This window comes from Adiantum capillus-veneris, chromosome 10 (assembly GCF_014529385.1).
Source record: "Adiantum capillus-veneris isolate H3 chromosome 10, ASM1452938v2, whole genome shotgun sequence".
NCBI lineage: Eukaryota > Viridiplantae > Streptophyta > Polypodiopsida > Polypodiales > Pteridaceae > Adiantum > Adiantum capillus-veneris.
The window spans coordinates 142,776,995-142,921,173 of record NC_140940.1 but is presented as its reverse complement, the minus strand read 5'-3'; the positions used below and the strand labels follow the sequence as shown (position 1 = coordinate 142,921,173).

At 42.3% G+C, this 144,179-nt stretch overlaps 2 protein-coding genes and 3 pseudogenes across 6 annotated transcripts; 3 read left to right on the top strand and 2 right to left on the bottom strand.

The window, feature by feature from the left end:
• Positions 1-37,301: 37,301 nt before the first annotated feature.
• On the bottom strand, positions 37,302-72,080 carry LOC147449772 (deSI-like protein At4g17486). 3 transcript variants are annotated; one of them, XM_086522130.1, is made up of 4 exons: positions 71,601-72,038; positions 70,957-71,244; positions 37,959-38,039; positions 37,302-37,778 (listed from the first exon to the last, which is right to left on the bottom strand). In XM_086522130.1, the coding sequence occupies exons 1-4, from the start codon at positions 71,746-71,748 to the stop codon at positions 37,708-37,710; spliced, it is 588 nt and encodes a 195-aa protein (XP_086378256.1). In that variant the 5' UTR covers positions 71,749-72,038; the 3' UTR covers positions 37,302-37,707. The 3 variants fall into 3 exon arrangements, with proteins under 3 accessions (XP_086378256.1, XP_086378254.1, XP_086378255.1); XM_086522128.1 differs by lacking the exons at positions 37,302-37,778; positions 37,959-38,039 and adding exons at positions 68,962-69,311; positions 69,502-69,692 and having other exon boundaries at positions 71,601-72,080; XM_086522129.1 differs by lacking the exons at positions 37,302-37,778; positions 37,959-38,039 and adding exons at positions 69,209-69,360; positions 69,502-69,692 and having other exon boundaries at positions 71,601-72,073.
• Positions 72,081-90,517: 18,437 nt separating this feature from the next.
• LOC147449771 (uncharacterized) lies at positions 90,518-92,217 on the top strand (annotated as a pseudogene).
• Positions 92,218-93,698: 1,481 nt separating this feature from the next.
• LOC147449770 (uncharacterized) lies at positions 93,699-94,344 on the bottom strand (annotated as a pseudogene).
• A 448-nt stretch (positions 94,345-94,792) lies between these two features.
• On the top strand, positions 94,793-95,844 carry LOC147449769 (uncharacterized; annotated as a pseudogene).
• Positions 95,845-118,510: 22,666 nt separating this feature from the next.
• Positions 118,511-121,379, top strand: LOC147449768 (uncharacterized). Of its 3 annotated transcripts, none has more exons than XM_086522127.1 (3): positions 118,511-118,778; positions 119,427-119,492; positions 119,577-121,379. In XM_086522127.1, the coding sequence occupies exon 3, from the start codon at positions 119,989-119,991 to the stop codon at positions 121,024-121,026; it is 1,038 nt and encodes a 345-aa protein (XP_086378253.1). In that variant the 5' UTR covers positions 118,511-118,778; positions 119,427-119,492; positions 119,577-119,988; the 3' UTR covers positions 121,027-121,379. The 3 variants fall into 3 exon arrangements, with proteins under 3 accessions (XP_086378253.1, XP_086378251.1, XP_086378252.1); XM_086522125.1 differs by having other exon boundaries at positions 118,511-118,998; XM_086522126.1 differs by having other exon boundaries at positions 118,511-119,144.
• The last annotated feature ends 22,800 nt before the right edge of the window (positions 121,380-144,179 follow it).

Here is a 144,179-nt window from a genome sequence, read left to right as displayed (position 1 = left end):
AGTCTCATTCAAAACAGCTTTAAATGCTACACTCTTTAACCTTGTTTATGGTCTTGATGCCATATTGCCGATAGAATTTCAATTGCAGACACTAAGGGTAGCAAAGGATCTTGAGTGGACTGGACATGAACTATCGGAGAGGCTTGAAGATCTAGAAAATCTTGATGAGCAAAGGCTAACTGCTATAGCTCACAACTATGCACAAAAGAAAAAACAAGAACAGTTTTTTTATTCCCAGGCTAATCACAAAAATCTTCAAAAAAGGGAGCTTAGTTTTAATCTATTCCCTTAAGCAACACCTTCCCAATTTTTAAAAAAAAGAAAAACGGACCATTTATCTTTGAAGATATATCTCCAAGTGGAACAGTTAAGTTCTCCACCCTAGATGGTGAACCAATGGCTAATTGGATTAGTGAATGCCGTTTAAAGAAGTACAATTTGCTACTAACCAATGAATTGCTAGAAAATATGCATGCAATAAAGCAAAGAAAGATAAAACGACAGCAAGTTATTGATGAAGCCCAAGAGGAAGCTCGGCTTTGAGTACTCAAAAGGAAAACTGCTCTCAAAAATCAACAAATACCTATTCCCATCAACACTTTGGAATTAGATGACCGACTATGGGAATTGCAGAAAGATGCAGTGTCAACAGATGATAAATGGTTAGATAGAATGGACCTTCGCATGAAAGTACAGATGAACAATCATAGCACAAATGCATTGATCGATACAGGAGCTCGGTAAATGCAGTCAGTTATTCCACGTACAGGAAAGCAACAAGTCAGTCCTTGACAGCAGGAATATCAACTATTAAAGGATGCAACAAGAACCCAACACCGACATTGGGAGTAGTCAACTTAAATGTGATAATACATGGATGTTCATGTCCTTATCAAGTTGTATGCTTACCAGACGAACACATGAATGAAACAATGATACTTGGAATCTCATGAATGAGAACGTACAATGCAGTACCAGATTGGGATACCAATCAGCTCAAGCTATCACCTAAAGGCGGACAACTCATTGTTACAATTGCATCAAGCAAAGAGGAATGGAAAGGAGGTGCCCAGCAGAACAAACCACGAAGCAATCAATCTTCTCCATCCTATAAATAAACAAATGCTACTGTAACAAGATGGTTCCAAGGATCAAAACACAAATAAGAGCATCTTTGAGCAAGGAACCTAAAACAAAATGGATTTGGAAGAAAAAGGAGCACTTATCTTCTCCGCCAACTGTAAAAACGATGAAGCAGTGGAGGGTTAAGTCTCAAAAGACTCAACCACAACATTCGGAACAACGCAAACCAAGATACCAATGGGGAGTTAAAGCTCAAAAACCATCATTATTGATATCGACGGCTCAAGAAATCAGCGTGCCAAAGCATCCTGACGGTACAATCAAGCAAAGAGCACACAAGCTACAAAATTTTCTCTTTAGGAGACAGCAAAAGAAAACCTCGACATCAGAAACCCTTGAGTTAATTGCTCAAGACCCAACTCTTGCAGCATAATAGTTTGAATTGTATTGATCTTCAAAGCATGGTAGAGCCAACCAAGGCTATGCACAGACACGAGAGTTAAACCCATGCACACAATTGTCCCGGAGTACGTCATCTAGGAGGGGTAGAAGGGAACTAAGTAATTAAGGGCAATGTTTGAAGAGGGAGGAAAAAGTTTGATGTTAACGTGTGATTTTTTGCAAAATTACCTCATAATTCCCTTGATAAGTCATAACATCTCTCCGATGAGTGTAAATAGTGTATATACTATCAGAAAATCATCAAAAATGATCTTTTTTTGTTATTTTTATCATTTTTCTTAATATTGATACTTAAAAATGGAGAAATCCACCAAAAAATAATAAGTCTGTGTTTTTCAATGGATCTTCTTAATTATTGGATTTTTACCTTGCTTTTTTAGCAAATTTTGTTATTTTATTTCATTTTTTCAATAAACAGGTCAAAAATTCATAATAAATAGCAAATGAGCTCAGATAAAAAAATTGAAGATACGTTGATAATCAGAAGGACAAGGCGGATAGGCATAAAAAATTTCAATAAAATCGACAGATGGAGGCGGGAAGCCTAAATTAGGCTGTCAAGGCCTACTTTCGCAAATTCTTGCCGAATGAGTTACCGGAATCCGATTGAAGAAATTTTTGAGTCTAGCATAGATTTCATGGCCTAGTAAGACTAACAGGGGAATTTGTGAAAAAATAGTTTGGGAAGTCCGAGTATGGTTATCCAAGGTAGCCCAAAATCACCTCATTTCCACTAGTCACCCTTGGAGAAGAGAGCTCTCTACCTTCTTCGAGTGCGATTTCTGGAGTTCACAGTCACCCATTTACAATGATGTCTCACACGAGACATGAGGGGTAAGTTCTATGCTTATCAATGATCAATTATATATGGCCACGTATCAAGTCTAGGCTCAAAAAAAACCCCTAGAAACCCAGCAATGCACGAAGTCCTACAACCAAAAATTGCCCATAGTGGCCTGTCATCTCAACCAAATTCCACGAGACTTGAGCTAACATTCGGTCGGGGTCGAGGGGGGTCCCAAGTAGAAAATCTAGGTTTTTGCCAAATGCCAAAATTGAATTCTGACTCCACAGACAGCTTATAGATTGGGTCTATACACAATGTACATGGATGGTTTCATGAAAACAGTCAAGGCAAGCTCTCTAAAAGTAGAAAACAGCTTGAAGGTTACAAAGCATCAAATTTGACATATAAAGTCAAATTGATCCCAAATGGGCCAAAACTGATTGGGTAGCATCAGGACTATGTAGCGGGCAAGTCCATAGCTTCAAAAGTGACTAACCAACTCCACAGGCCATCTAGTCACAAAAATTGGTGATTTTAGAGTCAACAAAGCACAAAATGATGCCGACATGAAAAAACTCTACCAAATTCAATTTAGGACTTGTTTTAGATGTATTGAATATGTCTAGGTCATCAAATTGTCATATTTAGCAAAAAATTTGATTGTTGTAAATAATCGCGATTTTACTTTTGTACTTTTTTGGCTTGAAAATGATCCCTTCACTTCACCTATCACTTGTACACATCTATTACATGCCACATTTTAAGTATGAGCCAAAATGATCAAGAAAAACTTGAAAATTATCAAAAAACGCAAAGAAGTCTTTCCAATCCAATTTTTGACTTATCTGACACATTTTTTGATCCAAATCACCCCATATCTCATACACAAAGTCTACATCATGCCTAGAACCAAGTTGCACCAAAAAATATACATTTTGATGAAAAAGTTAGTGATTATTTGCTTTCTTGCCAAAATCGGAGAAAATTGCAACTTTGACCTTATGGGACCGAAGAACATACTATCCCAAGTCCACTGACCAAGTTTGAGTAAGTTTGGATCCCAAAAACTCAAAATCTCAGTATATCTACTGTTTTAAAGTCTAAAAGCCTAAATCTAGCACCGCCCACACTTCACACAGAGCACCTAAATGCTATATATTTCAAGCCTATCATGTCAAAAATGAAAAAAGTTGGAAAAATCCCTAGTTGTAAATAATCGTGATTATTTACTTTCGTTGCAAATTTTTGCATGAACTGTATAATCTTTACATGTTTTTATGTATCTATGCATGCTCCAAAATTTATTTGAAGCAAAATGGACATCATTTGTCAGCAATTTAGACTCAGGGCATTTCAGAACAGAATTTTTTAACTTTGGCACTGTATTCCCCTAACATAAGCAATGCAAGCTGCCAAGAAAGCCAAGAAAAGGGTTTCCCAAAAAGAAAAGCTGCAAGAGTTGCCACCCTACCAAGTAGACCCAAGTTCAATGAAGACGACCAAGACAACATACTTATCAAGAGAACAGCTTGAAGAGATATATGATGTAGTTGCCAAGCCAGACACCAAAGAAGCTAACAGAAGGCTGGGCCTCAGGGACTTCTACGACCAGGAACCGTGTGGCATAGATTTCCAGAAAGCCTATGAGTTATTGTCTACTATCAAAGAGGATGGATCAGTCCAAATCATCGACCAACAAGGGCAGAATATAGAAGTAGTTATCAGAAAAGAGATTGTGGCCAAGGCACAAAAGCTGCCTACTGAAGGTATGACGATGAATTCCCGAGACAGAAAGACAGCAGGCACATTTACCAAGGAGACTGTTGTTGCCACTTTTGCTGACCTCATCCAAAGGCAAGTGGAAGAACCAGCTCGCCTATACTATCAGCACTTTTATTTCTTGTCAAAGAGACCGCCATGGTACACCACCCTAAACCCCCAGGAGGTCACCTAATAAAAATGTAACCTATTACGTGAGTTCAGCAGAAAGGTATTTAGAGTTCTTGAAACTTACAGAAATATATATACATAAGGGCATTATTGTTTCAAATTCAAAGATAACTTACATATTTTAAAAGAAAAGGGTATATTATTTTCCGTTAAAAATTCACAGATAAGGGGTTTTACAAACATGTCTTGAACGCACGTGATATTATAGTTTTACACATAGTGAACCCCCTGAGCCTAAACCATGCGGTTGCAACCACCTTCACCCAAGTGTTGAAGTCGACAACCAGGCAGCCAATTGATGATGCGCATTATGTACTGACAATGTTGAAGGGCACCAAGAAAGCAGGTAAAATCACGTATTTGGGCGTGCCTAAAGTGCTTACAAGAATAGCATATATCATGCTAATGGTATGGCCAACAATTTGCCACCAGCCCCAGATCAGAACACATGGATTGTGTTTGCACAACCTTCTCCCAGAACCACACGTTCATCAAAGAGAGTTTATAAGTCAAATGAAGAATCTGTCAAAAGCTCCCACAAAGCTCATAGCAGTGAGAGCTCAAACAACGAGGAGAGAAGGGCCTGAATTGAAGAGATGAAGAAGAAAGTAGTAGCCCCACATCAAGAAGAACCTCAGCAAAAGGAGGCAAGGTTTGAAAGAGAAAAGAAAACTTATGAAAGGAGCCGCCAAGCTGCAGGTGAGGACCCTGAAAGATGGGCTCCAAGAGACATAAGGGGACCCCAAACTAAGAATCCTGCAAGGAAATAAGCAAAGTATCCCACGGACTTTCTTGAATGCATGTACGCAGAGGCAGAAGCCCTAAAGTTAAAAGAATCTCAAGAAGCTGAAAAGAAAGCAAAAGAAGACACAACCGAGCAACAAAGACAATCGGAAGCTACGGAACAAAGCCAAAACTATTCCAAGAGACTTCAAACACATCACAATCAGAGGGAGATGTCTCCGAAGCCCACCTCACCCACAATGGAACAGGCAAACCATCCCATGCCAAGCCCTCGCCCTTCACCAACAGTTAAACACAATGAGGGCGAGGAAGCCAAAGAAAAAGATCCTGAACTGCAGGAAGCAGCAATTTTTGAACAACCAAAAGCACAAGAACAAACAGAGACAGATCCTTCTACGACCACCCAACAAGAAATAGTAGAGACATCCACAAAGCCTCAAGCAACAGAAGCAGTCGAGGCAACCGCAACGCCTCAAGAAGAAGTAGAACCCCCGTCGCAACCACAAGCAACCACCATAGCATCACCCAAGGAGCCACAAACCAAAACGGCTAAAACATCTAGACAGCCTACAGAGACTAAAGAATGGGAAACAAACGACAAAGTCATCATGCAAGTCAATGAATATGCCAAGCAGATGCAGGTGATGATTGAAAAAATGCAAACAGTCGCACTTAGCCGTAGAGCTAAGGCTGGAGATCTTTAGCTAGTCATTGATGCTCTACAAGGAGAGCTAGATGACAGGATGAACATAATTTTAGAACTACAGAGACAGATCAAAGAGTTGAAAGATGAAGTAGAACAGCACCAGTTGGCCAAAGAAAAGCGGCACAAAGAAATGGAGGAGCTCGGAGAGCTTCTAACCAAATTATCTGATGCCTGCAAGACCAAAGATCAACAGCTGATAGAGATAACAAATGAACTCCTAACCACCACTCTGTCAATACAAAAGATCCAAGTGCAGCTCGATGTAGCGAGCGCTTCTTTGTAGTACTGTGAGCAAAGGATTAATGATCAAGCAGCATTTTTGAGATAGATAAGGGAAAAGCCTGATGTCGCTTCAATAAAAGGTACAGATGAAGTCTATAAGACTTTGGAAAAAAGAAACAAGGATCTTGAGCTAGAGATGAAGCTAGAGCAATCACAAAGAAGAGACCTTGCACTCATGCGGGTACAACGAGAAGAGCAATTGCTCAAAGAGATAGCAGAGTTAAAAAGAGTCAATCAGCCTGCTGAGAGAGGGACAACCAAAGACACAGAAAGAAGTAGGTCCCTCGGAGCAACCAACTGTCGACATTCTCTTAGTCTCTTTTGTTGAGATGGAAACACAACTGACGAAAGGGCTAGAAGGAAATGAAGATTTTCAAGTACCACTGTCTGATGCTAAGCAAGTGCCCAAGGTCCAGCTTTCTAAAGCTAAGAAAGATGCACGCAAAGAGTGCCATCTGTTGCGTTGCAACCCCAGGTAAGAGCTCTACGCATTGACGTAAGCATTTCATGGTAATCCGTAGCTTTTGGCATCGCCAACCCACAACCTAATTTCATCATAAGTAGGAATCTAAGTTTCAAAATCATAAAATTACTCGATCTAGGGGGTGTACGTTAAATAACTTGACATGGTGGTGGTGTGGTACAGTCTAATTATTTTGAAGAGATGTTCAATTGGTTCTTTTGCATGAAATTTTCTCGTAAGCTCACCATGGAGCATGCATGACAATCCAAGCTATAGCAAAAAAGGATGACTTCGTGAAAAGTATTTTTTTGTGTGCATTTTTCTTAGAGTGGATTCACACAAATCTTTAGGAGGCTTGCATGAATAGCTCTATTTATAAAATAGGAGATATGCACAATGGTAAGGGATATTATGGTAGCAGTGAGTCCATGTACATGGCATACTTAGGCAAATAACGCACATGTAATCATAATTGTTTAAATAAATGCCAAAATAATTATAATAAAAAATATCTATATTTAAGCCCTCTATAGAATGAAATACTTACACACAAATGGGCCATAATATGTTTTCTATTTTTATAAGGGCCCATTTTATAAGGGTCCTTTCACACTATATTTTAAAAAAAACTATTATTTTTAAAAGGGTTCCCCCAAAACTTTATTTAAGTAAATCTACAGATGTGGAGTAGTTATTAGCGTTGAATCCACCTCGACCCTTGCCAGATCTTGCAATGCCGTGGAGTATTTATTGGCACTGAATCCACCTCGACCCTTGGACCTTATGTTGGCACCATGTTGTATGCTTGGTGGGACCTTGTGACTTTTACCATTTGTTTTTGTGCTCTTGACGACTCAATTTGCGCACTTCCCTATAAATAAATACAAACAAGGGTTTCCCTTAATTGATTTCGCTATATCTTCAAGCCTATTATTTTTTTCATTTTCTATTTATATAGAGGTGCCATTATTTTAAATTTCATGAATAGTTTATGGACTAACTTGTTTTTTTTCCATCATATATATCTATTTGATATTTGAGAATAATCCACATTATACATTTTTTCAAGCCCTTAAGAATCTATTAGATCATTCTTTCATGCAATGAGGGCCTCAATCTGGGAGCCTTATGCAAATTCAACAAAAAGGAGGCCACTAAAATACTTTTACGAAAAAACAAAACAAGTATTTTGGTGGAATTTTTGGCATCCACCTCAACTCCAAATTTGAAGAAGTAAACATAAAAAATTATTTCCCACAAGCTCAAAAATATTCTCAAGTTTTTTCATGATTTTTGGAGCTTTTAGTTTTGAGATATGATTTTTTGGTTGGACCTCGTTGTGTTCGCACCTTCACACAAGAAGTCATCCTAGTCTCTTTCACTCCTTACACACTTCCACATACACACACCCACTCATCCTCTCCATTTCTAACTCAAACCTATAAATTTTATCTTCTCTCTCACCTTCCTCACCATTCCCCTCCCTCCTTACTTCCATAGCTTTAAAACCATGTTTCTACACACCTATATGTTCCTATATCTCTCTTACCAATTGCTCTTCATCCTTCCCAAAATATCTTAAAATGAGATATTTTCATCATCAATTGCTTGGAGTTTCTACTTCAATATGACTTGGCTGACAACCATAAGCTACGAGGAGGACTAGGTTTACTAACCGCTTCATCCATTGGTATGAATAGGTAAAATTTCTCAATTTTTAATAGCTTTCACCCACTCCAAGTGATTGCTCATCCCTCTTGAAGACTAACTCGTTGTAAATTCTCATAGAATGTTGTTGACCACTGGGTCAACAACACAACATAACTCAAGTTTCGTACCAAAGTCTTATCTTTTGCGAGTTATGAAATGCTACGGATTATAGCTATAAACGTCATTTGTAATGAGTAGTTATTTTAGTTTCAGAAGCCGGGGTGCAATGGCACTTCCAGATTGTAAATACAAAGCCATTTGACCCTTTCAACCCCATTTTTGGTTAAACCTAAGGTAGCCTTAGTATATAAGGTACCTAGGTCATTTTGTAAGAAAGACTTTAATCATAATCAAAACTTAGCACTGCCGTCTACTGTGTGTGAGAGAGAAAGAGAATGAGCGTGAGCTTCATCCTCTCGCTACGCCCGGCTCGCTCAATACATTGGAGATCCGACTGCACCATTGTTGTAGGCTTGAGGAGAGCTACGCGACAACGCCAAGAATTCCACGCAAGACGAAGCGCACACGTCGACGCATCTACGAGCTATTTGTGGCCGTAAGTGTATCAAACGATGTCTGTTTTCTGCGTGCTAGTAGTCTATAGAAACGTGGCGACATAAGCTACTCATAGGTACTCATAAATTTCAGTTTCGGGCACTTTCAAAATTCTTCTCTGTCATCCTACGCGTTTTCCGCAGATGGGTTTAGAGTGAGGGTTTTGAGTGTAGAAGCTTAGGGAGAGGTATATCCTAGTGAGGGGATGGTGTTCCTTAAGTTTTGTACGAATCTGGCATGATTAGGTGAGTTACCTACCGCATGTGTGTATGTGGCTAGGTGGTGTAGTTGAGAGCAGTGAGGTTCTTGATTGTGGTATAGTTGGCCTTTCAGAGTGTTGTATGTGTAGGATGGTCTCAACCTGACAAGCTAAAGAGATTTCCTCTGTGTGCCTATCATGTCATCTGTGTCCTCAATTGACATTATGTTGATCTAGGTAGTGTTTGCATGCACTTCATGGGTGTGTGAGTCGCTCCCGTCCAACATTGGCGCCGCTGCCGGGGACACAAGGACCTAAGTAGGTTTCCTACTAACACTCGTGTGATGGTTGCTTGATTTAGTTTCGGCTAAAGAAAGCGTTTTTCTTAAGTGGATCTGGAAGAGGATAGTCCGCGATCAAGTGGATAGCCAAGAAGCGTGTGTCTTGCCGAGGATCTGCAACTAGATAGGTTTAGTTAGGATCTGTGGATTAGAGTAGTTGTTGGTGGTCGAGTGATTTTTGAGGTGATAAAAGCGTTTACTAGTCCGTGTGTGGCAGTGAAGGGTTTTTCTACTCATAGATGCAAAACCCCATATAATTTGTAGGAGTAGCTTTAGGTAAGTGATCTGATTCTGATCTAGAGCTATTCATCACTGAATTATTTGCTAAAGTGCTTGATTGCATTTGAAATCATGGAAAAGTGTGCTTTTGAGGGTAAAAATGCATTAAACAAGCTTTTGTGGATATTTTTGTATGACTGACTGATGTTGTGCATATAAAAGAGCATTTGCAAGGGTTCTATGAAGAAAACCTGCAATTCTGTAAACATAGACATCCTACGCGTAGGATGTCTCAAGAGGATTCTGGAGACCAAATTTGAAAATTCTGATTGCACCAGTGGGTTCAGAGGGTAGGTTTTACCCTAGTAACATATTGACTTGGGTGTTTTTCCCTATTTTTGTTGACCAAAAGCCAAAAGGTGGAGTCAAAAAACGTAAAATTTCAGCAAAGGCTTAATTGAGTGATTTTTGCATGTTTTTGCAATTGTGAAGCATACTGGCACTTGCTGAGAGCATAAGGAAGCATCAGGGACACTTCAGTCTCAAAAAATCAGTAGTAGACATCCTACGCGTAGGATGTCTACAGGATGATCTGGTAGAAATTTTGAAAATCTGAGGTTACCAGTGTGTTTAGAAGGTAGGCTTTACCCCATTTTCACCTGGAAAGTGGAAATTTGACCAAATTTTGATAGATCAAAGCCAAAAGACGAGAATTACCAGACATCCTACCCAAATTGTGCCCAAGGCATAATTTTTGAGACCAAACCATAGGGTGACTTCATGTGCATGTTATACATGATGTTTTGACTGCATGTGAGAGTTTTCAGCTCATTTGGGTCAGTGAAAGGAAGATTGAACAGACTTTAGTGTCTTTGGACAGATAAAAGGCAAGAATAGCTAGTTTTGGGGTCTTTTGAGATCCAAACTCAAATCTAAGCATAGCATTGGGTTGCTGACATCAAGGGAAAGCTGTGGGACAAGTCTGGGGTCAAACGGGCCAAAAAGACATCCTACGTGTAAGATGTCTTCTGTGTGATTTTGGACTCTAAACAAAATTCTGAGCATACCACAGTGATTAGCACCTTAAGGAGAGTCTGTGGTTCAAATTTGGGGCAATTATGAGCAGTTAGACATCCTACGCGTAGGATGTCTAAGGCATGATTTAGAGGCCAAATTCAAACTGTGGACATAGCAGGGTGTTGTATAGCCTTAGGCAAGCCTCCTAGGCAAATTTAGTCCAGTTTGGAGTTGATTTGCATTGGGAATTCATCAGAACAGACATCAGGCTTTTGGAACAGATTCTTGATCATTTGACCAACCCATAGGTGTCAAAATAAAAAATTAAAAATAGCTGTGAGTTAAGCACATCAAGCGGAAGCTACAGTGCAAGTTTGAGCTGAAACAGAGCAAAAAAGACATCCTACACGTAGGATGTCTCCAGGGTCATAAACTGGTCAAAATTCTACTTTGGCCATATAGGGAGGTTCTAAGTGTCTCAAGGATTCCAGAACTTTTTTCAAAAGTGAATTTGGACCTTGTTTGGCCTATTTATCAAGCAAAGACAAGAATTGTCAGACATCCTACTCTTGGAGTGCACTAGAAGCTCTTGCAGCCTAAATCTTGACCTATTGGCATCCAAAATCAATTTTGAGCATACCATTGGGTTGTTGAGCACTAGGAGAATCTTGGGATCAAGTTTGGACAAAATCTGAGCAGTTAGACATCCTACGCGTAGGATTTCTCCATATTGATTTAGCACTCCAAACCAACTTATGAGCACACCACTGTGATCAGCACATCAAGGAGAAGCTGGGGTGAAAATTTCAAGTCATTCTGAGCAAAAAGACATCCTACGCGTAGGATGTCTCAAGGCCATTTTTAGGTCCAAATGAAATTATGAGCATACCATTGTGTTGCTAGACTTAAGGGGAGTCTCTGGACCAAATTTTGTTAAATTCTGAGCATATAGACATCCTACGCATAGGATGTCTCTAGGCCAGTTTTAGGGTCCAACTGTACTTTTGACCATACAAAAGTGTTCACAGTGTCACAGAGATCCCAAATCTTCTTTTAAAATTGAATTTGGACTCATTTTGACCAGTTTAAACTGCATTTCACTGTTTTGGCCATAACTTTCACAAACGGTATCGGATCGGAAAAGTTTTTATATCAAAACGTAGCCTAAGAGCAGCTCTACAGATCTTAGAGCAAAACTTGAACTAAATGTATGTCTACAGCAACCATTTAGTTCAACTTTGAAAAAAACATCGTTTAAGGTCTCAAAATACATCCGCAAGTTAGGGGTGTCTGAAAGCGACAATTTGCGAGAATTATGATGAAACGGTTGCGGTTTTGGACATAGCTTTGACTTTTGCCTAACCAAAGAAATTGAACACAGTGGACTAAGTCTACTTGAAGCAAGCAAAAGCTCTTAAGCCCAGAAATCATGTCTACCCTAGATTCAAACGCAGCTTACACAAGCTTGGAGATCCCGACGATAGAGGAATATCCTCCCACAATGGATCTTCCAAACTTGCAATTGATAAAGACCCATCTTGTTGAGAGAGTTTGGATGATTGGTCATGAGAGTGAAGGACCATATAGATACATTGACAACAATGATGTCAATCTTTATAGGTGCTCAGATCCATACCTAGAAGAGATAACGGATTACAAGCTCTTATATGTTTACACATACGGAGTCAACTGTCAATGGAGATCTATAGTTGTCGACAAGTATGGACGAGAATACAGAGTTGTAGAAAGCACAAATCCATATACTGTACTAGAAAGAGGTGGATATTTGGTCAATGAAGGACCACAAATGCCTCCACCAAACACGAGAATTCCTATAGGAATTCCAAGAAGAGAGCCACCAGGATTCCCTTCAAGAGCGATAACGAGAGAAGGATTGGGAGAGTCTCTGGTTAGACTTGTAGACAATCGACGATTTAGACCATCCCAAGTCCAGAAATGGGTAAACAGAAAATACTCTGGAGAAAAAGATCCGAGAGATCACGTAACTGCTTTTAGAAGAGTGATTAGAGCAGAGGAAGTTTCAGATTTTGCGACACAGTGTGCGGGATTTGGATTGACTCCAGAAGATGATGCAGCTACATGGTTCGAATCGGTGGAAAAATGGGATTTTGAGACCCTAGATGAGCTGTTTGAGGAGTTTATTGAAGAATTCTCGCCAAAAGGCATTGCTCACAACACGGTCTCGCAAATCCATAGATTCAAACAAAAAGAGGATGAATCAGCACGCAAAGCATCATTACGGCTCAAGAGATATGTTAAGCTCTGTCCGAGAGAGGAATTACCTACGCAAGCATGACTGATGCTGATCTTTATCCAGGGAATGAGAGATGAGGGCCTTCAGAAGGATCTGCATATGATAAGGAGGATGACGCTAAACGAGTTGATCAAGGAAGCTCTTTATCTAGTGGATAACTGTGAGACATACAAAGAAAAGGACTTAACGAGTCAAGGAGATGACACATCCTCTCAGCACAGTGTTTCACAGATAAGTGAGTCCATTGCCAAGCCAACGGCACCTATTGATCAAGAAAAGCTTATCGACGACTTGGTCAAGAGGTTGATTCCTCTTGTAAGGTTTGATTCAGGAGAGCCGAAGTGGTGTGAAATTGAGAGAAAATGGACGAACCATACGTGGAAAGAGTGCTATTATAGCATGGAAAATGCTAGGGAGAGGTATGTACAACCTGTTCCAGAAGCACCTACTCCACCTAGATACATTACAGGGAATGCGCCAGGACCAGTAGGAGTTTTAAGGCCACAGCTTGTCTTAGGACAACAACCTCCGCTGCCAGGTGCTAGAATGCCGATAGACATGAGATACATGCCAATGATGGAAGCATCAAATAAACCAACGCCAGTACCAGGTACAATGTGGTATAGCAACCAAAGCGAGTACTACCCTTCGGAGCAACAAAATGTGAGACAAACACATGGAGTGGTGAGGCCGGTACAACCTCAACCTCTTACCTTAACCTCCTGGGTCGAAAGAAAGAAGGTATGAAATGGACGAAAGGACATTGCAATTCATTGCAAATAGCGGCTTATCTAGGTCGAAGCTTGCTTATAGCCAAGAGGAAATGCTAAAAGAATCTCCTCAACCAGAGACAGATTGTCACAAAAGTCGTGACAACCACTTGGTCAAACAATGTCCTCATACGGAGATCACTGAAGTAAATGCCTATTGTCTTGAGTGTGGCATCACTCACTTGATCCCCGATTGCCCGAAAAAACCAAACCAAATCAGGAAAATCACGACAAATGTATCAGGGATTGTTCAGCTACCTAGTAGCTCAGAAAATGAAAATGTCGTACCAGTTCAAGTAGTTACGAGAGCACAAGCTCAAAAGAAAGCTTATGAGAATCTAGAGACAAAGAACACGGAAAGTGATACGAGTCTAAAGACAGATGATGGACCAAAGGCAGACGCACCTAGTCAGAAAACCAAGAGCAAACGAAATAGTTGGAAAGCTAGAAAGACTAGGATGAAAGCACGTAGGGAACGAGAGCAAAAATCCCTAGCTGAGAAGCTTACCGAAGCTAAGGAGAAGATAAAACAACATGAGGAAAAGGAAGCACCTTCTCTTACACAGATGGTTAAACCTCTAGAAGAACCATCCACGGATGAGAAACCAAGAAGTGCTAGTTCAGGAGGATCTGTGTTGGTAGAGAAGGTTAATGAGACATTAGATGCCCTCTTGAAAGCCTATGATAAAAGGCTCAAAAACAACCAAACCCAAGAACACAGGTGGATGACATATCCCGATGCGGAACTAGAAAAGCAAAGGTTTGAAATGTGCCAGAAAATGATTCAAACAGCCCAAGCTTTACTAGAACCACCAGTTGCAAAACCTGAGGATGTGATCCGTGTCATGCCTACACAAGTAATCCCACAAAACCCGGAACTAAAAGAGCCAGATTCTAGTCATGAGCACATACCAAACCTCAAAGACCCAGCATTAGAACCAAGGATAGTAGTGAATACCATGGATAACTCTTCCGAGGGATTTCACCAAGCTATACTTGAGAATTGTAAAGAGATAGATGGTCTTGACGAATTGTGGAAACAAGTCAGAGAGGCCAATGAAGCCGATGACCTAAGAAGACGAGTAGACAAGACTAGTGATGAACGAGGAGTGTTTCTACCACCAATAGAGGAATTTGAGACTGGATCTCAAATGAATCTAGATGTGCAATCGTGTTGGGGCGACAAAGGATCTGTACAATCTATGGATAGTCAACCCCATTCGCTAAGAACACTACCGTCCTACATGGGAGAGTACGAGACCAAGTCAGATGTGGTTGCAGTCCCATCACAGAGACTGACTCCCAACAAGCCATCGATTCAAAGGGGCTAGTAGATATTCTATCTACCCCAGTCACCTGTACAATAATGTTATCCGAGTTTCTCAGAATAAGACCAAACATGTGGGCTAATGTGGGTAAATGTCTAGAGAAATTTGGTGTAAAAACCCCAATGACTCAAATCAAGGAAGGCATCAAAGAGCTTGAAATGCCTCAACTAAATACTAGGCCAGTGCCATTAAACAAGGTAGGCGAGTATTACGAGGGAGAAGATGGAAACACTACCCTTCCTGTGGAATTCAATAATGTAAAAACCATGGCAATCCTTGACAGTGGAGTTGGTGTGTCCATTGCAACCAAAGAGGTTTGGAAAAAATGGGAAAAACCTGCCTTGATATCCACACGAATGACCCTACAGCTTGCAGACGGACACAAGGAAAAGCCCCTAGGACTGCTAGAAAAAGTACTTGTTACTTCTTGTGGCATTGAATATGAACACACTTTTGATGTTGTTGACTTTGGCAAGAAGAACAACTATGACATCATTCTGGGAAGACCATTCATGCGACAGTTGAAAATGGTCCAAGATTGGGATTATGACCATATATACCTGAGACATATGGAAACCATAACAAAGATAAACTTGAGGGACCATAGCTATAGGGATGTGACGAGAACATTGGTTGAGGAGTTTGATTCCGCCACAGTAGCAGGATCAGAACTTCCAGCTTGGTTAGGTAATCCTAAAGAACTGTGGATGTGTGGAGCTTCACAATGTGGTAGCTTGAAACGTGAGGAATGTATCCTAGAGCGGGTTATAGAGGATAAGGACTATATCCCAAAACCATTTCCTGAAGAAGAGTTAGAGCCTTTTGGATGGGAACACATCTTGGCTACTCTGGACGTGTGCGCCGTGGAGGATGCTCCCACAACAAAGTTTTGTGATGAAAATGGCTATGATGTCGTTCCGTATTTTGCAGTGAGTGTAATCCAGAAAAATGAAGAGGTCCAGACATCAACAAGCTCTCGAAATAAGGAGCAAACAAAGAAATGTGGAGGATCAAAAGATGAAGAAGACGACGAGTTCTATGACACTGTGGAACACTTCGAGCTTCAAGAAGATCAACGACCCGGGAATCAATGTCATCGCTACACGAATAAAGTGCATCAAAAGTGGATTCCAAAGTCCTCCGTGAAGACACATCCACCACAAGCATCCTCATACATGGCTCCTAATAAGGATGCAAAGACTCAACTAGGAGGAATACGACCAGAGCAACGAGCTAACAATGCTCTAATAAATGGGCTAGAAAAGTCATCCAAGAAACTACCACCCACGAGCAAACAGACAGTAACTTTCCACTACCAGCCAAAAAATCAAGGGAAAGTACAAGAAGTCAACCTTGCTGAGGATGGTAGAGATAGTGATGAATCTTACGACATCCCCTATCATCAACTCAGGCCATCACTATCACCAACCCCTTCAGCAACAACCATGACAGGTCAAAAGAACAGGACAACAAGTCAAAGCCAAAAAGCTCGACAAATCTGGATACCAAAAAGCCAGATCGGCCAAAAACAGATATGGATCAAGAAGACAAAGATCTCTAATGACAAATCACAAGATCCAACACCAAAACAAAAGCAAGGAAAGCGTGCACAAACGGGTAAGAATATCACAAAGTCGAAAGCTTTCACAACTCAGGTTTGGGCTCCAAAGAAGTTGATTCAAGCACAAAAAAGTCAAGAATTCATTTGGATTCCAAAACAACCACAGTATCAACTTTCAAAGCATGAATCCCGTCACCAACCAAGCGTACAAGGGCTGAAGAAAAGACCACTGTTGACTCACACAACAAAAAGGTGGATCCCAAAGAAGTCTCTTCAAACACAAACGAAGCACGGGCAAGTATGGGTTCTTAAACGAGAGCCAGCAACAAAACAGCCAATAATCGCAAAGAAATGGATCCCAAAGAAGAACACCAAAACTGTTGTCAGTGCATCGCCGCTTGAATTCAAACAATTCTTCCTACGATTACAGTACAGTTAGAAGAGAGCAAGTCGCTTCAATCAAGCAACGATACAGGAGATTCAAAGACCATTACATTGCTTAGAATAGGAAGCCTCGCCAACAAATGCCAATAAGCAAATTGCTTATACCCACATCTTGCACAACATAAATCTTTTCCATGCATTGACTGTGTATGCATAATAGGGCTACATTACAAGGCCTACATAGGCACAACTTTTAATTGCCCAAGCACAACACATACCCTTTGCGAGACCCTGTCGTAAAGGATGACTCCAAATAGGAAGGGGGGAGGCATTCTGAATGCGGACCTAACATTATGACTATTAGAGGGCAGTGTTTTGTGAGATGCATTGAATTTTTGCGTTTTATTGTGATAATTTTTTGACGAAATTTAGAGTATATGCCCTCATAGTAGTGTTACAGAGGAGTATGGGGACAAAATCCATATATGAGCCCCTAGGGACATGTGTATAGTGTACATAGCATTTAGATTTCTATTTGAATGATTTTTCTTTTGTTGAGTTGTTTTAAGATTTTCTTTGTTTATTATAAAGAAAAAAATAAAAAAATCCATAATCCACATGAAGAAAAGACTGACGAGAGGCCTGAGCACTACAAAGAGAAGAAGGTACAGGAAAACGATGAAACTTCCCGAAGTATGTCTCAGCAGCCACTACAACAGCTGAAGAACTTGTCACAAAGCAGCATCAACATGCAACAGACAAGTGATACAAGTCAGAGTCGAGTAGCTAAGCCACAAAATGAGTGAGGTGTTAGTCCCAAAGCTTCAAGTGATATTCTATGTGGTCTAAGCGTCTTAGCTATTCTAGGTACTGCTCAAGCTGGAAGAGTTGAGCATATTTACGTTGTGTCGCTCATGCTGGTATAGGTGATCAAAAGAGTCGAAGTCTAAGTACTTAAGTCTAGTGAAGTGAAGGAGAAGGTCCAAAAGACACTCACGTACTGAGCACAGTGAGATACGAGTGGAGAAACTTCTACATCGAAAACCCTTCTTGGAAAGGTGGAAGCTATTGAGACATCTTTTGATGTCACATGTGCTACATTTATTCCTCGAAACACCCATCATCTCCTTCTTTCACATTGCATGCTTTTGTTGACAAATTTCTCATATGCATATAGAGTGTCCCATAATTGGCACTTCCATCAAGCACTCTTTCTGTGTTTCACCCAAGCACTCACCTTTCATGAACATGTACTTCACGTTCAACTGCTCAACTCCAATAAGAGCGTATACCAAAGGCATTTTTTTCCCACCGGGTTTTTTCCCTTTGGTCATCCAGGTTTTAGACCCTAATCTAAAGACACCTATCACCATCCTCTTGTACATATTTCTTCTACATCAACAATAAGGAAATGCTACTCAAATCAATTGACAAATGAATTGGAGCACCAATTTCAGATCATAGCATACTTCTCCTCAATGGCGAGTCGAAGAATGGCCTACAATGACGAAGCTGCAGACAACACTAACAACATGATTACACAGGAACAAAGAAGTCCTCAATGACAAAGAGCAAACATAAGGGTAATCAGAGGATCTCAAAAGCTTGTCCTTGATAATGCGCATCAAATGTTCGACAGGGTTTTGAACCTCAAATTAGAATAATAAAGTCCTGGATTCGGCCTGACAGACAAACTTTGCATTGGAGTGCAACTTGGCCTAAAGAAGTTAAGGGTTTAGCCATACAATTTCTACAAAATCCTTACAAAGTTGTCATTGGCTCACAAGATCAGAAAGCCAATCACTCAATTCTACAGATTGTAGAAGTTGTTTCTGAGAATCACAAATACTCCGAATTGACAGATTTGATGGAGCAAGTGATGTATGGAGCTTTCTCTATCCATGATGATAAGAGTCAAGTTAAACGAGATTGGGTTCTTTTTTAATTTAGATATGGCAGTAGACCTATAATGACAGAAACAGATGCTGTAGCTCGGAGCGTGGATGTGAAAGACATAAAGTTCGTCATCAATTATGATTTTCTTGAATCATGTGAAGACTGTGTACATTGGATTGGACGAACAAGACAAGCTACTGCAAAGGCTATAGTCTATACTTTCTTTCCAACAACAAAAACGACAGCAAAGACCACATCGCCATCGACAATCAGGTCATTTCGGGGACGACATGAACGCGGAAGGGGGGACTGTTGACCGCTAGGTCAACAACACAACATAACTCAAGTTTCGTACCAAAGTCTTATCTTTTGCGAGTTATGAAATGCTGCGGATTATGGCTATAAACGTCATTTGTAATGAGTAGTTATTCTAGTTTCAGAAACCGGGGTGCAATGGCACTTCCACATTGTAAATACAAAGCCATTTGACCCTTTCAACCCCATTTTTGGTTAAACCTAAGGTAGCCTTAGTATATAAGGTACCTAGGTCATTTTGTAAGAAAGACTTTAATCATAATCAAAACTTAGCGCTGCCGTCTACTGTGTGTGAGAGAGAAAGAGAGTGAGCGTGAGCTTCATCCTCTCGCTACGCCCGGCTCGCTCAACACATTGGAGATCCGACTGCACCATTGTTGTAGGCTTGAGGAGAGCTACGCGACAACGCCAAGCATTCCACGCAAGACAAAGCGCACACGCCGACGCATCTATGAGCTATTTGTGGCCGTAAGTGTATCAAACGATGTCTGTTTTCTGCGTGCTAGTAGTCTATAGAATCGTGGTGACATAAGCTACGCATAGGTACTCATAAATTTCAGTTTCGGGCACTTTCAAAACTCTGCTCTGTCATCCTACGCGTTTTCCGCAGACGGGTTTAGAGTGAGGGTTTTGAGTGTAGAATCTTAGGGATAGGTATATCCTAGTGAGGGGATGGTGTTCCTTAAGTTTTGTACAAATCTGGCATGACTAGGTGAGTTACCTACCACATGTGTGTATGTGGCTAGGTGGTGTAGTTGAGAGCAGTGAGGTTCTTGATTGTGGTATAGTTGGCCTTCCACAGTGTTGTATGTGTAGGATGGTCTCAGCCTGACAAGTTAAAGAGATTTCCTCTGTGTGCCTATCATGTCATCCGTGTCCTCGATTGACATTATGTTGATCTAGGTAGTGTTTGCATGCACTTCATGGGTGTGTGAGTCGCTCCCGTCCAACAAATGCACCTTGTATGAATAACTTGGTCATCTCTCTGGTTACTAACCTACTAACACAAATTTCCATTGATATAACCTTGATGGCACCTCAGCTCAGTAAAACTCTCTCTCTCTCTCTCTCTCTCTCTCTCTCTCTCTCTCTCTCTCTCTCTCTCTCTCTCTCTCTCTCTCTCTCTCCCCCTCCCCTTAACTCTCTAATTTTACATTTATCTACCATCCAAAATGCGTTCTCTTGAGCCCATTTCATGACTCAAGAAGACAAAGAAGGTCCGCCATGGTTTGATATTCAAAAAAATTATAATCTTGATTTGTTATCCTAAAAAATAGGATTACCAATAATCTTTATGAGGGCTCTCCAACCTATAAATAGGCCCCTCTCCTTCTTGTCAATTATCTCTCACATAGCATCCCAATACTTTATACGTGAGGAGAGACCTCAGTGAAGTAATCACTTTGTGAGCTTCACACTTAGTGTGAGGAAAGATTTGATGCTACACATTGCAAAAAGGAGAGAGAGTATGTTGGGGACAATCATATCATAGCCTAATCAACCCAAGACCAAGAAAATTATTAATCCTAGGATCGGCAACCTGGCTAGGACATGGAAGCACGAGCATCATTGGATGTATGGAATAGGAGGATTCAAGAGAATGCTCATCCAATGCAATAGAGATTAGCCATGAATTACTAACTTTAAGCCCACCGAAGTCCGACTTACTATGGACTAGAATCTCAAAGCATACTCGTGAAAAGCACACACTAATTGCATTGGTGTTGGCCTTTCCAATCACCACATGCCAATCAAGGCACTCCATCAAAAGCTACACACACAAGGTGAATGGTGCTAAAGTTTTATAAAACCCATCCACACACAAGCAAACAATAGGGCACATACACTAATCACAAGATTAAGAACCAAATTAATCAACCTAATTCGAGATGTTAAATATCACAAATCGAGTGCTCATAGAATGATAGGAGTGGTCAATAAGCAAGAAGTCGTCACACACACTCAAATCTAGAATATGAGAAGGTGAAACTACTTCATGACATAATGGAATAGAAGAATTAAGACTAATAAAGAAATTAGAGATTAGATTAAGAAAAGCTTCTCTAATTATAATGGATTAGCACTAGCTTCTTAAGCATGGGCATTAAGCTCAAGGCTAGGTCATTCATAGAGTGGTACACACAAGAGAGAGAGAGAGAGAGAGAGCTCTCAAGAATGGATCCTCAAGAATGAATACTCAAAAATGAAGCCTCCTTGCATAAAGGCTTCCTTATAAAGGCTTGCACAACAATCCCTTCTACTATGGGTTTAAGTTTGAGCCCTCTAGCTAGCATATACAGCTTTGGAACTCCCAATGAGCCCAAGACCTTATACAAAAAGTTAGTAGAAAACATTGTGCACATCTCCCGCTTGATGCATAATTGGTGTAGCCTGTGTTAGCCGCTGCTAACATTCCCCCCTTCCTAATTTGGTGCATGTCCTCGTGTGATGGTGAAGCAAAACACAGTGACATAGTAGAAAGAAAGTCCATGGAAGAAATGATTAGCTACAAATCATAAGAACAAGTAATGAGCATAAGAGGCCAACAAGGATAAATAAAACATGAAGTACATTGAACAATCATGCAAAGTGATTTTTCACTTCTGAAAGATGGGTGAATCATGGTCAGAAACTAAACAACACAAAGCAAAAAAAACACCTACACTATTGTGACGATTAAATCATTTGGAATTTCAGTTTATACATGAAACACAAGCAATCACTTAAGACCCTAGGCTAATGCAAGGTCATAAACCTACTAGCCTAAAAACTATGTGATTAATCTGAATAAATCATTCAAGTCTATCATATCTATGGGCTATAAAAAAAGCTCATAATCTATTAGTACATTGTCTGAGCTTTTTTGAAGCTCATGGAAGTTTTGTTTTTGTCATTCATTGAAAAACGTAAAACACAATACAAGGCTACCACCCCAAGGCAAGTCTAGGTACGACTCTCGGCTCCTTGAACCCTCAAGAAGGTGTTCCAAAAGCCTACTAGCCTACCAAGGCGATGGCTAACCCCTATCAGCCTAGGGCATTGGTTTAGGGCCTAAACCAAGCGAGCCAAGGTGATTTCCCCCACCTGCCAAGAGCCAATAAGGCGCTAGGCCTCACAAAACACAACATAACATAGAAATTCTCTTTTCATGTGTCTAGTAGCGTTTTTTGCTACTTTTTTGCTTCATTGTTTCATTTTCTGGCACTTTTTTATTGCTTCCATCATGAGATGCTTATGGCAATTGGACTAAAGGACTAAAGCCTAATCATAGCCCTAAGTCATGTTAAAAATGAATGGAGTATTAAAACTATCACTAAGAGTCTAGGACTAATGAGAAATGAACCTACATTAACCTATGGTCAAGGCTAATTACCTATGATTAGCACACATAAAGCCTAATTTTTTGATGTGTTAATATTCACAAAGCAAAATGTTGAAACTTTAGTATGCTTAGCTTTTGAACATGAAATAACCATAGCTTAGAAGCAAAAATTACTTAAGCCAAGCATAGAGAGTGGAGAGATGAACAAAAGAGCAAAATCATGGAAGGATTTCACATATTCATGCTCTTTTGAGCATCCTTGAGCAAGCATCTCCTTTGTAGAGAAGTCTCTTGATCCTTTCATTTACAATCCAAGTTGATTGAAGCTAAGTGTAAACACAAGCTCCAAAGGCCATTTATCAAAAGCCACACAAAAAAAAGCATTAATGAAATCCTAATGCTAGGGTCTTCAATACCCAAATATGCCAAAGGGAAAAAACCCAAGGAAAAAAAGTGCCTTTGGTTATGCACATGATGCTCTTTGTAGCAAATTTATGCATACATATCAAAAATGAGAGAGAATGAGCTTCTATATAAGCAAATTTTGCAATGTTCAACTCTCATGCATGATAAAAAGTTGATTAATTTCTAGCTCAATGAAATATGGAATTAAAATCAAGCCAAGAGCTAGACATAACGCAACTTTTTATGAAAGTAATTGGCTCTTTGAAATCCAAATTTTACATTTAAAAGCTCTCGAAAAAAGTTGACTAACAACTAGCTCACATGAAATTTTACAATTTAAGAGCAATCTATGAGCTAGAGATGACTTCAACTTTTAATGAATTGAAAGTGAATGGCTCTCAATAGCCAAATTTTGTACTTGAAAGCTCTCAAAAAAGTTGGGTAAACACTAGCTCAAATGAAAACATTTTCACTTTAGACCGAGCTATGAGCTAGTATATATACCACTTTTAATCCAAAGAGTTGGAATGGCTCTAAATAGCCAAGTTTTGCAATATGATGCAATGCCGACATCCCGTATCTGCAATGGAATCCCACTTTGCCAATCACTCTTCAAAAACGAAGTCAATCATTAGTGCTCTTAAGAATATGGAAATTCAACACAAGCACTAAAGAACTCAAGATCAATCATAAACCCAAAAGTCTCATGCTCTGTCTTCATCATTCATAGAAGCTCAATTTTAGTGATATGCAAACGTGTTGACATTCAAGTTAAGCACTAAAATTCAACAAGTCCAAACACAAAGTCACAACAATGCAATGCCAATTGTACTTTCAAAAGGGGAAGCTCTCATGCATGCCAAACAAATTTTCCATGTAGTGCAATGAGATTTCAATCATGTCAAGCTCATAAGAAAATTTTTAGTGCAATAGATCATTTGCTTGCTCAATCAAGGCACCCACTTGATGCTCACACTTGCTCTTAAATAGCAAAAAATGACAAACATAACAATGTTATTATGGAAAGGGATCTATAACTTAACTCCCTTATGAGTGGTCAAAAAGGGTTCTTGCATCTAAATGGAACACCATAGTAGGAAAGAGAGTGGTTTTGAACTCATGGTGCATTGTCTCCTTGATAGCCGAATTACCACTTACCTCTTTCGACGGCCAATGAAAACACCGAGTTTTCCCGTCCAAAAATGTGTATCGAATGAGAGGATTCAAGAGAATGCTCATCCAATGCAATAGAGATTGTCCATGAATAGCTAACTCTAATCACATCATCAATCAAGCATCACCTACACACATTAAGCCCACCAAAGTCCGACTTCCCATAGACTAGAATCTCAAAGCACACTCATGACAAGCACACACTAATTGCATTGGTGTTTGCCTTTGCAATCACCACATGCCAATCAAGATACTCCATCAAAAGCTACACATACAAGGTGAATGGTGCTAGAGTTTCATAAAACCCATCCACACACAAGCAAACAATAGAGCACATACACTAATCATAAGATTCAAACCAGCTTAATCAACCTAATTAGAGATGTTAAATATCACAAATCGAGTGCTCATAGAGGGATAGGAGTGGTCAATAAGCAAGAAGTCATCACACAGATGCAAATCTAGAATAATGAGAAGGTGAAACTACTTCATGACATAATGGAATAGAATAATTAAGACTAATAAAGAAAGTAGAGATTAGATTAAGAAAAGCTTCTATAATTACAATGGATTATCACTAGCCTCTTAAGCATGGGCATTAAGCTCAAGGCTAAGCCATCCATAGAGTGGACACTCAAGAGAGAGAGATCTCTCAAGAATGGATCCTCAAGAATGAAGCCTCCTTGCATAAAGGCTTCCTTATAAAGGCTTGCACCACAATCCCTTCTACTATGGGTTTAAGTTTGAGCCCTCTAGCTAGCATATACAACTTTGGAACTTCCAATGAGCCCAGGAAACATTGTGCACATCCATAGCACATCTCCCGCTTGATGCATAATCGGTGTGGTATGTGTTAGCCGCTGCTAACAGAGTATGAGTGCCACATCTTAAGAATAATATTGTCCATGCTCTTATATCATCAATAAAAGTGAGGTTTGGTGCTTCAAAGGTGTGATTTGTCTTTCAAATCTTCTCTTTCCACTTATACAACACAGTTTGGTGAATTCAAGTGATTTGTAAAGTTATGTCACTTAAGATTGTTGTGAAAGTATTTTAGTGTGTTTTCATTGCTTAAGTCTTTTTCACTTTATGCATGAGGAGAGACTTAGGTGTAGTAACCACTTTGTGATCTTCACACTTGGTGTGAGGGAAGCTTTGATGCTACACATTGCAAAAGAGAGAGTGTGTGAGTGCCACATCTTAAGAACAATATTGTACATGCTCTTCAATCATCAATAAAAGTGAGATTTGGTGCTTCAAAGACGTGATTTGGCTTTCAAATCTTCTCTTTTCACTTATGCGGCACAATTTTGGTAAATTCAAGGTGATTTGTATCATAAAGTTGTGTCACTTAATCTTGTTGTGAAAGCATTTTGGTGTGTTTTCATTGCCTAATTCTTGTTCATTGTAAGAGAGTATGTTGGTGAGAGGTCTTCCACAACCCTAAGACAATGTGTGTGTGATGGCAATGTTTAGCATTCACTAAGCATTGGTTAGTTTTATGCAAGCTCCATGATAGTGTCATAACAGACACCGTCACTTTACAAGTTTCAAACTAGGTATTGCACAAACTCTATTCCTCTCTCTCTCTTCCCCCCTTGCTCCATTTGATGGATGTGATTGGTTTGATGTGTTTTGCAATGCCTCTTCTCAATCATGAAAAACACAATCTTGAGTTCTAGTTCGCATCCCATAACTATGTAGTGCCTCTTTTCTTGTTTGATTTTGGCTATGGGTTTGTTGTTTTGTTTTGTTTTGTTTTGTTTTGTGGTTGTGGTTGTGGTTGTGGTTGTGGTTGCCCCAGCCCCAATTGAGTAGCATGGGTACCTTGAGGGGTATTTAGAGGTTGCTTCTCTTGTTGCTCGCTTAGGACCCCCTCACTTTTGGTGTCCCTACTAAGGAGGGCTTTGTGTCCATTGTTATTTCCTATTGTATGAATTCTTAGCCTTTAATATAATCAAGTAGCTTGTATGAATCACAAAAAAATTGTATGACCCCTTAATCCCTATTTCAAGGAGAAAGGCACACATCATTGTTAGCACTAAGCTACAATTTCAACGTGTAATTTGTAGAATTTTAGGTCCTCTTGATTTGGAAAAATAAACAAGTCAGTAAATCCTTTTATCTTGCCTCTTATTAGGTATGACCTCAGTTTGGATGTTTTTATTTTTTTGCTGTTTTAATCATTAGGCTATGAATAGGCCATGGATAATGTACCAAGAATAGAGATTTATCCTTTTCACTCTATACCATATATTGGGACAAACATTTTCGTGAGTAGGAAGATCCATTTTCAACAATGTAGGTGTTTATGTTTGATACTCAAAGGGTAGTCAAAATCTTGCATCACCACAACCTGTTATCTTGCCTCTTATTGACTATCATAGATCATTTGATGTGCATGCTTTTATTTTGTTTTAATTTATATTGCAACCTAGCAAGCATTGTGTGAGTAATTCTTTCTAAGAAAAGAAAAGAAGAGGTTCAATGCCAAATGTCACGATATCCTCTCTTTTTTGGAGAGCCTGGTGAGGATGCTGAGCTATTTTTAGCCAATTTTAGAACGGCTTGTCACATAAAAAAGGTGGTAGAGGTGATGAGGAATGCTTAGAAATGTTTGAGATAGTTATGAGGAAAGATGCTAGTACTTAGTTATCTCATTGTCGGTGTTAGGAGAAGTTATAAGGATGTTTTGGATCACTTCAAGTGATACTTTGTCAACCTCCCAAAACACCCAAAAACTATGGCAAGATGTTGATCCATTTTCCATAGCCGATTGTCGGTCTTGGTTATTGTGCTCCATTGATGGCAAAGTGGCATGGGAGTGGCTCTCAAAATTAAGCAATAGATAGGCCTTCAAAACTGTCCAAAACATTGTTCAAGGCTTAATGTCACAGCTATTCGCTGTAGGGATGGCCTCTCGATATGTTGTCTTGAACTTGCCCGTGGACTTCTTGGCCTTATCTTTGCACACAGCGTATGAAAACGCCGCCTCTTCCCCTCACCTTTCAAGGTACAGGCAAAAACAACTCCTCTGCTACTATCAAGTTGCTTCGTCCCCCTCTTAGCCAGCATATCAAAATGTTGCAGCCTTGAGGCATCCATGATGCTCTGTGCAAAAGTGTTTCAGCGCGCACGTAGAGAAGCCTCTTACTGTTATCACCCATCCTTGCCTGGCTTGCCTCCTTCTACACGCACCGTTTCTAAAAAATGATTCTTGAGGTCATCTTCACAAAACTCCGTTAGTGCCACTTTCCCAATGCATTTTAGACGCTAGAAAACAAAATGCTGGTCACCCCCGTTGCTTCTTCTTCTTCTTCTTCTTCTCGGTGGCTCTCTTCTCCACAAGATGCCTTGCTCACCCAAGTTCAAGGAGCACGTAGCTCTAATACCATGTCAAAGTTGACGATGCAGAAGCATACACACCAAGTGGAAAAATCATGAGAAAGAGAGAGAGAGAGAGAGAGAGAGTCTCTCCTGAACCAATCAACCTTGGCAATGAATAAATGTGAATTCAATGGGGGCTTATGTTGCTATATATAGCAACCTCAAAAAATTGTCGTTCCAAGACTTTGACAAAGAAGTAAAATAAATACCTAAAAAGTTTGTAGCGGCTTCTATGCCAAATTGTAATTTGTCAGTAGGGCCCTTTGTTTTAGGTTTTGCATGTTCCTTCTTCTTTTTTGTGCATGCTTCCTCCAGAGGCACTACACGTGGAGGAGGGACTTGTGATGGTGAAGCCTCTTGAGAAGGTATTGAATCCTTTCCTTGTCTACTTCTCGTAGTCCGCTTTGAAAGTTCCTCCATCCCTATTATCACATATGTGCTTTTCTTCTACAATTGCTTCATTATTTTGACTTTTAACAATATCAGCATGCACTGATAATGAGTCCATTGGACCATCCCATCATGTTGCTTGATGTATAATGTTGCTTGTTTGATGAAGCACTTCTTTAGTCACTTTTCCTTTATTAACCAATGAAACTGCATATGGCCAAAGACCATCATACTCTTCACAAACATCTTCAACATGTTTTGACCCTTTATCTAAGATATAGTCAATCTTTGCCCCATAGGTAGCAGCTTCTACAATGGAGATGGCATGATTGGCTGCCATATCCTCCATTAGCTTGCACATACCTCCTTTTCCAAAAACAAATCCCGATGGAAAGCCTGTTTCCTTCAAGTGAATTTTACCATCTTTAAAAAAGACAAGGTCCTTTTTCAAAGTATCATTAAAGCTATCATAATCCCTTCTAGCATGATCAATGCTATCACACCATATACACCCATGTACAAAAACATCTTTACTTTGAAACCCTTGTCCTGATGGTTGTCCTTTATCTTCTAATCTTGCAAGTTTGAGTTTCATCTCGCACATACCTTTGACAAGCTCATCTAGCATGGAAGCCTCATCAGTCCTTTGATTCACAATAGGTGGCTTGGCTACATTCTCTAGACTAGTAGAAGTAGGAGTGGCATTGTTTATCACCATTTTATCACATCTACGTTGCCTCTTTGCAAGAAGTGACGTTGCGTCCTCAACATCCTTCCGTTCCGTCTTCAAACCCTATTCAGCATTCTTGTCTTCCAAAAGTAGCTCTAATTTATCTTGGATATTTGTAATTGTAGCCTGTAGAAACATTCAACCAAATAGTGGATCCATTTTATCCACTATTGCGTGCAATGCCTTTGTAGGAGATGTTTCTCTTCTCTCTGCACCCTCTCACCGTGCTGTTGTTGCAAAAACAATGCCAAGGCTTGATACACTTGCATTGTGTTTGCATCAAAGTGCATCCGTTAGTCTTCCATAGCTTGAACAATATTTACAAAGATTTCAATTCAGCTTTTGAACACTCACCCCAATTGGTTTTGCGTTGGGTTCACCAAAAGTATGTCAAGAAGTTTGCGAGACAATTGAGAAGGCATCGGGCCTCTTGCTATGGGAGTTTGCAACTTGGTAGATGAGAAACACAATTATTTAAAGAAGAAAAACACTCAAAATCCAGTCATGGAATCTCTACTCTCAAATGAAATCAAGCTCAACACAAAACTCAATTCTCTTTCACCAAACTAGGTACCCTTGGACCCAATAGCACGAGTACAATGCCAATTTTCCAAGCGAAAAACCATAGAGTATTCCTTTGATTCACCATCAACGCACAGGCATGGAAGCTTAAGGACTTATACACACACTTTGACTCACCTTTTTTAGTATATTAAACCCTAATTAGGAGCCTCGCATGCTTGAAAACATGAGGGAAGTAGGATGGGACTACACTAGACCACCATAGAAGAACCCTTTGTCTATGATTGATTAGTACACCAAAAGTGCAGGTTTTTGTTCATATAAGCTCACCCCCAGCTTGGGAAAGGATGGCACCGTCATTGATGCGGCATTTTGAAGATTTTTTGGTCCATTTTGTGCATTTTTTGGCCAATTTTTTGTCATTTTTGACCCAAAAAAGCTCGTTTTTCACCTAAAAATATCAAATGAGCTTTGGAAATTTCCTAGATTTGTGGGAAAATTCCCCAAAGCCCAATTTTTATTTTAAACTTCATTCTTTTCTTTTTAAGAAGTCTAGATATGTTTCCACAATCACATATGCCACACATACCACCTGCTATTTTTGGACATTTTCTCTCGCATCAAACTTTCTAGATGAGACAAGTGCTCGACCACATTGCACTAGGTCCATCAACAAGCATATGAGGGACCATTCACATTAAAAAATCACTTATGGCACTGCATCCACGGCCATAACTCACCATTAAGGTATGTGCGCGGCAACAACCGTTCCCACACCTAGCACATTATATACATGATAGCATTGATACATTATATACATTGATCCAAAAGGAATAGAAAGTGAGTTTTTAAGAAAATTTAAGGTTATATATGCGTGCCGGGGCATGACAACATCTTTATATTTTTGAAATAAATCCTTGGATTTTCCTTTAATCTCCAGCTTCAAAATCTTGTTGATTTTGACCATTTTGGGGTTCTCCTCTAAGCCGAGATTCCATTCCTCTATTTCTTTATCGTCTGGAAGTAGCCAGTTTGGACCACATCCTTTTCTCTTAGCCAACAACATAGCTTCCTTATCAGTTTTAATGTCAGTTGCGTATTCATTGAACACGTTTCCCAGCTTAGCTAATCAAGGTTCCATCTCTACCCGCTCAACAACTCGATCTGCATTTTTTGCATTAGTCTGGCCATGACTTACTTATGATCTATAGTCCTCCTTATGTCGATACTATCCTCTCATTGGGATTGGACTTAGTAAATTGGTCAAGGTATTGTCATCATTGTCCCTTAGTCTATTCTTTCTCCATCAAAACAGCATTTGAATCAATCACTGAAATGGGAAAAATATTCATAGATGCGAACATGCTCGATATTATTTGTTCCATATTTTCTAAAGAGTTCCTCTGGTCTCATGGTCTTTTTCTAGCTCTAAGTATTATCAGTCTTGACTTGAATTCTTTGATTGGGCCCTTGAATGGTTAGTGTATGAACAGCATAGTCATGAACGGCCCCAACAGTTCTGAGCCAAGGTTTGCCCAATACAACTCCATACGCACTCTGCACATCCATTACTAGAAATCTAGTTTTGAGCTTTTCTTTACCCACTTTGATCTACAAGTTTTCTACCAAACCAGTGGCTTGGACCACTCATCCATTTGTACTCGGAACAGTGTGACCCATTTTATATCTTACATGCTCACCCAAAATGTTTATTCCTGTTGCGCCATCCCGTATGACTCCTGAAAGACGTTCCCATTGTTTTCCAGAGCTTGTAATCCACCTGGATGACTAGCACCTCGTCATCTTTAATGGCAGATAAGTCCATTGCCATTGCCTCTATTGCGTGCTTTCTCTTCTTTCTGATGAACTTTGCAACTTCTTGCAAAGTGTGTTTGATACCATCTAATTCAATGTTAAACTTTGAATTTGCTCATACATCTTGACATAAATTTTGTCTTGTCCATTACCAGAACTGCAATCTAAATTGGAAGATCTTTCTTCTATCTTACTATCTTTGGAGTGCCACTCCACTGGTCTCCTACATCTGGTGGTTGGTTGACCCTTGGATGAGGATTCAAATTGATCTCTAGCACTTTCTGTCCCTAGGTCAGTGTTCCTAGCTCCATCTAAGTTCGTTTTGACTTGCCTCACTTCCTTGACCATACTCTCTACTGTCGTTGCTACCTTCTCATCCAATCCATTTCCAACCTCTTCCTCACCAAACACTTTCGTAGGCTTATCCTCTTGAGCTACTGAAGAGTGCGGCATCAACATCTGGATGGTCCTCGCCTCCAAGCACTCAGGCTGCTCTGGCATCTTCCTGGTCAAATCTTCTATAATATTTGTTGCTAGATTCCTTTGCTTCTGCCATTCATCAACCACCTTTGCCTTCCTGGTAACTCGATATTATTCCCATCTCTTAGCCTCTTTGTTTTTCTTTACTTCCTTCTCAGGCTTGTCTGGTAGGTCCTCAATCACCACTCCAATGTGTCTCGTGATGACTCGAACTAAAACAAGTTTTGCTTGCTCTTTACACTACTAGTGCACTAGGCTAAAAAATGACCATATTTCTACAAATGTAGTAGCTGAAGTTTCTCTTCCCAAAATCAAGCCTACCTTGCCCTCACCCATGATATTTGCCTCTACCAAGTCCATTACTTGTACTGGCCTCATTATCTCTAGAGTCAGAGGTTCCATCTGCCTTCACCACCTCTGGTTGTTCCACACATAGCCAAACGCTTTACAATATGTACACGGAGTACATTCATCAAACCTGTGTTCCTTAAATCGACACTTTGAACACTAGGTCTCTAGTTTCCCAATTGAGGGTCTGGTCTTGGACATTTTGGCTATCTGTTTCTACATTTTCTCAGGCTTTCTTGTCCAGGACCCTTTCTTCTTCCCCTTAGCATGATAATATGAATCGTTGTCAAATGAACTAGAACTAGATCTTGGCTCTGATTACTTAGTCGATGTTCTAGTATCATGGGAATTTTCTCTTCCCTTATGACCCCTTTCTTTTCTTTTCTCTCTCATGGAGCTTCAGTGCTCTCTGGACCATACCATTGAACTTTTTAATCAGCATTGGAACCTCCTATTCCCTAAGCTTCTTACTCTTGAACCCACTGAGGAACCAAGCCCGAATTTGATGGAGGCTCGTGTAATTTTCTTGTCAGCTCTTTGATCTTCTCCACATAGGTTCAAACTAAAAGCTTTTCTTACTTGATTTTTTCTAGCTCACATAGGATGTCCTCATCACCCCTATTATTAGAATATTCAAGTCCAAAGGCTTTGATCAAGTTATTGTAGGTTCTGAGCTAACATGCCGGATAATGATAATACCATTCTCGTGCTACATCCTTCAGGGTTTGTGGAAAGTATTCTCCCCACCATCCTCATCGATGTCCTTCAGCTCAACACATTGCTCGAACACTTGTATATGCACGTAGTACCATCCCTCCGGGGGGGGGGGGTCACTATACAGCACGTGCGCTCAAGAGATATTTATAAAACCCCTTATTCTACATTTTTTGTTGTATTTAGAGAACCCTTGTGTACCAGTTTTCTCAATAAAAAGACCCCTGATGTGCCAAAATTTTCAACTTTTCAATTTAAAACAACCTTCTATATGTTTTTTTTTTTTTACACACAAAGGGCCAGTAGGGGGAGGTGCTCATCCCTTCCAAATATTAGCCATGTTACATGGTCGGTCACGGGCCGCATACCAATTGGGAAAGAGCCACACATAGGCATCACCATGGCCACCTAATTGATGCACCACGTGCTGCTAGGAACGACAGAGAGAACTTGTAGCAACCAGCTAGGACCCTCCTCCTTGGGTGACCCACCCCAAAGGAGGATGCACTCGAATGTTCAAGGGCAAGAGCCCTAGCAACATGAACACCATGTGAACACAATGTGTCCCTCTAGAGTGTGACCCAATAGGGGATTTGAACCTACAACCCGTAGGCTGAGAGGCCAAAGCCTTACCGTTAAACCAACTCTTTGGGGACCTGTATGTATATTTTCTAATAAGAGAAATTAACCCCTTCTATTAAACAAACGTGCTATTTTACATATTTTTGAGCGAACCCCCTGAGGACCATCCTTTTTGCCACCTTTGAATACTCGAAAAGCTGTTTTCAAATCAATGGAGTGCTTATGGTGTCTGGATTTGTCCTTTGAAGCTGACTTCTTATCTTTGGTATGACCCTTATTGTAATGGTTCGTGTTTGCATCCCAATTATCATTATCATCTATCTCATTAATTGTGTCTGGCTCCTGCTTCTTTTACAATTTCTTAGGTACTAATTTGCAACTTCTTCTGTTGCCTTCACTATCCTCAGTTTGATTTTTGCCCTTGCTCTTATCCTTCTTGTGAGATCCATTCGAGCGAGAGCGCCTCTCTACCCGTTTTGAAAGCCTTCCTGGACTGAGCCAAATGTTGGGAATCATCAAGCTCCTCAACTTCTCTCTGGTGTAAGTGTACATCCATCTCATTCTCAAGTTCAATGTCAGTGTCAGAGCCTTGCTCTGACTCCTTTGGTATAATATTGACATGATCCTGGTCTTCCATGAATCTCGCGGCCAGTCTTCTTCCACGTCCGACTCTTTTGCGCAGTATAGTTAAATTGAAACTAACTACAAACCTCAACTAGGAGATGAATTCTCTATCAAGAGCTATTCATCTCACCACCGTGATCGCCAAAATGGAATGAGCTAGTCCATTTTGACAGCTATTCCAGGTGGAGAGTTAGAGTTAGTTAGATTAGATCAAACAAAGAGACTTTAGATAACAACTTCAAATAGCATACGGTCAGAACTCAAAATAGAAGAGAAGAGACTAGAACTGGAAGTAAGATATATTCAAATACAAAGAACTAAGATATATTGAGATACAAAAAAGAGTACAACTACCGAATGACTAGCCCGCTAAATGAAGTAATGGGCCCTATTTATATTACCATGATAATTGTATCTGATAACTACCAGGTTCTAACTATAGCTTTGGTTTCCATCTAGGGACTATTCCCAATGTCAAAATGTCGTGTCACAACTGTATGGTTATAGACTTTGCCACACAAAACAGTGGTAAGACCGCCCTAGTTGTCTGTCTGGTTGACTTCTTGTGGTTCCCACTTTGATTGTTGTCCGAGGGAAGTACACACACCCCAATTCTTTTGTCAAGGGGGGGGCTTCTACTCATTGTTTTAGGTGGTCTGTGAACTCTTCCATATGTCTATTTTCAAGCCTTTGTCACTGGTTTAGGCTTGAGAGGGGGGTAATTGGGTTCAATCCCTTTGTCGACCTAGTCTAACACATGGGAAATAATCCCTGTCAAAATTGATGTGCATCACCCTTTTAGTCTGGAGCCTTTTGCATGGAAAGGGATGGCTAAAGATAGTCTCAATCATTATATATGTAGAAGCTTCAAAATAAACTACAGAGCATGTCTTCTTTTTGGGTATTACTCCTTGTTAAATTTATGTGCTCTCTTTCTCTTTGGTTGTCCTTTCTTTGCACGCTCTTGCTCCAACCATGGTGAAGCTCCCAAGGTATCACCATCCACAACCCACTAACCTAACATAAACACTTTGTGGAGTCTTCTCAAACGTGTCAAATGCATTCAAATGTACAGCATCGTGATGGTTGCACCCTATTTACCCATTGACCATGCATTATAAGTGGGTAGTAGATCTAGTTACAATGTCATTGGGCTTATGGAAAATGAGACACATAGTGCTTGCACGAGAAGACTTAACCAGGTTAAAAATCGCGTTTTAAGAGCAAAAATCATGAAAGGGATATGTAAGTTCCTCTTGGAAGATGTGATTAGCCGTTATGGCTACATTGGGAACATAACACTTGACAAGGGTTAGTTAAATACAGACAAAGCCATGGAAATTTTCTCTAGGTTGGGCATTAAACTTTCTCTCACTACTACGTAAAATCTTGAAAGGAATGGTAATCAGAGCGTAAGCATCCTCCTATTATCAAAGCTTTGGCTAAGGCTTGCAAAGGTAAACTTGGAGAGTGGCTTAGGTTATTATCTTACGCTTTATGGGTTGATCGTACAACTCATAGCTCAGTCTTCATTCAAGTCAACATACATGTCAATTTCATCATCACTTTTTCTTCAAACTCTAACGTAACATCCTCTCTTTCTTCATCCTCATCGATAACATTTTCATCATGATCTTCATTTGACTTCCTTGTGAGTCAAAGGAATCTCTATCACCTCTTCTTTTAAACAACTTGATCCTTTTTTTCGAAACGGAAATCTTGATTTTTGTCTTGTCCAACTCGTGCAAAGTATAAGTTGCATTCCCATGCACATGCTTAACAACATAAGGACCAAACCATCTTTTTGAAATCTTTCTTAATGTTCAATGTTAGAAATTCGCACCATCAACTTGCAAGGTCTTGAGTGCAAATTATTTGCATGTCGTGTTTTGGGTTTCACTCCATAGGACCAAAAATATTATGCGCTAATAATTTTTTCTCTAAGGAATTGAAGGACAATAATAATTATAAGCTTGATCATTTTTTATGTCACTACTTAATTTTACACGGAGTTTTATTCACTTTAAGAATAAGAAAATTTTATGCATGAATAAGAAGAAATAACCATTGACAAAAAAAAATTGCAATGAGAAAAATAATTTCTTTCTAGGGTTTTTTACACATTAAGGTGCAAAGGAATATGGAAAAAGGATCTTTTTCTCAAAGTGAGAAAAGGTCTAAAACTTGTAGTGTATAACAGAATTACCTTAGCAAGAATTTTACATTTATTGGTAGTTTTAGTGAGTAGCATCTGCAAAACCGGTAAGCAAGACTACTGAAGCCACACTTTTTTTTTTTTTTTTTGAGAGAAACCGGTAAGCAAGACTGATGAAGCCACTTTTTTTTCTTTTTTTTTTCTTGAGAGTACAAGAACTTGGAAACACACGCACACACCCTATTTACAACGGCCTCACAGGTAGGGAAAGAGGCATCCCATCACACACCCACATATGGGAACAATCCCTAAGGACTTAGAACTTGTCTTCGGGTTGCCAAAGGGGTATTGAACCCAAGACCTTAGGCACATAGGCTATGACTCTACCAACTGAGCTAGCACCCGTTGATTGGTGAGCCACACTAAATATTGCCCATAAAGCACTGGTGAAGAAGCCCATGGAACACGTAGTTTTTACTTCCTATCGATAGTGTCAACCAAAGTGCCGAGCAATGAGTAAATGTCAATGACTCCTTGATGTGGGCAGCTATTGCTTGAGGAATCCGAGCTTGGGCATCTAGCAGTTATGTCATTTTTTTATCTATATGCACTGCACACACGCGCGCGCGCAGAAAAGGTTGCGCGCCTAGAGGTTTAAGAGAGCCGACACACAACACATAGATGCCCAAGCTGGCACTGCCAACCTGTTGCAGGAATAGGAATCAGCACATTGAAGAAAGGAGGCAATTCCCAGAGGAGTTGGCCCAAGTCAAGGAAGCTGAGGCAAAATCAGCAGCTGCACAAGCTACCGAGAGAAGGCAACAAGCCAGTGAGCAGCACGTGGAGTTTGCCCAGCACACTCATATCAAGGGTTACTGCCAATGAAATGGAGGTTAATCCAGAGCAACAATCGACAAAGTTTGTGAATGCGAAGAACAGTTAGATTGCTTTTACGACCCATTCCATAGAAAATCACTTGAAAACTTCAATAACATGCAGGGACGCAAAGCGACTGAGAATACACCTTGAAAAACTCCTTTATAGGCTATTCTTGTGCCGTCTATATAGGAGCCTTTGCCAAATGTGCATCTTCTTGAATAGGGCTACTCCTAAGCTCTATTCCCATGGGCTCTTAGCAGTAGGCTCACAAAAGAATGGGTGCTTTTTTTGAGGCGGCAAGAAAAGAAGGGGGGGGGGGGGAGGGGAGAGAGAGAGAGAGAGAATCTTGCCAAAAATAATACACAAGAGGCACCAGTTTTGTAGAAACCATTTGTGATTAACTTCAATCCTCACAAAGATGCCTTGAAAATGGAAGTCTCTATCCTCAGAAAACTGACTTGAAACCAGAATGCCCACACTCCATGTGTGTACACGCTCAAAATCCTAGTAACAGAGGACACTCATTTTTGGGCTTCCCGTCCCCATTGTCCAAACCATAGTAACATGGACACCCATTTTTGGGCTTCCATCCCCACTGTCGTCCTGTTCCCCTCATCCAAGCACCAACCCCTTGTTTCAAATCCCTAAAGTGGAAACAAGATTCACCTCTCAGCCCCATCCCGGCTCTTCAACCAACCGTGAAATGAGATTAACAAATGGACCAAAAAGAGCATCAAAAGTGTGTTCCACATAATAAATAGTTTACTGATACTTCCAAACTTTTTTGTCCTAAGAAGCAAAAGAACAATGGCATCATCAAGTGTTTGAGCACTATCACACTTGACCCCCCAAACGGGATAGCAGCAGATGCCTCTTTGCATACAAGTGTTCCTCCTCAATATAAGCCTCTTTGCTGAGTTGATAAGCTGCGTTGAAAGGGCCAGAGCAGGCAAGCATGGAAGTTGAAATGCTGCCATTGCAATGGCAGAGAAACCAAATGGAAGACAGTGTGTTAGCACTTCCAAAAGAGTGTACATTAGTGTCAAGTCGCGGTTATGAGAATGCTATACATATATCGGCTGATCCCTTTAGTTTATCTGCTCTAGACGACGACAATTACCACCATTCTACACATCATAAACCACCTCTTGCAGGAGCTAACAACAGCACATCCTCGTCGGAATTATCCGCAGGGCTTTGTAGGTCTGCAAAAGGTTGAGGTCAGTACTTTGCACACTACATGGAAACACTGGACAAGCTTGCTTGAAGCCTCTTATTTTTTGACATCCTCTGAATGTCAGCTAAAATTGAGACTTGCATAAAGCAGCATTTACAAGAAGCAGGATAAATATCTATCGCCACAAGTTGAAAGCACCGTAACCGACCTGATGATGAGTGGTACTCAAGGGAGTGTTGTACAGCGGTTACTTGCAAGCTCTCAGGTAGAACACAACTGCAAAAAGCCCCTGCATTTTCAAAATGGATGTTAAGAAGCTTCTATCGACTCTGAAGCATGAATAAGAAACAATCAGCGTAATGTATGACAAAAGCCCTCCTTACTTAGCACTCCCAGCTTGACCATCTCCATGACGTCAGCTAAAAGCAGTACATACTTCACCAAAGAAGAAGACACGACATCTTGAAAATAGGTAGGAAAGGATGTGCGACCAAAGAGGCAACTAGACATCTCTGTATTTTTCACTATCAGAGTAGGGAGAACTTTATAGATATCTGTATTTTGCTATACACATCACACCCACGAGGGAGACCATGAAGTGGGAACAACTACCCGATGGAGATGCTGGGAACACCCATCGAATGCAGCCCGTGAGCTTCGAACCCTCAACCTTGGGGTTACATCATGAAGGGTAGAAAAATGCTTTAACAGAAATAAACGACAGAAAAAGCGATGCTGGTTGGCAATCTCAAATCCACATTAAAAGAGCATACAAATTCTCCCTAAGCCCCTTTGCATCCATCGGAGGACAAGATCCCTTTTCAAAGCGAAGCTATCACATTCCCTCCTACCATGATCTGCGCTATCACCTTTCGCCCTGATGGTTGCCCCTTTCTTCCAACATTGCTAGTTTGAGCTTCATTTCACATATCCCTTTAACGAGCTCATCTAGCATTAAAGACATATCAATCTTTTGATTCATAGTAGGTGACTTCATTGCATTTTCAGGTGTAGTAGAGGCAGGCGTTGCATTATTTACCACCATCTTATCTTTCAACATTGCCTTTTGGCAAGTAGTAAAACCAACAAATTGCCTTACGTAAGACTTTAACAAATAAGTAAAATAAATACCTAAGCCAGAATAAATATTGGATTCACATTGGGCTATTCACTTGAGATGCTAGAATTTAAAAACCCTCTCTGCAGCTAATAGTGGACATATGTATGAAGACAAAGTCAATGAAGAAGCTACCATGGACACCCCAGCAGTAGCTCCCTAGCTCCCTACTGGATACACCTTGGATTTGCTACTACCAACATGTCACTTGAGAAGAATGCCATCTAGAGCACCAGTTGCCTCAATAGAAAATTGAACTGTAGACCACACTACGTCCAAGAATCCCCATTCGTGAACTGTGAACACATCACGTCCAAACATTCCTAAACAATGAACTTTTGGAACACATCCTGCCCATAATCTTGCCAACAACAATGGATTGGCGCACACATCCATAGTGTCTTATATATGTCGAGTGTTGGTTCCTTGCCAGATGCATGTGCCTTAAATTCCGACCCACACCGATAACTTGAACTCCAGCACATGGGTCCGAATCATTTGTAGGGAGCACCTTTTGCCCCCCTCTCTACCGCTCACAAGCCTCTCTCTGGCTGAAGCAAGTGGCGGCAATGGCCACTTGACTAGAAATCTCGCATCGTGACCACTGTGGTCGCTACCACGTGTGACATGCCGATTTCCCGAGCCAAATGTTTATCACCGCTATCCCTGTCAAGCTTGACTTTGCCTTTGTCCTATTGTGAGCTCTTGCATTTGTCTTTGGCTTCATATTCCCGAGCCAAACAAAGCATCTTTATCTCCCTTGAGGACTCCAACTGTGCGAGACAACTAAATGAGTACTAGCCGATACATTATCCATTCTCGACACTTGATCAAAGTCCTTTGTTGCCATTGATGCCAAGGTCGTACCCTTGCCGAGGACACATCTTTGTTGAGGTCATTACTTTGCCATTGATGTCGAGAGTGTACCTTTGTCGAGATCACACCTTTGCCGAACCAATATCTTTGTTTGGGCTTCCCGTAGGAATGTGTTGCTCCATAGAGCGACACATAGCACCTTTGAACTCCATAGACAACGTAGGAATAGGCCTCCAATGCTCCTCAACAAGCATCCAAACTGGTCAGTTGCTTTGCTTGCCTTCTGTTTCAAAAAACTAGCAGCAAACTCAAAGCAGCTAGGGCAATGCCTTTCAAAACGCAGCCACAACTGGCCACCGTTTCAAAACGCTTATTGCCAAGCAAGCCCCCTAAGAGGTTCCTTTGCTCAAAACACAACGATTAAAGCTCCCCCGTCGAACAAGGGCCACACAAGGGCGTTTCAAAACGCCACCAGAGCACCCTTAAATTTTCAATGCCATCGTTGGCAACTCACGATTTGAGAACAACTTTCCAACAACGTTTTAAAATGCTCCTCCAGAAACGATCCAAAAACGCTGCATCAAGCACAAAGCTCTAATACCATGTTAAAGCAGACGATGCGGAAACGTACAATGAGGGAGAGAATGCATGAGTGAGTGAGAGAGAGAGAGAGAGAGAGAGAGAGAGAGAGAGAGAGAGACTTTGCCGAACCAACCAACGAGGTAACGGTATATATAGCTCTTGCACATCGGTCTACTATACAATGGGGCCTGAGTGGGCTTATATACTCCCCTCAAAAAGAATTCCTACCCAAGACTTTAACAAATAAGTAAAATAAATACCTAAAGCCAAAATAGATATTGAGATCACATTGGACCATCCACTTGAGATGCTAGAACTTTACAACAATGTGTTGAAAAAAATATACATGACTTTACATTGTTAATTATTTTTAATTCTACATTGTTGATCAAAGGTAAAAGTTCATATAGACTAAATGCATGGAAAAGATATTTTAAATGAGGCTACAACAAGCCTTTCAAACTATAAGAAAAAACTTGAAAGCATAATGCTATATAGCCACACTTTTCCTCATTTTAAAAAATGTAATGTGTGAGACGAATCGATCATTAGAGTCCATAAATTACGCATTGTACATCTAGTACGTAGACAAGGGGTTACAATTGCGAATGACTGCAACCGTGCAAGAGAGTAACTATATCTCCACCATTCGCATTGAATCAATTAGATTGGGCAACCATGGAAGCTATTGCAAAGTAGTGATAAATTATAGGTTTTTTGTCACAAGACGGGCACCACGTGCCAACAGAAAAGAACAAACAGAACAGACTTTTAGCACTTCAATAACAACTGAACTGAAAGAGAGAGACGACACACGGCACGGAGTGGCAGAATTCCACACTAGAGAGTATTGGCCCCAAACCTTGGCGCCCCTTTCGGTATTTCTTATTGCATCATCAAAGTACAAGCCGGTACTCCATCCTCTGCACCTTCGTCCAGAAGCATGCCAAAGAATGAGCCCATGGCCTCATATTTAAAGGCCCTAGGCCCAAAAGCAATTTACATGAAAAGCCGTCAAACTCAAAAGCATCTGGTCCAAAGGCGATGCCCAAAAGCTACTAGCGTAAATCACGGAAATCCGTACAATTGCCACGTCAACAGTCAGCACAAGACGCGGAAATCCATACAATCTGCCACGCCATCATGTCAGCAAAAAATCCAAGTTTTCCGTACAATTGCCACGTCATCAGACCAGCGCAGATTGTGGAGATCTGTACAGTTGCTCCGTTCTTCAGTGGGTCGACACGTCAGTAGTTTGTGACATCCCCCTTCTTGAAAGAGAGTAATCATCCGCGATTACAGCATATCTACAAAACAACTCAAGTTAGCTCAAAATTTTTCGAGGGACATTCCGAGGGACAATCAGTTTGCTCTTTTTGTTAAGGAGTTGGCTTCTCCTTTCGGCTCTTTTAGATCAAGGAGTTGGCTTCTCTTTTCGTCCAGATCGGAACTCTTGATATTCCGGCGTAGTAAAATTAGCCATCACACCGAGACCACACTGATCTTCCACGGGTGTCTTGATGCACTAAAATTACATACCCAAGCAATCTCATCCAATTAGGAATATTCAATGGTTGGCACATCACAATGCAACACGAATGCTCACACATGCATATTACAAGACACAACAAAACCGCTGAGCACTTTGCCAAGACAAACGGTCTGCGATATGAAGCTACTCAACGACTACCTCGTCACTCCCCCCACAAATAACCTAAACAGGTCTGGGCCATGAGCTCAGATAACTGTACAACCAAATGCTCCCGAGACCGAAGTCTGCGTCGCTTGGAGGTTCAAGCATACAACCAAACGCTCCCCAGACATCGGCATGCATCGTTCGGAGGTTTTCTAGCATACAATGAAACGCTCCCCAGGCATCAGCCTACGTCGTTCCAAGGTTTTCAAACATACAACGAAACGCTCCCCAGACATCGGCATGCGTCGTTTCGAGGTTCAAACAATATCAAAACAGTATTTCTCACTTCTCCACCCGGGATTACAATCACCAATCAAGGAAACCGGTATTAAAACCATAGTCAAACAATTCAAATCGGCACCAAGACAGGTTCAAAACAGATCCATCCATTTAGAACAAATTTTAAACAGGATCACCAAACAAGTTCTCAAACAAACTCTCAAACAAAATTCAAACTTAAAAAGCAATCTCGACATCAATCAAGCTCGAAAAGTCGACTAACTTTCCATCCTGAAACCTGTACCAAAAATTAGGGTTAGGTTCCTTCCATAAGGTCGTAGCCCACCGCAGCATGACCCACAAACTCTTGAATAGTCGAAACAAGCCTCGACAAGCAATGTTCCTGTGGCGGTGATGGTAGTCCCAAGACCTAGCAATCACACTAGACCTCCAAAGTTATCAACAAAGACACCAACTGAGAGACGTCTAAAGACTACAAGTTGTAATCTGCTAGGGTTTCCTTGGCAAGCATTTCAGGTTACCCCACTCTGCCAGAAGCTGCCAAAAACCATATAACTTCGAGTAAAAATTTTCTTGAAAGCTTGCCAAGTCCTTGGAGTGAGCGGCTTGGTAGATATAGACATCAACCATTGCATTTGAGGAAAACAGCAACTCGAAACAAATCTTGATCCTTCTAGTGCAAGTGATCTTAATGGCCTATGCCTTGTAAGACATGAGCCGTGAAGACGGGAGCGCGCCCGATGCATCGATGTACGTAGGGTGGGAGTGGCTAATAAGTTCAGGGTCGGAGCACGAAGATAAAATTTCCAATGAGCTTTGGATGTGCAATCTTGCTCTGTCTGCTCTTTGGAAGGACCAGTATGCTTTCAAAAAAGCACACGCCTGATGCTCTAATACCACTCTAACAAACTTGGACACCCCAAGTCTAGAATCTGTCGCGACACCAGAGAGAATCACTTACGGTACCTCACAACTTTAAAATCACAGTTCAATTCGAAACGACATGGCCCAATGTAGTTCCGTGCCCAGAGGTACTGGCCCCAAAGACTGGCGCCCCTTTCGATATTTCTTTTACATTAATGCTTGATCAAAGTTACAACTCCCACAGGACATAGTTACAAGGGACGGGGGGGACGGGCCCTAGGGCCGGGGAACGGCTGGGAACGCCGAGGGACGGACGGAAAACGGGCCGGACGGGCGGGTCGCAGGGGGGACGGACCGGGGACGGCCGGGTCCGGACCGGGGTCGGACGGGGACGGCAGGGATCGGCCGGGGTCGGATTCAAAAAAATGGCCGTTTTTGACCGTTTGCAACGGCTCTGTGCAGCCCCAATTGCCATATTTTTTAAGCCTTGGCCCTTGGGAGGCTATAAAAGGCTCCCTTGGGCCTCTTAATACTCATAGTCTCAATGCTCAATGCTCATTCCATTTCCCTCAAGCTCAAGGCTCAAGTTTGAACTTTGAAGCTCTCTTCTCCCTCTTCTACCCACTTTGAAGCTCTCCTTTACTCTCTCTCCACACAAGCTCTCCTCTAACCCTTCTAACTTCTAAGCTCTACTCTCTCGAGTCTCTCCACCATCATGTCATCTCAAGCCAACTCCACTTCTCAAGCCGCTTCTTCTCGAAGGAGGCCCGCCGTGCAAACGTGGTCGTGGTGGGATGAAGTCGACTTTAGCTCGCGTGGCAAAGGTGGCGGTGCAAGACCATGGACGTGCAAGCTATGTCCATACAAGAGATCGGGTGGTTCAAACAAAGTGCGAGCCCATCTTCTTCATGAACCCGGTCACAAGGTGAAGTTTTGCCCTCATGTAGCTCCCGAGAAGAGGTTGGATCTTCTTGAGAAACTCACGGTGTATGAGGTTGCGGAAGCGGCCAAGAGGGGCCATTTTGTTGCCGTTGATCCCTCTGCCACAGCGACACCGCGAGAGTAAAGGGAAGCCAACCTTGACGACATCTCTCGAACCTTCAAGAGCCATGGATCTACACCGTCCTCTTCCCTTCCGCATCGCCAAACCACTCTCAGCGAAAATTGGAATATTAAATTGAAGGAAGAGGTAGATAGGTCGGTTGCCCGATTCTTCTTCCACGACCACATTGCCTTCCATGCTTCGCGGTGAGTTTCCCTTGGCATATACACATTGCAATCTTCCATTTTGTATTCATAATGGGTTATAATTTCTCGACTCTCCATACTAACGCAACATGCTCTATTTTGTATGGATAGGTCTCCATACTTTCGAACCATGGTTACCAAAATAGGGGAATATGGCTCCTCTTATGTGCCACCTTCATCGGAGAGGCTTCGCACCACCCTCCTTGACAAAGAGAAGCTTGCCGTGGAGCAAGCGGCCCAAGCAACAAAGGATTTGTGGGAGACCAATGGCGTCTCTCTTCTTGTAGATGGATGGAGCGACACCCGCAAGCGGTCCATCCACGGGGTGGTGGCCTACTCTTGGGGGGGGATGTACTTTGTGGAGTCGCATGATGCATCCGATAGTGGCAAGGCCGCCGAGATGCTTGCTGCGGAGTGGACAAGCACCATAGAGATCACCGGCCCGGAGAATGTCCTTTGTATGGTTGCAGATGGAGAGGCGTCAAATAGGGCAGCCGGAGCTATCATTGAGGGCATGTATCCCAGCATCCATGTCACATTTTGCATGGCGCATTGCCTCAATAACCTCCTCAAGGACATAGGGAACTTGTCATGGATTTCACCCACCATTGGTGACGCCTCTCGAATTGTCTCCTTTGTGCTCAACCATCAAAAAGTGCGCCATGAATTCTCAAAGAGGAGCCACTTGCCTTTGCTCAAATATTCAGAGACAAGATTTGCATTCAATTGGCTTATGCTAGGCCGCTTGTCTACATGTGGCGGAGCCTTAAGGGGCCTCTTTCTCAATGATGAGTTCCAGGCCATGCCAGAGTCTACATCAGCAGTAGGATTGAAATGCCGAGAATGGGCCGACGACGCCGCTTGGTGGGAGGAGGTGAAGACTCTTGACGCCATGGTCAAGCCTATTCTACACCTACTTCGAGTGGTGGATGGCTTGCAGCCATGCATTGGCAAAGTCTACGAAGCCATGGATCGGATGATAGAGGCACTTGAGAAGCTTGTGCCTGACCCTGTTCAGTATGCGGAGATTCATGGCTTGTGTGAGTCGAGGTGGAATGGATACTACTCTCCACTTCATGCAGCAGCTTATGTGATTGACCCTGAGTTTCAAGGAAGGCGTCAAGAGACCGACAAGGAGGTGAGCAAAGGATGGCGGCTTGCATTGGAGCGCCTTGAGCCTAGCAGTGACATTAGGTGCAAGATTAGAGACGAGCTACTCAACTACATGCAAAAGAAGGGCTCCTATGGATGTGTAGATGCACAGCTTGATCGCAACAAGATTGGCTCGGTTTTGTGGTGGGAGGACTATGGAGGAGATGGCCCACATTTGCAGCGCTTGGCTGTTCGTGTCCTTAGCCAAGCATGTACCACTAGTTGCTTGGAGCAACTATGGAGTGTGTACAGCCACATTGCCTCTAAGAAGAGGAATCGCCTTGGTGTTCAGAGGGCCAATGATTTGGTGTTTGTGAGCGCTAACTTGCGCATGCTTGCCAAGAGCGTCACACACAAGGCAGATCCTTTCACTGAGTGGGAGATGGCACAAGAGAATCCATCTATGGCCGATACTCTTTTGGAGGAGCTAGAGGAGGATTTCGAGCCTCAATGCGAGCCTCCCGAGCCGGAGCCCTCATACGTTGCTGACGACCTCGACTACGACGACGATGTGGAGATTCAGCAGGCGAGCACTTCTTGAGTTTGATGATCATTGATCACTCGACTCTCGAGTCTAGACTCTTGAGTCTACGACTCTACCTACTACATAGCCCTTTGTACTTTTTGTTATCCTTGAGGCCTCAGGCTTGTCCTAAGTCCTTTAGGCTTTTTGACTCTTGAGCCCTTGTGGCATGCACTTCTCATTTTGTATCCATCGATCATCGATGTTTTATTAGCACATTTCAGCCTATATGACTCGTGTTCTTTGGTCTATTTAGTGTAAATTTATGGTCAAAGTGATGCTCTATGTGTGTGGCATGTGTGTAGGTCAAAAAAATTAAAATGCCAAAAAAACTTTTTTTTTTTTTTGCCGTTCCGACCCCATCCCCGTTTCCTGACTTTTGCCGTCCCGACCCCGTTCCCGACCCTGACCCGCCGTCCCATGTAACTATGCCACAGGATCCTTCCATCTATGACATGATGGCGTGGCAGACTGTACAGATTTCCACGTTTTACTCTAGCAGCTTTTGGGCATCACTTTTGGACCAAATGCTTTTGAGTTTGAAGGCTTTTCATATAGATTGCTTTTGGGCCTAGGGCCTTTGAATATGAGGCCATGGGCTCATTCTTTGGCATGCTTCTGGACGAAGGTGCAGAGGATGGAGTACCGGCTTGTACTTTGATGATGCAATATAAAGAAATATCGAAAAGGACGCCAAGGTTTGGGGCCAATACTCTCTGGGATAGAATTCCGCCACTCCGTGTCGCCTATCATCTCTCTCTCTCAGTTCAGTTGTTATTGCAGTGCTAAAAGTATGTTCAGTCTGTTCTTTTCCGTTGGCACGTGGTGCCCGTCTTGTGACATTTTTCCACTAAAGAGCAGCCTTCTCTCTCTTCCCCACGGCATTCTCAGATGATGTGTAAACTTTTGGACATTTTTGCCCATTTTGACCAATACTAGGTCATTTTTGGCCCATTTTTGACCCAGAAAAGGCCATTTTTTGTGTGACAAATCCCAAACAGTCGGAAAAATCCCTAAATTTGTAGGCATAAAAAGCATATATATGCATCATTTTTTTATTTTGGGTCACTTTTAATGCAATTTTACGACGGCACCTGTGAGCTACTATTTTTGGCAATTTTTACCCGCATCAACCTTTGTAGGCGAGATGAGTGTGCCACTATAAAACGCATGGAGTATGTACATTTTCAAACCAAATTATGCATGTTACCAAGTGGAAAAACATGCAATGATACAATATCCAAGGCCACCACTCCCCAAATAGGTCCACTACCCAGATAGGTATGTACATGGCAGCACCCGTAGTAGCCGTTTTAGCATATATCACAATATGTACATTACTGCTTTTCTTTCCACGCATTGAGAAGTATCAAAAGTGAGGTGAATGTCTTTATTTCACACTCTGTACATGCCCCGGCACGACATGCACCCCCTCTCAACCTGCACATCCTCTGGTATGTGCCACAACAACATTTGTTAAGCATCCAAACTCATGGTCAAACACCATATCTTCACTTTCATCCTCAGTTTGCATATAGTTGGATCCATCATCCTCTTGGTTATGCATCAAATGGATCAGCATCCCCTCTTCTTTTGAACAACTTAATTATTTTTCCTGCAATAAGAATTTTCATTTCTATCCCATCTAGCTCACACAAGCTGTAAGTTGCATTTTCATGCACATGCTAGACAACATAAGGGCCAAACCATCTCTTTGCAAGCTTCCTTATTGTAGAGTGTTGGTTTTCAAGGCTACTATCATACACCAACACCCAATCGCCCTCTTCAATGGCTTTTGGTCTGAGTCTATGTCTCTTGTCAAACCTTTCTTTGCTTTTCAACCTTGCATCCTTTAGTCAAGCTTTTGCAAGCTCGATGTCTTCAGGCGCAATGCAAGAAGGTCTTCTCTACTCATTCCATCTTCCCATGGCAATACATTCCATGTAAGAACTACATCTTCAGTTGGCATCACAAATTTTTGACCATACATCAATTCGATAGGCATATAGCCAGTGACTGAACTATGTGTCGTACGGTCAGGCCATAATGCAAACAGTAGTAACCTTGCCCACCCTCCAAGCTTGCCTCACAAGCCTTAGCAAAAGCTTTAATTATTGGAGAATTCCTCTTTCACTCTTGTCATTGCCCTCTAGGTTATAAGCACATGTTAAAGCTAGTTTGATGCCCATCCTAGAGAAGAATTCCATGGCCACATCACCATCCAATTCTCCTCTATCTGCAGTTATGTTTCCCACACATCCATAGCGACAAATCACTTCATCAAGTAGAAATTTACCTACAGCTTCTGTATTCTTTGTCCTCAATGCACACCCTTCAACTTGATTGGAAAAATCTTCTCTTGCAAGCACCAAATACCTCATTTGCCAAAGTCCCAAAGGCATTGTGACCAAGTCCACAACCCATTTGTAATGCATGGCCAATGGATCAGTAGGATGTAGCCCATCACGATGCCGTACATTTGAATACATTTGGCATGTCACATAAGACTCCACAAACTCAGCCACATCCTTATATGTCACGTGACACATCCAACCCTATGTTCCGTGGACAAGCTACAGCATGACCACGGTTCACTTCAGTCAAGTCAGTCTAGAATAGGAAGTGATATGGCACTTTTGTGAGTCTATTCGCAGACTGTGCATGACCAGTCACTTAGATTAGATGCATATCCTCCGGTTGCACACAGCATGACCATCAGATTACTGTCAGAACCCATCAGTAGCATTTTTACAGTGCATAGACCTATTTTTTCCCTATTTTTGATATTTTTCACTTATTATTTTTAAGTGACTTTTATTGGAAGTAGGTAGGGCAATTTTGCTAAGTTTGTATATAAGCAAACCTAGCGCTAGCACTTTCTGGCAGAAGAGGCAGCAGGAGCACCTTGCTCAACAGGCAACTTCTCAGCAGAACCCCACAAAGGCCTGGCGTTTTGCAAGAGACTGCAACACCTAGCGTTTTTGGACCAGAGCAGCCAGCGTTTTTGCTTATGCATCATCCTAGCGATAGAAACCCATCAGATCAGCCTAGCGTTTTGAATTGCAAACCACCGGTAGTAGAAGACAAAGATCAGCCCTAGCATTTTTGCATCTGCATCACACTTCAACGTTTTGCAGATTCATCGCGACGGAACCTCATTAAGCACCAGCGTTTTCAGTTTTCAGCAGTCAGACATTGCAGTAGAACCCCCGAACCTTGCAGATCTCACCTTCCCACAGCAGATCCTCGCCTCACAGTCAGATCCAGCGAAGTTTGCAGTTTCAGCCCGGAAAGCGCAGATTTCAGCATCTGTGTTTTCAATGCGTCGTCGTCGCATCATCATCAATGACAGCGTCACCGACATAGAGTCAGAATTCAGCAGATAAAGATTTGCAGATTTCAGCCCGTCTCGTCGTCGTCGTCCTCATCGTCGACAAGTCCAAGCATTGTAGAGATTTGTGCAATCATAAGTAGACTGCTCTCGCCATAGAGAGTGGGGCCTTCGGAGGAGGGGTTGACAACATTCTGGTGTCGTATTCTCTTCTCTCTCTATCTCTCGGTCTCAGTACCTTCATTCACAGTGTTCATCACTTTGTTTGTGTCCATTGCACTCTCTCACTAAAGGAACGGAAGGCTCTCCCTTCCGTAAATAAAAGGAACCTTGAGCACAATTCGGAGCACTCATCTTGAGCAAAGTTCAACATTCACTTCCGTTGCACCTTACATTGGTATCAAAGCTTTGGCAATGTTCTGTATTACTCAAGGAAAGAACCACAAGAACCACATAAAATTTTTTTTGCTTGTTGCGGTCACACATAACCCCAGTCCTCTTGGGCGTGTCGATTCCTAATCGTGTTTTTGAAGAGTGTCCGGAAACCCAAGAAAGAAGGGCTTGTCCAACCTCCCCTTGTTTCTCTTTTCACTCATTGAGAGCGGACCGTACACTCAACGGCCGGCCAATCGACGTGAAGTGGGAAAAAGCAACCTTCGTGTGAGCGCAAGGCCCCCAAGGGGTGCGCCCGCGGAAAAGAGCAGAACTCGGGTGAAGAGAAGATCCTTCTCTAACACAGATTGCAAGCTAAAGAAGAACTCAAGAACCGCAAGAACCAAGACCCCCAAGAACCCAAGTTCCTCGTGAACTTAAGAACCCAGGACCACAAGAACCCACAGGAACTCAAGACTTCAGTGGATAGTTATCGCTAGAAGCGGAATGGATACTTGACTTGGAGGTGATGAGCATGAGAGAGGCGAAGAAGAATTTTCCCCACCAGAAGGTTTTTCCGACCCTCCCCCTTCCCCATCTACGCCAAGGATTGCACTAACTCCTATGAAGGAGTTGCCGCAGTTGTTTCTGGACAGGAAGTTAGAACACGAAGAAAGAAGGGCAACCATAGATCGTGACTACGAAGAAAGAGTGACAGCCATAAAGCATAAGCACCGCTTGGAAGCCAAAGTAAGAAAAGCAGAAAGAGAAGCAGAAAGAAAGGCCAACTTGGAGCGTGAGCGTGAGCAAGCACGCTTGGCGGCCGAACAGAGCGCCCGACACAGGAAAGAGATATTGCAACTCTTTTCTCAAGTGCAGGCACAGATGCAAGAGATTCGGGAAAAGGAGACTCTCTCAGTCTCTTCTTCTCCAAAGCATGACACACAAGATTTGCATGATAATGATAAGCATGATGATTTGGATGACAATGACAAGCATGATAATTTGCATGATCAAGATGTGATTTCTCACAAGCATGATGATTTGCATGATGATCACGATGTGATTTCTCACAAGCATGATGATTTGCATGAAGATGATGTGATTGTTCACAAGAATGATGTGTTAGTTGATACTTTTTCTAGTGAAGCTAACCTCATTGCAGATTCGATCAATCACGAAGAACCAATCTTGGCTCTCGAGTCGAGGTCCAAAGAACCCCCTCAGGAAGTTTCGATCCCTCTCGAAGAACCGATCTTGGCTCTCGAGTCACGGTCCACAGAACCCTCACAGGAAGTACTATGTGTTCGAATGATTAGTCAGCACGCATTGTTCGAGTGTTTCATTCGTGCTCGTTTCCTGTATTTTAGTCAGCGTCTTTATGTGATCCCTTTCCAAAGGCATGCCATATTGTACGTTGAACACGTTTCACTCATGAATGAGCACGGATGTATGCGGATTTCTAATGAAAAGATGAAATGTTTGCATTGAAGGAAGTCACATTCCACGTCTCTTCCTTGGCACGCCACAAGTGTAGAACGAGCACATGAAAGTATAAGCACCAAGCATGGGCATTTCCATTGTGAATTGCCACAGTTGATTGATTTAGATCAAAAAGACAAGATTCGATCTCATTGTTTGCGTGTGTCAAGCATGGGCATTTCCGTTGTGAATTGCCACAGTTGATTGAAATTTGATTTAGATCAGAAAGACAAGATTCGATCTCATTTTTTGAGTGTGTGTGGTGAACGGTTTGGCACTCCGTCTCTTTGTTCATCTACATTGCATGCAGAGTCTTTGAGGAAGACAAGATTTTTTCCAGTCACTTTATATGGAATAGGTATGTTCATGTTTTTGTGTTGGAAGTGGTTTCAGGAATTTTCAGCCATGGAGATTCTTGAAGGAGGAAGCATGACTCTAGACGAAGTTGAAGCATTGAAGGAGCCACAGAAGACTTTGTGTCTCTTTCAAAATATCGCATGACCCACGCATCAGAGTGGGCCGGCGAAGAGTCCTTTCCAGGATTCCAGACATTAATGGCGATCTCCCTCGACGCCATACAGTTCGGTACCAGTACCTCACTTTGAAAAGGAGGGGATGTCACGTAACACATCCAACCCTATGTGTCCGTGGACAAGCTACAGCATGACCAGGGTTCAGTTCAGTCAAGTCAGTCTAGAATAGAAAGTGATCTGGCTCTTTGTGAGTGATTCTAGTAGTGATGGACATAGTAACCACACTGGGCCTCCAAGGTTATCAACTTGGGAAGCGACACCTATTGAAAGATGTCCAAACTTCAAAGACTGCAAGTTGTAATCTGCTAGGGTTTTCGTGGAAAACATTTCAGGATACGCCACTCTGCCAGAAGCTGCACTCCGAAGGAAGATGTCAGAAAGCATGTAGCTTCAGGCAAAAAATTTCTTGAAAGCTTGCCAAGTCCTTGGCGTGTGCGGCTTGGTAGCTATAGACTTTTACCATTGCATTCCACTGCTTCTAAGAAAACAATGGCTAATGCCCAATAAGACAGAGCGATGAAGACATGAGCGCGCCCAATGTGTGATGGACTAAGGGTGGGAGTGGCTTCTAGATCTGCGGCAAGGACACGAAGATTCCTTGATAAAATTTCATGTGGAACTTGAAAGCGTCATCTTGCTCTGTATGCTCTTTGGTAGGACCGGTATGCTTTCAGAAAAGCACGCGCCTGAAGCTCTAATACCACTGTAACAAGACGGGCACCACATGCCAACGGAAAAAAATAGACTGAACAACTTTAAGCACTTCAAATAACATTGAACTATAAGAGATGCACGACACATGAGACGCAAAGTGGCGGAGTTCCATCCCAAGAGAGCATTGGCCCCAAACCTTGGTGCCCCTTTTGGTATTTCTTTATATTGCATCAACAAGGTACAACTCCAATGTTTAAGTGATACGGCCGTTCTTAGTTTAAGAACTATCCGATATTAGATGCGAAGTGGATGGAGGAGGAGGACCTAGCAGATACTCCTCACATTTTGGAACTTTACCTTGAGGCTTTTGGTCTAAAGAAATACCAAAAGGAGCGCCAGTCTTTGAGGCCAATGCCTTTGGACACGAGACTCCGCCGTGTCAAGTCTTCTCTCTCTCTCTCTCTCTCTCTCTCTCTCTCTCTCTCTCTCTCTCTCTCTCTCTCTCTCTCTCTCTCAAAGTTCAGTGATTTTGAAGTTTCTGTTCGTGTGTTGCTATTGATTTCTCACTTGGGAGTGTCCAAGCATGTAACAACAGGCACCCGTATAGCTGCCACGTCATCGACAGTTTACGCAAGAGATTTTGTGGTGTGAACTTCCTGCTTTATTTTAATGTCTTTAGGTCACTTCGGCCCCATTGGATGGGGTCCCATAAGTTGGTGGAAACTCCTCTTTTAAAATAGGCCACTCCGCAAGACTTTGCAAGTTGGTAAAGCTTCTTCCGTTGCTTCTAGGATTTAGGCCCCTCGACCGACATCTGCAAGTTGGCTCTGTTCTTCAGTGGCTTGATAGTCAGTAATTTGTGACAATTATGGAGGCTACCTGTCACCAACATGTGACTACTATCTATCCTTTTTGTTGATTTCTTTCTTATTATCTATTTACTTTCACTTTTTGGAAACACCCCTCGGGAAATCTAACTGCCCTGCATTGCATAGCTAGTGTGGAACTGTCCAGAGGGAGTCCAGGCCTGAGGGCAAGAGAGCACTAAGGTTGGACAAGGACTATGGTTAGCCAAGTGGGGTCATTGACTAGCCAAAGTGGAATCCTTTGCTACAGAGGCTACATTTCAGTTCTGGATGTGGCCGCAGTGTACAAAGAGGGTCGGATGACCTAGAAAGATACAATGGCAGCAACTCCTAAAATTTAGGGAACTGCTATTTTGGGACCTGAAAATGTGTTGACGTCATTACCTCCGGAATGACAAGGGGAACATTTTCTTACTCTGCCGTGAAGTCAACTGAGCAACCGGTTGGGAGATTTTTAGGCGGCAACCCCGAAACGGGAAAATGCTTGTAAATGTGCCAAGTGGCACATTCTGGTGCACTTGCCTCATGCAACAAGAAGTGGCGCTGAATTTAGGAGGGGGAGAGCCTCATTTTCAGTTTTTGTCACAGGTTAAGAGCTATGGAGTGCTTGCTTTCCCTCTTATGCACAGTGCGGTGCCAGGAGTGATGCCCTGCACGCTACGCACTGCCCTCTCTCTCCCCTTTGGCAGTATGTTATGCCCCACTAGTGGGCTCTTCATTTGACCAATGTACAGTTGTGTGGGTTCATGCACGATTGCCGAGGCAAGAGCCTCTTGCACAGGTACTGGATTAGCTAGCGGCTAATCCCCCCGCAGGTACAAGTGAATTCAGAGAGGTTTCACGCCAGAAATCTCGTCCGATTCAAAGGGCAAGTAGCCCTACAGGTGCGGGAGCTCGAGGACTTGCTACGGATGCGACCGGCACGCGAAACGGAGCCCGAAACAGTAAATTACAGCCTGCTGTGTATTTTTGCAGGTTTAGGGTTTTGGCCCTAAACGGACCCTAATACCCCCAGGAGGTTCGGGGACGCAAGGGGACCGCTGTACAGGTGATCTGGCGCATTTTCAGGGCTGAAAACAGAGAATTCAGCGTGCTGCAGATTCTCGCCAGGTTTTGCAAAGTGCTCGTATGCGTCGGGAAAGTCGGCCAATGCGTGGGAATACTGACTGTGAAGGGTTCTAGTACAGTTATGCTGCCGAAATCGGACTGGAACAGTGGAAATTCAGCCGAGTTTGTGCGGGGCAGCTTGTAGGGAACCACAGCGTTTATTCCCTCTTTTGAACAATAAAGAAATACCGAAAGTGGCGCCTAAGTTAGGGGCCAATCTGGTGTCCGTCTACTCATACAGGTGCAATCTAGCAGCCTGTATCCCTCTCCCCTTTGTTGTGTCTTGAAAGTACAGTTAAAATAGACGACTAATAATGGGTGAAAGCTAAATCAAGGTTTAAAGTAAAGTCTACCGCCCTTTTTGGATTGAACAGGCCGGTTTTCATGGTTCCATCGACGGGGTTAAATCACTTTTTCCCATAGAAGTGTGCCTTGGTCAGTTTTGGGCTTGAAGACACAGGGGATCATAGACCAGACACAGGAAATTGCAATTATGGCTGACAGACGAGATGATGTGACTGAAGAGGTTTCCTCTTCACAGGGTCAACAGACACATGAAGTGGGTGAGTCCTCAAGACCACCACAGACGGATGATGATATATTCAGGACCCGGTTGGCTACTGCTGTGGCTATGTTCAAACAAGTAATGCAAAACCCGAGGTTTTTAGCCTTTCTGCAACCTCCTGTTCCGTCTCAGCAAGTTGGGTCACTGGATCATATTCAAAAGCCTGTTAAGGCTCGAGCACAGGTGATTCATACCGCACAGTCAATGGAAACACCTGTACACTTGACGGAGAACATGCAGTCTCCACAACCTATGCCTAAGGTGCAAGAACAGGTGGCTGAGATGCCAGTCTTTCAAGCTGTACCAGTTCAGCCCGCCACTTTTCAGCAGCCTATAGCTGGTTCTAATGGGCAGGGAAGCAACCTACAGGCTATGCAACAGGTCTTCCCACCACCTTCAGTACACCCTGGCTATTTTGGAGGTGGATCCGTATTCCAGAGCATGGCTGGTCATGCACCTGGAAATCAATTTTACACGCCAGGAACAGTGTTTGGGGGTGCTCAAACGATGATGCCTAACCCCATGTACAGTGTCATGGGTATGCAACCAGGGTTTCAGAGCACTCAGGGCCAATTTGGGATGCCACAAGCAAATTTTGGTATGGCTGGAATTACAAATCAGCAGCCAAATATGGCATTTCCAGGTCAAGCTAATAGCGGCCAAGGAACACAGATGAACCCTAATAGTGTTCCCATGTTTCAGTCACTTCCATATGACAATTTAACGCCGCTGGAGAGGCCAACTCCGTACAAAGAAGGTGGCAAAGGTGTGTCATTCACGATCTTTACAGGGTTTGATGACAAGAAGAAGGCTCTCTCATTCCTCCAGCAGTTTGACAAGGCCTATGCAGGGGGAAACTTTACAGAGGCTTCAAAGGTCCGCAAGGCAGCCACTTTCTTGACAGGGAATGCGGGACAATGGTGGACAACTTTATTGCTTCAAGGGCAAGCTCCGTCCACATGGATTTACTTCAAACAGATTTTTGCAGCAGCATGGTTATCTGATGACTTTGAAGCAGATGTCATGACAGAATGGCACCAGCTAAATGCTGCCACTTGCAGAAATCTGGATGATTACAATCGGAAGTTTTGGAAAGCTCTACTTCCAGTAACTTCCTATAGGTTTGTGCCATTGACAGAACAGATTGAAAAATACTGTTGTGGCCTACCTAAAGGATTGAGAAAGTACTGCACGAAGACAAAAGTCACTACTTTGACGCAGCTCATCGAGGTAGCAAACACTGGCAATGGTTTGCTCAAGGGAGAAGATTGTGAATTTAACACTGGCGTCAAGGCAGGATCAGGCAAGAAAAATTCAGCCAAGAAGCACGTTCCCAATGAGGCTCCTAAAGGGACTCAGGAGTCAGCCAACGCAGGGAAAGATAAAGCTACCGCTGAATCAGAAAAGGGACCAGCGAAGAAATGGAAAAGACGATTTCCTCGCAAGTCAGAAGAGCAAAAGAAGGTCTTGAGGACAGAGAACAAATGCTTTATATGTGAGCAGCCTGGCCACATTGCTTACAATTGTCCTACAAAGAAAAGGCCAGCTGATTCTGATGACAAGGAAGACAAGAAAGGAAAGAAGCCCATGGCTGGTCTAGTGCCAGATATGGTGGGCGACAAGCCAAATTCAGATGCAAGTGAGCTTTGCAGAGCATGGGGAAAGGTCAGGGATCAAACAGTGCTTATCTTCTTTGATCCAGGTGCCAAAGCCAACTTTATTTCCCCAGAATTGGCTTCAAAGTTGGGAATCAGACCTGAAGAGATGGGGTATACAGCAGAGGCAGGTTTGGCATGTCCTGGCCATACAGAGGCTGTGACACCCATCATTGGAAAGTTGCGTCTACATATCCAGTCCTATGTAGATGCTGAAGAATTTTACATCATGCCACTGGACGGATGTGATGTGTTGCTAGGTATTCCTTGGTTGTTTCGTGTACAGGGAATCATGGATGCCTACAACAAAAAGATCACTGTACAGAGCAGGGGAAAGACTCACATTCTGGATGTAAAGCTTAAAGGGGAGTCTATTCCTACTGTATCAGCTTCTGCTATTACTTCTGTAATGAAAAAGCATCTTTCTGCGTACTTGGTTTTTGCACGTGAAGTGTCAGATTGTGATGAATCAAATTTATCTGTGCTAGATAAAGAAAGGTCAATGTTTTTACAACAATACAGTGACTGTTTTTCCGATTCATTACCGTCTCAATTACCGCCAGAGAGACCCGAGGACCATGCGATAGATTTGGTGCCAGGCAGTAGCCCACCAAATAAGCCTCCGTACAGGGTTAGTGCGGCTCAGCAGAAAGAGATAATGGGCCAAGTACAGGAGCTGTTAGAAAAGGGGCTGGTTCAGCCTAGTTCCTCTCCATTCTGTTCTCCAGTGTTGTTGGTGCAGAAAAAGGATGGCTCATGGCGTATGTGCATCGACTACCGTGCACTGAACAAGAATACCATCAAGAATAGGTTCCCTATACCTAGAATTGATGATATTATGGACAAATTAGAAGGAGCAGCTATGTTTAGCAGGATAGATCTAAAGAGTGGGTACCATCAGATCCGCATTAGATCAGAGGATGTGCACAAGACTGCTTTTAGAACAACGTTTGGCCTTTACGAATTTTTAGTGATGCCCTTTGGTCTCACAAATGCTCCTGCTACGTTCAATAGGATGATGGACAGAATTTTCCGTCCACACCAACAGTTTGTTGGTACATTCTTTGATGACATGATAGTCTACTCAAAGAATGAAGAGGAGCATAGGCATCACTTGGCCATTGTGTTCAACGAGCTACGCAGTCATAGGTTGCTCATCAATGCAAAGAAAAGTGAGTTTTTTCTAGAAGAGATTCACTTTCTGGGACACATTGTCTCAAAGCATGGTGTCAGAATGAATCCTGCAAAAGTTGAAGCGATCAAGTCATGCCCAAATTTGAAAACGGTGCATGATGTCCGAAGCTTTTTGGGACTATGCTCCTATTACAGAAGGTTTATCCGAAATTTCGCTGAGATTGCTTCACCTTTACATGCTCTTCAAAAGAAGGCAGTCACCTTCAAATGGACACAGAAAGAGATTTCAGCTTTTAATCTCTTAAAGGAAAAGATGACTTCAGATCCAGTCATTGTGTTGCCAGATCTTAGGAAGTCATTTGTGGTCCAGTGTGATGCCTGCGGTAGTAGCATTGGTGCAGTGCTAATGCAAGATGGCAGGGTAGTAGCCTATGAGAGCAGAATTTTGCAAGGGCCAAAGATGACCATGCAGGTCTATGAGAAAGAGTTACTGGCTGTGATTCATGCGCTCTTAAGTTGGAAACACTACCTGCTAGGTGCAGATTTCGTTGTCCAAACGGACCATCAGACCTTGCGATACTTCTTGACACAAACAAAGTTATCTGAGAAGCATATGCGATGGGCAAATATCTTGTCCATGTTCCATTTTCAGATTGTGCATGTGGAAGGCAAGAAGAACGTTGTGGCTGATGCCTTGTCAAGGAAGCCACAAATTTCAGCTGTGTCGATTCCTTATCATCATGAACTTGATGATATGAGAGAACAGTATGCAAATGATGAAGATTTTGCAAGGGTCTTCGAGCAACTAATGGATGGACAACGTCATGAACACTATCTTCTCAAAGATGGGTTCATGATGATGCATGGCAGATTGTGTGTCACAAAGCCATTGCGACGCAAAGTTATGGAAGAAAGTCATGTCCCACCGTATGCAGGGCATCGTGGTATTGATGCTACAGTTAAAGCGGTTGAGACATTCTTCTATTGGCCTACATTGAGAAGGGATGTGGATGCCTTTGTGCAAGAATGCCTAATATGCCAAAAGGTCAAGTTTGATAGGCAAAAGGCACCAGGGTTATTGCAACCACTACCTATTCCAGATAAACCATGGGAAAGTATTGCTATGGATTTTATCTTTGATCTTCCGAGAACGCAAACAGGACACGATGGTATTTGGACCATTATTTGCAGATTCAGCAAACATGCTCATTTTATTCCTGTCAAGAAGAAGATAAAGCCAGATCAGATGGCACGCTTGTTTATGAGCAATATTTTCAAGTATCATGGCATGCCACAGTCGATTGTTAGCGACCGTGATCCACGCATGACAAGTTTGTTCTGGAGAGGTTTGTTTGAGAATATGGGCACCACGCTCAAATTCTCTTCGTCATTTCATCCTCAAACAGATGGGCAGTCAGAAGAGGCAAATTCTACTGTCCTAGATCTGCTGAAGTGCTATGTGTCAGAGCATAAAGGAAAGTGGGAGCAGTATTTGCCATTGGTGGAGTATGCATACAATAATACAGTGCATTCATCAACTGCCAAGGCACCTTTTGAGATAGTTGAAGGTGGCAAGAAAGTCCCTCCCATACTGCATACAAAGGACAAGATATTTGAAGCAGATAAGTATGTTCAGGACATGGATGAAATGTACAAGAAGGTCAAAGTGGCCTTAGAAAAGACTCAGGCAAAGCAAAAGAAAGCAGCTGATCGTCACCGTCGTGAAGTGGTATATTCACTTGGTGATTGGGTGCTTTTACGCTTTGAAAAGGCAAGGTTAAAGAAGATGAAGGGCAAGGAAAGACTGTTTCCAAAGCTCAGCATGCGTTACTATGGGCCTTTTCAAGTATGCGACATAATCAGTGATGTTGCATATAGGCTGAAATTGCCTGACAGTTGGAAGATTCACAATGCGTTTCATGTGAGTCTTCTCAGACCCTGTGGGTGATGTGCTAGAAGATATGCCAGCTGAAGATCAGCCGGAAGTCGAGGAACTTGACGAGATCTTGGTCCCGGAACAGATTTTGGCACACAAAGAAAGGAAAGTGAAAGGCAAGGTTGCTAGGCGTTACTTGGTAAAGTTCAGAAACTATCCACCAATGGATGCTAAGTGGATGGAAGAAGGTGAACTTGCAGAGTCACCAACTGTGTTATCACTTTACCTGGAAGCCTTCGGTTTGCAACCTACCTTGACCCCTTGAGTTTCAAAGCTACATGGATTGTCAGTGTGACAATGGCTTCTGAACAAATGATGTACAAGGTATTTAAAGTGAGCTCAAATGAAATACCTGTTACATGAATGTTAGAGCTGTACAGATTGTCAGTTTGGCAATTGCTCTTATGGAATGTCCAAAAGTTTGCTTAAGTGCTATAGAAGTGAGTATTTCTTGTCAGTTTGTCAAGGATACAGTGATTGCTTCTATTGAAGAGTACATGTGTAACTGCATTCTTAAACTGTCGGTTTGGGTATGCTCGAAAGTGTTACGGGATCCAACATGTACTATAAGACAGTGGCAAAATGTGCAGCTACCATTTTGTCATTGGAAAGTTAGTGACTCAAAGCAATGGCAGAGTGCGCAGCTACCACTATGTCATTGGGACAGGGTTCACACGCAGGCAATACATGAGTCCACGAGGTGTTGAATACACCAGGGTTGACAATGAGCATGTATGTGTCGTATATGTGTCGACAGGTGTTGAATACATCAATGTTGACAGTAAGCATGTACGACATAGATGCAAACGAGGACGTTTGAGATTTCAAGAGGGGGGTATGTCACCAACATGTGACTACTATCTATCCTTTTTGTTGATTTCTTTCTTATTATCTATTTACTTTCACTTTTTGGAAACACCCCTCGGGAAATCTAACTGCCCTGCATTGCATAGCTAGTGTGGAACTGTCCAGAGGGAGTCCATGCCTGAGGGCAAGAGAGCACTAAGGTTGGACAAGGACTATGGTTAGCCAAGTGGGGTCATTGACTAGCCAAAGTGGAATCCTTTGCTACAGAGGCTACATTTCAGTTCTGGATGTGGCCGCAGTGTACAAAGAGGGTCGGATGACCTAGAAAGATACAATGGCAGCATCTCCTAAAATTTAGGGAACTGCTATTTTGGGACCTGAAAATGTGTTGACGTCATTACCTCCGGAATGACAAGGGGAACATTTTCTTACTCTGCCGTGAAGTCAAATGGGCAACCGGTTGGGAGATTTTTAGGCGGCAACCCCGAAACGGGAAAATGCTTGTAAATGTGCCAAGTGGCACATTCTGGTGCACTTGCCTCATGCAACAAGAAGTGGCGCTGAATTTAGGAGGGGGAGAGCCTCATTTTCAGTTTTTGTCACAGGTTAAGAGCTATGGAGTGCTTGCTTTCCCTCTTATGCACAGTGCGGTGCCAGGAGTGATGCCCTGCACGCTACGCACTGCCCTCTCTCTCCCCTTTGGCAGTATGTTATGCCCCACTAGTGGGCTCTTCATTTGACCAATGTACAGTTGTGTGGGTTCATGCACGATTGCCGAGGCAAGAGCCTCCTGCACAGGTACTGGATTAGCTAGCGGCTAATCCCCCCGCAGGTACAAGTGAATTCAGAGAGGTTTCACGCCAGAAATCTCGTCCGATTCAAAGGGCAAGTAGCCCTACAGGTGCGGGAGCTCGAGGACTTGCTACGGATGCGACCGGCACGCGAAACGGAGCCCGAAACAGTAAATTACAGCCTGCTGTGTATTTTTGCAGGTTTAGGGTTTTGGCCCTAAACGGACCCTAATACCCCCAGGAGGTTCGGGGACGCAAGGGGACCGCTGTACAGGTGATCTGGCGCATTTTCAGGGCTGAAAACAGAGAATTCAGCGTGCTGCAGATTCTCGCCAGGTTTTGCAAAGTGCTCGTATGCGTCGGGAAAGTCGGCCAATGCGTGGGAATACTGACTGTGAAGGGTTCTAGTACAGTTATGCTGCCGAAATCGGGCTGGAACAGTGGAAATTCAGCCGAGTTTGTGCGGGGCAGCTTGTAGGGAACCACAGCGTTTATTCCCTCTTTTGAACAATAAAGAAATACCGAAAGGGGCGCCTAAGTTAGGGGCCAATCTGGTGTCCGTCTACTCATACAAGTGCAATCTAGCAGCCTGTATCCCTCTCCCCTTTGTTGTGTCTTGAAAGTACAGGTAAAATAGACAACTAATAATGGGTGAAAGCTAAATCAAGGTTTAAAGTAAAGTCTACCGCCCTTTTTGGATTGAACAGGCCGGTTTCACTACCTTTGGAGATTGGATTTCCCAGGAACGACCACGATGTACTCTAAAACCAAAGTTCTATAGCCATTGCGAGGAACTCGGTGTTTTATGCCCACATCAAGCATACAAAGATACAATTCATGAAAAGACCAAGGATGGCTCTATTCGACTAGAATACATCCCGATGTCGAATAACCTTGTTGATATCTTCACTAAACCTCTTTCGCAGGCAACATTATCCTCTCATGCCAACTCCCTTGGGCTTGTTTCTCGTTCAAGAGCTGAGAGGGAGTTCAATTTCTTTTTCTGATTGTGGCTCCAACATCTCCCAAGAGTAGATTAGTGAGTGAGGGCCGTTTTGTGACTATGCCCGGCCATATCTAAGGTAGACGTACCTTTTCTCGACAATGCACTCCACAGTGTTGCCACCCAGTAGGTTGGCATTGTCAAAGTCGACGATGCGGAAGCGTAGAGACCACGGGGAGTGAGCACACAAGAGCGAGAGAGAGAGAGAGAGAGAGAGAGAGAGAGAGAGAGAGAGAGAGAGAGAGAGAGTCTCATGAACCAATCAACCTTGGCAATGAATAACTGAATGTGGATACAATGGAGGCAAGGGGTTGCTTATATAGCAAGCCTAATAAATTGCCCTACCCAAGACTTTGACAAATAAGTAAAATAAATACCTAAAAGCCAAACTAAATAATAGGATCACATTGGGCAGTTCACTTGAGATGCCTCAAGTTTAACACCCTCTTTGCAGCTCATAGTGGACATCAATAGTGAGACCAAGTCGATGAAGAAGCTACCATGGACACCCCAGCACCGGCCGGGATACTGGATACACCTCGGTGTTACTCTCCTCAACTTTGTACCTGAAAGTAATGTCATCTTGAGCATCGGTTGCCTTTGTAGAAACTTTGAACTGTAGACCATACTACGTCCAATAATCCCCATTCGTGAACTGTGAACATATCACATCCAAAATATAAAACTCCAAGATAATGAACTGTTGGAACACATCCTGTCCATAATCTGACCAACAACAATGAATTGGCTAGCCCATCCATAGTGTTTTCGACATCTGATTGGTTCCCTACCAAATGCATGTGCATTGAACTTCAACCTACGGATCCAAACACCAATAACTTGAACTCCAACACAAGGGTCCAAATTAAATATAGGGAGCATGGATTGCCCCTCTCTGCCACTCACAAGCCTCTCTCTGGCTGAAGCTAGTGGTGACACCTGTCATTTGACTAGAAATCTGACGTCGAGGCCATTATGGCCACCGCCACGAGTGCCATGCTGATCTCCTCAGTCAAAATCTTTATTACCGTAATCTTTGTCCAGCTTGCCTTTGTCCTTGTCTATCTATGAGTTCCTGCTTTTGCCTTTTGTAACTAAGTCAGACTTTGTAAATAATTAATTTATTTACGAGAAAAGAATTATCTAATTAGTTGTGTGCACACCAGAATAGACCTAGGAGTTCCAAGGCCTCAAGTGAGCCTAAATGCGGGCTAGAACACCTCAGAGGGACCTTAGCAGAAATTACCCTGAAGCCCTAGTGATTGGGAAATCGGGTCTTCAGAAAGGGGTAAGCAGTAGCCTCAAATTTTAGGCTCAAGAAAAATACGCGCGTCAGTACAAGCACATGAATGAGATGGGGTCCTTAGAACAGTGACCCTAAGACTAATAAAGCTAATAAAACCTTAGAGTAAGTTTCGTTAAATTAAATTTAACGGTCCGTGCCCGGGCGGGCGGCCGGACAAGTGTGAACAAGTAAAGGCGGTGCAGTGCCGGTGCGGCATTGCGCCGACAGACCTTTGGTGTTCTCATAAAAGAATCATTGGTAGCAGTTGTTAGTTAGTTGCACATTTTTAATTAATGAGCTAGAAGTTTTTAAAGTCAAAAGTTGAATGGTTTTTAAGTTTTTAAAGTAAGTGTGCCAAGTGGCACACATACCAATGCAAACTAACTCTCTCTCACTCTCACTCTCACCCTCTCTCTCTTCCTAGCGCCCCCTCTCCCTGATGGCTATTTAGGAGGCCCCTCTCCCCCATTTTCAGGGCTGGCAGTGCACCTACCCCCCCTAATGTGAGCGTGCTCTACGCGGTGGAGCCCTCCATTGAAGCTTGAGAGCAACCCCTTGCGACATATGTGGTAGCCTTGTGCTCCCATTGTCAAGAACAAGGGATCTCACAGTCATAGACACCTTCTGGTGAAGTTTCATCGCGAGAAGCTGCCGTAGACGCTCTCTTAGCAGAGTGCGGCTGCTGAAATTCTCTGTTTTCAGCCCCTAATCACCTCGATTAGGGCTGTTTTCAGCAGATCAGCCATAGAAATTCTCTTCTCTCTCCTTATCCTAAGTCTACATCAAGTTTGGCGCGATTCCATCACGAAGAAGACCTCTGTTTCGGCGTAGGGGTGTGCACAGGTAAGAATTTCAGGTAATGTGCAAAAAATTACAGCAAGCATGTGCGTGTGCATTTTGCTTGTTTCTCTTTTGTGTTCGATGCATGAATGAATGAGCATGAAGGCAACACATAACGGAAGATGGACTCTCCTCTGTGAGAGCTTTCGATGAGCTGTTTCGGAAGATAGACTCTCTTTTCGAGAGCTTCCAACCAGTCTCGCAGAAGAGGGGAAATCCCCTAAGCAGTAAGAAAGTGGAAACACTTTCTCAGTCAGTAGTTAGAACAGAACAAAAGAAAGAATAGAGGACGGGCGTATGCCCCGTTCCTGTGCTTGTAAAGATTCTCCCTTAGTAATAAAGATATTCTCTTTATGGGGGGGGACTAGCCCATCTTCTAGTCCCCAATGAAGTGTCAAGTTTTCTCGCTCCATCTAATTCTCTTGAGTATTTGAAGTGCAATTAAACGTCAGTTTACGCTTCCGTATTTTTGTGACACCTTTGGCTTCAAACTACCGAGCCAAACAAAGCATCGATTCACAATTATGACTGTGGTCGTTCCTCTCGAGTATCGAGGCAGCTAATTGAGTACCGGTACTGCAATCCGTGTCCAACCGACCTTTGCCATTGTCCTCTAGCGAACTCCTCCATTTGCTTTTGACTTCATAAACTCGAGCCAAACAAATTGTCAAGTTCCTTGAGAATTGTGCCAGTGTACAGGCCGCTAAATGGATGGTTGACAATCCGTTATCCATAGGTTTTGGTTGCTTTTGGTCGTTGTTGTCGCCGGTCTCGAGAAAGGGGATGCCTCGTTGACGTTGCAAAACTTGGTATTTCATACCTTCTCGCACTCTAATAGGCCGCAAACAATCCCAAGCCGCACGAACCACTCCTCTGCACTCCAACTTCCCGCCCTTTAAGCTCCAAACTGGTTGCTCTGCAAGAGTACTCCGAAGCGCCTTTGAAGCCCGGCTTCTCCTTCAACTCAAACCTCAAAGCTTGCTTGAAGCGTTTCAAAACGCTGAGGCATAAGAGGAAAAAAAATTGTCTCTGCTATCTTGCTAGGCTACTGGCCCAGCATTTCAAAACGCTGACCACAGTGCCTTTGAAGCCGGCGGGCAAGGAGCAGGGTTGTGCTCGGCACAACGTCTCAAAATGCACCGGGGGGGGGCTGGACGTCTCAACATGCGGTCGATCAGGAGGAGGGGGATGTAGCGTTTCAGAACATGCAACAAAGGAGGGTTTCGCGGGTGCATAAGCCCTGGCGTTTCAAAACGCAGGGCAACAAGGAGAACAAGTGCGATCGGTAAAGAGGGACAGGGTTGGGCATTTCAAAAGGCTTTGGCCATCTTCTCATTAAATGGAGCGTTGTCCCAAAAACACCACCAGGGCACACAGCTGCAAAAACCTCCTACGTTTTAAAATGCTGCGATGGAGCAAGAGGAAACGCCAAGAGCAATATGAAGCACCGTCTCTTCTAGGCTTCACAACAGTGCTGGTTCTCTTCACCTAGGCCTTCAAAAACAGAGACTTCGCTCTGATACCATGTCAAAGTCGACGATGCGGAAGCATAGAGACCAAGGAGGGGAGAGAGAGAGAGAGAGAGAGAGAGAGAGAGAGAGAGAGAGTCTCCTGAACCAATCAACCTTGGCAATGAATAACTGAATGTGTATACAATGGAGGCAAGGGGTTGCTTATATAGCAATAGCAAGCCTAGTAAATTGCCCTACCCAAGACTTTGACAAATAAATAGACTAAATACCTAAAAGCCAAATTGAATAATGGGATCACATTGGGTAGTTCACTTGAGATGCCTAAACTTTAACAAGCATGAGGCGACACCCCTGTTCCTAGGGTTTCCCGAGGTTAGAGTCTCCAATGTTTTGCACTTCTGCTACAAAATGTGTGTTGCAGGTTTCTTGCAATAAGTCACTGGCCATTTTCACGATTGTGGGGCTTTTATGCTAGGTGGGGCAAATCTGTGATTTCCCTATATATGCAGACCCCCCTTTACTTTGTGGCATGTTGTGATCAGTGAGCAGTGGTTGGGTTACTTTTCAAGCAGTCTATGCTTGGAGCAATCCAAGCTCAGCTAAGAGGGCAAATTGCCTATTTTAATGTGATACCAGACTTCACTATTGCTATTGAGAATCTCGTTTATAGCCTGAGTTGTTATAACAACTCAGATTGATAATCTAAGTATGCACAATGAACACAAGGCCATGGCAATCAAATAAAGAGTATATTACCGAGCCATGAGACAGTCAGTTCAGCCAAAGTAAATACTACAGACAGGAAAAGGGTTTCACGACCTTCTTCCAAAGTAGTGGTAAGAATCACACTTATAAATCAGAAATGGTCAAATCGGATGAAATGCACTTCCCTAAATCATGGACTTTAGAAGGGCCGAAGATTGTGGCCACTAGTAAAGATATATCCTCAACCTACGAAGACAAAAGTGGAAACATACATTTTGAAGTTTCGAAGTCGAAATGGTAAAACTTACCAAAACACCTAGCAATGAATCCAACATGTTGGGAGTATGTGCGCTTGATTTTGGAAAAAAAATGTAGAGCAAAATCAAATGTTGATTCTGCGTTCAATGAAAAAAAGGGAAAATGAAGCACAGGTAGTAGCGTTCGTCGATAGCAGGTGTGATGCTAGCAGGGAAAAGGGGCGTGAGAGCTTGGTGCCCGCCGCAAGTGCTCACTGCTCACCTCCACCTACATCCAGCACGTGCGCATGCCATGCAAGGATAATTTTTTTATGTTGCACGATTGAGTGAGAAGACGCCAGCAAGGCGTTGTTGTGGTGGATAGCAGATGGTGCTCAAGTATGAGGTTCTTGACGTCCGCAGTTCGAGTCTGTCATTAGGGAAATTTTTAGTCTGTCTTGCAGATGGCGTCCATGAAGACTCTAACAGAAGGCATCTGCGAAGATTCCAACAATTTCAATTAGAAACCTACTAGTATGTTGGGATTATATAAAATAACCCATCGAGATATATCTCGACAATACAATATACTAGTTTCAGAACAATCTGAGGAGGAACGACATCGACAACTGGAATCTCAGAACTCCATAAAGTTAATCTCTAATAAGAGATTTCTCACTACTACCTCTACTCTCTAGAGTTTCTTGAGGATTAAAAACCCCGAGAAGTTATATCCTCCATGTACCATGGTACTATATACATGGTCAGAGAAACTAATCTTGTCCCTCAAGTATTGTGTAGAATTTCATCTATCTGTGGGTTATGGGTTTTTTGGCGATCGCTTTTAGGCAGTTGTTGCATTGTCTGTGCATGGGCCGCTTGTAAAGAGTTAAACTCTTCGATTTGAGTAGCAAATTGATCTCTCGGCTCAAGTTCTCTAATTCTTTGGAATCTGGATTCTATTTCGGTTATGGTTACATGATACATGCTCCTTGGAGCTGTAACCTCTTGTGGTGAATATCTCATTCTCCAATCGAGTTGTCTATTACTAGACGTTGGAGAGTTCCTAAAATCTCCTCTTCAGATTGTTCTGAAACTAGTATGTGTATGTAGTATTGTCGAGATATATTTTGATGGGTTATTTTAGATAATCCCAGCAACACAAAACAAATCCAGAGAGATGACTGAACTCTAACAGTTCTGACCCGTACATTACACACACATCAACCTTGCATTGTACCCCCTCTGACTTCCAAACTGAAGACTTTATCTCGAATCGACACCTTACGCTCATCAAGTACTACCACCATGCCAAGTGTGAAGCTCGTGCATTGACAAGATGTGATACCCAAGATGAGGCACAATAAACATTCCTCCACCATCTAGAATAAGCTCCATAGTCCCCTCAATGTGTACAGAAGCCACATATCTGTCTCTAAATCTAACATCACCTTCGTACAACCTCAAATCGCGCATCCAATCACCAGAAGTCACGTCTCTTGTAGCACCATTGTCAATAATCCAACCACAAAAGATGGGCAAGGTAACTCACTTTCCTGCTCCAAAGGCAACCAATCTTAAGAGATCTCCATCTGTGTAAAAAAGGCAAGTATCAAGGTTGCGGTTGAAGACTCTGATTTATGCAAAGAACATTTCCTCCAGTAATGACTCTCGTAATGACTCTCTCACTACAATGATTGCAATGCTCAAGGCTTTCAAAGCAAACTGCTCTACATCGTTCTTCAAAGAACTTAGCCCACTCTATCACCCCTTTTATTCCCCTTTCGAATCTCCAACTAAAGCCTCAGTTGCATCAAAATTTCTTGGTCTAGCTTGAGATTTGAATTGCTCCTCCTGGCCCAATACCATCAGAACTACCTCCTACTACATGATAGTATTCAGTCATCCACTTGTAATGAAGAATAGAAACCTGAATACGACGATCGCAACTGCAACATCAAGTAAATGGCCATGTCCTTCGAGGCACTGTTCTTTCCTATCTAAAGTATCTCCTATCGCAATGCTTGCATCCTATTGGCATGCGCCCTCGTGGAAAAAGCGCATGCAGCATCCAAGTTAATTAACTACACTTGCAAAGCAATACACTTCACATGAGTAACATGTTCATGGATAGACTCCAAATGATCCTAAATCTCCTTGGCACTCGTCATTGTTTTCACCGCTTAAAAGATATGAGGAGTACAATTCAAGATGATACAAGGTTGCACTCGAGCATTGACACGCTCCCACCAAATAAGATAATACTAGTTCTGAATTGCAAAAGACAGAAAGCTATCTCCTCTTCAAAACTGCAAGAAGAGCCCCGAAACAAACCACAAAACACATTCCTAGATTGGATCCGACACCAGAGCTCGCATACCATGTCAGAAGTGGCAAAAGAAGATGGACAGTTATGGCTGGGAGGCAACAGCAACAGGTGCACACCCTCTCGTCTCTAGTAATGGACACCAGCAACCTTTGAATGTGGAGTGAATGTGGAGTCTCCAAGAGCAACCCTGTAGCGGTAATCTCCTCAATCTACAAGGGATCTACAGCAAATGGGGTTGCCTCAGTCTAAGAAAAATACAAGAGGACAACCTGCATAAAAACGCCACGAGATAAAGAGAGATATAGCAAAAACGCTAGAGAAAAAAAAAATGAGAATGATAGCAGATCTGAGACACGAGAGAGAGAGAGAGAGAGAGAGAGAGAGAGAGAGAGAGAGAGACCCAACGCTACCTCTACAATGGTGATGTAAAGTGATGATACAACTAGGAACCCCCTTCTTCCCCTATATAGGGGACCAGGCAAGTTGTTGAACCTCCCAGAAATACCCCACAGCCCGGAAGATAGGAGCATAAACTGAGAAAAGTATGGAACATGCCCATAGGTGGGAACCCAGCAGCACGGGGCAGCCCTAGACCTGTCACCTGGAGCCAAGAGGCACAATGTATGCAACACCAGCAGTGCACAGTGGACAAAACAATGGCAAAAACGGGTTGAAAATGAGAAAACTACCTTACATAGGCTTACAAAGCCACAATACAGACCTCGCTCCTAAATGATCAACCCCTACGAGGTACTAGGACACTATCAGCTCCGCCATGACAGACGAGAGGTGGCAAAACTCTCGACACTAAGATCATCCATGAAAAGGACACATCAAATATGCCTTTCAAGTAGAACTGTAATATGATAACAAGCTTCGAACTAAAAGCAGGGTTGACATGTCGCATCCGATGCTAGTATTTTGTTACAATACACAAAGGACCAAGCCAAAACTAGTACTAAGTAGGGACATCTACCATGAAAGAAAGAGAGAGAGAAAGAGAGAGTCTAAAAAAGAACTTAGGATGCCAAGGTGGAAAGGTCCACATGACATCCGTGTAACACATGAGGCTTGAACTTTGGCCCTACATCCTTGGCCTTTGGTCAATGGGCCATGTGACAAAAAGTGGCCTAAAGGACCCAAATTTTCCCATAACAACAGCTGGTCAATCAACAATTAAACTAACGTACTAGTTTGAACATCCGTATGGGAATGGACAGGTCGGATGCAGGGGTTTGTCCATCGGACGTGGATAGTCCTGACTACATTACAAGCCATACTGCATTTCTAGCATCCCACTTGGAAAATTTGAAAAAGTGTCACAAAGTGAGATTGAATATCTAGATTCTACCCTATAAACTAGGAGAGGGTCATGTCATCAAGGCTCAGGTAAACTATTCGATTGAGCATGTTTCATTCTTCATTGTGAATGGAGAAGGAAAGCGCCACATTTGAGAAGGTAATATCTATATAAATTTCAGATTTATAACTATGTTTTTGACAATTGAGACAGATTTACTTCCTTCTCATCCAAAGTTGTGAGGGTAATTTCTCGGGCTGAACAAGCTTTGGATGTAGTGCACCTAAACTTTCGCAAGCCCTAGGTCATGGAGTATCAATACATATGCTTCATGGGTCTATTTAACTCTCTTTGTTCCCTGAACACGAAGGAATCTACACAGAACAAGTTCAGACATTTGAAAAACATTCAACTCCATACAAACTAGGAGCCTATCAAGACAAATGTCAAGAATCAACGCAGAATTGTACACTGTACTAATGTACTGCTTTGCATAGGAATAAAACAAACATTGATGTCAAGACAAAATAACTCAAACCTTTGAACAGAAAAATGATAAACGTACCTAGACTCGCCAGTCGGTTCACCCAGGCTGGTGAGGGCCTCTTTGTCAGCCTCGCACACAAATCATTGGTGAAGTGATTGCAGTTTTTTGTAAGAAGATTGTAGGAATCTCCTGTGTACTGCGAAGCCAGCTCATCCAAGACGTCCCATAATTCAACAGGATTCAACTCTGTAGTTCCAAGCAGAATGCTTCTTCTGAAAATGAAGCCTGGACAGCTGCGAGGTTCAACTTGAAAAATGCCAGATGTGGGCATGTCATGAGCTCCGTAAGCATATTCAATCCCATTGACTGCATTGGCCATTACAATTAAAATTCATGTGTAAGCATACCAAATGATATAGAACGAAAAACGAAGTGTAGCAATTTCAGCTGCCTGTAAGTTTGTGCTGAAACAAGTAAATTAAAGCCAGCATCATGTCCTTTGCATACTCAATCCTATTGTATAATTGGGTTTATGAGCATTCAAACATGTTTCAAAATAGCAGACCATGGAAACAAAAAAAAAACTATACAACTGCTTCTAGCAAAGTTGTTCACTCAAACGAGAACATATCCCACAAGTAAACTCTGGTACACTAAGTGAAATCCTGGAACTATTCCAAAAATGCAAAAACGAACTTTAAGCAGAGACAGGAGGAGCTTACTCTCTACGGCGGAGTGAAAAATGCCTAGCCCAAACCAATACAAATAATTGTTAAGAGTGGTGAGATCGTAGACGTTGAGGTAGATGGGCGCTTTGAAGGCCGTGTCTCTTTGCATTTCGACAATAAGGGCACTGCTCACAACAGGCATTCAATTGTCTTAGGTGTCAAATGACGTGCATCCCGAACGCCGCACGCAAGAGATCAGCTGGGGAGCAGAGAAATTGGACCTTCCCCATTCATGCAAGTAGGGTTTCCTGCTCGAGCATTCTGAGAAATGCGGTCTCTCGTCTAGGGTTTCATTCGACAAGGAAGTTGCTTTGAAGTCTGCGATGCGCCTGACTTAAGTCGTCGAGATGGAGAAGGTCTACACTCACAGTCTCGCACAATAGGGCACGAGCACAAAGTGGGCTGACCCGCATTCGACGGGAAAGTGGCGTACTGGCTAGTAACGCGCAGCCAAAGCGGACACGGCATCCGGACTCGGAGCCCGGCCTCGTGACGGCGGACGGCGTGAAAAATAAATCGGCGGCGAGTTCCCCCCGATTCAAACCTGGGCGGTGTTATGGCAGCGTGTGCGTGTATTTCGTTAAAATGGGTGTGTGTTTACAATTACTTATGCTTGTCTGAGCTTACTCTGGATGTCCGAGTTGAGAAGCCTGGAATTCTCCTCCGTGGATCCCATGATGGGGTCTTGAAGATGGGGTCTTCATTCAAGACCCCATGTTCTTTAGTCTTGAGGGGAGCGTGGACCGATGTGGCATGGAGCCCATTCCATATTGTTAACAACACTAAGAGAGTGGTCTCACGTGGCAAGAGTCCTATAGATGATAACTATGGTGTAAGCATCCCCTACGCCATCCGTCATGATCACGCTTGGCTCGACCATCGTGCTATCCAAAGGCATCACGGGTTTTGATGTGGGTGCAAAGTTCACTTCTCGATGCAGGCCATCACTACTACCTCTACAAGATTGGAAGGCGCTCAGAGCCACCTTCATTTTTATTTTTGTTTTCTTTGCAAGTGTCAAGGTGTATAATAAGAAAAGAAGAATGAAGATGGTGAACATGTCTCTAGTTATGAAGAAATGTCTTAATTGCATCTTTATTTTGTTCTCAATCTACCTTTGTATATCAATAGCTTTAGATCTATCATCCATGATGAATTCTTTTGGTTGTCAATTATATTATCCCAAGCCCATCTGCCCTTTGATTAGTTGCGGTTGGAAGCTTTCACCAATCAGCTTACACCATAATAATAATAAATATTAACTAACTCCACGAGACAATTAAATTTGTATTTATTGACGCCAAATTATAATCCATTTGTGCAATTCATTGTAAAAAGATTGCATATCAAAGAAACCATGACCGTTTTGTAAATTGTCCCTCTCGTCAGCTTGCACATATTTATTGATGCCAAATTATATTCAATTTGTGCAATTCATTGTAGAAATTTGTTGAAATATTGCATATCAAAGAAACCATGATCGTTTTGTAAATTGTCGCTCTCGTCAGCTTGCACATCTGGCATAGCCGCATCCAATGTAAGATCCTTGGGGAACTTCCCTGAGAATGATCCTCCCAACCACCCATTAAATAGCTCCTTGCGCCTCATTCCCTATCCACACTAGCAGCCGGACCCTTGGGCCTAATCCTTGACCATCGGGCATTAGCCTTGGCATGACATTACTCCCCCCTTAGAGAAGTGTTTTCGTCCTCGAAAACAAGAGTGATAATGCACTAATGCTTTCCACAGAGGCATCCTGCAGGGATGCAGCTATTTGCTTGACCACAACACAGTTCAGTAGGAGGTTCAATGAAACCAAGAGTAACATCTTGATTTTTCATATTATTGTCCTATTGCAACCATCTTGGTGAAACCGTCGCATAGATAATATAGCTGTAAACTCCATGTAGAACTCACTTGAGTAGCTTAAATGAGTAATGACAACTAAGATGTACCCAAAGAGTAACTTTTTTCAGTTTCTTTGAAAGTGACTTGCTGACGTAACTCATCGGCCAAGTTTAAGTCCTTGACTTGTTCTCAAATTTCATCAATAAACAACCATAACTAATGTTCAAAGTTGAGAACCTGACTTATACATGAAGAGACTAAACTTAGTCGCAAACATGCTTTAATTGATAATAAGTAAACTCCAAATAGAGCAATAAATGCTTATTAATTGGATATGCTTGGTGCTAATGTACGCACTTTGCATATCCTTTAGCCCAAGATTACACTTTGTAATCTGTCTATCCCCTTGGATAATTGACAAAACTGAGGTGTGTTTCTTTGTAATCTGCCTATTCCCTTAGATAACTAACAGTACTGAGGTGTGTTTCTTTGTAATCTGCCTATCCCCTTGGATAATTGACAGTACTCATAGCCCAAGATTACACTTTGTAATCTGTTTATTCCCTTGGATAACTGAGAGTACTAAGGTGTGTTTCCTCACAGTTTACAGACGATCATCCCACATGACTGGTAAATGGGAATCACAATGTTGAGGAATCAACAAAGTCCAGAATAACCATCGTAGTTAACTTGAAAAATCCACAAACACTCAAACCAAGCCATGACCTCTATTGGTGATTAGTAGACCCAAAAGTAATCTCCTAGAGATACTGCACATAGAGTGCAAAATGCTTCATAAGCAACAACTTGAGGAATATGCATGCCGTTCCAAATCAGCCTTTGCTAAACATTAGGGCCCATAACACCTAGTGTGCATGCATCTAGCAAAAAACAGATCCTGTAACATTTAATGGCCTAATAACTTATGTGTAGCGGAAATTACCATGAACATAGTGGGCATTTCATTAGAATAGATTCCTAATGAGAATTACAAGAGTGCTTGGGTGGAGAGAGCAACAAAAAGCATAACACCTAGTTAGATAGAATCGACAATACTTTCAAAAGAGAGAGAAATTAAGCTATTGACAACAGTTGAGGACCGGATTTGCATGGAGCCGGTCCCCCCTCCAAAAGGCTTTGTATTATGGTTTCTCCCATCAAGAGAGACATTGTACAATACAATTCTTTGTGTTCCTTCAAGATTAGCTAGTGCAATGAAGATGGAAGCTTCATACACCAAGCAAAACACTTAATCAAACACAACTTGAATTATCCCCGTTCTCAGACCCAAGACCTCACACACCTTCGAAGATGGTGAGAGCTAGCAGGGTATGAGAGTAGATTGAGAGGAAGAAGGAGTATCTTACGAGAAAGATGTACATCTCCTCACATAATCACTCATATTAGCATAGCTTAGCTTAGTAATTAGCTTGGTAGAGGAGATGAGCATGCATTGAAGCTTGGCTCTTGGTTGGATTTGCATCCACATGCCAAGAGAGTGTTGATGTAGGCTTCTATCTCACAAGCTTGGAGTAGGTGATGAGCTCTCCATTAAAGCTTGGGAGGAGATAGAGTATTCTTCCTTCACACATGGTCAAGTGTGAGTGTGTGTGTGTGTGTCAATGCCCAGTAAAAATCAGCCCCCTCTCTCTCTTGGGCAAGCCCTAACTGCTAATTTGGTATGGCTTTTGCCTCATTGGACCTCCCCAAGTCAAGCCAATAGGTATTAAGCAACATAAGTGATAGCCTTCTGACATGTGTCCCCCTTTCCCCTTTTGTGAGAGCTTTAGGTAATTAAATAATTAAACTAAACTCTCATTGGACCCCTTTGTCTCCTGGCCAATAGAAATCAGGCAAGCCATGGGGCTTCTGAATGCTCATTGGACCCTTTGGGAGACTGCCCAATAGTCTTCTACGAGACTTAATTCTCATTGGTTTCTTTTATTAAATGTTTTTAAATTAATTAAACTACATTTACTCTAGCTTAATTCTCATTGGTCCACTTCAAGGGTCTTCCAATAGGAATTGGGCACACCTTGTGGGCATCTGGCCTAGGGAGCTGACATGTGTCCCTCATTCCCTTTGTGTGTGTGTGTGTGTGTGGCTTTCTCTCTCATCCCCTACCTTTGGGGCTCGCCCCCTCCCATGTAGGGATGTGCAAAGACTTTTAGGGCACACACAAAGCATCCAATTTTCCCTAGGGTTGACCTTTGGACACAACCTTTGAATTTTGGAACCTTAGCATTTTGGAAGTCTTAATGGGCTGAACCTTAGGGTCTTTTTAGCCCATTGTTGCACATGGCTCTTTTGCAGATGCCCCCCCCTTTGGATCCCTATTTTCCCTCCTTTGGATCCCTACTGTGGCCGGTCTGCTAGCTTAACCAATATTCTAGCTTTTTCTCCTTTGGCACTTCCCCACATTAAATGATCAGTTTAATATGAGAAAATCATTTAGGAGAATTAGATATTGATTATTATGACATTACCTCTCTCTTGAAATCATAGTCGTCCTCGACTATGGTGTAAAGAAGATAAAGCATATTCATGAGTCTTTTTCTTAGCGGGTAGAGGATCCCTATGTTATCCTACGACATCATTCCATAATGGATGACTAGTCCATTTGGCGCTTGAGAGCCTGAGGCTGCCGCAAGCATGTGTGCACATTAGTCCTATCAGTCTTCCATAGTAGAGTGACAAGCTCTACTTGGTGCTTGGGAGACGTCGTCTCCGCAAACTTGATCTAAGCATGTATACTACTTCATTTTTGTGCACAACTAAAGAAAAAGAGAGTCTTATAAGACAAAAATTTTGTTCATTTTTAACATTTTGTACATTTGCTTACTCTTGGGAAGCATTGTAAGCATTGACAAGGTTTAGGTTATCCTTTAATTGTATGCCTTGCATCCATCTAGCATCTTCAAAAGGATAATTCTTAAACTTAATAAGATATCGTCGGATAGTCTTACCGCCTCTTAATACCTTGTCTTCATGTCGGAGAATGGACTCGGGCTGCAGCACCTCCTCTTGGTCCTCGATCTCCGGTGGGTCTTCAATAGTTGGTTCTTGAGGTGGCTCTCCTTTGTAAGGCTTTAATAGGCTCACATAAAAAGCATTGTGTATGAGCCAATGATTGGGCAACTTAAGTTGATAGGCCATCTCATTGATTGGCCTAAGAATCTGGAAGGGACCATAGTACCTTTTTGCTAGTTTAGCATAGTACTTTTGGTGGCCCGTAGGATTCTTGCCCGTCGTGTGCCTTAATCGAGCCTTGGGAAACTTTAACAAGACCCAATCGTTTTCTTTAAAGGCTTGGTCTCTTCTGTGCTTGTTAGCAGCAGCCTTTTGCCTTTGCTGTGACATAGAGATAGCATCCTTAATCTTTTGGAAAGATTCTTGTAGGTCTCGGCTATACTCATTTGCAGCGAAGATCTTCCCATGTACCTTAAGTAGCAAGGGACTTTTTGATCTTCCCTCAATTACCTCGAAAGGTGCTTTTCCTGTGGAAGTATGTACAGTGTTATTGTAAGCATACTCTACTAAGGGTAAGTACTTTTCCCATTGGGATCTTTGATCTACTTCCGTTACATAGGTTTTTAGTAGATCGAGAATGGTTAGGTTAGCTATTTCACTTTGGCCATCAATTTGTGGATGATAGGCCGAAGAGAAGTTTAGCCTTGTTCCTAAATTCTCAAAGAGACCCTTCCAGAAATTACTGGTCATTCTAGGATCTCTATCCGACACTATGGACATTGGCAAGCGATGGTACTTGAAAATTTGTGAAATGAAGAGGGTTGCCATTTGATGGGCTTTGATAGTCTTTTTGACAGGTATAAAATGAGCTTGTTTTCTGAACCTGTCTACTATCGTCCATATCCCCGTATTCCCATGGATAGACTTAGGCAATCCAAAGATAAAATCCATGGATATGCTCTCCCACGGTGAATTAGGGATTGGCAAGGGTTGAAGCAATCCAGGTTGCTTCCCTCTATCAAATTTTGTCTTTTGACATATCACACATTTGGAAACATACTCTTGTATGTTCACTTTCATGGTAGGCCAATAGAAATATGTTTCAATTCCCTTTAAGGTAGACTGAATCCCTCTATGCCCCGCATATGGGGGAGCATGAGATTCATACATTACTTTCTCACGTAGTGAGTTAGTAACGCATAGTCTATTGCCATAGAGAAGATAACCATCTTGTAAAGTAAATGGTTCTTCTTTCTTCCCTAATGCAAGGGCTGAAATCACATCTCTAAAATCGGGATCAATAGCATACTCATCTATCATTGAAGATAGATCATTGTGAGTTGCTATGGAAACCGCATTCACTCTCGGTCGTCTTGAGAGTGCATCGGCTATTTGATTATGCTTGCCAGCAATGTGAGCAATATGAAAATGAAATTGCGAAAGGAAATTTGCCCACCTCATTTGTTTGTTGGAGAGCTTGGTCTGCGTCATGAAGTACTTAAGACTTTGGTGATCCGTTCGCAGAATGAAAGGAGTCCCCAATAAATAGTGCTTCCATGAGTCTAAGACATGTAGAACTGCAAGGAGTTCTTTTTCATATATGCCTAGAGCTTGCTCAACAGGGTCGAGCCTTCGACTCTCATAGCCTATGGCGTGCCCTTCTTGGAGAAAAATAGCCCCAAGGCAATCACCACAAGCATCACATTGGACCTCAAATGGTTTTGAGAGATCCGGTAGTGTAAGCACAGGTTGAGAGATAAGCTTTTCGAAAGTATTGTTCTCCTTAGCAGACCATGTATACCTAACACTTTTCTTTGTTAGGTCATGTAATGGTCCCGCAATTTGTGAGAACTTTTCTATGAAGCGCCTATAGTATGCACACATACCTATAAAGCTTCTTAGTTCATGAAGATTCCTTGGTTTAGGCCATCCTTTTATTATCTCTAACTTGGATGGATCCATTTGGATGCCATCTTGAGAGATAATGTGACCTAAATATTGAATCTCTTGCAAGAAAAATTCACTTTTCTTTCGATTAACATAAAGTTTATTCTCTCTTAAAACTTGAAATATTACCTGGAGGTGTTGCTTATGTTCCTCCAATGAATTAGAGTAGATGATAATATCATCAAAGAACACTCCAGTGAAGGTTCGATGAGGCCTAAACAGCTTCTCCATCAAGCGGTTGAATGTGGCTGGTGCATTGGTCAAGCCAAAAGGCATGACAATGTATTCGTAAAGACCAAATGTAGTACGAAATGCGGTCTTTACAATGTCTTGATCAACTATCCTTATTTGATGATAGCCACTTTTTAGGTCAATCCTACTGAAGTAGGTCGATCCTTGTAGCTTATCAAATAGGTCTTCTACCTGTGGAACGGGAAACCTATTCTTGATAGTGATCCTATTTAGTGCTCTATAGTCGACACACATACGATATGTGCCGTCTTTCTTTTGCACTAATAGCACAGGTGAGCAAAATGGAGATGAGCTAGGCCTAACCATGCCCTTCTCAACTAGCTCATGCACTTGCCGCATAATCTCCTCTTGTTGAGCTTGAGAAACTCTATAAGGAGGTTTGTTAGGCGGTGAACTTCCTGGAAGAAGTTCCATTGCATGGTCATCATTACCTCGTTTAGGAGGTAGCTCACAAGGGATGTCGTCAATAAAAACATCTTGAAACCCCTTGAGAAAATTGGATATCTCTAATTCCTTTTGGTTGCTTTTATTTTCTTTTGCTAAAGCATTAGGTTCATTTTGAGAATCTTTAACAAAAATCATGTACACGGAAATAGAGCTCTTTATTGACTTGTTGAAAGCTGGTGTATGTACAATGGGGATGGTGTTACCCATCTCCTTAGCATCTATATACATGTCTTTTTCCCTGAACTTAAAGGAGATTCTCCTTTCAGGAAATTTAACATCGGCAGCCAGGCGATCAAACCATGGTGCCCCTAGGATTACATCCTCATGCTTGAGAGGAGAGATAAAGAAGTCCTCTTTGTCCACATAGCCTTGGACATGAAGCCTCAATTTCCCGATTAAGGGAGTGACTGAAGCTTCTTGCCCCTTGAAGGCACTGTCTGAGGGTAGGATATCTCCCATCTCGTAGGATTGTATGCCTAGCTTGGTGACTAACTCCATAGATATGAAATTGTGAGTAGAACCAGGGTCAAAGAGAATAAAAGCATCATGTTCTCTTACCTTTCCCCAAGCATGGCATAGAGGAGATCCTTTGTGGTGAGTTTGGTGAATCTCCTCCTCTTGGATTTCAACCAAAGAAGCTCTAGGAGGATCTTGGCGGTTGTTCTTTTGGGGACAAGCGCGGTACGCATGCCCTTGTTCGCCGCACTTGAAACACCGGTTATCCTTACGATAACGCTCAAGCTCTTCAGGAGAGAGTTTATTCTTTCCTTTGTAAACTCCCTTCTCTTTAGCTTTGTTGGAATTGCCCTTAGGAGACTTTTGGACATTGTCCTTTCCCTTAGGCTCATTGGAACCCTTGTTTTCCGGGGGCTTATTATTTCTTTTACCCCCCGTTTGGAAATTGATTCGAGAAGCCACCATAGTATGGTGTATTACCGCCGATATGGTACGTGGCCTTTGGGAGTTGACATACTCCGCCATTTCTTCGGTTAAGCCCGCACAAAATTGTTGCTTTTGCTCTCCAAAATCCAACTTTTTGAAGACAGTGGCTTTGAGTTGTAGGTCCCAAAACTTGTCTACATATTTGTGGATGGATTCATTGGGAGAGAGCTTTAAGCTTCGCCATTCGGTGAGTACTTTGTCTTTGGCATCGGTGGCCAAAAACTGCTTCATAATGGAAGCTCTTAAAGCCTTCCATGTTCGTGGAGCTTCACCGTTGGCTCGTAGGCTAGACCACCATTGTCTGGCGGACTTTTGAAAGTGCATAGCTACATGGCGTAGCTTAGAGGACTCCGTGAAGCCCTCATCTCCAAACGCCGCATCGAATTGCTGGATAAAGGCCAAGACTTTGTCCGTAGCACCGAAGGTGCCATCATAGGTAAGGAAAGAGATGCTCTTCCCTCCCTCTGTGAACTTCTTCAGCTTGGACGACCTCTTCCATGCGGCATAGGATTTCCTATGGCCTCTTCTTTTTTATGGTTCAAAAGTTGCACCATCACTTTCTTCAGAAGGTGAAGAATTTGAAGAAGGTGGAGAAGAGGGTGACCTCTTTCTCGCCTTTTTCCTGTCTTGATCTTTGTCGTCTTCACCATAGCTTTCATAAGAGGAAGAGGATGAAGAAGATGGAGAAGAGGGTGTCCTCTTTCTCGCCTTTTTCTTCTCTTGCTTTTTATCATCCCTCTTTGAATTGTGGTGAGGAGAAGAATACGATGATCTTCTCCGCTTTGGTGGTGATGGAGAGCGTTTAGCCCGCCGTCTTTGTGGAGCCATCTCCGCCGAGGTGGCGGGAGACTCGCTTCTTTCTCGTTCCTTCGGTAGAGGCTCTTGAGTTCTCCTTTGGGAAGGAGATGCATCATCAAGAAGTAAATTCTTGAGCCCTTCATATGGATTCTCTTCTTCTTCCCGAATCGGAAAGAGACCTCTTTTGGTAGTCTCACAAGGAGGCTTCCTAGGTGTTCTCTCGTCATGGTAATGAGCTTGGAGAATCCCGTGAGCATGGAGCTGCCGTTGCACTTCACTTTGGAGAGATGGATTGCCCATGGCTTGTTGAAGCCTAGAAACAAGATAGTTAACAAGCATTGAAGCATCATTAGTAGCTTGCTCATGAGCAAAATCAAAGTTATCAACATTAATTTCACTCTCTTTACTATTGTCAGCCATTCTAACAACTTTTAGGTGTAAACTTTTTAGGTATACTTTGGCACTTCAAGCCCTAGTTGCTACTCCTCTTTACCCCTTTAGAAAAAGAACTCAAGCTACTGTACCCGCGGCTCGAATACCATTAATTGCAAGGAATATAAGAGAAGGTCTTTCGACACCAAAACAGCACCGGCTCCTGTCAAGCTTCTAATAGCTCAATAGTGGTTAAGCCGTAGGCAAGCCCCGTAGGACTCCATTATTAAGACCATAGCTCTCGACGGTGATGCCCCGTTAACTGCACAAAAGCAGGCGCACTGCAAGACTGAAAAATCCCTATTCTACTTACTCACAGGCAATTAATAATACCAACCATTTGTAGCTAGCTTGAGGACCTCCCTTCTTGAGCAAGAAAAGAGAAACCTTGAGCTCTGATACCAATGTAACATTTAATGGCCTAATAACTTATGTGTAGCGGAAATTACCATGAACATAGTGGGCATTTCATTAGAATAGATTCCTAATGAGAATTACAAGAGTGCTTGGGTGGAGAGAGCAACAAAAAGCATAACACCTAGTTAGATAGCATCGACAATACTTTCAAAAGAGAGAGAAATTAAGCTATTGACAACAGTTGAGGACCGGATTTGCATGGAGCCGGTCCCCCCTCCAAAAGGCTTTGTATTATGGTTTCTCCCATCAAGAGAGACATTGTACAATACAATTCTTTGTGTTCCTTCAAGATTAGCTAGTGCAATGAAGATGGAAGCTTCATACACCAAGCAAAACACTTAATCAAACACAACTTGAATTATCCCCGTTCTCAGACCCAAGACCTCACACACCTTCGAAGATGGTGAGAGCTAGCAGGGTATGAGAGTAGATTGAGAGGAAGAAGGAGTATCTTACGAGAAAGATGTACATCTCCTCACATAATCACTCATATTAGCATAGCTTAGCTTAGTAATTAGCTTGGTAGAGGAGATGAGCATGCATTGAAGCTTGGCTCTTGGTTGGATTTGCATCCACATGCCAAGAGAGTGTTGATGTAGGCTTCTATCTCACAAGCTTGGAGTAGGTGATGAGCTCTCCATTAAAGCTTGGGAGGAGATAGAGTATTCTTCCTTCACACATGGTCAAGTGTGAGTGTGTGTGTGTCAATGCCCAGTAAAAATCAGCCCCCTCTCTCTCTTGGGCGAGCCCTAGCTGCTAATTTGGTCTGGCTTTTGCCTCATTGGACCTCCCCAAGTCAAGCCAATAGGTATTAAGCAACATAAGTGATAGCCTTCTGACATGTGTCCCCCTTTCCCCTTTTGTGAGAGCTTTAGGTAATTAAATAATTAAACTAAACTCTCATTGGACCCCTTTGTCTCCTGGCCAATAGAAATCAGGCAAGCCATGGGGCTTCTGAATGCTCATTGGACCCTTTGGGAGACTGCCCAATAGTCTTCTACGAGACTTAATTCTCATTGGTTTCTTTTATTAAATGTTTTTAAATTAATTAAACTACATTTACTCTAGCTTAATTCTCATTGGTCCACTTCAAGGGTCTTCCAATAGGAATTGGGCACACCTTGTGGGCATCTGGCCTAGGGAGCTGACATGTGTCCCTCATTCCCTTTGTGTGTGTGTGTGTGTGTGGCTTTCTCTCTCATCCCCTACCTTTGGGGCTCGCCCCCTCCCATGTAGGGATGTGCAAAGACTTTTAGGGCACACACAAAGCATCCAATTTTCCCTAGGGTTGACCTTTGGACACAACCTTTGAATTTTGGAACCTTAGCATTTTGGAAGTCTTAATGGGATGAACCTTAGGGTCTTTTTAGCCCATTGTTGCACATGGCTCTTTTGCAGATGGCCCCCCCTTTGGATCCCTATTTTCCCTCCTTTGGATCCCTACTGTGGCCGGTCTGCTAGCCTAACCAATATTCTAGCTTTTTCTCCTTTGGCACTTCCCCACATTAAATGATCAATTTAATATGAGAAAATCATTTAGGAGAATTAGATATTGATTATTATGACAGATCCGAACCTGTATATCCATGGTAATTTTTGCCAATACTTATGGCAAATGTGATGTGCCTAGCACACATTAAAAGGAATGTAAATAGTTCTGAAAAGAAACTAAATACTTTCAGTTGCAATCTTTTGCAAGCTTTGCTGAAACGTCTGAACCATAATAGGAGGTGAAACAAAAGTCACTTCTAGGTGCAAACAATGAAACTTTTTCATTAACAACTCATAGCCTTGCTATATGCTAAAACAACCATCTGTCATGTTGTTTAGTTGCACTTGTATCGTAACAAGTCATGCTAAGTATTCGACAATTTTTGGCCACCGAACTTGCTCCTGATATATCGTGCAAAAGAATGATCTAGAAAACAGATTTGACCAGCACATAGGGACCTTGTCGTGACACATACTTGAAATAGTGGGTGCCAGTGTCAGTCCCAGAGACTCATATTTGCCACATGTGGAATATGTCTCAACTAAGGATGTTTGAGAAAAGAACATCTTACAAGTACAAGATGTACTTGTGTGTGGAGGTAACTACAAACACTCTACGACGAGAGTGAGAGGGACCCTCATTAGCCTTGCTCCACACTGGCTAAACCGAACTCCTTGAGTTCCTAGACCATGTTGCACCCCATGTGACAACATGTGCCAAATAAACCCTACAAGTGGGTTTACAACTGCATCATGCAGGAACTTATGTTGGACACTACAGTCCAAACTGCTTGGTTCTTAGATGACCGTGTCGTTTCTTGTAAGAACAAAAATGGATGAAAACATAGTTCATGCATTCTACATAAAAAACCAAAAACAAAACCAAAACAGTTGCATATCTATAGATTAAACATTGTGTTCACTTATCCGAAGTAAAAAGCACCTGCCCAATTTGTCCTGCCTGCAAAGGCCTAGGAACGCGAAGTGAAATGCAATTAATATTGCACAAATAACCTTGGGATGCCTTTTTGCAATCTAAACCCCGTGGTTAAACTTTGTAGGAAAATTTCTCTACTAGCAGCCAGCCCATGACCTATGTCCTTGATCCCCCTTGGGTTGGCCGTGGCAGTACATTCCATTGAAAGTCGAAACTTTTTCACTACCCCATGGTAGTCTGTGGACTTCTTTCGTTGAAAATACAAGGGTGAAGGGTCCAACCATTGACCATCAACCCTACTAAGTGATTCAGTAATCACGAGCTGGGTCTTACCCCAACACTTTACTCCTATAGGCACTCTTAGTGCTAATAGGAGCTCCACTAAAATTGGAGTTGTATGCATAACTAGAGCTTTTTCGCACCCAAAAATCCATAATCTGAGGTTTTTGTGAGTAGTCGTGCAATCAGAAATACTGGCTTCATCCATACACCTTGGCAGAGAAGATAAGCCCTTACGAGTTTAAGACGTTAAAAAACGCTACTTGACTATCACACTTAAAGTGTGGCGTGCAAAAATAATGTCCAAAAAATCACTAATGGCAAGACTCGTGCTTGTCCATTTGCAAAGAGATGGTAAGTGATGGCTCGTAGCCCTTCCTGTTTGCTAATAGCCGGTCCTGTTACCGTATTATGTTAGAAAGAGTTTAAGAAAGTTGTGTCTAGCTTCGCCTTTCCCGCATAGAAAGTGGGAAGAGAGAGAGAGTGCCGCGCTGAGGAAAAAACCCTGATGCGACTGTGTTGTATGCCATACCATGTCTGTGTTTTATCCTATAAGCATACAACTACACATCTTTGCAGAGAGAGGTTTAGCTTATCCTATAAGCGTACAACTGTGTACTTGTACCACTCCCTTGTAGAGATAGGTATCCGAAGTCATATGTCCCATGGACCGTGTATGGGACTGTGACTGTATTAGGGTAACTTTGCCTGGGAATAACACAAAAAATGTTTGAAAATATTAGCGACTTACCTTGGCCTTCACAGAGATTTTAGTGTTATGGCAGAAGCAGAATAAGAATGATATCGGTTTATACCAATCTCGTTGGCATGCCATGCACGCAGAGGTGTAAGCCCTGGGCGACATCGACTGGCTCGACCAATTGATACCTAAAGTGCCCTGCACTATTGAGCAAGGATACAGCTCAATTTGTCGTTGTCTGAAGTAAAGTGTTAAAGCACGTTGCTGTTCGCCATAGGCAAGCATTGCCAGCCTAAAAGAAACTGTAAAAATGTGTATGTTAGTCGCCTAGCTGTGGCAAGTGTATGGAGTTTGGCAAAACTCTTTGCAATGTGGCTCATAGCCATATCTGGTACGAACAAGATGTCGTTACATGCACCATATACAGGGTCTTGTGATGCAAAAACTTGTTATTTAACATATTTTAAACCTGTGGAAGCCATGTTCCAAAAATGTAAGAAAGAAGCCGTGCTTCACGTTAATGCTCATGTGCTCATATAGTGATGATGCTCATGTATGCTCCCTTTGACACACATGTGTCCAAGTGGAGAGGAATCGAACGTGTCCAAATTGCTTAAAGAAGCAAGCATGATGTAGTATATCATGACGGAATATGCTATACTAAGCAAGGTAGTGTATCATATACAACCAACCAAAAGGGTTTTCTTAAAGAGGAGATAACCACTAAAGAGCATGCCAAGAAATTTATTGACTACTTAGCCGTAAAATCCATCAAAAAGGCCTAAGAATCCAGTACCTGGGGGCAATGTTTCCGTTGATGCTGTCCCATACAATTGAAACATAACTTTTGCAATTTGGCTTTCTGAAAGTCTACTGGGGAAAGTTTCCTCTTTGCCACCTTGGTGGAGACTGTTTCGACTACTGCCACATGTGTAGATACGGTAGCCTCTAGGATGCACGAGATGACTAGCTCTGTAAGGTGATCCACCTGTGTAGCCAGTAATTGGATGCGAACTGCCAATTTCCGAAACCGTTCTTTAAATATTTGAAATTCACATCGTGTAACGTACTCTTTGTCATCGAGGAGATTGCTAGTATCCTCCAAAATTTCAAGTACACTTTGAGGAGGAGGAGGAGTAGATGCCTGAGAAGGAAGTTCAAAGTCAAAAAGATGATTGTCGGCAAGTTCTGTATCCAACAAATCAATCGAGGTATCCATGACGATGTTGCTTGGTACCGTGAAGCACCACAAATTAGCCTTGCTAAGTGCGTGTCGTGAGAAATAGTAATTAGTTGTGCCAAACCCGTGGCTTAACAAATAGGAAGTTGAAGAGGCCAAAAACCACCACAGTCGCAATCAATTAACCGTGCCAATTGATTCGGTACGTCGAAGGCAAAAAAGGTGGAAAATCTTGTTACCTAGCCACAATCAAAATAGTTGGAAGGAAAACTTATCTGCCAATGTCGATTTCTTAATGCAATGGTTGTACTGACATTGTATCCAATCGGCAAAATTTTGAAATGTTCGAATTTATGCAGCAGATTGGTGGTTGCTGAAGATTGTTGAAGAAGGCCCGACAAGATTGCTGCAGAAAGCCCGGCCCTTTGCCGATGGGTGGTCGAGTACGCTCTCGAAGCGACGAAAAATTGCGGCCTCCGCAGATTCTTGCTCTAAAAACTTAAATTGAATATGCCCTAAGGCCTTGGGCGGCCAAGTATGGAAAGGCAAACACTTCCAAGCTCTGGCGATGGGGGGTAGAGGCGTCGATTGCCAGATAAAGAGAGAGGGCGCACGGTCTGAAGCTCCCCGGCTCTGCAGCGGATGTGACGGACTTTGTCCTCCGTCCCCTTGTGCACCTCCTGCGCCCGAGCGCAAGCAGTTCTGCGGAATTCTCCCCGCCTCTCCCTCCTCGTTAGGGTCGGGTCCCGCGAGCCCAAACGTCTTCCTCTCTCCCTGCTAAGCGGCCATGCCCGCCTGCGAGACTTTTTCGGCCTCCCTTGCTTTGCATGAACATGCCAAAAAAAGATGAGGACCACGCCTTGCCCCTCAAAAAACCTGAGGCTCTTATACCAATGTAAGATCCTTGGGGAAATTCCCTGAGAATGATCCTCCCAACCACCCATTAAATAGCCCCTTGGGCCTCATTCCCTATCCACACTAGCAGCCGGCCCCTTGGGCCTGGTCCTTGACCACCGGGCATTACCCTTGGCATGACATCCAACCCCCGTGGTGGAGGGTTCTCAAAAGAAAACCCGTGATCATATGGAATATTGTGTTATGATGATCCCCGATTGAAAAATCTGTGCTCCTTTAGCACATTGTTGAAGACCAATTTTTAAGAGGAAATTGGAATCTTGGACAAGTGGTACTTGTCCAAGATTCTAGAACATAAAAGCCCTTGTCTTGAGGCTTGAGAGAGAATCGACAAGTGGTACTTGTCGATTCTATAGCATAAAAGCCCTTGGGTTGAGAGAGAATTACAATGTTTGAGGCTAAGAAAATCAAGGCATGCTTAAAGAATATCTTGAAGAAATTATGAAGAAAATCTGGTCTTTGTCAAAAATCATGCCTTGTTTTAATGGAATGCTAATGAAGGTTGTAGGTTTTCTCTGCAAAAGAATTTAGAGAGTTTATAAAAGTGTCTTTATTGCCCTTTGCATCATCTCCAGGTTCCATTTTCAAACAATCCCAATCAGGAATATGTGAGTGGTTTGAGCACCTCCTCCAAAGGCTCTACCAACATGCATTGTAGAAGCATGAAAATTGTCTATTTGTCAAGGAACACCCAGAGACAGAGTACGTATGCAATGGTGTGCAACTTCTTGTGTCACTTCCCCTGTAATAAAGCTTCTTGTATGTTTCACTCAACATCCTGCTACGTAGAAGTTCCTTTGATGGATACTGAGAAGTCTCAGTGTAGTTGCTATGTTTGGTTTCCTCCTTGTGGAATTTAAAATGGCCATGATACTTGCCTGGTTTACAAACAACTCTCTCCACATTTTTGGCCTCATCATTCCAGATAGAGTGTTGTGAAATCCACTAATTAAAACCTTATGATCTTTTTCACAATCCCCATGCACATACAATAAGTATGTGCAATGCATGAAACAGTTGACCACCTTGGAAGTGATCTTTCAACGCTTTGTGGCACTCAATTTGAACTATTTTTTTGTAGCTTGGAAATCTTTAGCTTTTTGGTGATATGCATGCTTTCTATTAGTTTTGTACTGGTGAGTTAGATAATGTTTGCATGAATTGCATTTGTCTAAGCCAACACATAGGCATGCATCACGATCCAAATTATTGGCTCTACAACCGAAACAATCTCCATGATCACACACCTTTAGAGGAGGAAAGACACAACCAATTATAGCATGTGCACATCTCAAATACTCGAAGTATTTGATGAAAGGAAGTACTGACAAAACATTGAGTTGTGTGTGTGTGTGCGCACACGTGTGTGTGTGTGTGTGTGTGAGTTCATAATTGAATTGTATAGGTGAGGTATAAACTCACATAATACAATACTGAAAAAGGATAAATTCACACCATACATCATATATCTTTATTTCTAAAATACTTTTTTATAAGATTTAGTAAGTAGCCATCTTAGATGAGATCCTCACAAGAGGAGTTACATCAAGAGAAACCTATAAACATCAAATCTCAATGTATAGGTGTTCACGTATAAGAAATAACATATGAGCATATCACATGGACCCACTCACGTGGTTGAGGCATCATATTGAAGATTTCAATGTAAACATATAAACTTTTAACCATCATATGTAAACATCTAAGTTACTTGTACAAATGAGTATGTAGCATCATTACTTGTGTATATTTCAATGCATCCATGATGGACCAGTGACGAGTGATGAATATCTACCATTTTTCATTAATGTAATCTTAAATAGAAAAGGCATAAACTATATCTCTAATGTATCGAGTCAAGAGAGTGAAAAAGTATACTTCGAAAAATCATATTGCAACTTGCTTTATGACACTGGTAGCTTTATTATATTATTGATTCATTTGTAGATTCCTCCATATTCCATCCATACCTCTAAGGACTTCTCTCTCTCTCTCTCTCTCTCTCTCTCTCTCTCTCTCTCTCTCTCTCTCTCTCTCCTTCCTTCCAAAAAGGAGCAGGTTTGAACGCACATCAATTGATCTGTGATTACCTCTTCAGATTTCCGCTAACCATTGGAGCAGCCACAAAATGTTGCAGACGAATGCAACCCATACAATAGAAAAAACATAAACCAATTCTACCCCCTCGCACCACAGCCCTCGGCCTTTGCCCCCTCTCTGCTGCTCACCTCATGCGTCTGCAGGTCCAGCTTTTTTTTGGAGAGAGAGAGAGAGAGAGAGAGAGAGAGAGAGAGAGAGATGCTGGCTCTGGGCCACCGCAATTTAGAAAAAACAGAGAGAAAAGAAAGCATTCGAAAAGATGCTTCAAATTGGACCTTTTTTCAAAATTGTGCACACATATTGACACATATGCATACGTATTTGCTATTGATTGCACTCATCCTTTGTAAATCAAGGAAACATATGGTCTCCCCCCTTTCCCTTTTCAATAAGAGTGGATCCTTTTTTGGTGGTATGTATGCAGAGAAGGCCAGCTTTCGGCTCAAGATGAGCCAAATATCATGATCATGGGGAATAGTTCCCTTCCTCAACGACTAATATTTGACCTCAATGATCTTTGTGATTGGTTAAATAACGTTTTTCCCTTTTTTTTATGGAGGGAAAGATGAGGCACGTGAGAGGAGGAACAAGCATACCACTACCCATCCAAGGTATAATGAAATGACAGGGGCAAGGCAATTAGTTCATGATGAGACTAGATGGCTTTGACTATATGAACCATTTGTGTGGGTGGAGATAGAGCGAACCTTCAAGGCATGTGACAAAGGATGATTGAGCTAAGTTGGTAGCCAATATGCTCTAATGGGAAAAATGAGCAGCAAAATTTTGGCACAAAAGTATGCATGCAAGTGTGTTAGTGAGTGAGTGTGTGTGCGTGCGTGCGCGTGTGTGTATGAGTGTGCGCGTGTGTGCGTGCACAAGTGTGTGTATGAGTGTGTGTGTGTGTTGGGAGGGGGGGGGGGGGGGGGGGGGGGGGAATAGGGTGCACAAGTGTGTGTGTGTGTGTGTGTGTGTGTGTGTGTGTGTGGGAGGGGGGGGGGAGTAGGGTTTGTCCAATCAAAAGCATAAAAGCACTATGTTCTACCTACTAAATGTGCCCATCTAGTTGTTTATGAGCTTAGCATATGTGAGTCCTTGCCATATGGTTTGGTGGAGATGATGCAAGAGGGTAAGTGATATTAAAGTGTCTAGCTACCTACCACAGTCTCTCAAGCAGCAATGTTGAGCCTTTGATCACAATAAATTGGTTGCTACACAGATGTCTTGCTATACATATCCGGAATGATATGCTCACCATGTTGAAAATCATATTGTATGGCATTTGCAGGTGAGAACTTGTTCAAAAAAATATTAAGAAAAGCAAACCTTATGAGGGGAATGTACCCAAAAAGAGAGAGAGAGAGAGAGAGAGAGAGAGAGAGAGAGAGATAGAGAGAGAGAGAGAGAGAGAGAGAGAGAGAGAGAGAGAGAGAGAATGAGTGTATAGAGATGACGAACACTTCCTGAGATCGGGTGGGATATATATATATATATACACACACAAGAAGCTACTCACAGACAGTATCGAAGTTGAGGAACAAACCCCTCAAGCCAGATGGAGTTTACCTAAAGTAGCTGCTAATCAGGTATACAAGCACAACAAACTCTTTGCTTTATCCCCAAACACTTTGTACCATGAGACTCATGGAAAGCTTAGCATCAAGGATAATGATAACGATGATCATATTATCCATCTATTCGAGGAGCTAGCAGAATTTAGAGAAAAGGCTTTGAAAAGAAATCATTAGTTTGTTCATATAGGGTATATAGTTGTAGGCATCATACCCCTGTTCCGAAAGGGTCTTAATGTGTCATGCATAGGAGCATTACTAGATACTAGACACAAGAACCTTAACGATCAAACTATCAGCAAGGAAGCCTGTCTAATGGACCCATATACATTGAATGCTTCCCAAATTTTCTTTGTATTCTATCTGATAGATACTTTAATGAAGTGGCATCCCTGTTAATCAAGACCAATGGTCTTGACATGAAGAATACAACTGACCACTTGCAGATAGCCTATAGGATGATTGTTCGCACTGTAAATACCTGCATCCCCTCTGTCTATAGCTCTGGATATTTGAAAGGTTCAGAATCCTCAAAAGGACAGAACATAGTTATGAAGGTAGATGAAACCACCATGGGCACTCTACCTGAAATGGTAGAATGGTAGGAAGTTCAGTTTCCTGCTGAATGGAAATTGAATATTTCCAAAACTCTGATGAATGAGGTGCAACACCCTGTGCCTATGAAGATTGAGCGATTGGGCTCAACTGATCAGTATAAAGTTCTGGGCAAATCAAAGTCAAGGCGAGAACTTGCTTCTATTCTTGCACCACCATAGTATAATACTGCATCAACTAGTTTTGCAGTATCTTCAAGCAAAGGTCGTCCAAAGTTAATGTGTATACATCTGGAGACCTATAAAGATTTTGAAGGTCTGTTCAGATGTAAACTCTGCAATCATATAATTGCAACTGACTTTGCTATCAATGGGATTGAATGTCTCACCAAAGAGGCAATCAATGACAAAGATATGTCTACGAGCCAACCATATATCTTGCCTTCTCTGAATTCAAGGTTGCAACCACTGGAGGCTGCTTCTAATTGGCATACCAATGCCATCAAGGAACTGGCTGCTTTGCAATACCAGGTATTATCCAAGCTAGCAGTCTTCAATTCTCCAATGTCTCTTGCCAGACAGGTTTTTATCCCTGAATCCCAGATTCAGCAACAACCTGTTATCACTTTTGGTGGCACTAGTGAAGACAAAACATTCCCACAAATGTTTTCTGTAGTTCAGCAAGAGCTAGTTATTGAATCTGTTGATCAATTCCCATCCCACATGTCTCCATTTATCGACAAGGATATAGCCGACGGCTTTGATCCTAATCTTCCTTGGGGGGGGGAAATGCACCGGTTCAAACATGGGCACAAAGGCAGCAGCAGCTAGGAGAAGAGATTCGCAACATCCTACCTGAGGATATTGTGACTGGGTAGTCCTTCAAGATGATGTTTGTGTCGGGTATGAGGAAATAGAATTAGATGAGATGGATATTCAGATACCTCGAATATTCCCAGATTTGACAACATCCTTTGCTGAAGACTCAGACATCAGTACTGATGAAGAAACCAGAATTATGAACCCTGTCAATAGGGAAACAGGAAAAATGAAGGTAGAATCTCCTACCTCTTTCTCTACTAGCTTGAAAGGGGTAAGCAAAATTGGGGATATGACCATACTAGACATAGATGGCCTTTCCCAAGAAGAGATTTGGAAAGTGTTTGAGTTTATATACAACTTTGCTCATTATGGTATCTTGTATAAGGACTTAACACAGAGACAATATGTCTCTATGATTGTGACTGGATTCCAAGGTATGCTGAGAGCATGGTGGGATGACCTAAGTGTGGAAAGCAAAACTTATATTATGCAGGGAGGACCTGAAGGCTGAGAAAACTTTGATAATGTTATTTCTTTATTCTTTGTTGCTCTTGTCATGCAATTCTTGGGTTCTACCAGCAAGATCCAAGATCGCAACCGTGAAGCCTTTTACTGAAGTAAGCTCTGTGATCTTACTCAGGTAAAGAAATATCAACAGCATACGACCCAGCTGATGTACCAGTTTCCATGTGGTTACTTTAAAACTGAGTACAAGCAGTATTATGTGAATTCTTTTCATGAATCTTTTACCAATTTAATTAAGGAAAGAATTAAAGCTGTTGGATTACATATTGATGAAAACATTTCTATTGCCCAAATCAATTCTTTCATCAACGAAGTCACAGATCTTGAGTGTGCTCGACTGAAAGTCAAGCACGATATTAAACAAGTCAAGGGATTCAACTCCAGCTTCTACACGAGTCTTACCAAACGGCGAGCGAGCATTCTCGAGCAAAGAAAAAATCGAGCTACTTTCTCACAAACATTGAGCTTTGTTTTATAAGCAACATCTCATGTGGCATTCTATCAATATTGCAGCCACAAAATATTTTATTTCAGTTTTTTGGGCTTTTTTTTAGTCTTTGGAGGTTTGATGCCGCTACCATGCCGACTCTCTCTCTCTCTCTCTCTCTCTCTCTCTTTCTCTCTCTCTCTCTCTTAGGTCTATATGTGATTTGAGAAACCTCTCTCTCTCTCTATCAAAAAATGGAGGTTTGATGCCGCTACCATGCCAACCAATGTTTGAGAAAAGTGTGCCTTAGCTTAGCCTTGAGCTGATTTTATCACTAGTTTCTCTCACAAATGTTTTGGGTAAGCACTAGATGTTGAAAAATCAAAATAGATGGAGAGGGAGAAAATCCGCTTGGAGAATTCATAAAAATAGAGTTAAATTGTAAAAAATATTGATTAGTGGGAAAACTTTCCTAGGTTTGAATCTACCATAAAGGGAAATTTGTATGATTTTCCCTAGGAACATTGATGCCAACTCTCTAGACCAATCGAGTGGATGGTTCTACTTCCATATCAAAATAGTTCTTTGGACCAATCATGACCGCTATATCAAAGTCGCAACAAAGTAAAGAATTCCTCATTATTTGCATGATCCCAGACATGGGTTCTTTATCATCACTCCACATCCCTGACTTGTCTTCATTCCCATGAAGATATTGCTAGGTGCCCTTCTCTTGCTTCTTCAAAATAATGTTAATCCGAGTAGGCCTAACAATGACATTACATTTCTCAGGTACGATAGCTTTACACAAACACAACACACCCAGATGATAATCACACAGATGATAGTTCTTGCCATCAATATCATGGACCTTCAACTCCAAGGATCTTGCCTTAAAATCCACATCACCCCCTTGAAGAGAGATATCTAGATCTTTCACTTTTCAACATCCTGATCCCAGCTAAAACTAGGCAAGCTTTATAATGCGTTGATGATCATTTGACTTTCTGAGGTATGAAGTAATGTGGCCTTCCCTTGATATTGCGCAGAAAAGGCTGCTACCATTTCTAATGTCTATATCGCAGAGGCTATAAGACTCTGCACATGAGGTCGCGATGACATCCCGTAGCTTGGTTGAGCAAAGCTTTGAGCTCTACCACGTTCTCTGAAATATCAACAGCCATCGCAAGCTCCACAAGTCTCTCTCTCTCTCTCTCTCTCTCTCTCTCTCTCTCTCTCTCTCTCTCTCTCTCTCTCCAAAAAAAAAACTATTGAAAACATTTGGCGCCGGTGCGAACTATTTTGAGTAGTTTTCTCTCTCTCTCTCTCTCTCACACTCACTTTTGTCTAGACTCTGCAGGTGACTCGGTGAGTTGAGAAGCGTCTCTCTCTTTCTCTCTCTCTCTCTCTCTCTCTTTTGAACTTGTAATAAGTGGGCGGATTTTATTCACCAAGAAGAAAGTACAGCAGTGTAAGAGTAGGGGCATAGCTTCAACCACAGAGGGGAGCAAAGCTAGTTGCTGACACCCTGCTGCAGCTTGGGTGGTAGGGGGTCAATATCACGACATCTAGGTGGCTAATGTACTCATCATGGAGGGCGGAGATCACCATAAGTAGGCGTTATAATATAGGATGGCGTCGTTAGTCGCAAGGGCTATTCATTCAAGGAACCGTGGCGGTGTTGATCGCATAGCCGAGATTGACACTGCATAGGCTAGGAAGGACGAACACACTGGAGCTCTTGAGTGCAGAGCCCAAAGATGCGGACAACTGCTTGATGTAGCCGCAGGTGGTGATGCGGTCCCCGCCCTCACCCCCTTGGTGAGGGAGTACAGTGACTTCACCCCGTCGCAGCACGTCGATGTCGATGAAGGCACCGACGTGGTTCTTGTAAGGTAGCCTGCACAAGAAAACAGCTTGCTTCGCACTGTCGTGCATGAGATTGCCGCCTCCCCCTTCTCGGCAAGACTGCCCGCCACCACCATCACCACCACTAGTGCCGCCACCACCCTGGAGTTGCTGCTTCTGCTGCCTTCCATGATAATTCTCTAGTCTTTCTTTGCCCTGGCGGACACTATTGGCTCGTAGCATTTCCAATCTCTCTCTCTCTCTCTCTCTCTCTCTCTCTCTCTCTCTCTCTCTCTCTCTCTCTCTCTCTCTCTCTCTCTCTCTCTCTCTCTCTCTCTCTCTCTCTCTCTCTCTCTCTCTCTCTCTCCCCCCCCCTCCCAAAAACTTTTAAAAAAGGTGTTGAAACCAGTCCACGCCAGCGGACTGGTTTCAACACCTTTTTAAAAGTTTTTGGGAGGGGGAGAGAGAGCGCCGGCGGACTGGTTTCAACACCTTTTTTAAAAGTTTTTGGGAGGGGGAGAGAGAGAGAGAGAGAGACCTGATTGCCTACGAGCTAGTCGAGGCTTACCTACTGGCGCTGCTGGGGGCAACTGCTCGCCTTTCGCTGCCGACACGAAGAATATTCTTGGCTCAGTTGGTTCCGAAGCTGATGATGATACGATAGACTTGCTGTGGAGCTCATTGCTGCCGGAAAGGAGAGGCGTTGTGGTTAGTGCAGGAGGTGGTGGTGGTGCAGGCCTGCCGCAGCAGTTGAGGAGAAAAAGGAGTAGAAAGAGGAAAAGAAGGAGCCCGGGGAGGAGTCCGATGATGATATGGGATTTAGTTTCTTTGACTAAGGTTTTTGGAAATGGAGGTAGTGAACCGATTTTGTAATGCTCTTTCTTTAGATGTAATAGAAGTATATTTTCAGATGGCCAAAAAGAGAAAGAGAGAGAGAGAGAGAGAGAGAGAGAGAGAGAGAGAGAGAGAGAGAGAGAGAGAGAGACTTCTTGGCTCTCAAGCTACCTCCTATGGGATATGTACGCGAGCGAGAGAGAGAGAGACGTGATGAGCGTCGGCATGGTAGGTAGAGGTGCAGCCCATTATAAAGAGGATGCATGCTGGAACCAGTCCGCACCGACGCGGACTGGTTCTGACATGTTTCGGAAGGGCAGAGACTACTAAGAGAGCGAGCCAGATGGAGCAAACACACGTCATACAAATGTAAGCAGTGGCCTACAATTGTTACCTCCAGGCGGCTGCCCCTTGCAAGGACCACGAGGTCATGAGAGACTCTGACTCGTAGTGTTCGAGAAAAATCATTTTTCCAAACATAGCAAACTCCTTTCCTTGTTTATTTCAAGAGGAAATTTTAGAAAATTAGGCTATTTTTAAAAGACTTTTACACTATTCTTGTCTATTATGGGACTGCATTTCTCCTTTTTCCCATGCCCTCAACCGGCATTTTTGAAATTGAAAACGGCACGATATTAAACTAAGACACATTTTTCCAAACTGAGTTGAGAGAGAGAGAGAGAGAGAGAGAGAGAGAGAGAGAGAGAGAGAGAGAGAGAGAGAGAGAGAGAGAGAGAGAGAGAGAGAGAGAGAGAGAGAGAGAGAGAGAGAGAGAGAGAGAGAGAGAGAGCCTATACCCACGATATGCCATTAGCCTTTTACTCGATGGGCGTAGCCCATGATCAGGATGGGAGGATGCATGTTGGAACCAGTGATCCGCGCAGACCGGGTTTTGGCACATTTCACAATGGTGGAGACACGGGAAGGGGGGTGGCCACATCCCATGCAACAGTGTAGAGGATAACTTGGAAGCAGTAATATCGCGTGTCTCTCATTACTTTGCAATCAAGTAGCATGTGATGTCGCATTACTCCACATTCAAGTATTGATCACTAATATTGTTACTCCATTTCGGCTCCACCTAGTTGCTCACTTTCTTTGACCATCTGCTCCGAAAGGCATATGGTATATGCTCCTTTTGTGTCCAAAATTTTGGCTTTGGCGTGATGATGACGCTAGTCACCCTTGCTCCATGGAAGCAACTCTCCTTCACAATGCATCATCCTTGTCATGCATAGCTCATGCTTGAGCTCCATCTGCCCATCTCTAGCTACCCAATGCATTCTGCTTCCACCCTCGTCACTAGCATTGTATCATTCGCACAATGATCGATTGCAGGAGCAACAATTTTCTACTAGACACATAGCTATCAGTTCAAGCTTTGGGTAATGATTGATATATGCATTGGAGTGTTCATTGTGCTCATCTTTGTCGCTATGTTGGCTAAACTCCAGAAGCAAATCTAGGAAAATAGAGCAAAACCTATCTCTCTTGATTCCCATTGTAGGAATACCAACCGGAATTCCTCAAAGAGGCCTTGGCCATCCATTCGACGGTGCACCACTTCATATTGACAATTTTGTATAAAAAAAAGTGGTGGTGCAGGCAAGTCAAACTACTGAAAAGGATGTGCAAGATTGGATACTAGAGTAAATCATGCAATTAGTTGGGGTTCGGAGTCTCCTTTCTTTGGTAGCTTGTTAGTAGAAAGGTAACATGATTGCTGGGATGACTTATCTATGCTATCATAGAAAAATTCAATGAGAAAGCATGAGAGCTCATAGAAGCCTATATGTCGCAGCAAAAAAGAACATGCCTATTAGCCTCATAAGAAGGTCCTTCATGTCAACCCCTAAAGACTTGCACTTCTATAAGGTTCTAACATGCAATGTTTTTTGTTGGTCAATATGCACATTTTTTTCCCACTTAATGCAAGGAAACAATTTGAAGAGTAGCCAAGCTTTGGTTGATGAGGAAAGGAATTTGAAATGAGAGGGCGGGAGACCTTAGCTATCTATGGTAGCACTATTCCTTTGGGCCAAAGCTTAGGGACACATTTTTGCGAGGTCCTCTCACTTTGTCACGAGAGCATGTAAAGCTTTGGCAGACAGAAAATAATATGGGAGAGCATGCTTATGCTGTTAATCATGAGGTTTCTTAGTTCTACAAGGTTGTTCTATCTACTTCTCCAATATAGAGCAATGTTTGTTCCAAGATCTCACCAGTATTTATCAAAGAGGATCTCCAAGACAACATCCATCACTTAATAAATCTAGTTGACATCATTAGATTCCTACCATTGCATACCAATGTTACCATTGCGCTTAGTCAAGCTCAAGAAATAAAGCATGTTCATGAGCTTCCATTACAATATGATAAATATATTACTTTTGAGATGCCACAACAATGTGATAGCTCAAGCATGTATGGTAAGGAACAACAATTTGATGGGAACTTTTGGACAAAATATGTGACTTGCAGTAGTGACTTATTTAAAGTTGTGGTGCGCTTTAATAGGTGTTGGGTAATTTCCTTTTGCGTTGAGGTGTTGGGTGGTGGAATCCAACAAGCCATGATTATTTTCTTCAATATAGCTTGCGCTTGCATCAATCTGTCAAGGGTATTTCTCATATTTGCTCGGAAATTAGCTTTGCTCGGTTTTCTTTGCTCATTGATTGGAAACCCCCCTTCTGCACCAAGGAGACTAAAGCTCAACAGTTCAGATGCAAGCAATCGGATGCAAGCAAGCTGAAGAATGCAAATGCAGAGTCAAACTACACCGAAACAAGTTTGGCAAGAAGTTCAAAGTAGTTAGGAAGAAGAGAAAGCTCAACAAAGAAGAAAGACAGCAGGTAAAATGCTACATTTGTGGTAAACCTGGTCATATCACTCCTAATTGCCCAAAGAAGAAGAAAAAGTTTGGAAATGTTGTGTTAAAAGACAGGTATGAGTATGAAGTCGTCTACTGCAATGTCCTACAGAAGAAGGAATTTCCTATTCGGGAGTACTCCTTATACGACTCTGATGACTCCGACTCCTATACTGAAGAATCCAGTGCAGAGTCTACCCCAACTGAAGAACATGTTTTCTCTAATGACAGTTTAGCTAATGATAGCTTCACCAAGATGTCCAATATGGTAAGGAAGCCTTATCCTTTCCCAAAGTCTGCTAGGTATGATTCTTCTTCCACAGATGAAGTTACAACCAGTACTAGTGAAGAATCAGATACATGGCAAAGGAGGTCAAGGCCCATGAAAATGAATTTGTCAAAGAAAGAACAACGCTATCGGCCACTGCCTCTATTTAGAAGTATGGTGGAACAAATTGCTGACATTATCAATCAACCTGAATGGAAGCAACAAATGAATCAACATTTTGATTTTGTTGGCCAACCATCTCCAACGGTACAACCATCCAAAGCTATTGAATACGCCTCTGCTTCAACTTCTGTCCCTCAACAATCACCAATGGAGCATGCTTCTATTGCTGTCCGTCGACGTTCACCGATGGAGCATGCAGCTGAATTCATTCAGGTATGCAGTAAGAATGATAAAGCCATTCTAGATGTTATCCAAGCCATACATCTAGATTGTAAAGAACTGAGTCAAGGCATAACTTCCATGGAATCTCAGTTGGCTGCCGTTGAAGCCAAAATGGATCAAACCTATGCTATTGCCACTAATCTCTCTGATATGGTAGCCATGCATCAAGTAGCTAATGAGCCCGTCAGTGATTGGGTACCTGATCACATTATGAATGTTTGTGAATGTCATTCACTTTGACGCCAAATTCAATAGAGCATTCTATTTTGAAGTTTGGATTAAATTTCCTCACACACAATCATTCCATGTGGATGCATTATGGGACTCCGATTCTGTGATGTCCTATATTAATCGAGACTTAGTCCCACCGCACTTGATTGAATATCTACCTTCTGGTATCACAGTTTCTTATGCCAATAACACCAGAGGTAGAATTCAAAAGGTAGTTTCTTGTAAGATTGCTATTGGAACCGTTAAGTTTCTGATTACCCTATATCTGCACCCCCATCCAAATACAGATCTTACACTTGGAGCAGATCTAGTCTCTCAGATAACACTTTTTACACTCTTGCCTGATCTATCTATACAATTTTGTGTTCAGGATATCGCTCACCAGGTACGCACTAAATCTAGAGGTGCTCTTCTTCTCGGGGGGATGATTCCAACTCTCCCTAATCTGAGAAAGAGGAAAGATTTCAGCAATGGTTTCAATTAGAAAAAGCAAATACTCTACAGAATTAGAAGCAATCAAAGAATTGCTTACACTGCAGACTAGTGATAACCCACTAGAATTCTGGGATAGAGAAGAGTATTGGGTTTCTCTTCCAGGAAACCCTCCTACTGCAAGATTGAAAGCAACCCATCCTGGCATGTCTTTAGAAGACACTAAACTATGCAATGAGGAGATTGGACAAGTGCTAAAAAATGGACTGATTTCTCCTAGTAACAATGCCTTTGCTTGCCAGGCTTTCTACATCAATAATCACTCTGAGCAAAAGCGGGGGAAGAAGCGGCTTGTCATCAATTACAAGCCGATTAACGATTGGCTTGAACCTCGCAGGTTTCCTCTACCACTTAAGGATGATCTTCTTCAAAGAACCAAGAGCTGTAAAGTATTTTCTAAATTTGATCTCAAAAGTGGTTTTTGGCAATTCAAAATACATCCAGCTGACATGCATAAGACAAGTTTTATGGTACCTTAGGGAATGTTTGAATGGAATGTCCTACCTATGGGTATTAAACCTGCTCCTTCTTTATGTCAGGAGAGGATCGAAGTAATTTTTGTAGATTGTAGGAAATTTCTACTCCTGTATATTGATGATATCTTAGTGTATTCTAAGGATGTTAGTAGTCACGTCAAGCATCTGCATCTGTTCTTAAAGAAATTGCAAAACATGGGTCTTGTCTTAAGCTTAAAGAAAATTGAGCTTTGTCAATCTCAGGTGGCATTCCTCAGAGTGGAGATTTTCTCATGCTGTATTAGAATGCATCCTTATTGCTGAAAAGAAGCAGTTTCAATCCTTTGTTGGCTGCTTACAATGGATAGCTCCCCAGTATCCTCATTTAGCTAAAGATCTACTAATCTTTAAGGAACTGGAACGTAGCACCCACTTCTTTTGGACTGACTAGATGACAAGGACAGTTCAACAGATAAAGCAGCTTTGCATCCATTTACCACCTTTGCAACTCCCATCCGATAAACCTTTGGTGGTATACTTCGATGCCTCCAAAGAAGCTTGGGGCGGCATCCTATGTGAAGAAACAAAAAATGGTCCTATCATCTGTCGATGGGCATCAGGACGTTTCAAAGATCCCGAAGTGAAGTATCATTCTATCTAGAGAGAGCTGCTAGCAAGAGTTAACTCAGTATTGGCTTTCCGCTTATTTTTAATGGGAGTCCCCTTTACCCTTCGCAGTGACCTTAAGCATTTCGGAAAATTTTTAGAAGAAAAAAATGATGGCAAGGTAGGTAACACCCGTATTTTTCGATGGTCCTACAAACTCAGTCACTTTGATATCTCCTACGAGTATGTGCCAGGTCATAAAAATAATATTGCTGATTTACTCTCCCGAATCAAAAAAGGGGGGGAATGATAACTTTCAACCACAACTTTTGGCAATATCAATGTCCAATTCAACAACTAGGCATCCTTTCTTTTTTGATACCAGTTGTATCCCACTTACTTTTCCTTTGACAGCTGTATTGCACCTACCTACTTTATGTAACGCACTCATTGTCTCTCCATGACAACTGTATTCCACTACCAAAAATACCGGCACTATCTTTACACGCATCAAGAAACGCCTATCCACCCCGATGTATATAAGGAAGGGCCGCGTTTGTATAAGGGCATCTTTTGATAAGCCTTCTATCTCAAAGTTCTAAGAAGCTCTCTTGTACCCGCTATCACTAGCCTTCATCTTGTAACCCTATTTTGTCTATGCAAGCAATCTAAGTAACAATTGTTAATTTCGGTCTTGTTCACCTGTGTTCGTAATATCTTTGAGTCGTGTCTGTTCATCTGGTACTGCTCATGTGCGCATTATCTCTGTTATGGTCTGTTTATCTGTGTCTGTCTGCTGAAGTCCATTGGTCTTGTCCTCATTCGTAATCCGCTCTCTAATTGGTACATACATACATACATACATATATATATATATATATGTGTGTGTGTGTGTGTGTGTGTGTGTGTGTGTGTGTGTGAGAGAGAGAGAGAGAGAGAGAGAGAGAGAGAGAGAGAGAGAGAGAGAGAGAGAGAGAGAGAGAGAGAGAGAGAGAGAAAGCGCCAATGTTTTGTAGCACATGGGAGAATGTGGGGGACAACTCATTTACTTTGAAACATGAAGTTTTTGGTGACAAAAGGTTGAATTTCTTTGGTGGTAGTCCATATAGGTACCACATTGCTTGTTCTTATAGATTTTGTTAAGCTTTGTTGCCCTGTAGTAGTAACCCTATTGTTTGTTGGTCCAAGTAGATCTAGAATTACTTGCAAAATCCACCAAGTTGAGAGAGTTACCTAAATGCTTTTAAGCTTCCTTCTCCTTACCATTAAGGATTTGAATTTTTCACCTTTATTATTCTACCCATGAACAATATATATCCTACCATGTTAAATTACTAGCTATGATAGCCGGGCCGACTTATTTCTTGCCATAGTAGAGATCTTCTTGAAATGAGTTAGGAGCATACACATTGATTATTGAAAATTTGAAGGGATAAGACAAAGTAAGGCCAACCCAAGGTCCATTATTCCCCATAATGACTTCCTTGAAAAAGGCACGTGACAAACGATAATCGAGCTAAGCTACTAGCCAACATTCTCTAATGGGAAAAATGAGCAGAAAAATTTCACAAAAAATATGTATGCATGCAGGTGTGTTAGTGAGTGTGTGTGTTCCAATAACAGTATAGCATAAACACCAAAGAATCCTTTCAAATTACAAAAGACACTAGAAACTATGTCAATAAAAAGGTGGTATAATTCCCATTCATAGTACATAATAAACTTTATACACAAATATAAGGGAATAAAGAGCCTGAAGGTATACAAGTTGGAATTAGAGCTGATCTCTTGAGACAGCTAATTCCAGTGTTGAAGGATTTCAGCTACTGAGAGTAGGAAGAGTTCAGACAGCAGACTAGACAGAAATCAGTGACTAGACTGAAATATGAATACTGAAATGAGAATCAGACTTAAAGACTGGAATAAAGTTCAGATTCAGATTCAGAAGACTGTTGAGAAGTCAGTATCACTGGAATATATATATATATCATGATTGAGATTACAATGAATATGATTACAGAGAGAGAAAGTGTAGCCGATGATACTGCCACTGATGCTCGAGTGCAATTATAGCCCAAAGCGCTAATACAAGTGATAACAATTGCCAACCCGATATCAAAGTAATGGCCCCTATTTATATGCTTTGGGTTTACCGTAGTAATTACTTTAGTAATTACTAAGTGATTCACTGTCCATCTTCTAAGAACACGTTCCCACATGGTGACGCGCCAGCCGTCTACATCCTTCCCTTCTTTCTTGAATTTTGGCAAGATTCCAAAATTTCTGAAAAATCCATTTTCTGGTTCTGATGTGGAACTGAAAAATCCATCGTCTGGTTCTGATGTTGACAATCCATCTTCTGGTGGATTGTCAGAGTCTGACATTGAGAAGATGGTGAAGGATGCAGAGCTCTAGAAAGCTCACAGATTGCGAGGGACAGCTGAAAAGGCCAAGGTGGAGCTGTCATCTCTCCCTGCCTGCTGAGAAGAAAAGTCGCCCATGAATTCTGAGATAGAACTACCCAGTATCCTTCCATTGGACCGCCTTCCTTTTGCCCTTGCTCTTTGACCGTGTTGGTGCCTGAGAAGTTTCAGCATCAACATTCTCCTTCTGAATCAGTCGGTAAATGGCCTCCTGCTCAAGCTAATCACACCGGTCTGTGGTCATCTCTACCTCATAAGGTGTGAGAGAATGATAGGTTTTGGTGTAAGGATCATAGAGTGTATGCCTGCCCTTGGTCAGTCTGGTTCTGGCCAGTTTATGACAATGCGAAGCAATATGGATCCATCCTTGTGGAAGAGGCTGATTTGTTTTGACGCACGCTTTGAACAGAATCTCAGCCATCTCCCTGTACTACGGTGCTAGACCCGGCTTTGCTGCAATGTCTTTCTCAGGCAGTTTGGAAGATTCGACTGTAAGCTGCAGTAACTGATTAGTAATCCTAGTCAATCCTCTGACCTGAATCTTCCACTGGCCCATACACAGCTGAATCCTCTGTAGCTCTTCCTTTATTGCCTGGATGTCATTGATTTGAAGAACATCATTGAACAATGTTTGCCAAGTCTTCCATTCTAGAGTTGATCGCTCATACCAATCCTGAAGCTCATCAGTTATTTTGAAATATGTGAGTCGATCAACTGGTTCTTGATGTTGAGGATATATAGTGCTGGAAAAAATCTTGGCAACTCAGTTTCTCTTGCTGGAACATCATACAAGAGAACTGGAGAATCAGACACAAATTCCAGGAAATTCAGAACTGCCTGGTTCTCTTGTTGCATCATCTTCCTAGTAATTCTTACTAGCTGGAATAAGGTGCAGAGAGCAGTTGCCTGTGCTCCGACGGACATGCGAGTTTGAAGTCCTCTGCTAGTGGCTGTCTGGTCCTCCAGGATGGCTTTCACTCTCTAGTCCAAAACACCTCTGGCAGTTTACAGTTGAACTAGAACATCCTTAAGTTGGACCCTCACGTCCTTCATGCAGCGGTAAGTTGGTTTGTTACCCAGCAGAAGCTCCAGTTCTAAAGCTAAGGACTGACAATCTGTAGTAGACTGTCTTTGCCAGTGCGGGTTTACCACTTTCTCATCAGCATTGAGTATCCATTCTGGAACTCGTTCCAACAGCTGAACTATACTGGGATGCGCATGTAGTCTACAAGCTTCCTTATCATGAAAAGTAGCAAATTTCCAATGTTCCACCATTTCCCTGGCTCCTACATATAGTCTTTGGAACCTTTCTAAATCAGTCCACAGAGTATCATCCTCCAGATACTGTCTGGTGATGGAGGCCTGTTGATGTCTCAGCTGCTTATTTAAGGTAATGAGTTGCATTGAATGCTGATGATCCTTCACTGGTCCTTCATCCTGAGCCTTCATTTTCCCTTTAACCTCTCTGCTGTGATGGGACTGATTATTTGGCTCATCTCCAGTGTTACTGGACTGCTGTTCTTCAGTCTGCTGATGACCCGACTGTTGTTCTATTTCCTGTCTTTCCTGCTGTTCCTCAGTCTGGTCTGGTTGGTCTGGCTGTGAGTGGCCTCCTTCATCTGGCCCTGTCCCATCAGTACCTAATCCTGGAGGTGGAGATGGTGGTGAGGCATCATCATCATCCTGTGTATGCCCGGTTTCTTGATCATCCTCCTCCTTATCAGCTTCATCTTCTTCTTCTTCGTCATCCTCCTCTAGGGATGTCTGCTGCTCAATATAATCCATGATGGCTTGGTTCATCAGAGCATTGTTGAACTCACTCACCTTGTCCTGCAAATCACTTTGCAGACTTTCCATCAAGGATTTTAAGTTTTCTAGATCAAAAACAGCATTGCCTGCGGGGTTCAAAATTTCAGACAAGTTGTTGTAGATGTATCTGTCCGTCAGCGAACGCTTCAGAGCTGTATGGTGTAATAGCAGCTTTCTAAATTCTGCCCGCTTCGTTTTGAGCCCCATTTCAGCTCGCTCGGCAGCTCTCGATGTTTCATTCCTTTGACTTTTTATGATCATAATTTCAGACTCAGCTTTAGCTAACTTTTTGTTCAACAACTCCTGAGCTCTCTCTGATTGAGCTTGCAATACCCTGTGTTGTATGTTCTGCGCTTCCTGGGCTTTCTGGAGTGTGGCAATCTGATGCTGTGCTTTTGCCAATTCAGCTTTAAGCTTTTTAACTTCATCTTCTGATCCAGCAGCTTCCACCAATTGTCCCATACAGCTGACAATGGTATTCCAAGAGGACTGTATCAGTACTGAACATCTGTCTTTGACCGTTGTTGGATCAGAATCAACTGGTTCATATATTGCCACAGGAGCCACATAAGGTAGAGATGCATAATCAGTTTTGGTGAGTGAGAGATGCCCTCTCAATTTCCGAGTTTGCATTTGCTGTAGCTTATCCTTTTTAACCAGTTGCAAAGGGTTTTGAGAAATGACAGGAACTGTTTCAGGCATAGTTGAGGATGCTGGTATTTTCCCCTTATCCAGTTGATTCCTACCTTTGTCTCCTGAGTGATCTGGTACCTTCACTTCAGTGACTGGCTTTACCTGATCCTTCCCAGATCCATAGCAACTGTCTGTTTGACAACTGTCTGATTAGGTAAGTTGTCTCAGTGCTCGCTGCCTTTACCTGGCTTTTGATGTGCTTCAAGAATTCACTGCTTTTGGTCAGTGTAATTCTTGGTTTCTTTGAACTACTAGCTTCCTCTGCAGTAGCTTTCCTTTTCAGGTCCTTGGAAGTTGTTTGAGTGTCCGTTTCCTCATCGTCTCAGGACAGGTCAATTTTCTTCGGTTCAGAAATGGGCTGCTCATTCCATGCTAGCTTCACCTGCTCATTAATATCTGCAGCAGTAGCCCAATACAGAAATTGCCAGACATACCATGCCTTGAAAACAGTTTGAGATTTCAACTTGGCAGTCTGTTGAAGTACATTATGCGAGAGTATTTGACACAGGTTGATATGGACTTGTGGATCCAGTATCTTGGCCAACAACATAGCAAATAATTTTTCTGACACATAAGTTGGGTTATTCTTAAGACTGACTGCTTCGGCTACAAACCTGTAAGCAGCGGAGGCTTCCAGTCCTGCTACTGGAACTCCTTGAGCACTTGCCTTGCGCTTCTTTCGAGCTGCTTCATCCTCCTTTAGAGCAATACTTATTTGCTGCGCAGTTACCACCGATGGTTTAGGCTCATTAGGCATTCGAAATGCAAATGCAATGGCTTCTGGTGTCACTGAAACCCTCCTATTATTTATCATAGCACTGCTGTTTTCTGCATCAAAAGAATCAAGAACTTGCTTGATGATCCCTGCATCAAAAGCAATCCTTGTCGCTTGCAATACAACTCGCAGATCCCAGAGTTGTAGCAGAGTCATTGCATGATCAATAAAGACATATCGTTGGATTTTACTGTATGGAAGAATAGGAAGACTTTCCTTTGCCTCAGTAATTATAGCCTGGGTTTGTGCAAGAGTTTCCTCCATCTTCTCTGATCGTTTCCTTCTACCCATACATTGTGAGGTCGACGACGATGAAACAGGCGAAGGCGAAGAGGACTTACTTGTGTTAAAGCCGTTGCCTGGTGTCATTGGTAAGGTTGTTTGACAGTCAACTGTCTCGTCGGAGGTCGAAGTTTGCGATTGTAGTGAAGAGACCTCGGAGCTCGGCGATGACGAAAGGTTGACAGGAGGAAAGCGTCGTGCAGGAGATTTATGAGGAAAAATGTTAACTCTCCTGACTGTTATACGTGTTCGCACCATAAAAGCTCCACTACTTGCCGCTCCTAGACTTGTGTGCGCCGTCGCTGACGTGGCAAACATGCATTGGACAAGGCTGCAACCCATCCTTGTAATAATTATCACTGGCATACCATTTGACCGTTGGCCACTTGAAATTTGGAAAGTGTGTTCATACTGGTTCTGAACTGATTCCCACTATGGATGGATCATAATGGTACTAGTTCTTATATCAACCTGATCTAATTCTTCAAGTACTGGTTCTGAAGCTGGAACTGGTTGCACATGGAAAAGACCAAAAATATCTGATTCTGGTATCTCTTGATCAACAACCTCCAGTTCCTTAGTGACTTCTTCTAATCCAGTTTCTCTGGTCTCTGAGTAATAAAGTTTGATCTTTGCTCCATTATATACTCCTGGCAACATTAGTCCAGATAAGTCTTTTAATCTGACTGTGCCATTGGAAAAGACCCAATCAACATCAAAAGGTTCTGCCCAGGCAATCTTCAAATTCGGCTTCTTTGGACCCATTCTTGACTGATATAGAAGCACTAAGTCTCCTTTCTGGAATTCTCGGACTTTAATTCAGCGATCATGCCAGTGCTTCCTTCTTTGTTGAACAATTTCCTGTTCCAATATAGCCCTTTGCCTGAGTTCATCTAACTGCATCAGTTCATCCAGTCTTTTCTTAAGATTATGGTTGAAGTCTAATCCATACTTTACAGCCATTCTCAGACTGGGGATTACAAACTCCATAGGAACCACTGCTTCAGTACCATACACCACTCTGAATGGTGTCATTCCAGTAGTTACCTTATAAGCTGTTCTATAAGCCCATAGAGCAGTTTGAAGCTTCAAATCCCACTGGTCTGGTTTCTTTTGCACCACCTTAGTGAGAATAGTCTTAATTGTCTTATTGCTACTTTTAGCCTGTCCATTGCATATGGGATAGTAAGGAGTAGATTTCCGATGCTTGACTGAAAGCATATCCAATAGGATTTCCATAGTATCATTGATAAAGTGTGTCCCTTGATCGGTCACAATTTCCACTGGACATCCATATCGGCAGACAATATTCTCAAACAGAAACCTGCAGTTGACTTGGTTGTGTTGTCAGGAAGAGCTTTAGCTTCAACCCACTTGGTAACATAACAAGTAGCCATCACTATGTACTTGTTCTTCCTGGGAGTCACCTTCTTAAAAGGTCCCATAAAATCCAATCCCCATTTCATGAATACTCCCAATGGTTGTATTGGCATTAAGGGAGTCATGTTTGCAGCTGTTGGTTGGCCCATTCTCTGGCATATATCACAAATTTTACAAAAGCTTCTGACATCAACAATCATTGTTTGCCACCACAGACCTGCTTGCAGAATCTTCTTGTAGGTTACTTCGTTGGAAAAGTGTCCACCAGACTCTCCATTATGTGCCTCTGAGATAACTTGCATTCTTCCCTCCATTGGAACACATCTCCGAAGTACCCAATCGATAAAGTACTCCCCCAATGATGGTAAATTTCAGGCTTTTTATGATCAGAGCCTTCTTCTGATTCTGTTTCCAATCTTCTGGAAAGGCACCTTGGGAAAGGAACTGATAAATATCATACCATTCAGGATCCACTGATTCTTCTGCTTCTAGCTGAAATAAATCAGCATCCACTAGTTCATCTCTCAGAGGTGATTCTGAAAATCCTTCTGTGCTTCTGGAAAGAAAGTCAGCTCCACAGTGGTTTCGGCTAGGCTTATGGAAAATTTCTGAACTCAAATTCCATAAGGAACATCATCCATCTTATCAGCCTGCCTTAAATAATGACTTTGTTAATCAGAAACAGAAGAGCTTGATGATCCACATAAAAATGGAATAACTTCCCCAATAGGTAATGCCTGAACTTTGTAGCACTAAAAACCATTCCGAGGGCTTCTCTTTCAGTAGTCGTATAGCCTTGTTCAGCCTAACTGAATCTCCGACTAGCAAAATAGACCAGATAGTCTGTTCTGCCATCTGGCTGAGCCAATATTTCCCCCATTGCCAATCCCGAAGCATCAACGTGTACTTGAAAAATAATATCCCAGTTCGGCTGCCTGAGGACTGGTTTACTGGTAATGGCTTTTTTCTGATTTTGGAAACTCTCCTTACACTCAGTAGTCCAATTGAACTTGCTGGTCTTCTTTGTAAGCTCATATAGTGGTACTGCTTGAGAAGCAAATTTGTGTACAAATCTTTTATAAAAATTCACATACCCCAAAAAAGAACTCAACTTAGAAGCAGTTCTGGGTGCTTTAGCTTGCTGGACACACTATATTTTATCATTGGCCATTTCTATTCCATTGCGGGAAACCACATGTCCCAGTAGCTGTCCCTTCCAAACCAGAAATACTGATTTAAATGGATTCAAGCAAATCCTTTTCTCCTGACAGCGTTTAAAAACCATCTCTAGGAATAGAAGGTGATGTTCCTCAGCTGAATAGACAGTGAAGTCATCCACGAAAATGGCGAGGAACCGATGAAGAAATTCATTAAACATCTCCATCATACACCGCTGAAAAGTAGCTGGTGCATTGCACAGGCCAAAAGGCATCACCAGATACATGAATGCTCCCCACTCAGTGATGAAAGTGGTCTTGGCCCTATCTTCCGGAGCAATCTGTAACTGGTTATAGCCGCTATAACCATCCATGAAACTATACATCTCATATCCTGCGATCTCATCAAGCAACATATCAGTAAAAGGTAAGGGAAATGGATCCTTAATGGTCTGGGCATTTAGTTTCCTATAGTCGACACAAACCCTTAATTTTCCATTCTTCTTAGGAACGACAACTATTGGAAATAACCAATCACTACTTGCTACTTCCGTAATGAACCCCACCTTGAGAAGATTATCAATCTCCTCCTTGACCTTCTTTCCATAGTTAGGGTTCATCCGGTATCTTTGTAGTCTGACTGGCCTAGCGTCCGGTTTTAGTGGTATTCAGTGCTGACAGACTTCACGATCTACTCCCTTCAAATCTGTATGTTCCCAGGCAAATACATCTTTATAGTTCTGGAACATTATCCGTGCCTTTTCTTTCATTAATGGTTTCAGGTGCTTGTTGACTTTGATCATTCTGGGATTTTTCTCTGATCCCAGGTTCCATTCCTCTACTTCCTGATCATCTGGAAGCAACTAGTTGGGTCCTCCTACTTTTCGTTTGGTCGACTCTTCAGCGTAGTCCCAAGAAGGCCCATTCATTTCTGAATTATTATTATGATCAGGTGGATATTCTTCTGGACATGCTGATTCTTCCATTATATCAGTATCAGCTGGGTCCTCCATTCTTTCAGTTAGCTGAACGGTTCTTTCCCCTGTATTGACTTCAGTGAATTGGTCAGGGAATTGTTTCTTCTGCTTGTCAGCTTGCTCTTTGTTTAGTAGGACTGCATTCAAATCAATTTCTGCCAAAGGAAAGATGTTCATTGCTGCCGGCATTCGCTCAATTTTCTTAGCTCGGTATTTCTGACACAACTCCTTCGGCCTCAGTTCCTTTTTCCAGCTCCTGGTGTTGTTGGTCTGAATTTTGATTCTGCCACTGGCCCCTTCTATGGTTAAAGTCTGGTTTGCGTAGTCATGAACAACATGTGTTGTTCTTAACCATGGGCGGCCTAATAGCATTCCATATGCGCCCTGCACATCCAAAACTAGGAAACTAGTTTTGAATTTTTCCCTCCTCACTCTTATCTCCATGTTTTCAATCATGCCCATTGCTTGTACGACTCGATGATCTACCATTCTTACTTTGAACGGTGCTGGTTTCATGTTGGTGATACCCATTCTTTGCTGAAGATGGGTTCCCATTATATTGACTCCTGCTCCTCCATCCAGTATGACACTTGAGAGAGGTTCCCACTGCTTCCTGACCTTGTAATCTACCTCAATAAGTGGAACTTTATCATCCCGAACAGCCGTCAGGTCTACTGTTCTGGCGTCTGCCTCAGTCTTCCTACGCTGCCTGATAAAGTTGGCCACCTCAGGTAAGGTCTTTCTTATATCCTCCAGCTCTACAATCAGCTTCTGGATTCTATCACAAATTTTCACCTGAATTTCCTCTTGCTCCTGGTCAGACTGATTGTCAGAGCTTGAAGAGCTAGTGTTCTCATACCGCCATTCTTCTTTAGCAGTACTTCCACTCTTTCCTTCCTCTTCCATCTCACCAGCTAGTGTATGTACCATAGCCAGCATGGTCTCTGTCATGGCCGGTACTGACTGATCTTTATCAGTCGATTGGGCTGGTATCTTCTGAATGACTCTAGCCTCGGAACTTTCTGGCTGCTCTTACAGCTTCTTAGCTAAATCCTCTGTGATTTTAGCTGCTAGTTCCCGCTGCTCTTGCCACTCATCTACCACCTTTTCCTTACCCTTGGCCTTCCAAACTTCCCTTTGTTGGGCCCACTTGCTGCTGTTGGAGTTGGCTGGTACTTCTGAAATGTCTGGAATCTCTTCAATGATCACTCCTTTGCTCCTGGTAACTACTCTGACTGGGACTGGCTCTGGTGCCTTAGCCTCAGTAGCAGTTGTTACCGGTGCATCTGGACATTGGGTTGCAAAATGACCATACTTCCCACAGGTATAGCAATTCATGCTTCTGGTATGGAAGTTGCCTCTTCCTCTTCCTCTGCCCATTCTTGGTTGGTATCTGCCTCGTCCTTGACCAGTACCACTGGTACCTGGTCCTTCTTCTTGGGCTACTTTGATTGGCTCTATCTTCACTGGTTCAGTGTAGGCAACCACTGATAGATCCTTTCCTTTCTTAAAATGGTGAATTCGGATGCCACAATTATTCCATAGGTGACCGAAGGCCTTGCAGTAGGTACATTGTGGACATTCCGTGGAGATATGGTCCTTGGATTTACATCTTGAACACCAAGTCTCCATCTTCCGGACCGGTTGTCTTGTGTGGCTAATCTCTGCAATCTGCCTAGCCATTTCTTCAATATTCTTGGTCCATGATCCTTTCTTTGATTTTTCCTTTGTCCGTTCATTGGAACTACTCTCGGAACTGATGGACGTTTCAGAAGCTTCAGTAGCCGAACTACTGCTACTGGTCCTTCGCTTCTTGTGGCTTTTTTCTTTCTTAGCTTGCTGTTCCAGTTTTAATGCTTGCTGGACCAGGTCATTGAATTTCTTTGTAGGGCCTGGTACTTCCTGTTCTCTCAGCTTCTTGCTTCTGAACCCATTCAGAAACCATGCCCTTAATCTTTTCTCAGACGGTGGTTCTTGCAGTTGTCTGGTCAGTTCTTTGATCTTTTCTACATAGCTACGTACTGACAAATTCTGCTGTTTGATCTGATCCAATTCACAGAGAATATCCTTATCTCCTCGATTGTCGGAATATTCCAACCTAAAGGCCTTAAGTAATTTATTATATGATCTCAGTTGGCATGCAGGGTAATGGTAATACCATTTCCTTGCTGCTTCCTTCAAGGTTTGTGGAAAGTATTCCCCCCAATCATCTTCATCAATGTTTTTTAGTTCAGCATACTGCTCAAAAGCTTGTATGTGAACATCAGGATCATCCTTTTTCCCTCCTTTGAACATGGGAAAGGAAATCTTCAGGGAAGCGGAGTAATCATGTCGATTACTGCTAATTCCACCAGTTCGCTTCTTGGCTTCAGACTGACGCTTGGGAGCCTTCTTGCAGTTGTCAGTGTCAGCATCCCAATCAATCTCTGTCTCTGTCTCAGTCTCAATATCCTCTCTGTTTTGTCTGCTAGAAGTTCGGTGACTTCCCTTTCTGCCTTTGATATGCTCATCGTTCTGGCGAGACTGAGAACTCTTGGAACTCTTTGCCTTTCGTGCTTCCCGTTCTGCCTGTCTGCGTCGAGAATGACTGGAATGCTGTGAGTCCTGCGCCTCATCAGCCTGACTATGCTCCTCCTGAGCCTCAGTGTCAGTCATTTTCTCTTGCTTGGGATCAGACTCTCTTCCTGACTCCTCAGGAATGGGGTCCACACGATTGGTAGATTTCCGGCCACGATTCGATTTTGGTGCCATTGCTGAAAACTTCAACTGGGAGAAGAGTCTTTCAATCAACGAGCTTCAGCTCTAGTCCCACCGTGATCGCCAAAATGGAATTGGAGTTGATCTCTTGAGACAGCTAATTCTAGTGTTGAAGGATTTCATCTACTGAGAGTAGGAAGAGTTCAGAAAACAAACTAGACAGAAATCAGTGACTAGACTGAAATATGAATACTGAAATGAGAATCAGACTTAAAGACTGGAATAAAGGTCAGATTTAGATTCAGAAGACTGTTGAGAAGTCAGTATCACTGGAATATATATATATATATATATCATGATTGAGATTACAGTGAATATGATTACAGAGAGAGAAAGTGTAGCCGATGATACTGCCACTGATGCTCGAGTGCAATTATAGCTCAAAGCGCTAATACAAGTGATAACAATTGCCAACCCGATATCAAAGTAATGGCCCCTATTTATATGCTTCGGGTTTACCGTAGTAATTACTAAGTGATTCACTGCCCATCTTCTAAGAACACGTTCCCACATGGTGACGCGCCAGCTGTCTACACAAGTCTGCCATCTTCAAGCCAGGGAACTTTAAAAACTATAGTTGAGAAGGTAACCCTCACCTACATCCATGGAAACAACACGACATTTAATTAGCATTGGCATCGTATGTAGGTGATGCATGTGTATTCCACATGTTATAGATGTCACCCAACTAGATTGCTTTCAAAGATAAATAATAAGAAAGGTCAAGTTAATCATATATTCATAGATGAAATCATTTACAAGGGGGAAAAAGAATATGAAGCCCCTTGTGCTTTACAAGCTCTCATGAGATAAGGTCGGAGACGAGTTTTATGAGGCATTTTAGCTTCGTATATACTTGTTTCTTGACTTTACAGAGTTTAGCATTAATGGCCGCTATTTTTTCTGGGTCAGTGACAATACTCATACGTGCAGTCAATACTTTGGAGTCGTTTGTAACATAAAAAGACATTTAGTAAGTAAGTCCTACACCCCCCTAAGTAAGAGTCGAAATCCAAATTTAAGGTAATAAGAATGAGTACTAATACCCTAAATCATAGTCCATATAGATGTGTTATTCCATATTTCCTCATATGTTCCAAAAGTTAGGAACGTGTGCCGCCAAGATCCATATTAATGATGCAATAAGAAGCCACTTATGGCCACAAGAAACAACCATAACAACCATATACCCCAACCCATCATACCCATATTCAGAGCCATAAACGGCCACCTTCAATCATAACCATGTTCCCAACCAACCATACTTACCCAATATGAGCAATCCTGTCAAAATTTTAAATACACAATCACTAAAACAGCAAGAGAGGTAAGCTTGATAACCAACCTAGAGGCTCAACAATAGAAGTACACCGCCACGAAAACCTTTCAAAAATTACAGGCCGTTGTCTTACACCCCCAAGTATATCTACCCCACCATATAGAGTCATTCACCAGGTATTTTAAGAAGAACACCAATCATTGTCCCCCCTTTAAAAAAAAAAACACACCACAATCACTGCAACAATTATCCAGTAAATGAAAGAGAATACCACCTTCTAATACTTTATTTACATGCCTATGACAAACCACATACGGCCTCATGAGCAACCATATTTACCATATTCCACAACTCATCATAACCATAACCATATTTGGCCATCATCCATCATTACCAACCATTCATTCGGACCATTAAGCCATTTTGCCCAAGATCAATAACCACCAGCATGGATCATATCTGCACCAGAATTCTCGGCTCATTAACCAACCCAGAAGTACATCCACCATAGTATAACCGCCATGGTAGCCTCACTTTAACATACACGCTGTCTTACACCCCACAAGTGGGTTAACCCCACTATATAGGGTAATACATCAGATATTTAATCAAAACCTTTATCCTTACACCCCCCCTTAAAAAAATCTTCCAAGGCCACAATTATCCGGTTTTTGAAAGAAGATACAACCTTTCGATGTTCTTTTTACATGCTTATGACAAACCGTAGAAATGTATTGACGGACATCCCTAAACTCGGAAGGAAGTTATAATCCAAAGCTGCAGACACCGAAAGGGTGCTCATACACATGCATATGATAAGACATTTAAAAGCAGTTCCTAACTCATAAGTTGAGTAAAAAACGACTAGTGCAATAAATACAAAATGGTTCAACATAAGTTGCCATTCAAGTACCACTATCGGCATATGCATGAGAATATCAACAAGTGAATCACAACCCATCAAACAATTCAGATAGCAATCCATTTTAATACCAAAGGTCATCTGAGATTGAGTCGGAGCGGCCAGCTCCACAATGGCTTGCTTATCGTTGCCCTTTGCCATAGATCCAACACTACCCCTTTGCACGTAAAGCTGTACGCAGTCCTAATGTATAGACTACTACACCCAAGTACACACACACACACACACCACCAATGCTAAGTGAGCATCCTTGCCCTTTGCCATAGATCCAACACTACCCCTTTGTAGGTAAAGCCGTACACAGTCCTAATTTACAAATTACTACACCCAAGTACATACACACCACCAATGTTAAGTCAGCATCTAAATCTCACCTTTTTATAGGGTTTGGAGAGTAGGTAGCACCTTCCTTCACAGTCGTAGGGCGGGCCCGACTTCAAGAGGGGAATGGTGCAACATCGCCGCCAAGTACACACACACACACACACACACACACACACACACACACACAGAGAGAGAGAGAGAGAGAGAGAGAGAGAGAGAGAGAGAGAGAGAGAGAGAGAGAGAGAGAGAGAATGAGATAACACTTAGTGGTGCAGTAGCGCAGACCAGTTAGGAGGGAGCCACCGTGAGGTTAAGCAAAAAATGGCAGGGTTTGCAGAGCCAAGAAACTCGCCAAAATATCATGACCGCTTTTAACTACAAGGGTTAGGTACCATTAAGGTACCACCCACTAGTATCCTTTTAGATTTATTCATTGAATTCAAGCCATATTCACCCAAGGTATCCAAACCAAGCCAATTATACCACGAATAAAGCAAGGCAATGCGTCCACCCCACTTAACCCAACCCAATCAATAACCAAGGGTTAGTTACCTAAGGTACCACTGACTTTTTTTTCTTTTACCTAGTGAATTTAAGCCGGTTATACACCAAGGGAACCCCCGACCAACAATCCCAGCAAAATATACCAAGGAAATAGCAACATGTCAGAACTAGCCATATGTGTGTATGTGTGTGTGTGTGTGCCCACCCTTACCCATGCACCATAACTAATGAGTCTAGTAGTCTCATTAGATATGGGCCTACTTCCTCGGTAAAATACTAAGTAATGCAACATCAAACTTGACTCCAGGCCATTCTTTTTTACTCAGAGCCGTCGTTATGGTAGAAATCAAAACTCTTTTATGGGAGCCATTAGCTTGAAACTTCCTAATAAGGACCCCCATTTCTTCTAGGGCTAATAATACATTAGAGGATGAGTAAATAATTAAATGAAGAATACTTAAATAGGTATGTAGAGTAATTTTGACGGCATGTTGCTCTTTTTCATTACAAACTCAGTAGCAGTAAGCTTAAGGTGATCCCCTTTCCAAAAAAATACAGTGGAAAAGTCACCAACAGAGTAAGTGTCAATATTCTATTGTAAGAGTAAGCTTAAGGTGCGTTTTGTGAAGGAAATACTATTGATAATTTCTTGTTCTAGAAAGGTGGGTTCAATCGCTAGACAAGGAGGGTAGATATCCAACACCTGCTGCTGCTGGGCAAAGTTGGGATTATTGATACTTAATATGTCATGCATAATTCAAAAAGTGTGATTACACTTTATAAGCAAAGATAACCCATCTGTATGGGAAGTATGCCTAATAATCCATTTATATTCGAAATATAGTAAATAAAGCTTACACATAGCAGGAGAACAAGAGGATCCCATAGGAATGCCACACGTTTGACAAAAGCAGCAATTATCAAGTACAACATAGCAGTGGTTCAGAACCCATTGAATGATTGTTTGAAACTGCCTACTATTCATGTGCGGAGAGGAGGCCTTGCTTACTTTCTTTACCCACCTAGTTGTCTTAACAAAGGATAGGCCAGAGAACCCTTCTTTGGCTTTATTGGAGAAAGCCAAGTCTATGAGAAAATTCAATACATTTATGAGACCATATTCACCTACTAAAGGGATATTTTCATAGCATTGGGTAATATCAGCTGTATATACTGAATAAATGGCAGATGGAAGGTTTAAGATGACATCAGATGGGTTACCAATTCCCCAAAAAGGTTGGATGTCCATTTTTGAGAAACGCACATATGTTTAATAGCACATATGTTTTTGAGCACATATGTCTTTTCTTTTAATAGCACATATGTTTTTGAGCTCGTCACATATCAAATTGTCCTTTAGTGACATGCTTCGTAATATCAACAAAAGGCAATTGGAAGCATCTGAGATCCATCAAAATTTACTTTTATGACTTTTAAAATTTGGAAACAGGATGGGAAGTTTGGTAGTATCCTCTTGAAATCCTAACTCAGTCATACTTTTTCATGTCCTCTAGATAATAATATCCAGGTCTTCTTCAATGTAGCAAAACTCGCCCCCTTACTGTTTTGTATATTTTTGTATGCCTCTCCTAGAACACCAACTACGTGGAGTATCCTCAATTATCAGTCGTTTTGAATATTGCAATATTTTGATCTCTCTCTCCTAATACAAATTCTGATGCTTTTACTGGAAAAGAAAAAGAAACATCCATCCTCTCTCTCTCTCTCTCTCTCTCTCTCTCTCTCTCTCCCCCAAAACCCCCCAAAGCAAGGATCGAACACAAAACGACATTGACTCTCTCTCTCTCTCTCTCTCTCTATTGATGATGATGAACTTTGTCGATAAGAGGGGAGACCAGGGATGCTGTACTGAAGAGAATCGGCAGCTTTGTGGGTTCTTTCACAGAAAGCAATGTTGCACCCACACTGACCCACTCATGCGCGGTATGGCTTTTTTGTGTCTGGCATTATCTCTGTTTTGTGATCTTGTGCGTGTGTGTGTGGAGAGAGAGAGAGAGAGAGAGAGAGAGAGGGAGATGAATGGCGTTGATTAGAATAAAGCTCTTTGAGGCTGGCAGTTGTTATGCACCCTTTATGTGTGTGCAATTGTTTAGACAGTTGATTGTGTCTGCTTGTCTTTGTGTTTTTTGTCTCCTGTGCGTTTGTGTGCGCACTTGCATTAGCGCGCATGCTTGCAAGTGTGCGCACACAGGTGTGCAAAGGCATGTGTGTGTGTGTGCGCGCACACAACAATGCCCCTCTCAAGCTAAGCTTGATTAGCAATGGCAGTTTCCTCTTGAGCTGTGCGTGTTTGATGGTGACAGATTTGTATGGGCCTGCCTTTGTACTTATTGACTGAGCTTGTTTGTATCTAGTGGGCATATGCACATCTTGGTCCTAAGCATATGAGCTATATTAGATGCATGCATCAATCGTGACGCACTCGCACTATCAGAGCGGAGTCGGACGGACACGTGCTTCTCACGTGATATAGTCTGGCTCTTCCACAAACGCCATTGAGCAATGTCTCCCCTCCTTCAATGACATGGTGAGAGTATGAGTGGGTTGACATACATTCATTTACATCCATACATAAGTGTATGTTGTGCATATGTGGGTGTGTGTAAGAGGGAGAAGACATAGCCTTATACCCATGAGTACGATACACAAGAGCTCATCAGCTCCAATATTGAGGTACCCAGCGTGTTTACTTGCTTAATGCAGAAGAACACAGAGGAGGACGGTGTGTGTGTGTGTGTGTGTGTGTGTTTTGTGGATTGCATGCATGTGTCAGTGTGTGTGACCTGTCTGGTTTATTATACAAGTGGAAATGTTTTGTGACTTCTGTTGCGATAAAAGCTTATTTGATTATCGATATATGGCATAATTTTTGGTACACGGAATCCAAATCTGGTCTCTATGTAAGTGGCTCCCTTGTTGACGTGCGTCTAATCGATATCCATTGTAACTGATTAGGTTGGTCAGTACCTGGCTAGACTGGCATGGATGATGGAGCTGCCTGTGGAGTTTGTTGAATTTTTGGTACACGGAATCCATATCTGGTCTATATGTAAGTGGCTAACTTGTTGACATGCATCTAATCAATATCCCTTTGTAAGTGAATAGGTTGGCTAGACTGGCATGGATGATGGAGCTGCTTGTCGAGCTTGTTGAATTTGCGACAATGTAAGCAAGTGTGAGAAGATGGATGAAAACAGAATATGAATGCTTGGTGATATAGGGAAGGCACTTTACATGGAGAGAGCGATACATGGCTTGATATTGTCGTGAAAGATGTAGACAGTGAGGTTTTGTTTGATGAGCCCAAAGAAGTACGGCATCAACAGAATAGGCAGCATACCCAAAGCTTTCAGTAATCAAGATGGCATTTTTGATGCTCATAACAGCCTGCAGCAATCGGTGATGGAGCTTTTGGAGCTTGAGAGTTCCCCTCTTCTGAAACAAGCGACACATCTTGTTGTTGAAAACTCCTCTGCGCTAGCTTTTGCCGATGTAAAGGTTTAGCGTGGATTTGTCCATGGCACCCATCAATAGATCACATGTCAATGTCGCAAAACCGATGATCACAAAAAACAGCAGTACAGGCGAAGGTACATTAGGGTCGCCGACGTCTTCTCTAACGGTGCGTGCTGTTGGCAGTAAAGACCGTCACAGCAAAGTAAGAACAGCGAAGGGGCTGCGTGACAGACGGGTGAGACTGTCAGCACCAACTGCGATTCAGTTCTTCGAAGTTCAAGACAGGCTGGGGTTCGATCAGCCGAGCAAAGCACTTGATTGGCTTATACGAAATGCACGGACAGCCATTGACGAGCTCGCTCCATTGCCGCCAGTCATTGTTAGCAGTGATAGAGATGTCGATAGGGCAATGGAAAACATAGCACAAGAAATAAACATAGGGCAAGGGCAAGATGTGGATGAGCAGCAAGAAACGGCTTTGCTCGATGTCGAGCAGCAAAAGACCAGTGATTTTCAGGGTGGATCAAGGGCAACATTATTGGCAAGAAGCAGAACACGCGAGTGCATGAAAGAGAGGACTGAATTTGATGAGGTTCCACCAGCATTGTCAGCTCTTTTTACATCCTCTTCAGCAACCAGCGAAGCAAAGCAGTCGAGCATTCAACAGCTACCATCTGCTAATCACAATCCTACCCAGCAATCCTCTGACGTCATGTCACTACAGCCCAGGATAATTGCCCACTCTCTGCATCTTCCTACTTACTCACTTTATACTTCATCGGAGCCAAATGGCCCACTTGGTCTCCATGACTCTCCGCATCAGCTGGCACAGTTCTCTGTTCCTCCAGCAGATCAACAGATGGTTGGAACTAGCTATTGCATCTCACCCGGGGGTACCCTTCAGTCCATTTTCAATGATGTTTTCACCGATTTCAATAACTCACTTTTACATAATGTGCCCATTTTGGAGCTGTATCCTTTAATTGGGCTTCATGATGGTGCTGCAGCATTGCACCCAGCTTTCATGGCATCACCTCAAGTTCACAAGCTAGCCCAACAGCCGCACGAACCAGGACGGAGCGCTTCATCCTTAATTTAGTGTTCGCACGCCTGATTCCATACATACAGGTGGCAAATAGGTGCAAAGCTTGTAACATCATGTTGATATGGTGGTCATACATTTCATCTGTATTCTGCAACCAACATGCATGCATTGACATGGAGTGTGGCATACCAATAAATGGCTCAAGCAGAATATATGGAGAAGAGACCCATGCCAACAGTCAGATGAACAACTCTTCCCAAACTCCATGGTTTTGTTTGCTCTAAATGTATATGGTCTTCGTTCTGTCTACAAACCATCGCTTAATATGGCCATACAAAACCTACAGTCTTTACATTGCACAGTGACTCGTAACGACGATGCAATTTCATCACAGTTTTCTGAGTAAACAGGGCTTATATAGAGTCTCAATGCACGAATAACATGCAAGCGCGTGGTCTACTTACTTGACAACATCTATTAGTCTGGAAACGTCTAGCACATGATGACTAATTTGGTCCAACTCACATCTGGATATAAGTGCCTGGCCGGTGTAAGTAGATACGTTCTTATAAGTAGTGTCTTCATTCAAAGGTTTAGCAGAGTCTTGCTCATCATCCGCTACATCATTAGCTTCACCATTCAGTGCCTGCATCAAGGGCAGGAGATCAGGTCTGATAGAGAAGAAGCCACCGATGTGATGACCATCTCTGCCAATGGTTCGCTTTGTTGTGAGGTTCTTTGTTCCCATAGATGTGGAGGTGAAGGCTGCAAAGCCATATTGTCAGAAACACCAGAGTACTCATTAACGTCAAAGCTTCTCCTTCTGCTTCGTCTGCTTCTTCGTCTTCTTTCCCTTCTTTGGCGCCTGTGCGAGTAGCCCTCTCTTTGTGTGAGAGAGAGTCGTGAAAGCTCGAAAAGCAAAACAGGGCTCATTCAGCTAAGCCAAGGATTTTCAAGACCAAGCTGTGCGTGTAGTAAAAGAAATGGCCTCGATGAGAATGAAGCAATGACCGAGTGCCACATGGCACGCCTCAGCTCGCCCTGCTGGTGCTCGTCTGTAAACGAGAGAGAGAGAGAGAGAGAGAGAGAGAGAGAGCCTCTGCGTCGAGCGGATGACATTAGAGACAGAGAGGTCGGTGAGAGAAGCTTCGCCAGAGAGCGAGACGATCCACCTGTTAACCATCCGATCGTGTATCAACCTCACCCTTTTCCTCCGTTCCACCCTTTTTTTCAAAATTGACCACACATATATATATTCACTAGCTACTACTACCCAAAGTTTGATCTATATCGAGCCTTTGATGGTCCCCTCACAAAATCACACCCAAGGTCTGATCTCTCTTTCGACTCTTGTAGCATGATACTTACAATATCTTATTAGAAATTTGTAGCAAGGATGAAGCTCACAGCACATTAATTGAGACAAATATCATAGAGAGAGAGAGAGAGAGAGAGAGAGAGAGAGAGAGAGCCTTGCGTGGAGTCCACAACAAGAGAGTCTTATGTAGAGCTTACTCGATCTGAAAGAGAGACAGACTGATAGAGAGATCCAAATATTTTTTCGCTCTCTCAAGAGTTGCTATCTTACTGTGGAGAGAGAGAGAGAGAGAGAGAGAGAGAGAGAGAGAGAACAAGAGTTAGAATATAGACATGTGCTTTTAGATTAATCTCAACACATGATCAAAGGCAATGGGTCCAAATGGGAGATGGTCTAGCAAAGAGCAATGCCAGCTAATGGAGCTTAAAAGGCCTTAGGGTTACCTTCATTAAAGACCTCCAAAGGTTAGTGTTAAAAGTCCTTAGACCTAGGATCTTAATCAAGCAGGGGCTGACCTTGAGGTGGGAACCCTGCCCAAACTTGAGGTGCTTGTCGTGCTTAATGACTAAGGTGCTTGAGGTGCTTGTCGTGCTTGATGACTAAGGTACTTGAGGTGCTTCATGGCTAAGGTTCTTGAGGGGCTTAAGGTGTTCCAAAAAGTCAATCATATCCCTGCACAAGTGGGGGTGAGCCCTACAAGTAGGGGCATGAGAGAGAACACACCCACCCACACTTACTCACTCAAGGCAAGCCAAGTCTAAAGAGGCAACAAGGACACATGTCAAGTTCCTTGCCCTCATAAGGTGCGTAAAGCTTATTGGTTGACCTCTAAAGGGGTCCAATGAGAATTCAATTTATTTAATTAATTGTTTAAAGCATTTTTCAAGCCCTCTCTCTTCTGAAAGGGAAAAGGAGGATACTTGTCCAAATGCTACCATGGTTGCTTGATATGCACTATGCATGTGATTGGCTGGGCTTGTAGGGGTCCAATCAAATTCAAAGATGAGCTACAAGGAGGGTTTGACCAAAGAAAGCTAGGGGTGTGCTTGGGGGGTATACTCTCTCTCACACACACTCACATGCTCTCATTCTCACTTTGTGAAAGTGCAAGAACTCCATATCCTTCTCCAAGCTTGAGAAGTTGAGAGCCTACACCAACACTCTTGGCTATGGAATGCAAATCCAACCAAGAGCCATGCTTCAATACTATGCTAGCCATCTTATTCATCTTCATTACAATGCTACTATGCCATGCTAAGCTCCATGAGTTATGGTATGAGAGGGCACTATTTCTTTCTCGTAAGAATGATTCTTCTTCCTCTTTCCTACCCTGATTCCCTGCTAGCTCTCTCCACCTTTGAAGGTGTTTGAGGTCTTGTGATTGAGGCCGAGGACAAGTTAATGCTTTCATTAGCTAAGTTACGGGCATAATTGTGGTGCATGAAGCTCTCTATCTTCATTAAACCATCAAGGTCTCAAGGAACACAAAGTTGTATTGTACCAAGTCTCTCTTTATGGGAGAAGCTATAATACAAAAGCCTTTTGGAGGGGGGACCGGCTCCACATAAATCCGGTCCTCAAATGTTGTCAAGTTCTCTAATTCTCTCTCTTGCAAATTATTGTTCATGCCAAGTTAATTAAGTACAGTGGTTATGTTGTTACCTCTAATCAAGTTCACCCTCTACTTTCTCAAATTATTCATAAAAATTCTCACTAAATTTTTCTTAATTATGCTATTCTCAATGTTCATAGTCCATTTCCATTACATCGGTGTTAGAGCTATTAGTTTCTCTTTTCTTGAAGAGAGGTCCTTAAGTTGTCCGTGAAAGGTTGGACTTGTTCATTGCAAGAGGGTAAGTGGATAGGGATCTATTGTCTTGGACTTAGTTTGTACACCGTTGGGACATAGACTTAATAAATGAGTATGTCGGGGCCTGCCTTTGGCTTAACCATTATTGAGCTACAAGAAATCTCAATAGGAACCATAATCAAGCGGGCCATGTTAGACCCTCTCTACTACTCTTTGCAATCAACAATCTCTAAACCACGGGTGTGGCTTCTTCAGAGCTAGTTTTCAAAGGTAAAGAAGAGTAGCAACTAAGTTTGTTGAGGGTAGCAAAGCACAAACTAGCATACACATAAGTTTAATTAGCATGGCTAACAATAATCAAGAGAGTAGAATGAATATTGATAACTTTAATTTTGCACATGAAGGTGCTACGCATGATGCTCAATGTTTGTGTATTATCTTGTTACTAGGTTGCAACAAGCTATGGGCAACCCTGCCTTGCAAGCCAAAGCTACCCAATAACTTTGTTCTTATGGAATTTCCCTAGCTCTCCAAGAAGAGAGAGAGAGACCTTAGGAAGCCTCTTGTTGAGACTTCCAAAAGAAGACTCTCTCCGATAAGAGAAGAGGAGGATCCAATGAACGAGAAAGAAGTGAATCTCCGAATTCCTATGAAGATGTGGCTCCACGAAGACGACGGTCTCGACAATCCATAACTCCTCCGAAGAGGAAAATATTATCCTATAGTCCTTCTCCTTGTCACTCCAAAAGGGAAGAGAGGAAACAAAGGAAGGAAAAGACAAGAAAGAGGTCACCCTCTTCTCCTTCTTCTTCACCTTCCTCCTCTTCCAACGAAAGCAGCGGTTATTCTCCTCGAGAATACAAGATGCAAATCTTACCCTACTTGGAAAAGGTCCCAAAAGCTTAAAAAGTTCAAAGAGGGAGGAAAGAGTATCTCTTTTCTCACCGATGATGGCACCTTTGGTGCTACATACAAAGTATTGGCCTTCATCCAACAATTCGATGTGGCCATTAGAGACGAGGGATTCACAAAGTCCTCCAAGTTACACCATGTAGCTATTTCGTCAATGGTGGCCTAGTCTCCGTGGGAATGGCGAAGCCCCAAGGACATGGAAAACTCTACGAGTTTCCATAATGAAGCAATTCCTTGCAAGCAATTTCAAGGACAAAGTGCTTACTGAATGGAGAAGCTTGAAGCTACTCTCCCACGAGTCTATCCACAAATATGTAGACAAGCTTTGGGATTTACATCTCAAAGCTATAGTCTTTGAAAAGATAGACTTCGTCGAGCAAAAGCAACAATTTTGTGCAGGATTACCTAAAGAAATGACCGAGTATGTCAACTCTTAATGGCTTGGTTCTCTATCACCGATGTCATCCACCACACTATGGTTGCATCTTGTATCAATTTCCTACAAGGGGCTAAAAGGAATGCCAAGCCCATGGAAAACAAAGATCAAAATGATGCAAAGGGGAAGAACAATGCTCAAAATTTTCCCAAAGGCAATTCCAACAACAACAAAAACAAGAACAAGGAGAAAGGAGTTTACAAAGGTAAAAACAAACTCTCTCCTGAAGAGCTAGAGGCTTTTTGTAAAGATCACAAATGCTTTAAGTGTGTGAAGCAAGGACATGGCTATCGTTCTTGCCCCAAAAGAAATGTCCGTAATGAGACTCCTAGAGCTTCCACGTTCGAAGCTCCAAAAGAGGATGCTCATTGCAAAGGATCATCCCTTTCATATGCTTGGGGTAAGGTGAGGGAGCATGATTCCTTCATCCTATTTGATCCTAGCTCTACTCACAACTTCATATCAACGGAGTTGGCCACAAAGCTGGGCATACAAGCTTTTGAGATGGGAGATACTATAACTGCCAAGATGGAGCTTTTAAGGGACAACAAGCCTCCGTTTCTCCCTTGATTAGGAAGTTGAGGCTTCATATCCAAAGCTACATCGACAAAGGAGACTTTTTCATCTCTCCTCTCCAACATGAGGATGTTATCCTAGGGACACCATGGTTCAACCGCATGGATGCCAACATGAAGTTCCCTGAAAGGAGAATCTACTTCACCTACAGGGAAAAGAGCATATACATAGATGCTAATGAGTCCGGTCATACTGCACCACTTGTAAATTCACCTGTTTTTGTTAAGTCAATGAAAAGCTCACTTTTCTTGTATATGATTTTTGTCAAAGAGTCTCTAAATGATGCTAATGTTTTAACAAAACAAAGTGATAGGAATCAAGAAGAATTAGACTTGTCTAATTTCCTTAATCCAAGATGTATTTATCGATGACATCCCTATGGAGTTACCTCTAAAACGAGGGGATGATGACCATATGATAGAGCTTCTGCCCCGGAGCTCACCGTCTAATAAACCTCCTTATAGTGTTTCTCAAGCTCAAAAAGAGAAGATTATGAGGCAAGGGCATGAGCTGGTAGACAAGAAGATGGTGAGGCCTAGCTCCTCCCCCTTTTGTTCACCAGTCCCTTTAGTGAAAAAGAAAGATGGCACATACCGTATGTGTGTGGAATATCAAGCACTAAATTGTATCACTATCAAAAAAAGATTTCCCATACCGTGGGTAGAAGATCTATTTGATAAGCTGCAAGGTTAGACCTACTTCTGTAGGATTGACCTTAAAAGTGGTTATCATCAAATAAGGATAGTGAATAAAGAAATTGTAAAGACCGCGTTTCGTACAACATTTGGTCTTTATGAATATCTTGTCATGCCTTTTGGTTTGACAAATGCTCCAGTCATGTTCAACCGTCTAATGGAGGAAATATTTAGACCCTACCACAAGTTCATCGGAGTGTTCTTTGATGATATTATCATCTAATCCAAATCTTTGGAGGAGCATAAGCAACATCTCCAGGTAGTTTTTCAAGCTATGAGGGAGAATAAACTTTTCATTAACAAAAAAAAGAGTGATTTTTTCCTCCAAGAGATTCAATGCTTAGGTCATATTATCTCTCAAGATGGTATCAATATGGATCCAACCAAGCTTGAGGTAATAAAAGGATGGCATAATCCAAGGAATCTACATGAGCTACAAAGCTTTATTGGTATGTGTGCATACTATAGATGCTTCATAGCTAAATTCTCCCAAATAGCAGGACCACTACATGACTTGGCCAAGAAAAATGTTAAGTACATATGGACTACTAAAGAGCAAAGTGCTTTTGAAAAGATTAAAGAAAAGCTTACCTCTCAACCCGTACTTACACTATTGGATCTCTCAAAACCATTTGAGGTTCAATGTGATGCTTGTGGAGATTGCTTTGGAGCAGTTTTGCTTCAAGAAGGGCATGCCATAGCATATGAGAGTCAAAGACTCAACTTCGACGAGCAAGTATTGGGCATCTACAAGAAATATCTACTAGCTGTCCTACATGTCCTCGACACTTGGAAGCATTATCTATTGGGGACTCCATTTATCTTACGAACAAACCACCAAAGTCTTAATTGCTTCATGATGCAAACTAAGCTCTTCGACAAACAAATGAGGTGGTCAAATTTACTTTCGCAATTTAATTTACATATTGATGGTAACCATAATCAAGTGGCTCATGCACTATCACGACGATCGAGGGAAAAAGCGATGTCTATAGCAACTCACAATGATCTATCTTCCATGATAGATGAGTACGCTTTTGACCCTGATTTTAAAGACATAATGTTAGCCCTTGCCTTATGGAAGAAAGAGGAACCATTCACCTTGTAGGATGGCTATCTTCTCCATGGAAACAAGCTATGTGTTACTCACTCCCTTCGTGAGAAAGTGATGTATGAATCCTATGCTCCTCCCTATGCGGGGCATAAAGAAATTCAACCTACTCTTTGAGGAGTAGAGACGTATTTTTATTGGCCCACCATGAAAGTGGACATACAAGAGTATGTTTCCAAATGTGTGGTATACCAAAAGACCAAGTATGATAGAGCAAAACAATCTTGATTACTCTAGCCATTACCAATCCCTAATTCGCCATGGGAGAGTATATTCATGGATTTTATCTTTGGATTACCCAAGTCTATCCATGGGAATACAGGAATATGGACAATAATCGACAGGTTTTGCAAGCAAGCACACTTTATTCCTGTCAAAAAGACTACTAAGGCACACCAAATGGAAACCCTCTTCATATCTCAAATTTTCAAACACCATGGATTGCTAACATTCATCGTGTTAAATAGAGATCCTAGAATGAGAACTAATTTTTGGAAAGGTTTCTTTGAAAATCTAGGTGCAAGGTTGAATTTCTTTTTGGCCTATCACCCACAAATGGATGGCCAAAGTGAGATAGCTAACGTTACGATTCTCGATCTACTAAATACTTATGTTACATAAGTAGATCAACACTCACAATGGGAGAAGTATGTACCACTTGTAGAGTATGCGTACAATAACACTGTCCATACTACTACGGGGAATGTGCCTTTCAAAATCATTGAAGGAAGACCTAAACGTCCTTGCTACTTAAAGTACATGGGAAGATCTTCATTGCTGATCAGTATAGCCGAGACCTACAAGAATCTTTCCAAAAGATTAAGGAGGCTATATCCATCTCGCAACAAAGGCAAAAGGTAACAATTCCTTGCAAGCGATTCCAAGGACAAAGTGCTTACTAAATGGAGAAGCTTGAAGCTACTCTCCCACGAGTCTATCCACAAATATGTAGACAAGTTTTGGGATTTACATCTCAAAGCTACAGTCTTTCAAAAGATAGACTTCGTAGAGCAAAAACAACATTTTTGTGCAGGATTACTTGAAGAAATGGCCGAGTATGTCAACTCCCAACAACCTGGTTCTGCACATGCCAAGCTGTATAATATTTCCTCCATTATCCACTTTGGTCGACTAGTTCACTCGATTGCGCGTAGTGTCCTACACATGTCCAAAGGGGTCAATGGAGACATGCACTCTGAACATTTGTTCTACCTTCAAAAGAGATTCAAGACCAACCCATCTCCACCATTTTTCTCCCAATGTAGGATCAACAATCGCGAATGCATATCTTGTTATTTTTTTAGACTACGCGTTTGCCTCAAAGAATGCTTTTTTGTATCAGGCTTGAAACTATGTCGGAAGCATTCTATTTATCTCTACCACAATTTTTCCAGAGCAAGTGTATATTTTTCCTACAGACATGTCGCTAATAAACAAAAAAATCTATGTTTCTAGCATTTTATATCAATCTACAATCAAGCAAGCCGAGAACACGTAGTGGATGAAGAAACTGAAACATCAGCGCGACGTGTACATTGTACCATGACTTCTTTTCCACCCTTTTGTTGATCTCTGCCTGCATCCAGATATACACTACATGTGGTAGTTTCTCCATGATTGCTTCCTTTAAAGAAAGACTGTTAACCCTCACGCACATTCCTATCACCTACGACGGACGCAGTATTATTTATTTGGTAGAGTCAAGTATCGGGCTTGTCGGTCCAATAGGAAAAGGGTAAGAGTGATCGCCGATGAGAGGCGCACTCTAACTGGAACATTCAAGGGATTAGTTGGCTAAGCATGGGCACCCAAGTGTGAATGGGGCGAGCTCATATAAAAGTCACCTAAACCTAAAATTCACTTATTCTCTCATTTGTGCAATTGAAGTGTGCTCTTGCTCCATCTCCATCTTCTTCTTCTTCATCTCCTTGTGTGTGTGTGTATGTGCGAGAGAGAGAGAGAGAGAGAGAGAGAGAGAGAGAGAGAGAGAGAGAGAGAGAGAGAGAGAGAGAGAGCAATCGAGCATTGCGACGACGGCACGGTGACGACGAAGCAGTTGAGCGCGGCGCAGCGGCAACTCCTTCTTCGCGGCGAGGAATTCTCCACGACTGCAAGCGTAGAGAGGTGAGTGACACACCATCGCCATCTTTGAGCTTACTAGTTTAGGCTAGTTGCGTTCTTGGAGCCATTTGTGGCTCGCACACAGTGTATTGGCAAGTGCCTTGCATTGACACGTGCAACATACGCGCACATTTTTGGCGCCGCTGCCGGGGAATGCCATACACTAAGCTTGAATGGCACTCTGTGCTTCTTTTGTGGTGCAATTTCAATTGTAGGAAAGGTAGGGAAGGAAGGTGTGTGTGTTGAGAAGAAGGATTTTGTGTTGCTACTGTGTATTTCTTTATTAATGAAGTTTTGAAAGGTTAATGTGTTTCTTCTGTGGTAAGGTCTTAATATTAAGGTTGTTAGTTCTGTGTAATGTAATGTATAGTAAGTAGGAAGTATATCTGTGAGAGCTAATGAAGTGTGTTAGTGTGTAACAATAGGTGTATTAGTTGTAAGTAGGTAGGTAGAGTGTGTGTGTGTGTGTGTGCTCGCGCGCAGGCCGCGGCGACCTGATCTCCAAAAATAAAATAAAAAAATAAAGGTAGGACTGGGATCGGGAACATCTCCCTGACCCAAGCCCAGACTCAAGCCCAAGCTCATGCTCAGGCTCAGGCCTCAGTCGCCCTTTAAAATTACGTATTTTAGCTTCACACGTAGCTAAAAATTGACTTTTTTAGCTTCACACGTAGCTAAAAATCGACTTTTTTGAGAACCAACGGAGCTTCAGGTGACCGAACGTTGTGCTGTAAAGCACATCGCGACTGTCTAAGTGATACGCTCATTTTGAGCTATCACACACTTTAATAAAAAAATCGATCATTAATTAACATTAAAAACGTAAAAAAACAAGTGAAAACGGATGCCTAAAAAAGTAAGCGGTTAACCTTCGAGGTTATTCGCCGACGCTTGTAGGGTGCCAAAGGCACATGCATCTGCGCTCTGGTCGTGTGCTAGAGACAGAGCAACTAGAGAGAATTTCGACTTACGCGAGTTCTCATTATCCACCTACCTTAGGTTACGGCCCCTCGATGGGGACCCAAGGTAGTACAAACCAAGACCCGAACATAGCAGTTAGTGACTCTTCCTCTGACTACGATGCCATGGAGGGTTTCCCAATGCCTAATCCCGATAGCTCAAGCCAAGACATGCATGCTATGGGCCCACGGTCCGGGCCGAGCGTGCTTAGCCGCTTGAAGGAAACCTTTAGTAGAGCCACTCGCTTTGAACATAGAGCTAATGATGTAAATGAGGGGGGTGAGGAAGTAAATTCTCCATTCATGACCAATGTAGACCCTATGCCCTTAGAGAATGTGCACGTGAATACTTCATTCACTGCACCTTCTAACTCTTCAGAGCTATTCCCCTCCGAGGTCATATTACCCGATGGTAGAAGCCTTGTGGAAGTGCAAGAGGTTGAGCGATATATCCTTGTAGTAAGGGAAAAGGAAATTGAGAGCTTATGCAAGGCGGAGCAATGAAGAGAGTTAAAAGCGAAAGCCCCTATGTCATATCCTTGCTAGGAGAGCAACCAAGTGCTCCTGACTTAGCAACCGCTAAGGATCAACCCCTAGAAAGCAACATTGCTTCTATCTCTAAGGACACCCCTAGCACCTCAATCCTAGATGGAGAGCGTTCTTAAATGAGAACTGGGAGTACGAACTACAAACGAAAACTCTAACCGACCTATACACACGTCACACCTATTACGTAGGTTGGTTAGATGTCCTACAATCCACAATGGGTGCTACTAGTGTGGAGGATCAACAACAAAGAGTTTGTGAGGTCATCCATAGGGTCATTGAGTTAGAGAGACAGAACAAGGGGATCAACATGCCTTCAACGGGTCTCATGATATTCTTGGATACAGGAAAGGCTAAACAACCGACCTTATCGCAAATGGAGGCTCCCTCGGTAAGTCTGATGGATCCTCCATATGTTGTTTCTCCAGGGGTCTTAGTGAAATATGAGCCCACAAGTGATAGCTTTACCTTTCCAAGTCTAGCTCATCTTTCCCTTGATGACACCATGGCTACCATGCCTACCCCAATGATGGGCATGCCAAGAAAGACGCCATGGATCTCATTTGTTAGTAAAGCACCGCTACATGTAGCTCAATGTCTGCAACAGTACCTACAAGTGTGTACCAATCGTATGCACCTATGGGTCATCGCACTCATGTAGTCCCTACATGTTTTAGGACAAACTACTCCCCTGTTCATGCTCAAGCATGACACAAACACCATACTTATCATCCGATGACACGACTAACCCGTAGGTGCACAGAGGCAATCTCGTTAGCTTGTCAGGCTGAGACCAACCTACACATACGCACTTCTATGATGCATCAATCAATAACCCTTGTTGACTTCAACCCACTATATCCCTAAACGCTCATAACACCGTTTACACATCAAATGAACTCGGAATCGCTTCAAACTTGCTAGGCACCATCCTCTCACTAGGATATACTTACCTATAAGTCTAATCTCACCAGATTTTAACCCTAGTTATCTCGAATACAGTCGCGATAGACTCACATGTCATAATCTAAAAGTGTGCGAAACCTAAGTCTTTGAGTATCTATGCATAGCTAATCTCCCCCTCATTCCATAAAGTACTTGATTGTTGAAAACAGACACTATTTGTGCTACTTACAATCAAAACAAGCTCGTGGAAGGATCGCTCGCGAACAGCTCAAAAATGCTAATGCATGGCGTGGGCGCGTAGCTCTCGGAGAGGCTACCGCGATGGTGCGGTCGCTTCTTGAATGCGGTGAGGGAGATGCACGTAGCGAAGAGGATAAGATCACACACACACACACTCTCTCTCTCTTTCAGACTCGTACGACACAGGATTAATCATTCAAAAATGTTATATAAAAAACGGTTCTAAGGTGACTTTTATACTTTAGTCACCGTAGCTCAAAAAATGTACATGGGGTTCTACTCATCATAATTACAAAGTGGAAACGCATCTGGGTCCCGACCGACTAATTAATCTTTACATAACCCAGACAAGTGGATCAAACTGATAAGACTTCTTTGACATAAAAATGGGAATTTGATAGGCTTTACAAGGTGGGCTCATTACAAAAGTTGGACAAGTTGGGCTCCAACACTGCCCCCCTCCTAGTTCATGTCTACCACGACATGACTGGCTTTGTCTTCAATGTCTTTGTTTGTCTTCCTGGTTTATTTGATGTAGAAACGCATCGTATCGCATAGATTCGCTCGCCATTAATGGGCCAAAATGTTTTGACTTGTACATGAAGAAGCCTGTGTAAAATGCTTCTTCAAATGTTTGGAGATGGTAGCTGGGCAAAAACATGAGTCGTCTGAAGTATGCATACAAAACTGGCTCTGTAGGTGGCCCACTTAGATCATATGATAGCTCTGATATGTTTCTTACTGTATTTATGAACTCTGAACTCCAGCTTTCTGAGAACGCTGTGAGACAGGCCAAAAAAGTCCGAGCTATTTTACAAAGCATTTTGCAGGACAGGTCGGGAGAGCCTCCAAATTCCGCAATGGCGCCCTAAAGGGTTTTCACCATGTAAGAACCAGATATTCTCTCTCCTTCGGCCGGTCCTGGCAAAACTGGATAGTTCAGCCATGTGGGATTTCTGCTTTGTAAGGCTTTATGTTGGTTGTAAGTATAAGTTCTGGGTGTTGGGCAAAAAGTTCTTTCATCTCTGAGCTCAGATGGTGCATTGACTAAGTGGATCAGGTTGTTAGGATGATCCAAAAGCCAATGATGCCTCCACTTTGGCTGGCTATCTACTATTCTGCTTTGCTGTTTCCGAACCTGTAATTCTCCTTCAAATAGTGGCACTTGTTCTTCCTTTGCTAGCTGCCGTTGATGTGTCAGTGTTTCATATTTCAGCAGAGCATAGGGTAACATCGGGGCATTCCACTCTTCCCGTAGCTCTGCTGCTATCTTGCCTGATCTGGAGAGTCCTTGTAGCATCTCCTTCTCTAGTTTCATGGCCTTGTACCACATCATCTTTGATTGCTTTTCCATTTCTTCGGCCAGCTTCTGCTCTTCAAATTTTGTGACTGAATCTTCGTCTTCTTCTTGGTTGTTGGAGCCAGCTTGATCAGTCTGTGTATCTGGGGCCCCATGGTCCTCTGATCCTTCCTCATAGTCATCATCACCCCTATATAGTTCTGCCAGTCCAGCTAAATCTGTGGCCGCTTGCACCAGGTGCACTCGCACCTGTCCTTGGGGTTGCCTTGCAGTTTGGAGACTTGCAATTTGTGCAGCCATTGTTCGATTATTGATTTGGAGTGTTTGAAATTCCATCTCCTTTTGGGCTGCAGCCTCTTCTAACTGTTTTACCCTGATGTGCAAATTTTCATTTTCTTCCTTGATGGACTTGGAAACAAGGCTTTCTATTTCACTCTGTCATGAGCTGGTCCTTGTTGTTGTTCACTTTGTAAGTCCGAGATTTGCCTTTGCAATTGATCCTCAGCTCTCTAAGCGCACTTTCGGCTATCATTAATCTCTGTTTTCTTTCCAATTCCAGCTCTCTCTTCAATGCCGCCACTTCTTCTTGCGGTTGGACCACCGGTGTTACTGGTAGCAACGTTTTTTGTTTCTTTGCTCTTTCTATCTCCCTTGCCTGTATGTTTGTTACTGCTCTCAAATCCTTCACTTAAATTTGTAAGTCATCGATTACGACTTGCAAATTTTTGACTGTCTCCAAGGCATCTTGCTTTTCTGCCATCAACCTCTGGATTTGTTCATCTCTGTCATTGACATCTTCAAGAAACACATTGATTGTATCTTCACAAATGGCATTGAAACTTTCTGACTCGTGTCAATTTTCCTTGAGGAGGTTTATCTTCTTTTGAGACCCAAGATCTCAGCATCTTTAATGCTGATCAGTTTAAGGTTGTCATCTCTTTGCATCTGCAACTTCAAAACCTCTTGATGGGTTGTTTCCAATTTCGAGTCTTACCGTGTGGCGAGCGAGATTTTTCGAGCGAAGGAAAATCCGAGCAAATGAATAAGGAAACCAAATGGGCTTTGATAAGAAAGATGAATGAAGATCCTACTTTAATAATAGTAGGATCTTGAATCCCTAAGTAATCGTAGCAATATGATTGTTCAAAATTAGACTCTAGATTCTTTTGCACAGTTGATACTTGATGTCGAGCAATGAGAATTCCAAGCTAGTAGCAAAGCTATTACAAACCATGCAATGATCCACAACTACATTCAACACCATAATTCTTATTTTAACTTTAAATTTTACGGAGCAATCTAATGCAAGTCAACAATGCTCATACATCTACAAAGTTTCTAGTACTGTACTAAGAGAGAATTGCCATATCTTATACAAAAAAATAGAGATTTCTTCATATTTGTAAGATAACAAGTGGAATATTTAGTGGAATATAGAGAACAGCATGTCGTGCCTCTGCACTCTAATGACAACAAGAAATGCGATGGTTCTATCTCATGACTATGAAGAGTCACACTCGTCATCAATAAAGACATTGCGTCTCTGACACTTCTTGTGGGTGTCAAAATAGTATCGTATATCAGCAGCCATGGTTTTTGCAATCCCCTCAACATAAATTGGCAACACACTTCCACACAAAAAGAAAAAGATAAGTCTCACAATCCACATGCAAGCAATACAAAATCTACATCCTAAAAGCACAAGAAATCTCAAATTGTTGTTTGAATCATTATCCATAATTTTCAAATACTAAACAATGATACAAAAAAGTGACAAAATAGCATAAAAGTATGATGGAAACATAAAATAGGTGGGGGAAATGAAGTGTAAGGTGGACTCTCACTAGTCATCAAAGGGGTTGACACGCGAAGGCATGTCACCCACATCATCAACATCAAGAGAGGTGGAGGCTCCCTCTTTGCTTCGCTTTTTAGGGCGAAATAATGGTTGCACATAATCTGAAATCAAAGTGTCATCAATGTCGACTGCTGCACACACCCGCCCTCTGCCTAAGCATGCTGCCAATACGGGCGTTGTACCACATCCCAACTCCAAACAAAGACCTTTCTTGGCCTACAAAGAAGCTCCACAAAACATGCAATAAAAGAGTGACTTCGTTGCAAGCCACCACGCCATGGATCCCCTGATGATGATTTGGCTAGACAAGACTCTGGAAGATGGTGCATCATGTAAGAATCCAAAGGTTGCATGCCAAGCCGATTGAATAGTGGGGTACTCTCAACCACAAAGCAAGGTGGTTGCATGCCAACCCTATGCACCATAAGTAAGAGAGAACAATGACACTACACCACCACATAGACAATTAGAGGGCAATCACAATAATAATAACACACCAAAATGAGAAACAAACAAGTTAATATGTAGAAGAGCATTACCTCAATCCGACCACCAAAGCTATTACCACAACCATAAGCTCCATGATGGAGGACCACAATGCGACGATGAATAGCCATCTCTGATGCACGACAAAATCTCTCAACCCAACCAATGGTATCTCCTGCAAGAGGTTTCAAAAGTCACAATAGAAAACACACAACAAAAATCAACAAGTATTGTATAAAATTATGAATGAAGCAAAAACCTGCCATAGAGACCATGATCAACAACCACTCTAAGTCTGACAAACTTGAATATGCAAGTTACATGCCTGCACGAACATGATCCTCGCTAAAAACATCCCAAAGGGGTACAACAGGGGAGGCTAATGGGGAACCACCAAAGGGAAGATCCAAAAAAATAAAATCAGCAGCCCATGCGACTGTTCTCCCACTACGCACGCACAAGGTCCCATCGAGGCGTGCACATCCCATGTGCTCATGAACACGAATCCATGTTGGATGTCGAACACCGGCCCTAAAATCAACAACAATGGCTATGTAGTCCCCAGAAATGGCCACGCATCATGAGTCAAGCAATGAGGACAGAGAAGACAATGGAGTATCAACGATGTAGACAAAAGAAATGGTTTTCTTTGCAACAATCTCCCCAAGAGGTACTGCGATACAAGAGGCAATACAAAATGACTTAACTCCAATAAATGAACGAAACAATTGCATCGCAAGTGAAAGCTCACCATGCTCTCCCTCCATGTTTGCATCCACCCTAGTCTCAACAATCACCTCCTTTCCCTTGCGAGAAGTATTTGTAGCTTGAAAAAAGCAAAGAAACACAATATTACCGGTATGTATAACAAATAACTTTAGGAAAAAGAGAATTTAAAGCTCTTAGACAAATTATGTTTGAGGCTATTTTGAGTAGCCATTTACCGGATATAACCTCGTCCACTCTAAGAGGGAGAGGCACATCAACGGATGTGCCACCAACTCTCATAGTATCGTGAAGCTCTCTCTCTCTCGCCAATACATGCCCAGAAGCCATGTCTATCCACCATGGACATGCCTCCATCTCCCAAGTAGTGAGCTTATGCATGGAAGGGGAGTACATGCATCCTTCCCCAGTAGATAGTTGTGCCCACTGCTTAGCTAAGAATGGAATCCCTGGTAGAAAGCCTTTTCCAACCAAGAATAATAGAAATCTAAAACAAAATAACAAAATAACATCACTACACACTTCGTAATTATGAAAAGCTTGAAACAAAAGTATGATGAGCTTGACCTGTAGGCTAGCCGCTGAGATGCCTTGCGTACCGTGTCCACTTTCTCCATAGCTTGCTTGTCAACATCTTTTGTCTTAGCTTCAAGAGAGGTCTCCAAAGGATAAAGATAGGGTCGTGCTTCAAACTTGAGCTCCTCAAAGTAAGAGGCAAGAGAGAAATCATGAGGCAACAAAATACCACCAACAATGTTGCTCAAGTCCTCCACCAAATTTGTGGCCCTATCCTTTGTAGAAGGTCCTCTCTACGGATCCAACTACATAACAAGGAAGTTGAGAAAAAACTAAAATAATCACAAAAACTAGAAACTCTACATCAAATATTCTTGAAAGTCAAAAGAAACTTTACTCACATGCGATACACATGATCTCCTTTGTTTAAACCATAAGAGGATCTAGTAATCTTATCTGCCTCAAGCAAGGAAACACATAACAGTTTGCTCAAGACAGGAGCATCATGCATAGCAATCAAGTTCAGTTTCTCAAGCGTAGCCCAACTATCAGGGCCCCATTTGAGTGCAAGAACTCGAACCATCCAATCCGGTCCAAGATTCGGATCAACAATATTTAGCAACTGCAGTTTTTGAGGAACGAATAGAAAACCAAGTTTAAACGGCTATTACACTATGTGCAAAACACCCAAAACAAAAATAATTCAACCACCTTCCCAACGCGCTCTCGATATTTGAGTGCTAAATCATTCAATATTTTCTCCTCCTCTTTTATTAGTTCTTCATTTGTCATTGTGTGCCTAGCTTGCTCTATTCTTTGGCTCAATTCCTTGGACATTTGAACCTTCAACACATACTTAAAAATAAATAATTTGCAAAAAACAAGCACATACTCTTTGGCTCAATTACTTGCATATTTTATCCTTCAATACACAATTTAATATATGTAATTTTCACAAAAAGCAAATATAAGATCGTTCCAAAAAAGCAAGCCAAAGACACTCACATCGTCTTGACTCACTCACTCGAGATGCAAAGTTTCTCAAGCCAAAGCCCCAAGTCCTGACTTTGCATCTCCTCCTCCTGCGTCTCCAAACCATCTGTCATATCTGTGAAAGAGACTGCACTTATTTGATCTCACTGCTCTCTAAGATACTGGAAGCTTGAGTTGAAGAAAGCCGTCTCCCTCTGCGACCTCGTCCATGAATTGAAGGACTTGCAAAACAAAACCAAAAACAATTTAATTACTTCACTAAAATTCCCTCTAGGCGTCCATGCCGACGCGGATGCCTAGAGGCAATTAAAAAATCAAAACTTTATCTTATTGATCTCCACCTAAGAATCCATGTCGGCTTGGATTGATAGAGGGGAGCTAACAATTTCAAAAAAGCATGGTCAATTATAAACATTAATCTCGAGAAATTCCCTCTAGACATCCATGTTGGCGTGGATAGCTTGACTGAGCTTACTTAGCTTAATAAAACATGATTAAATTCAATGCAAAAATGAATCACTACCGCTAAACAAATGTTGCAAGAAACTACTTCTAGCCATCCACGCCGGCGTGGATGGCTTCAGGTAGTTTTAAGAGAAGCTATACAGATCTGAAGATTCTCAGAGAGAGCTTATAAATAGGTAGATTTTCACATCCAAAACTCCTTCTAGCCATCCACGCCGGCGTGGATGGCTACGGGTAGTTTAGGCTTAAAATCATAATGATAAGGAAGCTACACAGAAGTCTTGGCAAAGCCTTGGCAACTTATCCCAACACAAGCGCTTTGGTTTGAGTTTCCGCCATGATTCTCCTATACACTGGCTAGAAGGTCTCTCTCTCTCTCTCTCTCTCTCTCTCTCTCTCTCTCTCTCTCTCTTTGCGGGGGGTGCACTACCCCTCCAACATCTCTCTTGGGATTTACAAAGAGCGTTACAGTTACAGAAAGGTTCAAATTCCAATTGAAGAGTTACAGTTACAGAAGGCTTCTCATTTTAATTAAAACATAAGCCATCTACCTGGCAGGAGGTTTTCGGGCCAAAGTAGACTCCCTTCTCCCCATGGCCGAGTTAGACTCCCAGCAGGTTCTCCCTTCTCCGAGCTCCGAGCTTCGAACTTGACTCCCAGCAGGTTCTCCTTCTCCGAACGTTATCAGCTTGAGAGATTAACTCATTAGTTATGCAACACGCCGGTGCACTCAATTAGCGCAGGCAAAATTCCCTCAAGTGGGCGCAAGCAAGGCGCTTGGTGGCGAGCAGGTGGAGGGGAGAGGCGAGAGGAAACCTGAGGCGAGATGGGAACCTGAGGCAAGAGGCGTGAAAGGCTTGGCGTGAAAGGGTCAAGCAAAGTAGCAAGCGGCATCAGGCAGCAGAGAAAGCGCAAAGAGAGATGAGAGAGAGCACTGCAGGAACGTTAAAGTTGGACCTGTGAATTTCTTTAAAGCTAGACCTGTGAATTGCTATAAAAAACTACAGTAGGGGCCTATAGGGCCCCATTCATATTATGATTGTTCTCTATCTTTCTTTCTTTCTCTCTGTCTCAGGAGGTAATAGTTATAGTGCATGGAGTATAGCTAATGATCATGGAGTTGCCCGCGTATAGCTAATGATCATGGTGTTGCTCGCGTATAGCTAATGATCACAGTGCTTGAAAAAAACTTTTTTTCGAAAACTTGGCAAACCTACATATGTGAAACAACGGAGGTAAATTGACAAAATTCAAGGTTTTTATACCAAATTACACTAATTTTTTCTAAATTTTACGGGTTTTTTCACCTTCAAATATAAAATTTAAAGGTAAATTTCAAAATTTGTAGTTGGGATTACACTATATCTAGGTTTTTTCCGAGCTTGATTAAAGAATATGAAACCATGACTCTGTTTTTAATTTCTTAGCATGTAATTTGTCACAAATTACCATGCAAAAAGGGTAATTATAACTAAAAATAATAAAGCAATTACTCGTATTGATAGACAGTCAGTCTTCTTATGAAAAGCTACAATTTTTTTGCCTTTCAAGAAATTCAATCTCACGACAAGGGGTACTTTGGGAATTTTGAAAAACTTGAAGAGCATTTTAGAAATTTGTGAAAAAATATTAGGGCTTTTTTGGAAATTTTTGAAATTTGAGTGTCTTAGAATTTAATAAACCAAAAACACTCAGTATGGGGTAAACACCCTTAGCTTCGGTATGGGATATTTAACTGGGTAGGTGAAGTTCGGTTGTCATTAATATGCTTGATTGACTGAAAATCGTAAAACTCAAAGAACTAAAAGCAGGGTCGTTTTTTAGTGTTTTAAAAATTAAAAGCAGGTTCGTTTTTTTAGTGTTTTTAAAACTAAAACAAGTTCTTTTTTAGTGTTTAAACACTAAAAGCAGGCTCGTTTTTTGAGCACTTTATATTTCATGTTTTGACTATATTATATAGTGAATTATTATTTCTAATATATATTTTATAAAACAATAATTGTTGTTCGTGGGAACACAAACGTGCAATATTCCTCGCGGCTTGTGCTTATGGATAGAATTTTAACGATATCACTCTATTGTACTTACACCCGCTGTATCAAAAACAACCATGCCACTGCTCTTTGATATTCTTACCTTCTGCTAAACACACTATTAACCCATGGGGAGATGCATTACAGTTTTTGGTCCAGGGCGTGGACAGAAGCTAATGCTTATGTTTGATACCAGAATTTATTCTTTGACAGTTGCTTCTTTGCAAGAACATTTTGAGCTTCGTGATGCTAATTTCTGTCTTCGTCCACTAACATTATCTGGACCGCAAGTCAAGGTAGAAGCTACTATATCATCAGATGGTGAGCAAACTTTTATGCTTGATCATGAACAACACCAGTTCTACAAGGTGGATATGAGAAGTGAGGATCAGATTGATGCTGGCATTGGCGGAGTTTCTCAAGACATGAAAGACAAGAAAGTACCTCTCTCTGAGATCAATGCGAGTGTTATTGACATGATTAAGTGCATGCCATTGCAAAGCAATTTATATATTGCCCTCCATCAAGCCAAGAAAGTGGTCTGTACTAATGAGCTACTAGCTCATTATGATGGGTATATTGCTTTTGAATTACCGCCATCTGGTAATTCTTCAGGTATGAGTGGTATGGAGCAAAGACATGATAGTCACATGTGGACAGAGTATGTCACTTGTAGCAGTGATAGTTTTAATGGCATTGTCAGATTTAGTAGATGCTCTGGGCATTTGCGTTGCATCAACATTGATTGTCCATTTTATTTGCGCTCAAATATGTTCAATGAGTCTCAATGGCGAGGTCGGCTTGTTAAATCCATTCCTAAAGGATTGATCTCTTCTCAATATGGCACACTGGTATGCTCTCCTTGTGGACAGATTCCCGAATGTGTATCTACATGTCCTACAATAATTTACTATTGTTTGCCTAGAGATAAGCATAATTGTACTAGGTGTGCTTTGCATCTTGAAGAACATAATCATCCATGTGCAGAAGGGAGGAGTCGGATGGTTGAAAGTCACATAGATGAAATGTTGCTTGATCGAGCAAGTCGGGACCCTATGGTGACTGCGAAACAATTGGAGCGGGCCACCACTAATGATCTTATCATGGAAAAGCTTATTGTAGCAGGTTCAACTGCAAGTGCTATGATTGAAGATTTGGAATTTGCTGAATTCCTTGACAGTACGACTCCCCTGTCAAATAAAAGGAGAGTCGAACGAAGTTTGGAGTCTGCAAAAAGATCAAAGAATATCACTTCAGAAGGTCTTGAGGCAGTGCTTGACTTGAAAAGCAAGTGCAAATATCCTTTTATCCATAGTATCCTTTTTCCAAGCCAATTGGGTGATAAAGTACAACCTCATGTATTTAAAATGTCAATTAAGGGACCGGGGAGTGGAGTTGATTTGGTGAATCGCATGTGTCCTGGAGGTAATTTGGAGCAAATGTGGGTGCACTTTGATCATGTTCACCGTGTTCAAGGATGGCCGACTATGTCAGCGCATTTCTACGACCCTTACGTATGAGAGCTACTCACCATTGCAACTGCTGAGTTTAGCGTGGAAAATAAATATGCTCAGATTGAATTTTGGAAGATGCTGAACAATGTGGTTAAGCAACAGGGTTTTGTTAAGCCAGAGTTTAGGGGATTTATGGCAGATGAAGCCAGTGCCAATTGGATTGTTGTGCGTACTGTTTATTTTGGGGGAGCAAAGAAGTCTACTCCAGACAAAGAGAGATCATGTTTGTTTCATTGGGAGCAAAGTATGGTTCGACATACTGTCAAGTGCATCCGTCCAGCATTTCAAGAGGAGCACAAGATTTTGTGTCACAAGTGGAGAACTACACCTATAGAGAATGCGGCTAAGCATTGTAAGGGAGACCTTAGAAGATTTTGGAAAACATGAATGGCCATTGAAGGGGAGATTTCTTCATTGGAGACATGGTTGGCTTGGTGGGATGTACGAGTGCTTCATTGGGGGGAAAGATTTGCATCACAAGATGCTGCAGGTATCTTTGTTCCTAACACAAACTTGTCTGAGTCACAACATGGTGCAGGTATCTTTGTTCCTAACACAAACTTGTCTGAGTCAAAACATGCTAGTATGCGTGCCTCGGTCTGTTACAAGGATCACATAAGTTTGTATGAGGCAGCATGTGCAGATATGGCTTTAGGTGTGCTTCAAAGTGTGAAATATAATGCCTATTTGAAAGGTGTTGGGAGCTCCACCGGTCTCGGCATTAAAGATTTGGCAGATCGCTTCATGAACCGACCTTCATCTGCTTTCGCGGCAGCTGGAAAGAAACTAGTTGACCTCACACATTCTTCAATGCATGAAATGGGTGTCAATAGTCCAGAAATGAATAGAAATATACTCCAAGAGAAGAGTATTAGAAAAAAGAGGCCAATTTTTGCTGATGCAAATATTGTCTTGGAGGAGGATAGCCACAGGCCAGAGTATGTTACAATGACAACTTCAATTGGTGGGCTTCAACACAAAAAAAAAGCTTCAAAGGATGTCCCATATCCCAAAGTAAATGTAGCAAAGTTAGTTTGGGCAATAAGGAGAACAAAACCTGGGCGAAAGATGACTTGTTTTGGTGTAGTGTCAAAAGATGGAGATCGATGTGGGTGGTTCATTAATGCCTGTTCAACGAATGCCAAAATAGGGGTGCCAACTCCTTGTTTTTGGGGTCGCAGGAAATATCCTCCATCTGGTTCACAATTGGGAGGCCTTGTGGAAGGGTTCATTTGGTTTTGTAATTCCAATAATATGCACACCTGGAAGGTTCACAGCATAGTCGAAGGGCCACGAGGTCCAGCTCCCGGTGTTTGGGTGGTCGCAGAGGGCACAAATTTGCAACCTCAAGAGGTAACGCAACTGCAAGCCAATGGTTTTGTTTTGCGAGCAGGAGTTGCATCAGTATCAAGAATGCATGAAATAGTTCCATTGAACCAAAGAGTTGCTAGCAGCATCCGTCCCAAATTTAGAGATGGAAAGCTTGTGAAATGGAGATCACGATTAACAAAAGAGTTTCATGGCAAGATTGAAGTGGGTAGAACCATGGCAACAGATTTGGTATGAGAGGTCATTGTGGTTTGCAATGAAACACATGTTTTCTATGTTAATACTGTGGGGTCAAGTGCAAAGGGAGTGACATACTCTGTGACAATGTCAGATTTTCCTAGATGTACTTGCGAGGAT

Bases quoted from the DNA above. Each gene is read 5' to 3' on its own strand.
- LOC147449772 (XM_086522128.1), bottom strand. From the start codon at position 71,748: ATGCCTGTTGTGAGCAGTGCCCTTATTGTCGAAATGCAAAGAGACACG. The intron at 69,693-70,956 runs GTACGTTTATCA...TCTTGGCTCCAG, and splicing joins GAACCGACTGGCGAGTCTAG to GTGACAGGTCTAGGGCTGCC. The intron at 69,312-69,501 runs GTAGCGTTGGGT...CATTTGCTGTAG, and splicing joins TTTACATCACCATTGTAGAG to ATCCCTTGTAGATTGAGGAG.
- LOC147449768 (XM_086522127.1), top strand. From the start codon at position 119,989: ATGGCACCCATCAATAGATCACATGTCAATGTCGCAAAACCGATGATC.